The sequence below is a fragment of the Dasypus novemcinctus genome, chromosome 10 (genome assembly GCF_030445035.2).
Source record: "Dasypus novemcinctus isolate mDasNov1 chromosome 10, mDasNov1.1.hap2, whole genome shotgun sequence".
In the NCBI taxonomy this organism is placed as follows: domain Eukaryota; kingdom Metazoa; phylum Chordata; class Mammalia; order Cingulata; family Dasypodidae; genus Dasypus; species Dasypus novemcinctus.
Genome location: NC_080682.1, coordinates 26,185,357 through 26,329,535, shown reverse-complemented (window position 1 = coordinate 26,329,535; position 144,179 = coordinate 26,185,357). Strand labels below are relative to the sequence as shown.

At 36.2% G+C, this 144,179-nt stretch overlaps 2 pseudogenes; both read right to left on the bottom strand.

Annotated features, from left to right (window-relative positions):
• Positions 1-31,012: 31,012 nt before the first annotated feature.
• LOC139439913 (protection of telomeres protein 1 pseudogene) lies at positions 31,013-31,960 on the bottom strand (annotated as a pseudogene).
• Positions 31,961-31,962: 2 nt separating this feature from the next.
• On the bottom strand, positions 31,963-137,393 carry LOC101414059 (protection of telomeres protein 1 pseudogene; annotated as a pseudogene).
• Between the last annotated feature and the right edge of the window lie 6,786 nt (positions 137,394-144,179).

Here is a 144,179-nt window from a genome sequence, read left to right as displayed (position 1 = left end):
GACCTTTAAATAACTGGTTCAACTGGAAAACTATCAGACAATAAAGTCAGAACTAAGGCTGCCTCTAATAAATCTGGAAGAAAGGAGAAAGAAGCACAATTCAGCTTGGCAGCTACAAGTTGAAATCAGCCTGTCTGCCAAGTTCAGGCAGCCCAGGGAATGCCCAGCAGCAGGGGTTTTCTGATTTCCTGGGGTGCTGGGAATGAGAGAGCAGTCAAATGTTTCCTGAGATTTAACTCAGGAACTTCTGTTTGGGTCAGTTGGTCTCAGACCCTGGAAACCAGGGAGATTAGGTGAAGTATATATGGTAGATAGTTAATTGTAATTGAACAAAATAAAATGTACAAAAGATGTGAACTACATTGTTGTTTGCATTAAATGAAGAATAAAAAGAAACAAAAAGTGCATTTAGTTTATACAAACTTGATCTCTAGCAATCGCAGTCATATGTTGCCACTGGGCAGGCTCTGGCTGGCATACATGGTGGTCTGGTGTTGCAGGATGGCTCTGAGAGGGCCAGAAAGGCTGCCTCCCACCTTGGAAGTGCACCACCTCTCTTTCCCAGACACAGACTGGCTTCAGTCTAGGTCATGGGCTACACCCTTGGCATGTAGATGTACCTCAGTGGTTGAGTGCCTGCTTCCCACACACCTGGTCCCAGTTTTGAACTGTTGTGGTCCTTCCTTAAAAAAAAGAAAAGATGCACCTTTATACAATAATGCACGTCACCCTCAGCCAGCAGCAGACTTAAAGAAGTTTTGATTCCAAGTAAAAAGAACAGGGAAGTACCAGGCAGCCATCCAAACCTCAGAACACTGGATAATGCAGACTCCTTCACTGGAGGGCCCTGCTCTGCCATCAGTGCTGATACTCACCAGAAGAACCATAGCAATCTATGGGAGTTGTTCCTGAGAATGGGCCACGTAAAAGATGAAGTCTGGCAATGCAAATAGAAGTCTACGAACAAGAAGACATTCATAACCTGCACACAGCCAAAGTGGACAAGTTAGATGTTAGCATCAAAAGCACAGAAAAGAAAGCTCTACAACTTTAAAGTCACCTTTAAAGAGAAGCTTTTCTACTTCCTTATGATGAAAAGATTAGAAAGAACTTTTTTCTTAACTCCAAAGAAATTTCACTCATTATATTAATATGCAATTTAATATGAGTTTTTCAAGTGAATCCTTAAGTGTCCAGGCTGATCATAGTAACCTTGGTGGTTGACCCTGAATATTTTGGGTTCTTAATTACCACCCTGGAATGAGATGAGGGAGTTACATTTCTCACTCTGAAGTGTATATGGAAAGAGGCAGGCAGGATTCCAGTATTAAAACCACCAACGTGGTTTCCCTGTGTATTATAATTCTCTTATTATTAGATCTTACAGTGAATCTGAAAGCTAAGAGACTGTGGGCCAGCAACATGAGGTGAGAAGGGGTCTTCCCACAGTATTGTTTAGCACTCAGCATCCCACCCCCACCCCCAGCCAACTGGAACATTGTAATTATCTTCACCACTGGCAGAAGATCATTAGATTTGGTAATGTCTCACCAGGCAGTCTTTGCTGTTTAATGGATAAATATCACCTCCTCCTATCATACCCCTCCATTCCTAGCACATATTTTAGAGTTCAGACTTGCCCTGCACACAGGAGGAGGAGAAATGTGTAGGGTATCGTGTGGACCATTCTTGCTGTGTGCTCTCATCTCTAACTCCCTGTCTCTGATCAGAAATAGATTCCACAAATAGTCGGTCCTGTATAATTTGCAAAATGGAATATGATACAGATATGGCCATTCGATGGGCTTCCTCCACCTAGTGCTCCACCCCCCTGGGCTGCACCCTGCTGAAAGGCCTTGGGTAGGACAGTGGGAATTCAGTATCTGATTTCTCCTGACAAATCCCATACCTCACCCACTTCCCAAGGGGGTGATGCAATTCTTCCTATTGTTCTCTGCCATCAGTTTGAGGACCGTATCACCACAAATGTTTCTGACTTTGAATAGAAGTTATGGCAAAATAGAGAAAGAAACAGAGAGAAACAAAGGGAAAGAAAAGAAAGAGAAGGAAGGAAGGAAGAAATAAAGATAAAATAAAGAAAAGGAAAGAAAGAAAAAGAGGAGGCAGGGAAGTAAGGGTGGAAGGAAGGGTGGAATACAGGAAGGGAAGATGAAAAGAAGGAAAGGAAGATGGAAAGATGGAAGGAAGAAGGAAAAAATAAAGGAAGGAGGGAAGGAGGGAGGGAGGGAGCCTGGGCATGATTAATAGGCCCAGCTTGAGCTCTCCTTTTATTTTACAAAAAGAACCTTTAAAAGCATTAATTAAAGTAATTTTTGTAATACAATTAATTCTTTGCATTGGTATCTCCAGGAAAATAATGAAAGCCACAAGACCATTGAATTTTTAAGGAACAAATTAATTAACATTCTTTAAAGGTAGAAAAAGGGACCATTTGATTAAGAAGGGTTAGAAAATGGAGTAAAATAACAAAGCCTTTCACCTGAAAGTGTGGAACAAACTTTGTGACTGCTTATTTGCTATCACACTGTGCAGCCTATAAATAATAGTCCTATTTGGCAAAAAAAACCTTGACAGCACTGCAGCAAAGCATTCATATTTTTGTAGCAATTTCAAAAGTCATCTTCTGATGACTAAAAATACTATCACCCTTCATCAGCAAACAAGTTTGTGTGAATACATGTCATAGTCCTGCTCTCAGGGAGTAGCGTCCATGTTCTTGTGCAATCCCAGGATGTGAGTATGTGGTCAAAGGCAATGATAAAGGTTCACTTATCAGAGGAGTTTGACTTTGTTATTCCCTTGATAACTGATTAAAAGAAAACTTTAAACCTATACCCAGGCCAAAGCAAATTAGTCCTGAAGATTTCAGGAAAAAGGATTCTCAAAGCATGAAACCAGAATGAAGGGTACCTTTGGGTACATTTCCAATCATTCTAATGTTTTCCATTTTCTTTCCTCTGTGACACATTTCATATATATCATAAGAAAAATTTCTTTTTATTATCATTAGGCATAGACTCATGGAGATTAGTAATTATATGTGATACTCAAACTTTTTCATTTTGTGGATAACACCCACCACCAAACCTTCTTCAAAAGCCTTTTAGAAAATTGTTATATTGTATGTTAGGATTAGTTATTTTACTTCCTTGAAGTAAAGTGACATTATTCTATCTTCCTTGTGCTTCATTGGATAAATAAATTTAATCACTCACTTCCTTTTCCCAATCATATGTTAGGAGAGAACCTCCAACATTTCTAGAAATGTCTGCCTCTGACATGGTAGAGGATTCCTCTGTTCTAAGGAGAAATTTGAAGCTTGTCTTTTTATTTTATTTATTTATTTTAACATTTTTATTATCTTCTTTTTCAAAGATACATAGATCACACAAAATGTTACATTAAAAAATAAAAGAGGTTCCCACATACCCTTACTTCCCAACCCCCACTGCTCCCACATCAACAGCCTCTTTCATCAGTGTGGTACATTTACTGAATTTGATAAGTACATTTTGAAGCAGTATTACACCACATGGATTATAGTTTACATTATAGTTTACACTCTCTCCCAATCCATTTGGTGTATTATGGCAGAATATGGAGGCATTTTTGGGACTTGGAGGTGATCTGACTGATATTACAAGGACAGACGGGGGCATTATATATCCTGCAGCTTGCCTTTAAGTCATATCATAGCCAGATACAGCAGCCAGCCCTCTTCTTTCTTCTAGGCCTTCAGTCCCTTTTCCCTGGATCCAAAGGCCTAGATGCTTACCCCACTGTATAAAGCACAGTTCCTTTTGCATTTTCACAGAAAATGAAAAAAGACCAGAGAAGACTCCAGAATCATTTCACATGATTGTGTTCAAAAGGGAAAACTCCTGTCTCCTAGACTAGGCACTTCTAGTGGAGATGCTCAGTAAAGTGCTAGGCCTGGGGTTGGCTGTTGTATGTCCTCCATAGCACAGCCTAGACCAGTGAACACTTCCTCTCCTGGCAAGATCCATAAGACAATTTTTTGATTTCCAATGTTGATATGGAAACAAACTATGGCTTCCAGAAAGTTGTTTTCCTAACTCAGTCACATGAAGTGTGATACTAACTTCAATATACCTGCATTCTCCTGGAAAAAGCTGTTTTTTTTTTTTTTTAATATACATTTTTGGTTTTCTTTTTCAAAGAAACTTAGACTACATAAATGTTACACAAAAAATATAGGGGATTTCCATATGCTTTGGTCCCTAGCCTTCCACATTTTCCCACATCAACATCCTTCGTTAGTGTGGTATATTTGCTCAATTAAATAACATACCTTGGAGCATTGCCACTATGTGATGATTATAGTTTATATTGTACTTTATAGTTATATTGTTCTTTACACTCTCCAGCACATTTTTTTTGCAAGTTTTTAAATTATATACAATGGCCTGTATCTGTCATTGTGATGTCGTTCAAGAAAATCCCAAGTCCCAAACATGCACACAAATTACACCTATTTTTTCCTCTCCCTCTCCCTCTCCTCAGAACCTCCAGGGGCTACTGCTTCCACATCCATGATAAAAAGTTCTTCTACTGATAGGATCATAAGTCTATATTAGAAAACTGTAAGTCTACTCTTGTCCATAGTCCATTCCCCAAACCTGAGATTTCTGTGATGGTGATGCCCACTTTACCTCTAACTGAGAGTATGCTTAGATCCCATGGGGCAGATGGATGGGACTTTCTTGCTTTCTTGCTTGCAGCTGCAGACACTCTGTTCCCTGAAATGAAGATTGGCAGTCATCATCTCCTTGTTAGTTGTGCTGGATGAGTCCAATACACTGGAGAGTAGGTATTGCAAATCTGTTGAGATTCAGGACCTAAATGACATGTGGACAGCCCAAAGATTTAAGTCTCTCAAGCATACAACTATCAACTATAGTACTAACTATAGGTTCAAATAGAGAGGCAGCAGAGGCACGGATAGTGAAAACACACTTAATCTAACTCTATCATACTGGGGAGCATAAATTCCAAAGTAGGGTCCGCTGGCAAGGCAGCAAGTTCCTGAGTTGTCTGCCCTGCCTATAGTTTCTGGATGTCTCCAGAGCCCTCAGAAGCCCCACCATTTGAGTTAACATTTATGTTGATAATCTGAGTTTATGCTGAGATGTTCATAAATGTAAGATCTGAAATGACCTCCTGACTTTGAAGTCTCTTAGCCATATAAACTCATTTAACTTTACAATCCCCCCCTTTTGGTCAAGATCTTTTACAGTTGCATTGCTAGTTGGTACTTGGTAGTAATCCTCAGTGCCAGGAAGGATCATCCCTGGGAATCATATCCCATGCTGGATGAAGGTAATGCATTTATGTGCTGAGTTTGGGCCTAGAAAGAGACCACATCTGAGCAGCAAGGATGCTCTCAGGAGGTAATGTTTAGGCACACTATAATATTATGCTATATTGTAATTTAAAAAGTAAAGCTTCTTTCCTTTTATTCACCCAGTGCCTTATATTGTTCATTTTGTCTTCAAAGAAGTTTTAGGTTACAAAAAAGTCATGTACAGAATATAGGGGATTCACATATACCCAACATCCTCACTCTTTCCCCCTTTCCCTATTAGTAGCACTTTAATTATGGATCATACATTTGTTAACATTGATGTACAAATATTGAAACATTCCTACTAACCATGGCCAATGATTTACAATATGGTTTACATTTTAACATACACAATTATGGATTTTGATGAATTTTGACATGGTCTGTATCTGTCCTTCAGTTTCATGTACAACCATTCTATTGCTCCAAAAATGTCCCATGTTTCATCTATTCTATTCCTACTTCCCTCTCCAATTGGGACACACAGTAACCACCAAGATTAAATAATCGAAGGACCAGACTGAAAATTACTTGCAATCACATTAAGGGCTTGACATACCAGCTTGTCCTCCCCTATTAGCCACTGCCTTCATCCTTAAGAGATTCCCACCTCTCTATTTGAGATCATAGCAGGATTCCCCGGGATGGCAATCCAACATCTTCCCACTCATCATGTTAGTCTCCACCCCCTGATACAATACACTATGACAAGATGAATGCCATGCACTACTAGAAGCCTGTTCCAGGTATGATTTGTCCTGCATGACCACCACATCCAACACTTTAAACCAGTAACCTTCCACTGCCATAATTGCCAAAAGAACATTCTCAATTTTGTGGTTTCAACCACATACCTGCAAATCCCCAGAGTTCACCTGCTTCCTCCACCATACTTCCCCCCACTTCCATGGAGAGTCTAACCCAAACTCCCCAAATTACCACCCTCACACACCAGCACTACCTAGCCCAAAGCATAACTGTACCACTGTTATGCCCATCCACTGGACAACTACAGTATTCCACCTTATCATATATTTTGCACATATGGGCTTTGATTCACCACCTTCTTCTCCCTTTCTGTCTCCTGTAAACTTATATTCCACTCTAGCTCAGTGAACCTGCTCATTTAGCTTCATTCACATTAGTGAGGTCATGTAATATTTGTCCTTCAGTGCCTGGCTTGCTTCACTAAACATAAGGCGTTCAGGATTCATCCGTGTTATGATATATGTTAGCATTTCATTCCTTCTTATGATGTGGTAACATTCCATTTTATGTATGTACCACAAATTATTTATTCATTCATCTATTGATGGACATTTGGGTTGTTTCCAATTTTTTGCAATAGTGAACAAGACCACTATGAACATTGGTGTGCATATAACTGTTCATGTCCTGCTTTCAATTCGTTTGGGTGTATACCTAGAAGTGGGATTGCTGGATCATATGACAATTCTATAATTAGATTCCTGAGAAATTGCCAATCTGTTATCCACAGTAGCTGCACAATTCTACAGTCCCAACAGCAGTCGATAGAGGTACACATTTCTTCACATCCTTTCCAACACTTGTAGTCTTCTGTTTTTTTTAAATAGCTGCCAGTCTAATGGGTATAAGGTGATATCTCATTACAGTTTTGATTTGCATTTCCCTAATATCTAGTGACGTTGAGCATCTTTTTATGTCCTATTTTGCCATTCATATTTCTACTTTGCAGAAGTGTCTAGTCAAATCACTTACCCATTTTTTAAATAGGTTGTTTGTCTTTTTTACTTCTTCCTTTCCAGCTTAGAAGTCATTTATATCTTTTTCTAGGCTAAATGCTTAAGCGAATACTGCTAACACACTGTTAAATAAAAGCTGTTATAGCAGGCATCCTTGTCTTGGTCTGGATCTTAGAGGGAAATATTTTAGGATTTCACCATTTAATACGATTTTGGCTGTGGATTTTTCATATATTCCCTTTATCATGTTGAGGAAGTTTCATTCTGTTACTTTCTTTTGAAGTGTTTTTATCAGGAAAAGGTGCTGTATTTTGTTGAATCTTTTTTCTGCAGCCATAGAGATGATCATGTGATTTCTTTCAATCTGTTAATGTGGTTTATTACATTGATTGAATTACTTATGTTGAATCATCCTTGTATAGCAGTGATGAAAACCACCTGGTCAGTATGTATAATTCATTTAATATGTTCTTGAATATGATTAACAAGTACTTTCGGGAAGCAGACTTAGCCTAATGGATAGGGTATCTGCTTACCACACGAGAGGTCTGTGGTTCAAACCCTGGGCCTCCTTGACCTGTGTGGAGCTGGCCCATGTGCAGTGCTAATACGCGCGAGGAGTGCCCTGCCATGCAGGGGTGTCCCCCGTGTGCCCTGTAAGAATGTGCCCTGTAAGAAGAGCCGCCCAGCGTGCAATAAAGTGCAGAATGGCACTGCACACATGGAGCGCTGACACAACAACAAGATGACACAACAAAAAGAAACACCAGGTGCCACTGATAAGGATAGAAGCACTCACAGAATAACAGACAGTGAATGGACACAGAAAGCAGACAACTGGGAGGAGGGAAAGGGGACAGAAATAAATAAAAAATAAATCTTCAAAAAACAAACAAGCACTTTCTTGAGAATTTTAGCATTGAGTTTTGTTAGAGATTGGTCTATAGTTTTTCTTTCATGTGATGTCTTCGGCTTTGGTATTAGGAAGACGTTGGCATGATGGAATGAGTTGCGCAAAGTTCCCTCCACTTCCTTTTTTTTTTTTTTTTTGAAGAGTTTAAGCAAGATAATTGTTAGTTATTTGTGGAATGTTTGGTAGAATTCAACTGTGAAGACATGTGGTCCTGGGCTCTTCCTAATTGGGAGGTTTTTGATGACTAAGTCTATCTCATTACTTGTGATTGGTCTACTGAGTTCATTAATTTTTTCTGTTATCAATGTAAGCTGTTTGTGTTTTTCTTGTAATTTGTCCACTTTGTCTAAATTATCTATCATGTTGGCATAGAAGTTTTCAAATATCGTCTTATGATACTCTTTATTTCTGTGTGGTCAGTGGTGATATCCCCTTCCATGTTTCTTCTTTTATATATTTGGATAGTCTCATTTTTTCCTTTGTTAGTCTTGCTAAAGGTTTTTCAACTTTATTAATCTTTTCAAAGATCCAGATTTTGATTTTATTTTTTCTAGTGCTTTCTTATTATCAATTTCATTTAACTCTGCACTAATCTTTCATATTTATTTTCCTCTATATCCTTTGGGGTTAGTTTTTTGTTCTTTTTCTAAGTCCTCCAGGTTTCAGTTAGTACTTTGATTTTAGTTCTTTTTTACTATAGTGTTTGTGTGGTTATGAATTTCTCATTCAGTACAGTTTTTGTTACATCCCTTAGGTTTGGATATGTTGTGTTTTCATTTTCATTTGTTTAAAAGTGTTAAGGATTTCTTTTGCACTTTCCTCTTAACCCACTGTTTGTCTCAGATTGTGTTGTTTAACTTCCATATCTTTGTGTTTAATCTGGTTCTATGGCCCTTACTGATTTCCAGCTTCTTTACACTTTTGTCAGATAAATTATTTTCTAAAATTTCAATCTTTCTGAATTTACTGAGTGTTGTTCTGTGACCTAGTATGTGAGCTATCCTGTATAATGATCCTTGTGCTCTTGAGAAAAACATATATCCTGTTGTATTTGGGTGTAATGTTCCTTTTAAATCTGTTATGTCCAGTTCCTTCAATGTATTATTCAAAGTCTGTTTCTTTATTGATTCTCTGTAAAGATATGCTGTCTAATGTATATAATGGTGTAATAAAGTCCTTGCTATAAATATAGGGGTATCCATTTCTCCTATTAGTTTTCCAGTGTTCATCTCATGCATTTTGAAGCACCCTGGTTAGATGCAAAAAAGTTTATGATTGTTCCTTCTTCCTGATAGATAACCACTTTTACTAATATATAGTGTCCTTCTTTGTCTCTTACAATAGTTTTGCATTTAAAATCTATCTTGTCCAATATTAACATAACTACTCCCATTCTTTTTTGGTTATTGCTTGCTTATAAAATTGTTTTCCAAACATTCACTTTTAGCTTCCTTGCCTCCCTGAGTAGACAACATATAGATGGGTCATATTTCCTTAACCATTCAGCCAATCTGCCTCTGTTGACTGCTGAGTAAATCCATTAATATTCAAGGTTATTACTGTCAAGGAATTCTTACATTAGCCATATTTTCTTAAGATTTATATATGCCATAGGTTATTTTCCACTTTTTACCTTTTTAGTTATTCTGAAACTCTCCTCCAACTTTCTTGCTCTCTCTCTTGTTTTTGTTTTTGTTTTTGTTTTTGTTTTCAACCTGCAGAACTCCATTTAGTTTTTATTGAAGGGCAGGTTTATTATCAACATACTCTCCTAAAATCTGTTTATCTGTGAATATTTTGTAATCTCATTTTTTAAATGCAAATTTTTCAGAATAGAGAATTCTTGGCTGGATTTTTTTTTTCTTTTAACATGTTATGTCATACCACTATCTTCTTGCCTCCATGGTTTCAGATGAGAAATCAGTACTTAATCATATCGAACTTGCCTTGTATGTAATAGATATCTTTTCTCTTGCTGCATTCAGTATTTTTCCTTTGTTTTGAGCACTGAACAATTTGACGGGTATATTTCTTGGAGTAGGTCTGTTAGGATTTATAATATTTGGTGTGCACTTGCTTCCTAGACATGTGCATCCATCTCCTTCAATATGGTTGTGAAATTTTCAGCCATTATTTCCTCCAATACACCTTCTGTCCCCTTTCCCTTCTCTTCTCCCTCTGGGATGCCTATAATGTATATGTACATTTCATTTTGCCATTCAATTCCTTAAGTCCCTTCTGGATTTTTTCTATCATTTTTATCTATCTGTTCTACTTTCTGTTTGATTGCAGATGTACTGTCTTACACATTGATGATTCTTTCCTCTGTCCATTCAAATCTGCTGTTAAGTGCTTCCAGTGTTTTTTTATTTCTTGGATTGTGCCATTCATCACCATCTTGTCCATTATCTTTTTTTGTATGCTTATAATTTCTTCAGTGTATTCTCCCAGTGTCTTCTAAATATCCCTAATCTCTTCCTTCACTTCATTAAATTGATTCATGATATGTGTTTGGACCTCTCTGATTATTTTTTCCATGTTCTCTATCTCCTGCTTTTTGGGTTGTTTCTTGGACTGGGCCAAGTCTTCCTGTTTCTTATTAAGTCTTGTAATTTTTTGTTGGTGTCTGGATATCTGTTCATCTTGATTGTTTATTCAGTTGATTAGTTTATCTCTCCATGGCTTTATTTCCTTATTTTAGTATGTGTGGTAAAGTTTCACTTTGAAACTTCATTCCTTTTATTCTATTTCCTTGCTATTTTCTAGATTCCCTGGGCGGGAAAAATTAGGACTAGGGGAAAGGAAAGATAAAGGAAGAATAATAGTAATAATAATTGTAAAAAGTAGGAGAGGAATCATACAAGACTTAGGAAAATGAGTAAGATGAGTTAAAAGTATGAGGAATGATTTAAAAAGTGGAATAGGAGCAGTGAAATAAGAAACTTAATAAACATGTATAGAATAAATTTAAAGGCCAGAATGATGAGAATAGAAAAAGAAATATGAAAGGTGACAAAGAAAAAATCTGTAAAAAAAGAAAGAAAACAAGAAAAAAAGGAGAGAGAGAAATAAAAACAAGAATTAAAGACCAAACAAAAAGAGGTAGAATGAAAGAACAACAACAGAAAACAAAAGACAGAAAGATGAAGGATACAAAAGAAATAGTGTGGGTAAAAAAATGGTGAATGAAGAAAAACAAAACAGGGAAACAAAGGAAGGCAAAACGCAACAAACAAAAATAATTCGGCAGCAACTCATTTTAAAAAAGGAGAAACAAAACCAAAAATAAACACAGAAAAACAGTCTTCCCTCTTAGACCACTAAGGATCTTCTCAGGTTGCTGATGTTCAACAGTCACCTTGCAGCCTGCCCTCTGCAGGTTTTGAACAAGTTTTAGTGAGTAAAATAAGGAAAATTTAAAAAGGAACTTTCTAAAAAAAAAAAAAAAAAAGAGATCCAAGAAAAGCTAACATAAAGAGAATGCCTACATCATTCCTGTCATAGGGTTTCAGCTAGAAGCATGATAACCTTATTGACCACTTCTTTAAGAAGAGCTGGTAATTGAAACAGGAACCTCATATATGTAAGACCTGTCTCCTTTGGTTAGTTAGCTTTTAGAAGTCTATCTGCCCCATTTTCCTCGGGTAAGTTAGATTCATTGTGGTTTGCCAGAGTCCTGATAATCAGGCTCCTGTCTGTCCCTGCTTCCTCTTTAATCAAATTCTTCTTTTTACCTGGGTTGCTAGGCATGACAACCTGACTTGACATCCCTCCCTCTCTTGCTTTCAAGTCAGGGTCCCTTCTGATATTCAATGGGGGCTCAGCTGGCCAAACTCACTGCAAAGAAACCACTCTTCACCCACACAGACTCCTCTATTCCCAGGGAATCTGCCTTCTCACTCCGTTCAGGCAGGTAGTCAGCAGCTCCATGTAGGTTATTTGCCCTGAGTGTGGAGCATATGCACCATTTCCTGCCAGAGGGGTGAGCAACTCACTGTTTTCCTTTGGCTTCTTTATCTTTCCAGTACCCTCCTAGATGACTCAGAGTACCTTCCCATTTTATATATATCCAAGCTTCTGGTAGGGAGGAAGACATCTGCTCTCCTCTCAGTTAGATACAATTTGCCAGGAGTTTTACCCTTGCTTAATATCTCATGGGTGGGGAGGGGGGTCTTTCTCTGTGGCCAGGAGGTTTAATCACTCACTATTTGTTGTTTTGAGTTTTCATCTCTCTGTTCCTCATTCTCCTGGAAGTTATGAAGCAATGTCCTGGTCTTCTGTACCCCAAAGCAGGTCCCAGAGGCAGCCTTTGGCAATTTCTCCATTGTTTTAGTGACAGGTGAGCCTTGTCTGTCAAAATCATTGGCCATGCCCCAACAATCCCTGTGATTATTTCTAATGTCTTGTTATTAATAGCAGTGTGGTTGCCTCATGGGTATCTTCTTTGCATTCTATAGAAAAGCATATCTGGGTTGAGCTCAGATTTGAAAACAAAATCCCCAAAAATTACTTAAACAAAATATAAGGTGGATTTTAAATTCTCTTTAACATCTTTTTTTTGAAAATTAATTGAATGTAAACTACACAAGCTTTAATAATAACATATAATTTGCCAATAATGTCCTCTCTTGCAGAATTTTTTAAAGTTAAAAATGATTTTAAGCAGTTTCTACTGTGGGAAATGAAATGTCTTATGTCAGGAATAATGAAGTAGCTATTATTACTGATCATGGGAGAGTGCGGAAACAGTGGTCTTTATTCTGAATTTGTACCAGAACCATGTTCGCATTCTCAATGCTTTAAATTCAGCAAATGACCATAGTCAATGAAATAAAAAGTGAATTTATTTTGAAATGTAAAAAAAAAAAGAGAAAGAGAGAGAGAAGTATACTCAAAGAAATGATTGCTGAGTGGGGAAAAAAACTCACAAAATGTCACAAATTTTATTAAACAATACAAATTATAAAACTACTAAATTTGGAAAAATCTATCATTTATCTATCTAGTTTATAAGCCTATATAATGTATGCATTCAATTAAACAGCAGTAAATGCAATAAAGAAAATTTGGAAAACACAAAAATTTCATGAAATTGATAGCGTTTGCCTATAGAAGGAAAAGATCTGAGTCAATAGAAAAATAACATTTTTTCTACTATATTTATTTTAATTAATAAATTATATAGGACCAAACCTGGTTAAAGATGGGTGATAGAGATATTGTGTTTACTTATTATACCAATATGTGTGTATGCAAAGAGAGTCTTCCAAATATTTTAACAAGTGAAATTTAGTGATTCAGAGATTATATTAGATCCAATAATAAAAAGTAAAAGTCGAGAGTATTTTCTACTTCCGCAAGATAACATTCTTAAATAGCATGCTCACATGTTAGAGTGCAAAATACTTATTGGAAATTTAATCATAAACTTCAAATGAGAGTTTGAGCTATAGTAGAACTCATCAAAATATTTAGTGTAAAAATAATAGTTTTAAAAACAGAATCTTTACAATGTTTAAGGAATGTTAAACAGAGAAAGAAATTATTAATGCTGAGGAGGTGATGAGGTTATTGTTTTAGAGATTGTAAAGTACATTGTACAGACCACATCTTTTTGCCATGTGAAAGATATGACGTAGGGGAAATAATAGAAGAATCAGCAACAGGATTTCATGTGAATATTTGTACCATAGAAAAATAACCTCAAAGATTAAACCCCCTCATTGTATTGAGTAGCTTTAAGTAGGTACAGTTTTGAAAATACCTTATTTTCATTATTTTACTTTATATTTTTCACAAGCCTAAAATATCCCAAGCCAAGAGTTGATATATGAAATATCAAGATGAAAATGTAAAACTTGTGTTCTACTTAAATGGAGTGAATATTTTGGAGAATAATATGCCTGTTGCCACTATCACTTTATGGAAGTTAAAATAACATTAAATTATGATTAAAGCACAACCTGAATTTTTGGTGTGTAGAATTAATTAGTTCATGCTTCCATTCTATCTTTCATTCTCAGTTAGTTAGTCAACAGATATATTCAGTATGTTTATCTTTCCTGGGTTTAAAGAAAGGTGAGTGTCCAAAGTATACTGTTCTGTCATTTCTATTTTAAAGCAAAAGGATTAGAATATGCTACTCAGAACATGAAAGGTGTTTGTATTTAATGTGTATAGTTTTTTTAAACTTTTAATTTTAGAAACACACATAAAAGTCAATATTTTCTATATAACCTTTCAACCGTACAGTTCAGTGGTATTAAATAATTCAAAATATTCTACAACAATCACCCCCACCCATAATGTAAAAGTTTTCATTACCTCAGAAGTGAATCATGCACCCAGTAAGCTATAAGTCCCTATTCCATTCCTTCCCATGGCCCTGGTAGCCTGTATTCTCTTCTATGTCTCTATGAACTTACCTATTCTGGGTATTTCATTTAAGTGAGATCACACAATTTTCATCTATTTGTGTCTGGTGTAATTTACTCAACATGATGTCTTCAAGGTTAATCTATGAAGTGACATGTATCAAAACTGCATTCCCTTTCATAGCTGAATAACATCCCAGTGTATGTGTATGCCACATTTTTTTACCATTCATTTCTTGATGGAAATTTGAGTTGCTTCCACATTTTGGCTATTATGAATAATGCTACTCTAATGATTTTTGTATAAGTATCTATTTGAATCCAGCTTTCTTTTCTTTTCTTTTTCTGGATAAATACAAAGAAATGAGATAGCTGGGTCACATGGAAAGTCTATGCTTAACTACCTAAGGAACTGCCAGATTGCTTTCTATAGTGTCTGCACCATTTTATAATCACACCAGCAATGTAAAAGTGTTCCCAATTTTCCATATCTTTACCTAGCCTTTATAGATTTTGTTTCTTTAATACTAGCTAATACCATGGGTATGCACTGGTATATAATTGCAGTTTTTATTTGCATTTGCTTTTTGAACAGTGGTGTTGAACACTTTTTCTTCTGCTTATTGGCCATTTGCATATATTTGAAAGAATATCTATTCATGTCATTTGTCCATATTTAAATTGGGTGATTTGTATTTTTGTTGTTGAATTGTATCAGTTCTTCATATATATTCTAGATATTAAATCTTTATCATATATATAGTGTGACCATAGCCAAGAAAAAACATGGTCTTAATGTTAATCTAATCCTGTGGATGGGAACACATTTTAATTAGTACATTTCCATAAAGCTAAGTCAGTTAAGGTGTGACACACCTCAATCATAATGGGTCTTAAACTATTACTGGGTCATATAAGAAAACGTTATTCAGGCAAAGAAAAAAAGGCACAGACAGAACAGCCTGAAACTGAATCAATGGCAACCATGTGTTTTGCCTTGTGTCAAATTAAGGGCCAAGGGATAGTGCCCTCTTGGCTTCACAATGTAACTACAGATACTTTTGGCCTGTACAATAAATGAATAAAAAAATACACTGGAAGCAAATAACAGCAGATTTGACGATTTTGAAGCAAGGATTAGTGAGCTTGAAGATATGTACTTCAAATGTAAATATACAAAATAATAGATGAAGAAAACAATGGGAAAAACTGAACAGGATTTCAAGGAACTAAATGACAGCATGATATGTAGAAACATTCATGTCATGAGAGTCCCAGAGAAAAAAAGAGAAAAGGACAGGACTACTTGAAGAAATATTGGCAGAATATTCCTAACACTATTGAAAGAAATAGATATCAATGTCCCAGAAACACAATGTGTTCCCATCTGAATATCAGAATAAACCAACTTTGAGACACTTACTAATCAGAATGTCAAATGCCAAAATCAAAGAGAGAATTCTGAGAACAACAAGAGAAAAGCAATGCATAAAATACAAGGGATACCCCATGAGATTAAATGTTGATTCATGATCAGAATCCATAGAAGCAAGAAGGCACTGGTATCAGATATTTTAAGATACTGAAAGAGAGAAACTGCTAATAAAGAATCTTATATTTGCCAAGATGGCCTTTCAAAAATGAGTGTGGGAGAACAGAGTAAGGAGCTCCTAGAATCAGCTCCTGCTACAGAGCAGTTAGCAAACACCCAGAGCTCTCTGGAGCTGGCTGAAGTACCTAGTTGGGGACTCCAGAGACCAGAAGGGCATCCTGCAACATCCTTGAAGTAGTGAAAGGAGGAGACTGCCCATCTGCAAAGACTCATGAGTGCTCCATGCCATGGAGGCTGGTGCCCATCCTCCACTGTAGGCACAAGCTGCTTCAGGAGCTGTTCTGAGGCTGGAATCGAAAGCTCCACTTCCCCAAAATGGGGGAGGAAGAGATGGCTGGGCACTAATTTCAGCTACTGATGAATAAATTGAGTGGGCTACAGTAAAATCCTGAGAACAGGTTACGTTTGAGCGTGTCCAAGTACAAAGAGGCTGGGAGCTGCCATCTTAACTCTGCTCGAGGCATGAGGGGAAGTGGAGAGGACTGAAAATTACAGTGTTGATGGGAACTGGCTTCTTTCCATCCAGATCAGATTGCAGCTCTAGCGTAGGTCCCTGTGCAACCTCCAGCAGGGAGGAAGCTGAACTGATCTGTGACAGACTCTCTGGGAGGTTACCAGCCAAGCTGCAGAGGCTGGCAATTATCCTACTCTGGCAGCCCAAGCTGCTGCAGGAACTATTCTGTGGCTGGAATTAGAGGCTCCATTTCCCAGAAACAGGGGAGGAGGAGACAGTTGGCTGCCAATTTTGTCTTCAGATTGGTAGACTTGGCTGGCTAAGATATAACTCTGGGAACAGCTGGGGTGTAAACCAGCCCAAGTCAGAAAGAGGCCAGTTACAGTCATTTTGACTCCATTTCCAGTCTGAGGGGAAGCTGAGCTGATTAAAATTCTCAGTATCCCTGGAACCAGTTTCTTTCATGCAGATCAGCCTGCAGGCATAGCCTAGGATTTAGCCCTGCCTGTCAAGGAGGAGGCTGAGGAGACCTGTGCCAGCCTATACAAGTAACTGAAGGTAACTTTGGCTGGCATAGACTGAAAATCAGAAATCTACTGGAGCAAATCTGGTCATCTTGGTCTGGCACTGCACAGATTGCTGTCCACACCTGCAGCTCCATCCCTGCCCAAGGCAGGGGAGAAAGGAATGTGAAACTTCATCAGTCTCTATGGGCAACTACAGTCTAGGCCTGAACTTGGATTATTCCACACAGCTGTGGCTCTGTCCCTACTGCTGGCAACGGAGAAAATTGGAAGAAGCTTCATTGTTCCCAGGTGTAATGAGGACAGCTTGAGCCTCCACAGCTTACAGGACAAACCACATACTTGGCTCCTACTGAACAACCAGCAAGGGAGAAAGGGAAGGAAACCCTAAACTAAAGAGAAAAGCTGCACCCAGAAAAATATACTCTAGCAAGCCAGATGCAAAGACACCAACAAAAAATTACAATCCACACCAAGAAACAGGAAGCTGTGGCCCAGTTAAAGGAATAAGACAAACCTCCAGATGACATAAAGGAGTTGAGAAAACTAATTATAGATGTTCAAACAAATATCCTTAATAAATTCAATGAGATGGCTAAAGAGATTAAGGATATTAAGAAGACACTGGATGAGCACAAAGAAGAATTTGAAAGCATGCATAGAAAAATAGCAGATCTTATGGGAATGAAAGGCACAATAAATGGAATTAAAAAAAAAAACTTTGGAATCATATAATAGCAGATTTGAGGAGGCAGAAGAAAGGGTTGGTGAGTGTGAAGAAATGGCCTCTGAAAGTGAACACACAAAAGAACAGATGAAGAAAAGAATGGAAAATTGAACAAGGTCTCAGGGAGCTAAGTGACAGAAAAAAGCATGCAAACATACATGACATGGGTGTCCCAGAAGAAGAGAAGGAAAAGAAACAGAAAGAATATTTGAAGAAATAATAGTAGAAAATTTCCCAATCCTATTGAAGGACATAGATATCCAAGTCCAAAGAAGCACAATGTACTCCCATCCAAAAAAACCTGAATAGATCAACTCCAAGACACATATGCATCAGACTGTCAAATGCCAAAGACAAAGAGAGAATTCTATAGCAGCAAGTGAAAAGCAATGCATAACATATAAGGGATACCCAGTAAGATTAAGTGCTGATTTTTCACCAGAAACCATGGAGGCAAGATGACAGTGGTATGATATTATTGTTACTACAAGAGAAAAACTTCCAGCCAAGAATCTTATATCCAGCAAGACTGTCTTTCACAAATGAGGGTGAGACTAGAATATTCACAGATAAACAGAAACTGAGAGAATTTCTAAGCAAGAGACCAGATTTTCAGGAAATAGTAAAGGGTGTGCTAGAGCCTGAAAAGGAAACGCAGGAGAGAGAGGCCTGGAAGAGAGTCTAGAAGTGAAGATTATATCAATAAAAGTAACAAAAAGTGTCAAAAGAGTGGTTAAAATAAAATGACAGATAAAACTCCAGTAGTCAGGGATAAACTTAGCAATGATATAAAGCACTTGTATTAAAAACACTGCAACTCAATGTTAAGACAAATTTAAAAAGCCCTAAATAACTGGAAGAATATTCGATGCTCATGGATTGGAAGACTAAATAACATAAAGATGTCGATTCTACTCAAATTGATATACAGATTTAATGCAATCCTGATAAAAATTCTACCAACATTAAAGAAAAAGTTGAAAACATGATTATTAAATTCATTTGGAAGTAAGGAGTCCTGAATAGCTAGAAACATCATAAAAAGGAAGAGTGAACCCTCATCTCCAGACTTTAAATCATAATACCTACCTATAGTGGTAAAAATTGCATGGTACTGGCCTAAAGACACAGTAGACCAATGGAACCAAATTTATGATTTTGAAAGAGACCCTCACAGGTGTGGCCAAGTGATTTTTGACTAGCCTGTCAAACTCACACAACTCAGGCATAACAATCCATTCAACAAATGGTTCTGAAAGAATTGGACATCCATAGCTGAAAGAAGGAAAGAGGACCCATATCTCACACCTTATCCAAAAACTAACTCAAAATGGATCAAAAAACTAAAAATAAAAGCAAGAACCATAAAACTTCTAGAATAAATTATTGGAAAATATCTTTGAGACCTGGTGGTAGATGGTGGACTCTTAAAGGAGATGAGAGGAGTACTGAGTAGACTACTGATGTTTAATGTATGTAGAAGTTTTAATTAGCTTTACTGTTAAAGTATGGAAATGTATAGAGTGGATGATAACACACAGTGATAAACAACTAGTTTATAAATGGGGATATGACTGAAAATGATAGTCTAGTTATCTACATGTCAATTGACTGAACCTAGAGAATAATCTAGGAACTGAATAGTGCAGTAAACCAAGAGGTGGGTGAGATATGTTGTTGATAGTAGAGATGCAAGAGTGTCCTTTGTGACAAATGTATATCACTACTGCAGGGTGTTCGGGTGTGGAGAAGCATGGGAAAAATACAGCTGGAGTGACCTATGGACAGTGGTTAGCAATAATAATATAATATTCTTGCATCTATGCAAAAGATGTACTATGTTGAAACTGAGACAGTATTGAAAATATGAGACAAATGTACACTATGGACATGGTAACAATCAAATGATATTAATTTATCTGTAGCAAATGACATACCACTTTGTGGTGTGTTGGTGGAGGGATCTGCTAATTGTTGATGGAGGGAAATTCTGCACATGTGCATGATTGTTTTAAAAGTTTACAACTTCTGTTATAAAAATATATTAAAAAAATAATAATAGTGTGGTTTGGGTGAAAAACACACCAAATGTAAGATAAGGACTATGATTAGTAGTAAGATTTTTACAATATTCTTTCATAATTTGCAAAAACTTCTCATGACAATGCAAGGTGTTGGTGGAGGGTTGTTGTAGGGGACCCCTGTATGATGTTATGCATGTTTGTTTTGTAAGTTCATGAATTTTACTATACACTTAATTGTTTATGTATGATATAAAGATAATAATAGTAGGATTGTTTGGGGGAAAATACTTTGGTTAGTAGTAATATTTTCACAATGCTCTTTAATTGTTAGTTAAAAAGGTTTAATAACAATGCAAGTTATTGGTGATAGGGTGAGTTATGAGAGTCCTGTTGATGTTATATATGTTTTTTTGTAGGTTCACAACTATTATACACTTATTGTTCATGTGTGTTTATTAAGAATAATATACTTCAATAAATTTAAAAAAAATACAATTAAAAAATGAGTGTGAGTCTAAACTATTAACAGATACACAGAAACTGAGAGAACTTGTGTAGCAGTTTGACATAGTTACGAATTCAAAAAATAGATATTGGATTATTTTTGTAACATGGTCTGTACCTGGGCATGGTTATGATTAAGGCTTTGATTGGACCACAACATTAGGGCATTGAGCCCCTGCCTCTTGGTGGCTGAGGACTCACAGATAAAAGACATGACAAATGACAGACTTGGGACATTCTTAATGTTGCAGTTTTGATGTTGGAGTTTGATTCTCCTCTTCAGCTGGAGCCCACGGGAGAGAGACAGAGCCGTTCACCTGATAGACTACAGCTGGCCTTGTCGAGAGAGGTAAAGCCTAGATAGCCTCATAGTCTACAGCTGACCTTGTGGAGAAAACAGAGGAGCTGAGCCCAGAGGAATCCAGGAAGCCTGAACCCTCACAGACATCAGTAGCCATCTTGCTCCAACACTTGAAAATAGACTTTGGTGAGGGAAGTAACTTATGCTTTATGGCCTGGTGTCTGTAAGTTCCTACCACAAATAAATACCCTTTATAAAAACCAGCCTACTTGTGATATTTTGCATCAGCACCCCTTTGGCAGACTAATACAGCTTGTAACCAAGAGACTGTCTTTGCAAGAAATACTAAAGGGAGGGCTACATCCAGAAATTACAGGAAAGAGAGGTTTGGAAGAGAATTTGGAAATGAAGATTACATCAGTAAAAGTATCTAAAAGTAAAAAAAAAAGTGGTTAAAATAAAATATGATAGGTAAAACCCCAAATTAAAAATGGGTCAATGAGAACTGACTTCACAATAATATAATTGAATGTTAATAGGTTAAACTAATCAATCGAAAGACACAGACTGGTAGAATGGATAAGAAAATATGAATCATGTATCTGCTGTCTATAGGAAATGATTCTTAGACCCAAGGTTATCAAGAGTTTTATAGTGAATGTCTGGAAAATGTTACTGCATGCATGCAGTAACCAAAAGAAAAAAAAATAGTATCTATACTCATATTGAATGAAATAGATTTTATAAGCAAAACTGTTATTAGAGCTAAGAAAGAATATTATATATTAATACAGAGGGAAGGTCACCAGGAGAAAATAATATCATAAATATATATGCACCTTACCAAGGTGCCCCAAATTAAATGGGGCAAGCACTGGCAAAACTGAAGGAAAATATATATGTCTCTACAATAATAGTTGGAGATGTTGGATTTTTATAAAAAGTTACAAAATATTTTGGGTTTTTATAAAATGTTATACTTAGGTCATGTGTGGGGCTACTGAATCAGAGTTGGCTTCAATACATAGTACAAGACCTTGTAGAAGAAATCTGTGTGCATTTGGAGAAAGTAACAGGGAGAAAATGGATGGTAGAGGCCAACGATAACCAGCAAACCAGACACAAGGAGAGAGAAATTACTATGTGACAGAAGACAGAGATGTAAACCAAGGGACCCCAAGAATTGCAGATAAGCCAATACAAATTTACTTTAGACTTGGAGAAGCAGCATTGCCTTCCCATTGCCTTGATTTTGGACTTCCAGTTCCTGAAACTTTAAGGCAGCATATTCCTGCTGTTTAAGTTTAGCCATTGATTAGTATTTATCATAGATGCCTTAAGCATGTGTGAAACTTTGTTCTTCCTTCTTAATATGTTTCTGCTGTTAAGAACCCTTGAAATTTCACTTATATTCAAGGAATGCTTTCCATTTCTTCAAAAACTCAATTGGCCACAGGCATTTTTAACTAGAGTCCAGGTCACATAAACAGATACATGATTTGGGCTGTGTTTCATTTAAGGAAAAAAAGCCCTGGTCTTGGTTTCCCACAATCCACCGCCTTGAAACAGTCAGCACTAACCGTAGGACACACATTGTATCCACATTCCACAGCAACAGCATAACAGAAAACAGAATAATAAGTGTCCTCTAAGAAAAGTAATAGATTTATGAAGACATGTCACGTAGAACAAGAAAGGGAATTAAACCATTCAAATAGGGGGCCAATAGATATTTTACCAATGTGCTATATGTGCTCATGCATATAATTTAAAGCTTGTGAAATATTAGGGAGCGATCAAGAATACATACACAAGATCCATAATAATAATTGGGAGTGTTATATATCAAAGTATCTTCTATCCCTGGTGTAAAAGTTTAGGCATCAAGTCCCACAATGTCGGCAACATAAATATCATGTTTCATTGCCAACCCCTATAAAACACTGTAATTCTTCCATAGATACCAATGAGGGATGGTGTGGGTATATATCTCCTTCCTTATACCTGGAAGCTTTGCATCTGGCAACTAACCAAGCTAACGTCAATGCATTTTTTGCTTCATTTGAGGTGGCATGAAGACACCAGTGCAGAAAAAGGTGAGTGGGTAATAGAGGCTAATTTGCTCATCTCCATCCCATATAGTACAACTCCTTCTGCTAAGTGGCCCATAAACTTAGAATTCAGTTAAGCAGGTACTCTTTATATTTTTGCCCTGTATCTCTTCCTTAAATCATCTAAACCAGCAGAGATATAGTTTCTCATAGTTGCATGCACATTTTTGCTCAGAGTGTTGGAACTGTTGGACCCCAAGTGGCTGGTCCTTTAATGCCTGCCACTTCTGCTTTATTTTCATCTTCTTTGACCTCCCATTCCTCCTTCTCCTCATCTGAGGAAGAATTCATAAGTTCCATGCCTTAGGACCTGGACCCCAGGCAACCTGTGGCCTCTAGTATGAGCATATCTACACAATAAGGTTTCAAATTGCTCATCAACTTGGCCTGATGATCAGATAAAGAGTCTTTCATCTATGTCTGTACTAGGTGCAGATCACTTTTTAGTTTTAATTCCTCTTCTAAATGGTGCACAGAGGCTTTCACATACTGTTCAGCCTCAATAGCCACTTGCAGGTCTCCTATAAGGGCCATACTATAACCACCACTGTCTGGTGTTCTCTCCTTTTCTTTTTAAATGAAGTTGCTCTGGTACATGCTGTAGCACAACCAATATACTCCCCAATGTCTTCAGGGAGCTCTCATATTCTCTCGGTGGTCCCCACTCCTCCAGGAGGGGAGTAAATACACACATATTGACTATTACATATATTGACTCAGTTGCTGAATTAGTTATTAGATTTTAGTGTTGTTGGGATTTTTCAGAATTTTCTGTATAGTGTCATGTCATCTGCAATCAGAAAACTTGACTACTTCTTTTCCAATTTGGATCCTTTTTTTTTCTTGCCAGATTAGTCTGGCTAGAAAAATTATTTCAATGTTGAATAATACTTGTGAAAGTTGTCTTCCTCCTCTTGCACTTGGATATGATGTTAACTTTGGGATTTTCATGAATAAACTTTATCATTTTGAATTAATTCACTAACTATCCAAGACTTTTCAGTGTTTTCACAGGAAGAGTGCTAGCTTTATCAAAATACTTTTTTCCTAATCAATTTAGATTTTTATATTTTAATTTTATTTTTATGATTTTTAAGTTCATTTTATTAATGAGGAACATTCAATAATTGATTTTCTTATATTACGCCACTTTTGAATACTTGGACTAAATTTCTACTGACCCTGGTATATAATTCTGTTAACATGCTCTTGAATTTTGTTTGTTAGAGTTTTTAAAGTATTCATTTATAAGTACTTTTATTGAAGTATCTTTATCTTGCTTTTGTATTAGTGTAATGATAATCAGTAGAATAGGTTAAGAAATTGGTTTAGTATGACAATGGGCTGCCAATGCAAAGTACCAGAAAAGGGTTGGCTTTTAAAAGGAGGAATTATTTGGGGCAAAAGCTTACAGTTCCAAGGCTGTGAAAAGTCCAGTCAGAGTCACCATCAGAGATATTTTCTTACCACAGTCAGCTGCTCCATTTTGAAGCAAGATGGCCACCAGTCTCTACCAAGATTTGAGCTCAGCTAAGGGCAAACGGGTATTGGGCTTTTCTATTCACAGGTCTCATATAGAGGACAGGTAACTTCACTCTGTTGCTGAATTCATCTATATGCAGTCAGGCATATAGCAGGCCTCCTCTCCTCTTGAGATACTCCTTGGGCCAAGTATCTTGGAGACTTCATGCTTAGGTGGTCTCTAGTCCTCCCTCATATGATAGGATTAAATTTGGCAGCTTTCTTTTCCTTTGTCTACCTGTGTCTCTCTGCATGTCTATATCAGACTTAGCAATGGGGAGGAGACTCAACCTGAGTCACAGCTCATTGACATAGTCCAGTCAGAAGCCTTTAAGTGATCTTATCAAGTAATCTAATCAATAGACCCTCAACCAAATTTAATTCAATCAAGTGGAATCCCACCCATAGGAATAGTTTAAAAGCAAACTCTTCCTTTTTTTGATTCATAAAATAATCACAAACTGCCACAAAAGTTTTCCATCTGATTCAATTTTGTGGAGAATTGTTATTTTTGAAATGTTGGTGCATATCACCAGAGGGACTATCTGGGCTTGTGATTTTCTTTGTTGGGATATTTTAATTACTGATTTGACCTCTATTAGTAGAGATGTTCTATTTCTTCTTGAGTCAGTGTAGGTAGTTGTATTAGTCTGCCAAAGGGGTGCTGATACAAATCTGTTACCTTTTGTAAATTGTTTTTACTGTGGTAAGAGCTTACAGTCCCAAGGCTGTGGAAAGTCCAATTCAAGGTACTATAAGAGGTACTTTCTCATGAAAGCCTACCACATGTTGAATCATGATGCGGGGGGGAGTAATCCCTGTCTGGTCTCTCCTTCCTGGGATTCCTCTTCCTCTTAAACTTCCATAAGGGTAGGCTGTAAGCTATTAGGTGAAGGAGAAATTGCTCTCCAGGGTCCCTGGATGAAAAATGACTGAGCTCTCCCTCTTCCTCATGTCTTCTTTAATGAGCATCTGTTTATAACAGCCTACCAAGAGAGGTGGAACTCAACTTGACTTATACCTTATATAAACAACATTTCATATATACATATGATGAAATAGTATGCTGTAGTAAGAAGAAGTGAAATTGGAACACACATGATAACATGGATGCATCTTAAAGACATCATGCTAAGTGAAATAAGCCAGGCTCAAAAGACAAAAATGACATGGTCTCACTAATATGAAATAAATGCAATGAATAAATGCATACAGTTAAAACCTAGAGTATAGGTTATTACAACGTAAGAGGAGAGCTGAGAAAGACTACTGATACTTAGTGTATGTTGAAGTTTTAAACAACTTAACTCTAAAAATATGGAAATGAATAGAGTCAATGGTAAGACATTATAGTGAACAGAACTAATGCAGCTGGTTTATAAATGGGATTATGGTTAAAAGGGACAGTTTAGGATATAAATATCAACTGAAAGAAAGCTAGAGTGTAATCTAGGGAATGAATAGCTCAGAGGTGGAAGAAAATTATGATCAATGGTTTAAATGTAAGAATGCTCATCTGTGAATTAGAATGGATGTCCATTACTAATGCAGACTGGTTTGAATGTGGGGAAGCATTGGAAGAGTACAATTAGTGTAAATTATGGACTAGAGTTTATTGCAATAATCTATGATTCTATCAATACCAAAGATGTTCTGTGTTAATTATTGGGGGGTAAGGAAAAAATATGCCAAATGTACACTATGGGCCATAGTTAGTAGTAATATTCTAATGATATCTCAAAATCTATAATAAAAGTTCCACAATGGTGTGGCATGTTGGTGAAGGGGTGTCATATGGGAATTCCACACAGGTCCATGATTGTTTCATAGTTCACAATTTCTGTGAAAAAAATGTATATATTTAAATATAAAGTTAAAAAATCATTTGGCTAAATGGTGGATTTATTTTTGAATGCTTTATTTTATCCCATGTTCTATGTTTATGCCTTTACTTAAATGTTTTGGTTACTATAGCTGTGCACTGGCTCTTGAAATCAGGAAGTATGGTAGGCTCGATTATGCATCCCTATGACAGACATATCTTTAAACTTAATCTGCATATCTGTGGATAGTAAGTAATGGAAATGGAATTTTTATAAAATGTTATACTTAGGTTAGATGTGGCCCTGATGAATCAGCATTGACCTCAATAGAAAGTAAAAGAGATTGCGGAAGAAATTTGGATGCAATTGGAGAAAGTAATGGAGAAAATGGAAGTAAAAACTAATTAAAACCTGAAAATCAGACACAATGAGAGAGAGATTATTATGTGACAGAAGGCAAAGATGTAAACCAAGGGACCCCAACAATTGTAGATAACCACAACCAGATTGCTTTAGACTTTGGGGAGACATTATTGCCTTCCCAATGAGTTGATTTGGGACTTCCAAATTCTGAAAGTATGAGGCAGTATATTCTTGATGTTGATTGCCCACTCATTGTGTGGTATTCTTCTTAGCCACCTGGCAGCTTGTGCGAATGTTTCCCCCTTCTCTAAGTGGTAAACAGAGATTTTTACAACTTATTCTGCCTGGAGAGCCACACACAGTGTTCCTAGCAAGGGCCATGCTATGACCACCATTATCTAGTGATCTTCCCTTTTCTTATTAAAATGCAGCTGCTTTGTTACCTGCTATAGAATAGCCAATATACCTAACAATGTATTCCAGGAGTCTCCATATTCTCTTGGTGTCCCGCATTCATCCAGGAGGCCAGACATATATATATATGTATAGCTTCATGCGGAATTCGTTACTAGATTTTAGTTTTCTTGGAGATTCTTTAGAATTTTCTATATAGAATCATGTCTTCTATACTAGGGAAAATTTTACTGCTTCCTTTCTAATTTGGATGCCTTTTATATTCTTCTCTTGTGGAATTATTCTGGCTAAAACATACAATTCAATGTTGAATAATACATGTGACAGTGTTCATTCTTGTCTTGCCCTTGAATATGATGTTAGCTATGGGATTTCATATATGACCGTTATCATTTTGAGTTAATTTCCTAATGTTCCAAGACTTTTCAGTGTTTTTACAAGAAGTGTGCTGGATTTATTCAAAATTTTTTTCTGAATCAATTTAGTTGGGTATGTTTTAATTTAAATTTTTATGATTATTTACTTCATTTTATTGATGAGGTGCATTGCATTAATTGGTTTTCTTAATATTGAGTCACCTGGGAAAAATGTCACTTATTCCTGGTATATAAATCTTTTAACATACACTTGAATTTTCTTTGTTAATTCTGTTAGAATTCATTTATAAATATTCATATTTTTGTGGAATCTTTATCTTGATTTTGTTTCAGTGTGATGCTACTCACTATAGTAAGTTAGGAAATCGTTTTAGTAAGGCAAACAGCCGCCAATGCAAAGTACCAGAAATGATTTGGTTTTTATAAGGAAGAGTATATGGGACAAAAGCTTACAGTTCCAAGGCTGTGAAAAGTCCAATCTGAGTCACCCTCAGAGATGTTTTCACACCAAAGTCAGCAGCTGCATTTTGAAGGATGATGACCCCCTATCTCTTCCAAGATTTGAGCTCAGTTGAGGGCAATCAGACATAGGACTTGTCTCTTTCCAGTCCTCATTTACAGATCTTGGCTGCTTCACTCTCTTTCTGAGTTCAACTGCATGCTATCAGGTATACTGCAGGTCTGGTATCATCTTGAGCTACTCATGGACCCAGCATCTTGGTTCTTCATGCTTATGTGATCATAAGGTTCTTTTTCACATGGCAGGGTTAAATATGGCAGCTTCCTTCTTCTGTGTCTGCCTGTTTCTCTCTGCATTTCTGTTTAGAACAGAAGAAGTAATATGAGGACAGTCAACTTGAGTCATAGCTCACTGACATAATTCAATCAGTAGCCCTAAATTTATCTTATCAAGTAATCTTATCAATTGACCCTCAACCAAATTTAATGCAATCAAATGATATCCCACCTACAGGAATAGATCAGTTTAAAAACAAATTCTTTCCTTTTTTGGGATTCATAAAATAATCTCAGACTGCCACAGAAAGGTTCTGATTCAGTTTAGTGGAGGATTGCTCTTTTTGGAATGTTGGTGCAATTCACCGGTGACTCTAGGTATACTTGCAATTTTCTTTGTTGGGATTTTTAAAAATATGGTTTTGTTTTTTTTAAGATTCTTAGATAACATAAATTTTTGACCCGACCCGCGGATCAGTCGAACCAAGACCTGAGGGAGGGAGTGGAAATGAAAAGGGACAAGAGACACAAAGAATGGAGACAAGACAGGATTCTGATCAAGTCTCGTTTATTGAGGGTCAATCAGGGGTATTTATAGCCAGGTATGAATGAGGTTTCGCGCCACAGATCTGATTGATCCACGTCAGGAAGTCTTTTCGGGTATGTTTCAAAACAACTGTCTGACTGGCTTGAGGATAGAAACTTAATTACTACAGCGAGGGTGGGGAAAGGGAAACTTACCTGGGGTTAGTATCTAAAAATAAAGCTTAGCAACAAGATTGCCAATATAACACCAGTGCCGGAGGCAGCTTCCCACAAATTTTACATAAAAATTATAGGGAATTCCTATATGGTGCACTCCCTACACCTCCCACATTTTCCCACATTAACAGCATTCATTAAATAAATAAAAAAATTGGAGCATTGCCACTAAGCACGAATTATAGGTTACATTGTAGTATACAATCACTCTTGCACAATTTTGTAGGCTATGACAAGATATATAATGAACTATATCTGTTGTTGCAATGTCATTCAGGTAGAATTGGCTTCACCATCTCAGAATCCTCAGGACTGGGGAATGATCTATCGAATAAAGTAGACTTACTGATATTCTATTATAGACATATTGTGACTCTAGCAATGGAAGACATTACATCATTGTCATGGAGGTAATGGCCAATGAAAGTTCTGAAGGCAGGGAGAGGAAAAAATGGTGCAATATTGGGGAATTTTCAGACTTGGGAATTGTCCTTTTGGGATATTTCGATTACTGATTTGATTTGTGTCAGGAGAGATCTTCTATTTCTTCTCAAGTCAGTGTAAGTAGTTGTATTAGTCTACCAAAGGGGTGCCAATACAAAGTACAAGACATCTCTTGGTTTGTATAATTGGTATTTATTTAGGGTAAAAGCTTAGTTTCATGTCTGTGGAAAGTCCAACTCAAGGTACCGTATGAGATACTTTCTCAGCAATGTCTACTGCCATAGGTTGGCAATCTCTCTGCTACATCTCTTATTGTCTGTCCTCAGAATCTCTAGTTTGTCATCTTGCTATGCCAACTCTCCACACTGGCTGGCACTCCTGCATGGGGCAGCACTCCTGCATCAGGTGGGACTCTGCATGGGCCACTTCATCTTGTGGGCCAGCTTGTCTTCACCAGTAGGCCCTGGACATCGAACCCCGGGCCTCCTACATGGTAAATGGGAGCCTGACTGCTTGAGCCACAACCATTTCCCTGTTATTTCTTCTTTGACTCATAGGTTGTGTGAGAGTGTAACTTTTAATATTCATGAATTGGTGAATTTTTCCAGTTAAACCTCTGGTATTGACATCTTGCGTCATTCCAGTGTTGTCAGAGATCTCTTACATGATTTCAAATTTGCTAAGTTTATTAAGTTTTCTTTTGTGACCTAGCTTATGGTCTATTTTGTAGAATAGTCTTGATGCACTAGAGAATGTGTATTCTGATCTTGTTGGTTGAAGTGTTCTTCATTTATCTGTTAGTTTTAGATTATTTATAGTATCACTATCATCTTCCAAATTTTTATTTATATTCTATCTAAATAGAATATAATCATTTATATTTTCATTTCTAAAATAAATTAAACAGTTGATATAAGTGCTTTTATTTATTCTTCATTAGTATTTAATTAGCAGATCTATATCTCAGTCCTTAACATAGCAAATAACATACATAAATATAAATACACACACAAATATATAGAAATATTTGTACAAAACTGAATATTCATGATTTAAAATTTGAAAAACATTATCAGGTAAAAAGCAGAGTATCATATTGAGTTAAGAGTTCATTCATCACTAACATGGTACATCTCTACATTCCTAAGATTGATATGAATGGAATAACTTCTAATATTGTGGAGAGGAACAAGAAATCAAGGTACATAATTCAAGCCTGACAAAAATGATTTATCCTAAAATGGTCAATATCAGCTCCAAACAAAGCAATTCTGCCACTTTCCCTTAAAACATTCACTCTCTTAAGTACACTGTAGCTCATTTAAGCAGCCATTTCTTTAAGGAGTACTTGTTTAAACAGATCCCTCTGGGAAAACAAAACAAAACAAAGCAAAAGAATGAGCTGTTATTTACCTTGTACTCAGAAAAGCCAAAAATTTAAGATAAAGACAGTTTCTAATCCCATATCCAAGCCAAAATCATCCACATTGCCAATATAAAATGTAGCACAAATTGGGATATGGGACAGCAGAGGTATGGTGGTTGGTGGGTGGAGAAACATAGGAAAAGCAGCTTTAGTATAGGATACCACACTAGGTCCTCTATAAAGACTGGAAAGAGCAAATGAAAACACAGTTCTTATTTATTTGTACTCTCTTTCTCTGTTATAGCTCTGGAAGCTATCATGCTGGATATTTTGAGCAAAAGGAACATTTTTAGTACACTCATAGGAAGTGATTAAGATAACACAGTGTCTATCTGCCAAAAAATATTTTAATATAGGTTAAAATGGAAATGTGGACAATATTTCAAAAGAAAACTAGAGAACTAAATTGCTAATGTTTTATAGTGATCTCATACAAAATAGTAATATTTTATAAAATTACAATATTTTACATATGCTAAGATGAATGGCAATATTAGATAAGATCTTCTGCAACTGTGCTATCAAAAGTCTGATAGCAAATTGGCTGTTCCATTCCATTTGTGACATTATGTGACTTGATGAAGCATTCCAACCATGGGTAACATCAGTTTTTATTTCTGAAGGACAAAACATATCCATGATCATATCCATACTTTTCTGAAGGTCATCACTGGTTAGGATTTCTGATGCTGGAATCTGAAAGAATTTGTCAGAATCCATGAGAAAAGCTTCAAGAATTCCTGTTTCATCGTCAAGAGTAAATGTCATAACAAACACAGATTGGGGAAGTACAATACACAGTACTTCTGCCACAGAAGAAGGAATCCAAAATGTTTTACCATTGAGGGAGTTTAGATTTTGATTGGCTTCAAGCTAGAACACTGCTTACACCCATAGTGGTGTACTTTTCTTTGTATAAGGAATAGTGCTGAAATGCTGAGGAGTTCAGGTCTTTGGCACCAGATCTCACAGGAATTATACTATGAAACTTGTTTGAGGGATTGCAGATTTCACTGAGTGTACCTCCTTTTATCGAAATTAGACAGTTATTTGACAGTGGGAGAATACCATTATTTCTCACAAAATGAACAGCTACTTTTTGTTCTCCTTGATCTTTAGTGGTCCACATGTCTGAATCATATAATGATGTATTTTGTAGTTTGGTATCTGGGGTTCTAGTTGCACCATTTTGCTAAATGCTATCTAAATCGCTGTCATGAGGAACATCTTGCAGTGAAAGACATTTAGGACAATGAAGTTTAACGGATTCAGAGTCTTTTGGGTTTATATGACCTCAGTTTTGCTTGAATACAATCTGTTGAGGGGCTTTTTGTTTCAAAATATCACCCAATGGGGTTTTCTCCAAATACTGATGATCTGCAAGTATTGTTGCAGATAGTTGTTGACATATTTCTACCTCATATAGTGATAGTAATCCGGAGCCTTCAGAGTTCTTGCCACATGTACATGATTAGCATAGACCAAAATGTCTACTGTCAGATTCTGCAGTCAGTTGATGTGACTTAAATCACCTTCAAAAACATGGTCTTGTATTAAGACCCTCCAAGATAGGAATTATGTCCTGGTGCCATCCCACACCTTTAGAAGAAATGATGCTCCATCCACTTCTGCTTTGCCCAACAGCTGGCAGGTCAAGTCAAAATACTGAATTGGCCTAATATCCCACAATTTTAGTAATGTTGAAGAAGGTGAAATATGATTAGATGCCCAAACACGTAAGGCTTCTACTATTTTGTGGTCCTCACTGGTGAAGTTAAAATACTTGCTTGAAGTACAAGGTATGATAGGAGCTCCCAAATTTCCCTCAAATGTCAAAGAAGCAAAGCCAGGGCTGGTGATACCTTGAGTCTCTTTTTACATATCTGCATCAGTTCCTTTGCTAAGATATGGGGGTTTGAAGAACTTCACACCACCATAGACATTGACAATTGTACCACCTTTAAGTTGATGCAGGGGTATGTAAATATAATGAGTTTGCTGGAACCAAAGACAGATTCTGTCAAAAAGTCTCTTACAGATTTAACGTAAACATAAACAGTTGGCTTGAAATCTTCAAATGCTTTCAAAAATAAAGAATGTTTAGCATCTCTGTTCGTAGTTGAAGATGATGACCAAAAAAATCCAATCAATGCAATAGTGTCCCCTTGATAGAAAACTTTCACACAGTCCTTTGCTAGCCTTCCAAAAAATAATACGTTGATACTGTGGACCTCTGGATTTGAATTTTCTTTTTCTTGTAGCCCAGTCTTCAAAATCGCTGTTCCATTAGCACGATGAGTCAAAGGAGATGTAAGTGAAAGTATTCCCGGCGTCCTACCAAGAAAATCAGGAAGCGTTTAGACCGTCACTCCCATGACGTCATCTCCGGTCTTCTCTTTTTTAAATGTTGGTTTTAATATTTATTGATAGATCAAGGAACAATCTATTTCTGCTTTCAAAGTGTCAATATGTTTCATTATTGTGAGTTTCTAATGTTTCCATGCATATATATTTATAATTCTTATGTCTTTTGGTTGATGACACTTGAACCATATGTAGCTGTGCTTATCTGTCGTTCTAACAGTTTTGAACATCAAAACTTTGACCTATTAGCATAGGTACCCTAGCTTTCTTTTTGCTACATTTTCATAGAATTTTTCCCACCCTTTTAATTTGAACCAAGCTAAGTATTTGAATTTAAGTTGAATTTCTTGTAAAAATCTATTATTATTAACCATTCTTAAATCTGAATTTAGATGTAGAATTTAGTCTATATCCATTTAAAGTAGTTGCTAATAATGCAGAATTTTCTTTTGCCATTTTTGCTATTTGCAGTTTGTTTTTGTACATTTTATTCCTTTCATTAATGTCTATTATGATATCTCTTTGATTTTTGTATCTTACTATTTTGAATCTCTTCTCATTTCCTTCTGTTTATTTTTCAGATATTTTCTTTTTGGTTATCATTGGGCCTATATTAAAGATCTAAAATCTATAAAAATGTCGTTTGTTTTCATTTCAACTTTGTTCCTATACCCCACCATCCCATCACAATTTTTGTTGCGCTTGTTATGTATTATATCTTTACACATTAAATAGTCTTAACCATAGAATTGCCATTACTTTTCAAGCATCTGATTTTTAGAACCTGTTCAAATAAAAGTGGCTTATATACAAAAATGCAATGCCATCTTATATGATAGTTTAGAATTACCTATAAAGTTACCTTTACCAGAATTCTTCATTCCTTTATGCTGCTTTGATCTAGACTCTAGTGTCCTTTGCTTTCCATCTGAAAAACTCCCTGTAGCATGGCTTATAGGACAGGTCGACCAGGGTTAAACAGCTCAACTTTTTAAAAATTCTGGTAATGTCTTAATCTTTCCTTTATTTTTAAGACTTATACCGGATATAAAATTCTCTGTTGAAATTTGTTTCTTTCAGCAATTAATTTTTTCAAACCTCCGTATTCATACCACTTATGGATTTCATGATAAATCAGCCCTTAGTCTTATAGCACTGCCTTCTGTGTAACATGTTGCTTTTCTCTTCCAGCTTTCAGAAGACTCTACTTGCCATTTCATTTTACAGTTTTACTGTCCAGGTTTGAGTCTTCTCAACTTTATCCCATTTGTTGTCACTGGCCTTCTTGAATGTATGGTTATATCTCATTAACTTAAGGAAGTTTTCAGCTATTAGTTCTTAGAATATTCTTACTAATTTTTTTCTCTCTTCTTTGGTGATTTCTTATGTTTTATCTTGTTCTTTTGGATAAGCCATGATTCTTGTCTTTGTCTTGTAAACTTTTGTTTTACAATGCAAATTTTAATATTTTATATTTTAACTATGGGGTTTAGACTCTGAGTTTTCTCTTTTTTAAGGTGATACTCAGCTGCTTATAAGCCAAATGTGTCACTTGAGTGTCAGGAACTAAAAACAACAAAAATCAATGCCAAAAACACCTTTAACTGTCTTTTGATATTCGCTATGTGTTGGTTGATGTTCTCCTTGAGAGTTTAGTTCTCCCATAAAGAAGCTCAGCTAAGGCAAAAGTTTGAAGTCTAACAGTTTTAGGTTACATCTCTTAATTCAGGTTTCACCTTGTTACTACAATTAACTAAATGCTTGCTGGAGTTTTGTGAAAGATACTATGGCCTTTGATTGTAGGGTTCAGAGATTCTGTGGGTGAAGAGACCCTTGAGTGTCTTATACTGCCTTCTTCATTGTCTAGAAACAATCATAATAATATTAAGAGCAATAAAATAATTTATGGATGTAAATTGCATCCTCACAGCTAACATTAACAATACAATGCAAGGAAATATGTTTTAAAAATCTATCAGAGAAGTATAATTATGAACTTCCTTCCTCTTATCTTTACTCATTTCAATCCTTATCTGTATCTTCAGATCTGTCCTTATCTTCACATTGATATCCTTGCACCCTCTCATCCATATTGCCTATGGCAAGATTGCCCCACCCAGGGTACTGAGTGTATTTTAAGATTAACTGTTGAAGCAAAAAATGAATTTTCCAATCCCTTCTTAGAAATGTCATCCTGATTATTAACTTTCTTAGTTTCACCCAATATAAAAGCTGTGAGAAAAAGCTTTACGGGGGAGTCTGATTTGAGACTGTATATGTCTCTCATCAGCAAATAGAACCACTTTACTTTCCTTACCTAAATCAGTGTCTGTCAATTCAGTCATGCCAAGAGAATGAACCTAGTCAAGCACCATCCCTGCCTCTCTTCAATATGATATGAAAGGCAAATATCACATAACACATTATTTTAAGTTGTATTAACACTACCATATAAGGTCCTGTAATTATTTCTATTAGAAAAAAGACACAACTGTATGATGTCTTTAAGAAATAGATGACTAGGAAAAGGATATAAAAATGTACTCCTATAAGTATAAACATATATATATACAAGTGTTCAAAGTAGTACTGTTAAAAAATTAGAACTTTGTGTTCTAGAAATATGAATGACATTAAAAAGTTACAATACAGCCAAAATTCCTTCACAGAGCTTCAAGTAACATTAGGAATTGAGAGAATTAAAAGCACAAATATAATTTTAAAGATAATAACACTGAATAGTTGACTGAGATAAAATTTTAATTTTGTTGAAATTTTGATCAACTAAGTCATATTGCCTTTTTGTTTCTTCTATTCTTCTGCCAACAAAATCTTACTATTAGAGATCATATATTGGAAATCCTCCGGTAAAGATTCAACAAAAAAGATTAGTCATAAAAACTTTTGTAAATTATTCATTCTTTGTCTCTTGTATATTTGAAAGTATACTTAATGACTATAAAATATTGATTTCAATACGGAAGAAAATTGCCTTCTGTGATTTTTAAGTACTGAGGAGATCTTATTGAAGTGAATATATTAAAATCCAATGCCATTTATTGTGAAAAAAAAATTGAAGCTAGCTTTTAATCTGCAAAGAAACTTTTCTCATTATCACTGGATTTTTCTTGAATTGAATAATTGTACACTCAAAAATTCATCAAACATGTAATATATTATTTTGAAGTTCCTTTGATCAATACTATTATCTTGTCTTCTAAAAATCTGCCATGTAAACAATTTCCTTGGAATAGTTGCTTCTTATTCTACATGCAAATTGATTTTATTATCATTAATAAATGAAGGATTTACAAGAATATATTTCATCTAGTTGTATATAGAGGATGGAAGATTTGGGTCATTAATAAAATTATAGAAACTGTATCTCAGCAATAATTTATAATTTATTCTGACATATTTATTTTAATATGATAAAGCCAATATATTAAAATAATAATATAAGTTGCACAATCATTGCTGTGGCTGAATAAAGCAATACAGCTGCTATCTTGATGAATTAGTTGATATTTCCTAGCCTGACAGGAGAAACAGGTTTACCTTGTGATGCCTCAAAAATACCCATTCATCAATTAGTGCACACTCCTATAAAAATGTTAGTTTTGATGCACCTGTCGATGCAAAATTTTTGAAATTGTGGATTTTTCAAGTGTGTTTTTTAACATTGGTCAAGGAGCATAATAGTTAATAAATAATGTTAAATAATAATGACTGATAATTCAACAGTTGTAAAAATTATATAAATATATAAACATAAATATAAAGAAGCTTTATATGCACAAAAGAAAATATTTGGAAGAAAATACATCTAGAGAATAATACATGAATTATTTCTATTTTTAAAAAATTTCTTGTTTAATAAATTTATATAGTGAATGGTGTTCAATCTATGATAGTGTCACACTTTTGAGTATTAAATTATTCCACTGAAAAAAATATGCTATTAAATCCCAGATTGCTAATGATCTCGAGTTTCATCATTTCTCCAGAAATACTTACTCTTTTTCCCAGTCATAAATCAGAACATCACAAAGGAGTACCAAAAATACTGCTCAACGTTATGTGGCTTCTAAGGGGAAGGCAAATTTCTATTACAAACCTGATACAGATGTATTAACCCTTGAAATTTATCTCTGGAATCTTGTCAAGCAATCACTCTTGGAAATTAGTCCCACTGATGGCCAAGTATTGCATTATCCACAATCCTCAATATAAGAGTGCCTTGAAATTATTAGGGTGAAAAATAAGGAATACTCTGCTCTGCTTGTGTTCATAGTAACTACCTTGTATACATGTGAGACAAAATTTCCTCATGAAATTTCTATTTGATCAGAATCTAAACAAAATTTTTCTTTGATTTATTTGACCTAAAAAAATATTCCTGCACTAAAAACTAAACTTAAGATAATCCAAGGGAAACAAATATTATATCACAGAAATACCAGGCTTCATAAATATTTTTCATATTTTTGTTGTGAGATAAACTAAAGGTTGACAAATTTTTAGACAGATAATCCTGGAAGAAGTTTTTCAACAACTTTGACTCATGATAAGTATTAACTTCAATGTTAGATCATTTTAGTTTATATAAAAAGATAAGGATATATATAACATGTAAACCTTCCTAGGTAATGATAGGATTTATAGAAACAGAAAAATGAAATGATGTAATCAGAGTCACCAAGCAATGTACATATTTTGAAAATATAACTTTTGAAAGAAATTTGATTAAATAATTTGTTAAAATATAACTGAAAATTCTAGTATTAATACACATAAGAATATAGTATCTAATTTGTCACTTTTACTAAATCATATTGGAAAGAAAAGAACAGTAAATAATTTTTTGAAACTGTCCATCATTGTGTTTTTGACACCTAGCATTGTTTTTTTGATTTGCTGAAATTAAATATAAGTTATGAACTTGATCATTGTACTCAATCAGTTTTGGATGAATTATTGGGCCTACAATAAAGCTTGTGACTCTAGGGAAATAACATTTTGTGCTTTTATTCTCATCTAAAAGTGTGCTAAGACTAATAACTGTGGTATACTATTCCAGAAAAATGTGCTAATTAGGCAAAATATGTATGTCATGTTCATTCTAATTATGCAATATATATGTGCATATATACATAAATTTTGCTATTATATTATTTTACTTTTTATATTATTTTATATATTACACTATATGTATTATATATTGTATGCTATACTATTTAAATTTGCCTAATTTAAAATTGGCAGAACTAATATGATTATTTCAGATGTATTATACAAACAACTATTTATTATGAATTAGAGAATAATTAGGCTGAATTTTTTTTGAAAAAATAAACACCTTTCCTATTGAAAAGAAATGGTTTAGAAGTCATTCATCCTAGATATTACCTTTGATTTCTCATCAGTTCACAGTACTTAATTGCTACTGTGGAAGAAAGGAAGAACACAAATGTGCCTTACTTCATTCTTTTGGCTTCACAGACTCTGAAGTGATCCAGCAATTTTTTAAAAAATTTCTTCTGTTATACCTTATTACTCTTCTGGAAAATGCAGGAATGATACTGATAATTTGCCTTGTATCCAGCTTCACACCCCCATGTACTTTTTCCTCAGTCATCTGTCTTTCCTTGACCACAGTTATTCAATGACTATCTCATGTAAAACCTTAGAGAACTTACTGGCTTCCAAGAAGAATATTTCATTCATGGGCTGTGTATTAGTCAGTCAAAGGGGTGCTGATGCAAAATACCAGAAACTGGTTGGTTTTTATAAATGGTATTTATTTGGGGTAGGAACTTACAGATACCAGTCCATAAAGCATAAGTTACTTCCCTCACCAAAGTCTATTTGGAGCAAGATGGCTGCTAATGTCTATGAAGATTCAGTCTTCCTGGGTTCCAACATTCCTAGGGCTTGCTTTTCTCTAGGTACAAGGTGACTTTTTTCCTGGGTTGGCTTGTCTTTCCTATGCATGCTGACTTCCTGGGGCTCCAGCTTAAGTCTGCAGCATCAAACTCCAACATCAAAACTCCAACATCAGAAATCCTCAACTCTGTTCTTCACCATGCCTTTTATCTGTGAGTCCCCACCCCACCAAGGGGTGGGGACTCATCACCCTAATCATAACTCAAATTTGTGCAGATACAGATCAGACTGCAAGCATAATCCAATATTTCTTTTTGGATTCTTCAATAATATTAAACGGCTACAGGCTGCTTCACACAGATGTGTTTTCTTTTCTTCTTGTCTGTTATTGAATTTTTCCTCTATGTTCAATGGCTATGACCACTATGATAGATATATTTGCAACCCTCTTCACTATCCAGTTGTTATGCTTGGAAGACTATATTGTACTCTCACCACTGGGTCATATATGGTGAATTTCATTGAATCACTTGTCCACCTTCTTTTCATGAACAGTTTGCATTTCTGTGACTCCAATATAATCTACCACTTTTACGGTCACTTAACACCAATTTTTACCCTGTCCTGCACTGACATTCAGTGATGCTGAAATCCTGAATGTGATTTGTGGTGGTTTATAGGTATTGGTGACTCTTAGCACAATCTTTGTTTCCTATGTATCTATTTTGTCTACTATCTTGAAAATTAATTCTTCAGGAAAGCATAAAGACTTCTCTACTTGTGTGTCCCACCTTATGTGAGTCAAAATCTATTATGGCAAATGAGTTTTACTTATTTAAAACCAAAGAAGTCCTTCTACTTGGGAAAGGATCTAGTGACCTGTGTCTTTTATACTATGGTAATCCCCATTTATATCCACTCATTTGTAGTCTTAGGAACAAAGAGGTGAAAAATGCTCTCATTAGAGTCATGCAGAAGAGAGAAGTTTGCAAGAAATGGAAGTGACAGTAATTCTGAATATTTAAATGCATCTTTTCTTTCTTTTCTATTTGGGTCAGCCAAATGGATGCTGATGCAAAATACCAGAAATCTGCTGGATTTATAAAGGGTATTTATTTTGGGTAGAAGCTTACAATTAACAAGCCATAAAGCATAAGTTCCTTCCCTCAACAAAAGTATTGCCACGTGCTGGGGCAAGATGGCTGCCAACATCTGCAAGAGTTCAGCTTCCTGGGTTCCTCTCTTGCCAAGGTTCTCTTTCTCTCCCGGCTCAGCTACTGGGCTCTCAGTTTAAACAATTGCTATTAGGCATGTTTTTGCCATCAAATGATTTGTATTCTTTTAATTTATATTTATGTTTTAATTGTAGAATTATATTTGAATATTTTCTTAAATGATTTTTGAAATATTGAACTTCAAACTCTTTCATACTATTAAATTTTTAATTCTCACAAATTCACCAGTTGATTAATTTATTCAAATAATTAAAATCTGTTTTATTACTCCCTACATTCTGAATTAATATAAAATTTTTAACTTATCATAAATTATTTCAATATGATTTACTGTATTAATATTTATTTTCCTCTGTATTCTAGGTTGTCTAGAATATATTTGTTACAATTTCTCTTTGCTTTGTTTACATTGTTGCCTTTGATATATATATATATAGTTAATAATAAACCTTTCAATTTATTCTCTCTCCTTATATATGCATTTTGTTTTTTCTTACATGTATAGGCCTTTGGTATTTTTGGGTCTTTTCCATGAACTGTTTTGGTGTTTCTCTCACTTATATACATTTTGCAATTTAGATAAGGTATCCTTTTGTTTTTTGTTGGCACTGACTGTCAACAGTTTCTCTAACATTACAGACAAAAATAAGTTCAGGAATTACATATGCCTTAATTAAATTTAGAATTCTCTGTTGTCTTCTAGCATATTCTAGAAAACATTTATGATGCCGTTTAATAATATTATATAAAGTTTGGACAACGTGAAAACACTATTAACATTGTCCCTCTACTTTCCTTATTTATATCAGCACATATCATATATTATGTAAGAGGTGAAGTGAAGTATTTTTAAGACAAAATCCTTTTTTTGGTGTGGTGGTTGGTCAAATTTCAATGTATTGTATCTCTTGAGTTATTTAAAAATGATAAAGAAAATAAGCCTGGAATGACCATGACAAAATATGAACAATATATTTACATGTATTTGATCCTCTATAATAATGGTAAAAATAGACCTTATTTACTGAGCACCTACTTAGTTCCAGACAATATTCAAAGTTCTTTAGGCAAATAATTAGCATATATTATCTTCACAAGATAACTCTTAGGTAGATAATTGCAATATCTAAAATTTGATCTCAGGTAATGAGAAGTCTTCTCCTACTTATTCAGGCCAAGATTTAAGTGTTATCCTCGAATTTTCTCTATATTGCACACCCAAAATCTGCTCTGCCAGCATATTGCATTGATTCTCTGTGTAGAATATATTTGGACTGTGACTAATACTCAGTCCCTGCTCTGCAACTACCCAAGCCAAAGAACTTTCCTCTCAGTACTTATGTTTATGTGAAAGCTTTCTAGGTTGTCTTCCTCTTCTGCCTTATTTCCTATGAGTGTCATACATTGTAAAGGACAGTGATGCTGCTAAAATATAGGATGTATCATAGCATTTCTCTTCAAAAAACATACAAGATGATGTAAAATTAAGAGTAAATACCAAAACTTTCCCGAGAGTCTACATTTCTAATTGATCTTGCCCTAACTTCTTACTTTTATGAAATCATCACATCTAGCATTGTTCTATCACATTCATTTGGGAGCAGTCACACTGACCTATTCACCCCATTTTATCATCAATAGAACAACTCACATTAGTTCTGATCCTGCTCAGAATATTTCCAATTTTTATTCTTCCCCAAATGCAAAAAATTGAGCTATAGAGTCAGTCTGAATGAATTCAAATTTGATCTTGATCTTTTTCTTTCTCTCTTTATTTTTTAAAATGTTATATTAAAAAATATGAGGTCCCCATTTACCCCCCACCCCCCTCACCCACTCCTCCCACATCAACAACCTCTTTCATCATCATGGGACATTCATTGTATTTGGTGAATACATTTTGGAGCACTGCTGCACCACATGGATAATGGTTTACATTGTAGTCTACACTCTCCTCCAGGCCACCCAGTGGGCCATGGCAGGACATACAGGGTCCAGTATCTATCCCTGCAGTACCACCTAGGACATCTCCAAGTCCTGAAAATGCCCCCACATCATATCTCTTCTTCCCTCTCCTGGTCTTTAACATTTGTCTGACCATAAACATACAATAAAATTTGTGCCCCAATTTAAACATCTGTAAAGTTCAGCCATTCAAATAAACTTACTGAGGTGTTTTTCAAGGTGCTGGGAATAAATTATATACCAAAATCTTGTGTCAACAATTTATAAATTTCATCATCTCAATTAATATATTATTGCCCCAACTTTTGTCTTTATCCTTTCTGGGGTTTCACTTAGGTTTGGGCCCAATGAATTGATGTCTTTTCTTATTTTTGGAAAACTCTTGGCCATTATCTCCTGAAATATTTCTCCTGCCCCATCCTTTCTCTACTCTTGTTGTAGAACTCTAGCTAAATGTATATTAGATTGTTTAATATTATCCCACAGGACTTGAATAATTTTTTCCCTAATCTAGTTAATTTCTTTTTTAAAGATTCTTTCATTTTGATTATTGCTTATGAGCTTATCTTCAAGTTTATTCATTCTTTCATCAGATGTACTGACTCTACTGAAGAACCTCTTCAAGGCATACTTTGTTTCTGATATTGTGTTGTAGTCTTTTAAAATGTTTATTTCTAACATTTCAATGAACCCTATCTTATAGTGTCCTCTCTCTGATGGAATTTCTCATGTATCTATGCTTGCGTTCTATAACCTCCACTAGATATTTTAAGCAAGTAACTGTCAATGACCTTTGGCCAACATCACTAGGAACATCTGAGGTTCAAAATTTGGCTTTAAATTTTAATGCAGTGATGATGAACATACATTATGAGAAGGTTATTTCAGTATATCTAAAATCAACAATACTTTTAAGTGTAAAACCTTGAATAGAAATTCATTTTTTTCTTCAGATTTCTCCCTACCATTACCATCAGAGATTTTTGAAAGAATAAGATATATAGTTTGCCAACAGTTTAAATTTCAAAAAGCAATGAAATGAGCATTTTTTTAGCTATTAAAGGACAATATATCGCTAAGTATTTAAGAAAGAAATATGCAAGAAATATAAAGTGCCATACACATTTTCAATTCAAACACCATCATTTCTTCCATTAAAGATCTTAGTGAGTTTTGTTCAGCAAAACCAAAGCAAACCCAATGGAAGTGAAAAATTTTAGAGTTAGCTCATAAACTGCTAAATATTGTGGTAAACATACTTAATTCTATACTAGAATAACATTTTTGCATGAAAGACAATTGAAAAAGGAAAAACGTTTTATAAAGCTCAGGAAAAAAATACTAGCATTTTTCAGAGCACAATATATTTGTAAAATATCCCTTGTCTGTAGAGAAATAAAAAGGATTATTCAACATATAGTGCTAGATGAAGTATGTATACTAGATAGTTAATCATAACTGAGCAAAATAAAATGTACAAAAGATGTTAACTACATTGTTATTTGCATTAAGAGAAGAATAAAAACAAACAGTGCATTTACTTTAAATATATGAACTCAGTCTCTAGAAATCAAGAGAATTACATCTCATCTACCTCTTGTCACGGGGCAGGCTCTGGGTGGGAGATGTGGTGGTCTGGTGCTGCAAGATGGTTCTGGGAGTGACGAACGGCCAACTCCCACCTTGCAGAGTACCACCTTCTCCTGCCCAGACTCAGACTAGTGCTTCATCAATTCAGCCTAACTCAAGAACTATACGCTTAGGATGCAGCTGAATCTCAGTGGTTGAGTTCCTGCTTCCCACAACCATGGTCATGGATCTGAGGTGTCTCCTTAAGAAAAGAAAGAAAAAAAGCAACAGGCTTTTATAGAACAATGAACCTGACACCCAAATCAGCAGCAGATTGAAAGAAGCAATGATTACAAGTAAAGAAGAGCAGTGAATACTAGGCCAGCCATCCAAAACTCAGGAAACTGAGTAACTCAGTCTCCATCACTGGAGGGCCAGTTGTGCCATGAGTGATAAGGCTTAACAAAATATTCACACTGCCAAGCTTGAGGCTAGCAGATCCACAGCAATCTGATGAACTATTTTTGGGTGAGTGTCACCTGAAGGACAACACCTTGGGAATACAGAAGGAAGTTGAGGGCAAGAAGACATTCTTAACCTGTTCAAAAAAAGTGGAGAAGTTAGATGTTCATATATAAAGCACAGAAAGAAAAGATTTATAATTTTATAGACACCTTTAAAAAGAAGGTTGTCTACTACTTTATGATGAAAAGATTAGAAAGAACATTTTTAACTCCAAAAAGTTTCACTCATTAGATTAATATGCAAATTAATATACTAATTAAATATAATTTAATTCAGAGATTTTTTTTTTATTATGAGGAAGAATGTGTCCCACTCTTTTTCAGGTCCAACACCATGCTGAGATCTTTCAAGTGAATACTTAAGTGTTCAGGATGATCATAGTAACATGGGAGCTTGGTCTACAACATATTGGGTTCTTGATTACCACCCTGGAATGAGATGAAGGATTTGCATTTCTCACTTTGATGTGTATTTGGACAGAGGCAGGCATAATCCCAGTCACTGAACCACTCACTTGGTTTCCCTGTGTATTTCTCTCATTAATAGCTCTTACAGTGAGTCAGAACACTAGGGAATGTGTTAGGCAGTAGCATGGGGTGAGAAGAGGTCTTCCCACACTATTTTTTAGCATTAGACATTCTACCCCTACCCCCAGTCAACTGACACAATATTTGTGATTTTCTTAGCCTGTGGAAAAAATTTCATTAGATTTGGTAACAGATCAAGTAGGCATCCTTTCCTGTTTAATGGGCAGCTATTACCTCCTCCTATCTCACCCCTCTATCCCTGGCACATATTTTACAGGAGTTCAGGCCTGAAATTCACACAGGAGGAGGAGAAATGTATAGGGAATGGTGTGGGCCAATCTTTTTTATGTGGTTAATCCCTAACTCCCTGTCTCTGGGCAGAAATTGATTCCACAAGTGTGTGTGTGGGGGACCCTTTATAATTGCAGAATGGAGTATGATATAGATATGGCCATGCAGTGGGCTTCCTCCACCTAGTGCTCCACTGTTCTGGGCTTCACCCTGCTGAAAAGACCTTGGGTAGGGCATTGGGAATTCAGTATCTGAGGTCTCCTGACAAATCCCATACCTCACCCACTACTTCAAAGGAGTGATGCAAATCACCTTTTGTTCTCTGCCACCAGTTTGAGGACAAGATCTACACAAATGTTGGTGACATTGAATAGAGGGATATGGCAAAAGAAAGAAAGAGAGAAAGAGAAAGGGAGAAAAAAAGAAAGGAAGTATGGAGGAGGGATAATGGAAGGAAGGAGGAAAGGAAAGTAGGGAGGAAGGGAGAAATAGAAAAAGGGAGGAGGGAATAAAGGAAGGAAAGGAAGGAGGGAAAGAGGGAGGGAGAGATGTAGGAAGGAAGGGAGAAGGAAGAAGCCCAGGCATGATCATTTTAATTGGCCCATGCTGTGCTAGCTCAGCAATAGGTTGTCTAGAGGGGAAGGCAATGCAGAACTTAAAGAAATAAAGGACAGAGGGAAAGACATAAGAAATGAAATAAAGATGGGACCTGGGGACTCACAGCTTCTGGAAATGAGAGTTTCGACCCTAGTTTCCACATTGTATTTATTTACTTAGGAACTAAGAAGAAGTTGTTTGTTATTTACAATAATAAGTAACGAGTGCAACATTTACAATAATATGGAACACGTCATACAAAGTTCAAATGCTTCCTCACACAAACATTTTGTTTTTTGTGCTGACCAGACTGTGTTCTGTCTAGTCAGAGCCCAGTGTTCCTAAGCCCACAGTTATTGTCTGTGTTATGGAAATGTTTCAACTTCAAACCATGTTCCTACTATTTTCCTACAACAGGCCCAGATCGAACTCTAAATTTATTTTACAAAAAGATCATTTAAAAGCTTTAATTAATATAATTTCACTAATAAAATTAATTCCTTTGCTTTGATATCTCCAGGAATACTATTGAAGCCACAAGACCCTTAACTTTTTAAAAACAATTTAAGTAACATATTTTGAAGCTAGGAAAAGGGATTAATTTGATTAAGATGAGTCAGGAAATGGTGTAAAATAACCTGAAAGTGCGGCACTGAACTTTGTGATCTTTGCCTATTTGCGTTCACATTTTGCAGGCTATAAAAAAATAGTCTTCAGGCAAAAAAATAAAACTCTTGTTAGCACTAAACAGTATATTCATATTTATATAACAATCAGTAAAATCCTCTTTTGATGCATTACCTGAAAATTAATACTGACATCCATCATCAGCAAACAAGTTTCATGAATATTTGTCATGGTCCAGCCCATCTGGGAATAACATCCTTGTCCTTATGAAAATCTTAGGATATGAGAATGTGATCAAAGGCAATCATAAGAGGTTGGCTTATCAGAGGAGTTAAACTTCATTATTCTCTTGGTAAATGATAATAGGAAAACTTTAAACCTACATCCAGTCCAACGGAAACTAGTTTTGAAGGTTTCAGGAAATAGGCTACTCAAACTAGTGACAATGCTTCAATATGTGTCCAACAATCCTAATAAATGTACCAAACTAATGAATGAGGCTGTTAATGTGAGAAATTGTAGGAGGGGGAGGAATTGTAGTACATGGGAATCCCCTAAATTGTTTATATAACATTTATATAATCTAAAGTTTCCTTAAAATAAATTTTAAAAATAAAATAATAAGGTCTAGAATAAGTTGGATAAAAATTCAAACTTATAAACACAGAATGAAGAGCAATCCAGGGAACATATCCAATCATTCTGATGTTTTCCATTTATTTCCTCTCTGACACCTTTCATATGAATTATAATTAAAGTGTCTCTTTATTCTCATTATACATAGAATCATGGAGATTAGTCATTATACCTTATATGTAAACTTTTTCAAATTATGGAGAGAAGCCACAATCACACCCTCTTCAACAACAGCCTTCCTTAAGAAAACTACTATATTGTAAATTAGGATTAGTTACTTTACTGCCTTGAAGTAAGGTGACATCTTATTTTATCTTCCAGTTCTTTTGTTGGATTGATAAAACCAATCACTCCCTTCTATTAATTTTTCCCCAACGTAAGAAGAGCTCTAAACATTTCTAGAAACTTCTGTCTCTGACATTGTGGAGGATTCCTCTGCTCTAAGGTCAGATCCAGCAGCCTGTCTTTAAGCACCTTGATGCTCAGCCACAGCAGCCAGTCCTCGCATTACTGCTGGGGCTTCAGCATCTTCTCCCTGCCTTCAAATGACTAGATGCTTACCCTACTTATAAAGCAAAGTTGTTTTTGCATTTTCAAAGAATGAAGGAAGACCTGAGAAGTCTCTAGAATCATTTCACATGATGGTTGTGATCAAAAGGGAAACCTTCCACCCTCTAGACTAGGTGCTACTAATGGAGCTGCTCAAAACAGGGCCAGGCCTCTGGCTGTTGGATGGCCTCCATAGCATAGACTAGATCAATAAAATCTTCCTTTCCAGGTGAGACTTTTAAGATAAAGTTGTGATGGAATAAACTGTGGCTTCCAGAAAGTTGCTTTTCTCTTTCAGTTACATGCTAAGTGTGATACTAATTTCAAAATGTGTGCATTTTCCTGGCAGAAGCCATTTCTAACTTCTAGTTATTAATAACAATGGGGTTGTCTGATCAGTGTCTTCTTTGTATTTTATAGTAAAGGACACTTGGGTTGAGCTTAGATTGCAACATAAAAGAAAACAAAACAAATTAAAACAAAAACAATAAGGTAAGGTATATTTTAATTTCTTTCTCTAACATCTTTCTGTGAATATTAATCAAGAATAATTATACCAGTTTTAGTAAAAACTTAAAATTTGCCAATAAAGGCCTTTCCTGCAGAATTTTTAAAGTGAACAATGTTGGTAAACCATCTTCTTCTGTGATATATGAAATGTCTTATGTCTGAAATGATAATCTGGTTGTGTAAGTGGTCATGGGGGAATGGAGAAAAGGTGTCTTTCATACAGATTTTGTATCAGAACCATGTTCTCATTCTCAATGCTTTCAATTCAACAATGACCATGAATTTAAGGAGAAGATGTATTCAAATTGAAAAAAAAAAAAAAAAAAACAAGAGAGGGAAGTGTGTCTCAAAAATTTACAGCCAAGTGGAAAAATGAAAAAACACACAAAATGACACAAATTTTATTAAATAATAAAACAAATTATAAAACTACAGATGTAGGAAAAATCTATCACTTATCTAACTAACTATCTCAGTTATGTATCCAGGTATATAGTAGTAAATGCAGTAAAGAATGTTTTGGAAAACAGAGAGCATTCAGGAAATTGATAATTTTTGCCTATAAATGAAAAAGGAGAGACTTGAGTCAAAGAAACAAATTATTTGTTGAAGTATGTTTATTTTAATAAATTATATATGATAAAACTTCATTAAAGGGGGTGATAGAGATATGATGATCATTTATATATTACACCAATGTATGTATGTGAAGTTTTATATATATTGACAGATGAAAATTTATGATTTAGAGGTTATATTAGATACAATAATAAAGAGTATAAGTGAGAATATTGTCTACTTTCCTAGATAACTTTCTTATAGAGCATATCAAATCTAAGAAATTATACTATTTCTTGGAAAATTAATAATAAACCTCAAATGAGGTTAGAGTTATAATAGTATCATAAACAATGTTAAGTGTAAAAACAGTAGTCTTAAAAATGAAATCTTTACAACGTTTAAGGAATGTTAAACAGAGCAAGAAATTATCAGAGCTAAGTTGTTAATGAATGAATTTGCAAAGAAAGAAGAAAGGATCAGTTACCTTGAATGCATGGCCTCCAAACACAAATATACCACAGAACAGATAAAGAAAAGAATGGAAAAATATTGAACAGTGTTTCAGGGAACTAAATGACAGCAAGATATGTGGAAACATACATGACATGAGTGTCACAGAAGAAGAAAATAATGGAAAAATGGTAGAAGGATTATTTGAAGAAATAATTATAGAAAATTATCAACCTCATTAAAGGACATCAATATCAATGTCCAAAAAACACAATGTACTCCCATCTAAATATCTGGTTAGACAAACCTGAGACACTTATGAATCAGAATGTCAAATGCCAAAAAAAAAAAAAAAGAATTCTAAGATCATCAACAGGAAAATAATGCATAACAAACAAAGGATACCTTATAGGATTAAGTGTTGATTTCTCATTAGAATCCATGGAAGCAAGAAAGCATTGGCATGATGTAGTTAAGATACTGCAAAACAAGAATTACCAACAAAGAATCTTATATCTGGCAAGATCGACTTTCAGAAATTAAAGTGAGTTTAGAATATTCACAAATACACAGAAACAGAGAGAGTTTGTCACCAAGAGACTGGATTTACAGGAAATATTAAAGATAAAGCTACAGCCAGAAAGAAAAGACAGAAGAGAGAAGCTTGGAAGAAAATCGAGAAATTAATATTATATCAGTAAATGTATCTAAAGGTGTAAAAGAAATGGTGAAAACAAAATATGGTAAATAAAACCAAAGGTCAAAATGGGTGAAATAAGAAATATTTTTACAGTAATTACACTGAGTATTAATGGATTAGACACAACTGTCAGAAGACACAGCTTGGTGAAATGGTTAAGAAAATATGAATCATTTGTATGATATCTACAGGAGACTCACCTTAGACCCAAGACTATCAATAGATTTACAGTGAAAGATTGAAAAAGTTTTTCCACACATGTGTAATCAAACAAACAAAGAAAAGAAGTGGAATAGCTAAACTTTTATCAGATGAAATAGGCTTTAAAAGCAAAAAGCAAATCTGTTATTAGACACAAGAAAGGATGTTATATGTGAATAAAAGGGGCAACTCACCAGGAAGAAATAGCAACCATAAATATATATCTATCTAACCAGATGTCTCGGAGTACATTAGTAAAATACTGGCAGATGAAGGGAAAAGTAGATGTCCCTACAATAATAATTGGAGACATCAATATACCACTCTCAGCATTGGGTAGAACATATGAGCAGAATATCAATAAAGAAACAGAAAGAAAGCTTAAAAAAATGATAAATGGACTAAACCTAATAGACATACAGAATATTGCCCATCCCAAAATAGCAAGATATATATTATTTTGAGAGTTCATGGGCAATATGTTGGGTCACAAAGCTGATCTCAATAAATTCAACAAGACTGAAATTATGCAGGCAGTTTCTCTAACTATAATGGAATGAAATTGGAAATCAACAAGAGGTTGGAAAAGGAAAAAATTAAAAAAAATATGGAAATTAAACACAATTTTAAATAATCAGTGTATCAAAGAAAAATTTTTGAGATAATTTAATAAATATATCAAGATGATGAAAATGAGAACACAACATATCAGACCCTACAGGATGCAACAAAGGGAGTGCTGAGTTGGAAACTTTTATACCCCAATGATTAAATTAAAAAGAAGAAAGGTAAAATCAATGACCTAAATATTTAGCTAAAGGAATAGTAAAAGAATAGCATGTATTCCCAAATCAAAGATAAGGAATGAAATAACAAAGATCAGAGCACAATAAATGAAATTGAGAACAAAAAAATAAAGAGAATTAACAAAACCACAAGTTGGTTGTTTGGGAAGATTAACAAAATCTAGACTGGCAAAGAAAAAATAATGAGGATGCAAATAAATAAAAAAGGAAAATGGGGACATCACTACTGACACCAGAGAAATAAAAAAAGTTCATAAATGTATACTGTGAACAAGTGCAGGCCAACAAACTAGACAACAGAGATGAAATAGAAAAATTCCTAGGAATATAAGAGCAACCTACACTGATCCTAGAAGAATTATAAGACATCAAGGAACCATTCACAAGTCAAGAGACTAAAATAGTGAAAATCCCAGGACCAGATGTTTTCACAGGTGAGTTCTATCAAGCATTCAAAGAAGATTCAGTACCAATCTTATTCAAGCTCTTTCAAAAAGTGGAACAAGAAGTAATGATAATGAGCCCATTCTATGAAGCCAACTATTACCCTATACCAAAGTCAGATAAAAATATTATTAAAAAGAAAATTATACACCCATTTCCCTAATGAATATGGATGCAAAAATCCTCAAGAAAATACTTGCTAATCAAATCCAACAAAACATTAAAAGAGTTACTCATTATAATCAAGTAGGATTTACAGCAGACATTCAAAGGCTATTCAATACAAAAAAATCAATCAGAGCAATACACAATATTAATAAATCAAAGAAGAAAATTCACATGATGCGGTCACCCCTCGGGCTGAAGTGTGGTTTGCTGGCCTGGCAGGGGAGCAGCCACAGTAGGCCTAATTCCGCTGCCCCCATAATAGGGTGTTTGGTCGGGCCCACCGCCACCCCTGAAGGAAGCTCGGTATGGGCGCAGAGTGCCCTCGGGTCTCCCCTTCTCGGCAGCCATGCTTCCACGGCCGCCCCTCCTCCCGGATGGCGCCACACGATGCCTGTGGGGCGGCACCCTTCTTCTTCCTTCTCCCTGCGCAGGCGCAGGGCGGAAAAATCCAGTCTGCCCTTTTCCCTCCCCCCGACAGCAGCAACAGCCAGGCGTGGGCGGGAAACTCAAGTCTGCCCTCCACCCCAGCAACAGCAGCCACCAATCCCTAAACCCTGCCCCTTCCCCCAGCAATAGCGACAGCCAATCCCTAACCACCACCCCTCCCCCGTCCAGTACCGCCCACTGACATTTCGCCGGCAACCAATCAGAACAGGGCGTGGCTTCGACCAATCAGCCTTCCCCAGCCCCTATAAAACTGTTGCCTCTCCCTCAATAAAGTGGACTTGCGTGTTTACCTTGTCTCCGCGGTAGTTCTTCTGCCATGCGCCCTCCAGTCCTGAGAGCCCCCGACAAGGGCCAGGCCTCCCTTGTCCCCAGTTCGTCGCCTGCTTCGCCGGGCGACCCCGTCAGCCGAACCGCGCAACCCCTTGTGAGACCGATCCCTTGTCTGCTGCTGGACCGACCCCTCGTCCCAAGTGGGACCGACCCTTCGTCCCAAGTGGGACCGACCCCTCGTCCAGAGCTGGACCGACCCCTCGTCCGCAGCCAGACCCCACCTCTACCGACTGAGCAAACCGTCGCAACATGATCTTATTGATTGAAGCAGAAAAGGTATTTCCAAAGCAGAGCATCCTTTCTTAGTAAAAATACTACCAAAAATAGGAATTGAATTAAACGTTCTTACCATGGTAAAGGTCATATATGAAAAATTCACAGCTACCTACTCAATAGTGAAAACTGAAAACATTCCCATTGAAATCAGGAAAAAGACATGGATGCCTCTTGTAAACACTCTTGATCAATGTAATGCTGGAGGCTGTAACTAGAGCAATCAGGGAAGAAAAAGAAATAAAACCATGCACATTGGAAAGGAAGAAGTAAAATTTATATGATCCTCAATTATATGATCCTATACATAGTAATTCCCAAAAAATCTGCAAAAATAAAAAATAAAAAGAGAGATATATTCTGGAGCTAACAAACAATTTCAGTAGAGTGGTGGGATAAAAGATCAATATGCAGAAACCAGTGATTTTTATATACACTGGTAATGTGCAATCTGAGGAGAATGTCAGGAAAAAATTTCATTTACAATAGAGACTAACATAATCAGATATATTGGAATAAACTTAATGAAGAATGTAAAGCACTTATATTCAGAAGACTATAATGCATTGCTATAAGAAATTTGAAAACACCAAAAGAATTGGAAGACCATTCCATATTCATGGTTTGCAAGTCTAAATATCATTAAGATATCAATTCGACCCAGAATGATAGATTCATATTATCAATAAAAATTCCACCAAAGTTTTTAAACAAATGGTAAACGCAATTATTAATTTATTAGGAAGGGTAAGGTGCCCCGACTAGCCAGAAACATCTTAAAAAGTAAAAGTGAAGTTGGAGGACTCTCATTTCCAGATTCTAAATCATATTACCTAGCCCAAGTGTTAAAAACTGCAAGTTACTGGCATAAAAATGGACACATATACAAATGGAACTAAATTGATGGTTCAGAAACACTTTCACATCTACGGTCAGGAGATTTTTGACAAGGATCAAATCCACACAGATAGGGCAGAATAGTATATTCCATAAATGATGCTTAGAGAACTTGATATCCATAACCAAAGAAAGAAAGAGGACCACTACCTTATAAATAATTAACTCAAAACAGATCAATACCAAAATATAAAAGAAACTTAAAATTCCTACAGGAAAATGTAGGAAAACATCTTTAGACCTGGTGATATGTGGTGTATTCTTTAAGCTTACACTGCAAGAGCAATGAAAGAAAACATGAATAAATAGGACCTCCTCAAACTTAAAAAAATTGTGATTCAAAGGAAATCGTCATGAAGGTGAAAAGGCAGCCCACTCAATGGGAGAAAATATTTGGAAGCCACATATTCAATAATGATATGATTTCCATTCTGTATAAAGAAATCATACAACTCAACAATGAAAGAATAAGCAATATATTTTAAAAATGGGCAAAAGATTAAAATAGACATTTCTCCAAAGAGGAATTACAAATGGCCACAAAGTATATGAAAAAAATTTCAATATCACAAGCTATTAGGGAACTGCAAATCAAAATGACAGTGAAATATCATCTCACATCTCACAGAATTCCCATTACTAAAAAATAATAAATGCTGTAGAGGACATGGAGAAATAAGACATTCCTTTACTGTTGGTAGGACTGTAAAATAGAGTAACTTCTGTGGAATACAGTTTGGTGGTTCCTCAGGAACCTAAATATACAGCTGCCAAATGATCCAGCAATATCTCTTCTAGGAATTTATCCAGAAGAATACAAAACTGTGATGCAAACAGACATTTGTATACTAATGTTCACAGCATCATTATTCACACTTGCCAAAGAATGAAAGCAATCCAAGGGTCTATCAGCCAATGATAAACAATATGTAGTATACACATATGGAATACCATAGAAATAAGCAATAAGAAAAATTAAATTGAAACATATATTCCAACATGGAAGAATCTCCAAGACATTTGTTTCAGTGAAATAATCCAGACAGAAAAGGACAAATATTTCATGGTTTCCCTAAAATTAACTAAATACAATGCATAAATGCATAGAGTTAAACCCTAAAGTATAGATTATTAGGAGATAGGTGGGGAAGAGGAGGGCTGAGAAGGATGAATAATGTTTAGTATATGTGTGTTTTAGTTAGCTTGACTGTACAAGTGTGGAAATGGATAGAGTTGATGGTAACACGTTATACTGAACAGAACTCATGCAACTGGTTTATAAGTGGGTTTGTGGCTGAAAAGCATAATTTGGGAGAAATGTCAATTATAAGAAAGCTGGAGAATAATCTAGGGACTGAAAGACACAGTAAACCAAAAGGTGGAAGAGAATCATGGTTAATATTTCAATTTCAAGAATGCACTTCTGAGAACTAGAATGGATGTTCATTATGATTGGAGGGTGGTGGGAATATGGAGAAGCATGGGACAAATACAATTAGAGTAATGAATGGATTAGAAATTACAGTAATACTGTAATATTCTTACATCAATGTCAAAGACGTAGTTAATTCTGTGTTAATAATCAGGAGGTATGGAAATATATGCCAAATGTACATCATGAGTCATAGTTACAGGAAATAGTCTGATGACATTTTCTTAAAATCTGTAACAAATATTCCACAATGGTATGGTATGTAGGTGAAGGGGTTGTATTATTTAGCCAAAGAGGTGCTTATACACAATACCAGGAATTGATTGTTTTTTTATAAAGGATAATTATTTGGGGTAGGAACTTACAGATACCAGGCCATAAAGCATAAGTTACTTCCCTCACCAAAGTTTATTTTCACATCATGGAGCAAGATGATTGATGACACATGAAAGGGTCCAGGCTTCCTGGGTTCCTCCCTTCCAGGGTCTTGCTTCTCTCTGGGTTCAAGATTCCTTTCTTCCTAGGGCTTTCTTCTTCCTGGGCTCAAGTTTCCTCTCTTCCAGGGACTGGCTTTTCTTTCCTCTGTGAGCTAACTTCCTGGGGCTCAAGCTTAAGGCTTCAGCATCAAACTCCAATATCAAAAAAACCACAGCTCTGTCCTTCACCATGCCTTTTATCAGTGAGTCTCCACCCACCAAGGGGTGGGGACTCAACACCCTAATAACATGGCCCAATCAAAGCCCTAGTCATAATTTAATCATGCCCAGGTACCGACCAGATTACCAACATAATCCAATATCTGTTTTTGGAATTCATAACCATATCAAGCTGATGCAGGAATGTATTTAGGAATTCTACACATGTGCATTTTTTTGGTAATTTCACAATTTCTGCAATAAAAATATGTTTTTAAAAATAATAATATAAGCATTAAAAATCAGTTGCCTAGATGATGGATTTATTTCTGAAAGCTTTATTTGATTCCATTGTTTTACATTTATGCCATTACTTAACTGTTTTGGATACTATAGATATGTAGTGGTTTTTCTTTCACATACTTTTTAATAGTTTAAAGAAACTTAGATTGCATAAGTATTAAATAAAAATATAGGGGATTCCCATATGCCCCATCCCCTAGCCCTCTCACTTTTTGTCACATCAGCAGCAGCATCTTTCAATACTGTGTTACATTTTTCACAATTGATGAACACATCTAGAAGCATTGTCAACAAGCCATGTTTATAGTTTACTTTGTATTTTACACTCTCTCCTGCACCTTTTTTCAAGGTTTTGCATAATATACAATGGCCTGTATTTGTCACTGAAATGTCATTCAGAATAATTCCCAAGTCCCAAAATGACACATATTTTACTCTCCTTCCCCTTTAAACTTCCTGTGGCCACTGCCCCCACATCCATGATAAAAATTCTCCCATTCCTAGGATCACAACAAGTCTACCATAGAATGATTGTAAGTCTACTCTAGTCCATCATCCATTCCGCAGTCCTAAAGATTCTGTGATGGTCATGGCCTCTCTACCTTAATTAAGATGGGGCTTATTTAAAATGGTGCAGATGGATGAAAATAAGAAATCACTAGAAAAATTTTTGTAAAAAACCAGAACCTGGTTAAGATTAATAAAACTGACAAACCCATAACTAGACAAACAAAGGAAAAATAGAGAAGATGCAAATACACAAAATAAGAAATACAAAAGGGGATATCATCACTGACCCCATGCATAAAGAGTATCATAAGAGGATACTTTGAAAAACTGTGTGCCAACAAGATGGATAACTTAGAGGAAATAGAAAAGTTCCTAGAAACACACAGACAACCTACATTGATGAAAGAAGAAATGGATTAAATCAATGAACCAATCACAAGTATTGAGATAGAATTTGTCTTCAAAAATCTTCTACCTAAGAGAAACCCAGGATCAGATGGCTTTACAGGTGAAGTCAACCAAATATAGACAAAAGAACAAATGCCTGTCCTCCTTAAACTCTTAAAAAAAAAAAAAAATAGAAGTGGTGGGAACATTGCCTAACTCATTCTATGATGACAATCTCACCCAAATACGAAAGGCAAAAAGAAGACACAAGAAAGGAAAATTATAGATGAATCTCTCTAATAAATCTAGATGCTAAAATCCTCAACAAAATATTTGCTAATCACAGTCAAAAACACATTGAATGAATTATACACCATGACCCAGGGTTTTCATCCCTGGTATTCAAGGATGGTTCAAAATAAGAAAATCAATCAATGTAATACACCACATAAACAGATCAAAAGAAAAAAATCACATGATCAAAACTATAGATGCAGAGAAAACATTTGACAAAACACAGCCAATTTTGTGATAAAAACTCAGCAAAAAATAAGAAATTTCTTCAACATGGTAAAGGGTATTTTTGAAAAACCCACAACTCACATCATATGTAGTCATGAAATCCAAAAACATTTCCCTCTAACACAGGGAAAAAGACAAGGATACCCACTTTCACTGCTCTCATTTGACATTTTGTTAGAATTACTTGCTAGAGGGCTTAGGCAAGGAAAAGATATAAAAGGTATCCAAATTGGAAAAGAAGAAGTGAAAATTTCACTATTTGCAGAAGACATGATCCTATATATAGCAAGCCCAACAAAACTTTCAACAAACTTTCTAGAGCTTGTAAGTTAGTTCAGTAATGTGGCATGTTATAAGATTAATGTGCAAAAATAGTAGTATTTCTGTACACCAATAATGAACAATCTGAGGAGGAAATCAAGGGGAAAATCCCATTTATAATATCACTAAATGAATCAAATACCTAGGAATAAAATTAACTAAAAATGTAAATGACTTATACATAGAAAACTATCCAACACTATTAAAGGTAATCAAAGAAGACTTCAATAATGGAAAAATATTCCCTGTTCATGGACAGGAAGACTCAACATCATTAAAAGGTTTTTCCTACCCAAACTACTTTAGCGATTTAATGCAATACTGATTAAAAAATTGCCAAAGCATTTTTTTTTCTGAATTGGAAAAGCTAAATGTGAAATTTATTTTGAAGAGCAAGAGGCCTTAAGTAGCCAACGATCTACTGTAAAAGTAAAATGAAATTAGAGGAATCACACGACCTAACTTTAAAACATACCATAAACCTACAGTTCAAAACTGCATGATATTTTTACAAGGATAGGTTTAATGACCAATGAAATGGAACTGAGTTTGCTGATATAGATCCCAACATAACAGTCATCTGATATTTGACAAGGACAACAAACCCATTCATATCAGAGAATGGACTCTTCAACAAATGGTGCTTAAAGAACCTGATATTCATATCCAAAAAATGAGAGAGGAATACCATCTCACACCTTATACAAAAATTATTTCCAGTGGATCAAAGATATAAATATAAAAGCCAAGATCTTAATGGTCTTAGAAGATAAAGTAGTGAAGCATCTACAAGATCTTGTATTAGGAAATGGTTTTGTAAACTTTATACCCAAAGCATGGGCAATGAAAGAAAACATAGATAAATGAGGCCTCCTCAAATTTAAAAACTTTATGCCTCAAAGGAGTTTGCCAAGAAAGTGAATAGGCAGCTTACTGAATAGGAGAAAATATTTCTTAATCATATATCTGATAGGGGCCTAATATCCAGCAAATATAAAGAAATCCTACACCTTAAATTAAAAAGTCAAACAAACCATTTAAAAAATGAGCTAGAGATTGGAGAAGACACTCTCCAAAGGAGTACAAAGAAAAGGTGTTCAACATCACTAGCTATTAGGGAATTGCACATCAAAAGTACAATGAAATATCATCTAAACCCCATTAGACTGGCAGCTATTAAAAAACCAGAGGACTACAAGTGTTGGAGAGAATTTGGATGAATAGGAACATTTATCCACTGCTGCTGGGAATATTGAATGGTGCACCCATTGTGGAGGGCAGTTTGGTGGTTCTTCAGGAAATTAACTATAGAACTGCCTTCTTACCCAGCAATGCCACTGTTGGGTATAAACCCAGAAAATTTGAAAGCTGTGACATGAACAGATATATGTACAACAAAGTTCACAACATTATCCGTTATGGCCAGAAGTTGGAAACAACTCAAATATCCATCAACAGATGAATGGATAAACAAATCGTGGTACATACATACAATGGAATATTACTCAGCTGTAAGAAGGAATGCAGTGTTAACACACAGGATATCATGGATGAATCTTGAAGAATTTATGTTGAGTGAAGCAAGCCAGGTGTTGAAGATCAAATATTACATAACCTCACTGGTATGAATTAAGCAAACTGAGCAGAATCAGAGAGCTAGAATCTAGAAGATAGGTTTACAGAAGACAAGAAGGGAGAAAGTTGTGAGTCAGTGCCCACATGGGCAAAATCTATGATAAAGTGGAAGAGTGTAATTGTGCAGTGGATGAGTATGAGAGTGGTGCAGTGATGCTTTGGGTTGGCTATTGCTGGTCTGTAAGGAGAGTAGCATGGGAAGGGTGGGTTAAACTGTCCATGGAATTAGGGGGAGAGTTGTGGGAGGGAGCAGGCTTACTCTGAGATTTGCAGTTTAGGTTGAGTGTGCAACATGGGGACTGTGGGTCCTGAGGGGAGAGGTAAGAAGGAATAAAATAGATGGAACACAGGACATTTTCGAGGTGATGGAATTTTCTACATGATTTTGCAAGGATTGAAGAAAAACATGTCAAACTCCAGCAAAATCTCTAAAAGGTACGGTCCAAACTGTAAACATCAGTGTAAATCTTTGACCATAGTTAATAGCAATATTTCAATATTTTGCATCAATTATAACAAATATCATCCATATGTAAAATGTTATTAATAATGGAAGGAGGAAAAGGAAGAAGATCCTTGTGTATATGGGAATCACCTATATTCTGTAACCTAAAGCTTCTTTGAGTGAAGAAAATGAAAAAAATTTACCCTGGGTGAATTAATGGAAACAAATGTCATTGTACATACAAGAAATCAGATCTTACAGTGATGAAATACATAATTTTTAAAATTTTATATTTTAAATTTTTTTTTCATTATTTCAAAATTTTTTAAAAATTGTATTTCATTTGTTATTTTTTAAACCATCATTATTATAACATTTTCCTATTAATTGTATTCAGTTTTTTGTTGGCTAATATTTTGAAGAAGTTTCGGTTCACAGAAGAATTACAACTGTGACAGGGGAGGGTCATTTGTGCTGGGAGTCAGAAAGGGGGGTACATGGTAGGAGGTTCACCTGGGGTATACCTTTAAGGCACATTAATGTTTTCAAGTGTTCATGGGGCATTATCACAGTGGGAGGAGATCCACACAATTACATATATATACTGAATTCCCATTCTGGGGAGCTCTGCCACTTTCTCTAATGGAATAGTAAGACTCCCTGGGTACAGGAGCAGAGACTGGTGAAGGAGTATTGACCATTGACAGGCCCTTGATTGTGATGACTGTACTCATGTTCCTTTACTTTTGAAATAGAAATTTAGCATAGTATTAAGGGTGCCTAAGCATTACCTCCAGAGAGCCTCCTTGTTGCTCAAATGTGGCCTCTAAGCAAAACTCAGCATATAAATGTATTATCTTCTCCTGAGTATCCTCCATGTGTCCCAGGGATGAGCTTCCCTGATACCAAGGGATTATTTCCTAGTGCCACCAGCAATTCACTTCAAAAAAGACATTAGCCTAAGGGGGGAAAGTATAAATACAAATGGGTTATTATGGATAAGAGATTCAAAGTGAGTTGGAAGGGCAATCCAGAAGTTGCACTTCTACACATCTCAGCAGAATCTCATTATTGCCACAGTAAATATCACCACAAATAGCAGGACTCCCGAGGGCTCTGGAGACATCCAGACACTATAGTCAGAGCAGGTAGCTCATGAGTTTGGTGCCTTGACAGTGGACACTACTTTGGAATTTATTCTGACCAGTGTGACAGAGTTAGACTCCTTTGTGGTTTCCCTATGCATGGCTCTTCTGACTCTTCTATTTGAACTTACATTTAGTACTAGGGTTAATAGGTGTATGTCAGAGACTTAAGTCTTTAGGCTGTCCATATGATAGCTGGGCCCTGAACCTAGTCTCCAGTTCATTGGACTCACCACGGACAACTAACAAGAAGATACTGACATACTGACAATGACCATCTCAAGGAACAGAGAGTCTGCAATTGCCGGCAAGAAAGCCCCATTCATCTTTACTGGCTCTTGAAATCAGGAAGTGAGGTTGGCTTACTTGTGTACCCCCAAGACAGACATATGTTTAAACTTATAAGGCATTTCTATGGGTATTAACTCATGAAAATCTGATTTTTATAAAATATTTTAGTTATTACAGGTGCAGCCCTAGTGATTGGTCTTAGCCTCAATCCCTAGTACAAGAGCTTGCAGAAGAAATTTGCATGCAGTTAGAGAAGCTGGAAGGTAGAGAACAATGAATACCAGGAAACCAGACACAAGGAGAAAGGAGATTGCTATTGCTCTTACTATACATTTATTTTTCTTTTGAAATTACTCTGGCTAGAACAAAGATTTCAGTGTTGAAAAATACTTGTGACAATGGTCATCTTTTTCTTGCAATTGAATATAATGTTAGCCTTGGCTTTCATATATGACCTTTATCATTTTGAGTTAATTTCCTAATATTCCAAGACTTTTCAAAGTTTTTACAGAAAGAGTGCTGGATTTAATCATTTTTTTTCCTGAATCAATTTAGGTTGTTATGTTTTAATTTTATATTTTTATGATTTTTATTTCATTTTATTAATGACATACATTACATTAATTGATTTTCTTATATTGAGACACTATTGGAAAATTGGAATAAATCTCACCTGATCACACTGTACAATTCTTTTAACATGTTGTTGAATTTTGTTTCTTAGAGCTTTGTGAGTATTCATTTATAAGTCTTCATATTATTGTGATATCTTTATCTGTTTTTGTATTAGTGTGATGCTACTCAGTAGAATGTTAGGAAATTGCTTCAATATGGCAAAGGGCTGCCAAAGTAAAGTAGCAAAAACTGGTTGGCTTTTATAAGGAGGATTTATTCAAGGTAAAAGCTTACAGTTCCAAGGCTGTGAAAAGTTCAAACAGTGATGCACTCTCACCAAAGTCAGCTGCCACATGTTGAAGCAAGAGAGTGGGCAATCTCTTCATGTTATCCCCTTCCTTCTCTTCTTCCAAAGGCTCCATGGGGGTCAATGTAAGCAATAAGGGAAGGGGTCATCTCTCTCCAGTGACCCAGGATCAAAATTGACAGGACTCTCTCTCTTCCTGCATGTCAACTTCAAAAGCATCTGCTTATATCTTCTACCAAGGGGATGTGGACTCGACCTGAGTTAAGATTTTATTAAGTAAACTTAATCAGAGACTTCTCCACTGAATCTGATATAATTAAAAGAGTGTCACACCCAGAAGAATAGATTAGTTTACAAATGTATTATTTTTTTCTGGAGGTTTCATAAAATAATGTTGATATTATTGATCTTTACAAAGTAACTTCATTTGGCTTCACTGATTTTCTCAATGATGTTTTGTCTATTTCATTCATCTCCACTCCATTATAAACTTTTATGTATTTCAACTACTTTCTTTGCATTTATTATGCTCTTCTGTTTCTTGTAGCTCAAGATGTGAGGTTGGACCTAATCTTTCAGATATTTCCCCTTTTATGTTATAAGAATTCAATTCTATAAAAAAAATTTTCTCACCACTTCTTAAGCAGTATCTCTAAGATTAGTTATGTTTTGTTTTTGTTCATTCACCTCAACATATTTCCTAACTGCAGTTAGGAAATATGAGTCCTCTTTGACTCACAGATTGTTTGAAAAGTGTACCTTTTAATTTTCCTGTATTGGTGTATTTTCCATTTATACATCTGGTAATGATATCTTGAATCATTTCATTGTTATCAGAAAAGATTTCTTATATGATCATACCTGTTGAGCTTATTGTCATCTTTTGTGATCCAATTTATGGTCTATTTTGTAGAATGACATGTGTACACTAGAGAAGAAAGTGCATTCTGATCTAGTTGGCTGAAGTGTTCTTTCTACATCTCTTAGCTATAGATTCCTTATATTATCACTATGGTCTTCCAATTTTTTATCTATCTTCTATCTAAATATTCTTACCCTTATTAAATGTTAGTATTGATGTCTATTAATAGATCATGGAACCATCTATTTCTGCTTTTAAAAGTGTGAATATATGTTTCATTATTGTGGGTTTCTGCTATTTCAGTGTATATATATTTATAATTCTTATGTCTTTTAGTTGACAATTAACACATATATAATTGTATGCATCTGTCACTTTTAACAGTTTTTTTAAGATTTATTTATTTATTTAATTCCTCCCCTCCCTCGGTTGTCTGTTCTCTGTGTCTGTTTGCTGCATCTTGTTTCTTTGTCCGCTTCTGTTGTCATCAACAGCAAGGGGAGTGTGGGCGGCGCCATTCCTGGTCAGCCTGCACTTTCTTTCGCGCTGGGCAGCTCTCCTTACGGGAGCACTCCTTGTGCGTGGGACTCCCCTACGCAGGGGACACCCCTGCATGGCAGGGCACTCCTTGCGTGCATCAGCACTGCGCGTGGGCCAGCTGCACATGGGTCAAGGAGGCCCGGGGTTTGAACTGTGGACCTCCCATGTGGTAGACGGACTCCCTAACCACTGGGCCAAGTCCGTTTCCCACTTTTAACAGTTTTTGAGTGTAAAAACTATTTGATCTAGTAGTATAGCTGTATTTTGTTACTATTTACATAGAATATGGAATATATTTTCCACTCTTTAAATTTCAACCAAGCTGTGTTTTTTAATTTAAGTGTAGTATCTTGTAAAAAGTATATAATATTAACCATTGTCCTATTTCTGCAATTTGATGTGAAATTTATTCCATTTGTATGTAAATAATTACCAATAATGCAGAACTTTTTTCTGCCATTTTTGCTATTTGCACACTGCTTTATCCCTTTTATCTTCCAGTAATGTCTATTTTGACATCTAAGAGCAATGAACAGTTCAGTTTTGTTTTTTAACAGAAAGTTCTTAATCTTTCCTTCACTTTTAAGACTCACCAGATGTAAAATCTCTGTTAGAATTGTTCTCTTTCAGCATTTATATTGTTATCCTATTTCCTTTGTGCCTCCTAAGGTTTTTCTGATAAATCAGCCCTTATTCATATAAGGACTCCCTTCCATGTAACATGTTGCTTTTCTCTTCCAGCTTTCAGAACTCTCCTGTCATTTCTTTCAACAGTTTTATTGTCCAGTTTTGAGTCTCCTCATGTCTATCCCATTTATTGTTACTGGTCTTCTCGAATGAATGTGTGGTTATGTTTCTCATTAAATTAGAGAAGATTTCTGCCATTAGTTCTTTGACTATTCCTCCTAATCCTTTCTGTCTTCTTTGGTGAATTCTGATGTTTTATCTTGTTCTTTACAATGGGCCATGATTGTTTTATCTTTGTCTTGTAAACTTTTGTTTCACAATGCAAATTTTAATATTTTAATATTTGAACTATGGGTTTAGACCATGACTTTTCTATTTCTTAAGATGTTACCCAGCTGTATATATGCAAAATACATCACTCAGTGTCAGAAACTAACAAAAACAAAAGCAAAATCAGTGCAAAAAACATCTTTTACTATCTTTTGAAATTCTCTCTGTGTTGGGTGATGTTGTCCTTGAGAGTTTAGATCTCCCAAAAAGCTCAACCTGAGGCAAATGTTTGGTATCTAACATTTTAGCTTCATTCAGGACTCTCGCTAGTACTGTAATCAACTAGCTGTTTTCTGGAGCTTTGAGGAAGTCTGGCCCTTGATTGTATTGTTTCAATGATCCTGTCAGTAAACAGATTCTCAAGTGTCTTATGCATCCATCTTAATTGCCTAGATAACAAGCATAATAATATTAAGAGCAATAAAATAATTTACAGATATAAACTTTATCCTCAGATCAAACATTAACAATATGATGCAAAGAAGTATATTTTAAAAATCCATCAGAGGAAAAAAACTTATTAGTAAGTAATATATTAAACAAAAAGAAACTCAGGAATAATCATCAGAATTTTTACAATATTTTGTAGTATTGGAAAAACCCAGTATTGCCTAAATATTAAGGCATTGTACTGTACCGTAAAATGTTAATGAAATTGAACATAACTCTTGCTCACATGTCAGGAGGAGGGCAGAGATAGAGATTTAACATCAACCAGATTTAGCTCTCCCCAAAATTTATAACTCTCCATTTCCTTGTTCTTCTCTTCTCAGCTCAGTCTTTATCTGTATCTTCACATCTATCCATACTTGAGGCTTGACATCCATACCACCTTTCCATCCTTATCACCCACCTAACGATTGCTCTACCCAGGGTACAATGCATATTTTAAGATTACTGATAAAGCAAAAAATAATAATAATTTTCCATACCATCCTTAGAAATGCCATTCTGATTAACTTTCTTTGTTTCAACCAGAATAAAAACAGTGAGAAAAATCCTTTTAATGATGAGTCTGATTTGACTCTGTACTTCTCTGGTATCCCACAAGCAAATAAAGCCACATTTCCTTCCTAGTTGTAGGTTAGTGCCTGTCATGCTGAGAGAATGAATTTATTCTAGTATCACCCCAGCTTCTCCTCATTATGACATAAAATGAAAATAGCACATAAATCATTATTTTAATTTTAAGTTGCATAAGCACAGCAATATAAGGCCCTCTAATTATTTCTATTATAAAGACAGAAAACTATATGATGTCTACAAGAAAAAGATGAATAGAAGGGGATGTAAAACTATATACCTGTAAATATAAGCATATAAACAAACATGAGCAAAAAAGTATTATTAGAAAAATAAACCTTCGCATTCTAGACATTTGAGTGAATGTAAAAATAACAATAGAGGCAAATCTCCTTAACTGAGCTTCAAATAACATAAAGAAGTGAGAGAATCAAAAGCATCAACAGAATTAAAAAAATAATAACTCTGAATATTTGTCTGAAATAAAGTTTTAATTTTGTCAAAATTTAGGTCAAATAAGTCAGGTCACATTTTTTAGTCTTAATCCTGATATTTTGCCAACATAATCTTACTATTAGCGATCATATATTGGAAACCCACCAAGAAAGATTCAGTAAAAAATATTAGTCAAAAAAAAGTATTTTGCAAATTGTTGTTTCTTTAGCTATTATATTATTTGAAAGTATATTTAATGAGTATAAAATAATGATTTAAGTGTAAGAAAATCTCCATGCCTGAAGAAGCTGCCGCCTTCCTGCTGTCTTCTCACAGCCCACCTGTTCTGTGATATTTTGTGTCTTTCATTTCTTGACCCTCTCACCTCCCCCTCCTCTGGACCACACAGACCATTTGGCTGCAACTGAACCTTTCAGGTTGCACCAAGTGAGGCCTGAACAGGGACCTGAGGCATGGAGTAACTTGAAGGAGTCTGGATGCAACCGGTAAGGAGGTCCTATCCCAGAAAGTGTTGGCTGCAGCAAAACTGGTAAAAGGAATAGGTGCATCAGCCATGGCCCAGATTCCAGAGGATGGGCTGTGTGATGATGGACTCCTGCCAGAGCAGGCTGTTTTGGGAACCTGTAGGGCAGGAGATGCCTGGACATTGATCTGGTGAGACTGCAGCAGAATTGGTGCTTGCTCAAGGTAGAACTGTGGGTTTCTAATACTGAACTTGGAAGCTGTGGGAAGGTAAATCCCTTCCCCCTAGGGCTAAGACCACAGCATTCACTGAGAACTGCCAGTTGTGAGGCGGAGTCTCCAAGTCCTGTGTTCCCCAATCCTGTGAACCCCAAGCCTGTGTCCCCTGAGCCCCCATGGCCCATGTTTCACAGACCTATATACCCCAATTCCACATTCTCCCAGGTCTCTGTTTCCAGAGTTCAGCAATCCCAGAAATCCGGCATTTCCCTAACCCTCCAGTCTCAGACTAACTCCGGGAGTGAGAGAGTTTAGGTGGGAAATGCACAGGGGCCCAAGGAGAGTAGTTTCAATTTTCTGCCCCCCGCCCCCCTTTTAATGAGTTTGGAGGAGCATATCTGCTGACTTGGGGAGAGACTAGGAAGAGAAGAGAAGGGAATCTGGTGAGAGAGCCCAATTTACCTAAATGTCCTGGGATAGGAAAATTGGTCTGAGAGAAGGTGGAGTCAGAAAATTAACTAGCTCCCCTAGGTGGCACACCGAAGGGAGAGGAACAGTAGGATGTGCTTTACAAGCTTCCAATAGCATATTTAGGGTTCCTGGCAAGGGGTGGCTGCTCTCTCAAAAAATTAAGAGGCATTATTTTCTTAGGTCTTGGTTCACCAGAGACCTGTTTGAATTTCCTACAGGAGTCCCCATTCAGCCTTCTTGCTGCCTTGGAAGAGAGGGAAGTGAGGAGGGGAGAAAGGGGAAAGATCAGACTCCTAAACAGTTTATTCAATTTCAAAGAGAATTGTTTACCTGAGCCCTTGTCTGGTCTTTTTTGTTGGTTTGTTTTCCTGTATTTCCTTCCTCCTTATCCCCCCCCACACCCCTTTTTTCCTTTTTCTTTTTTTCCCTTCTCTTTTTATTGCTCTGCTTTTTTCCTTCTCTCTTTTTCCTTTTTCTTCTTTTTTTATATTAGTGTAGCAGGCAACATTTCTTATTTGCTGTGCTTCCTCATCTTCAACTTTTTCTTTTCTGTGTGCACTGATTTTGACTACCAATACTATCCCCTTTCATTTACATCATGCTCTCCTTCATCATTTATTGATTCTCTTACATTCCACCTCTCTTTGTTTAGCTCCCAATATTTCTGACTTTATATTTCTAATACAGCTAAAGTTTTCTATCATTTATTCACTATTTATATTATTGTCCTTTCTTTTCTTTTTCCCTCTCTCCTGACCACACTGACTTTTTAATTCATATTATATTCCTCCCCATATGCAGTTTACTATCTCATTATACATACGTCACTTTTTTAGAGTTATAACTATACACATTACATGAGTTCAATTCCATTCTCCTAGATCTCACATTGTTCTTCTGTTAACATTCACTATAAATACCACTATTATATTTTTCTTTTCTTATCCCTTTTGCTTTCTCTGGATCTAATATTTTCCTTCAAGGGAAATTAGCCAACAACAAGGAAATAGAATAAGAAGAACGAAGTGACAAAGAGAAGACTTAACAAGCACACAAAAACTAATAATTAAACCACAAGACTAGATGAAGAAGATAGTAAACAGAATAAATCCAACAAGATAAAATGATGCCCAGATAGCAACAAAAAACTACAGACCATAACAATAATCAGGAAAATATGGCCAAAGAACAAACTAAAAACCAGGAAGAGAAATGGAACATTGAACAAATAATTAGTGCTCTCAAAATATGTATCATGGCCCAATTCAATGAAGTGAAGGAAGAGATTAAGCATATTAAGAAAACAACACTAAAAGAGCATACAGAAGAAATTGTGACCATGCACAAAAAGATCACGGATATGATGGGGATCAACAGCACAATCAAAGCAATCAAAAATACTCTCAGCAAATAACAGCAGATTTGAAGAGGCAGAGGAAAGAATTAGTGATGTGGAAGACAGTACATCTGAAATCAGATAGTAGAATTGATCAAAAAAAGATAGAAAAAATCCAGCAGGGAATTAGGGATCTGAATGAAAATGCAAAACACAAACATACACATTATAGGCATCCCAGAAGGAGAAGAGAAGAGAAAGGGAACAGAAGGTGTGTTGGAGGAAATAGTGGCTGAAAACTTTCCAAAACTATTGAGGGAGATGCATGTACATATCCAGGAAGGACAACACATCCCAAACATAAATCCCAACAGGCCTACCCCAAGACACTATACTTGTCAAATTATCCAATGCACAAGACAAAGAGAAAATACTAAAAGCAGCAAGAGAAAAGAGAGTCATCACATACAAGGGAGGCTCCATAAGAATAAGTTCTGATCCCTCATCTGAAACCATGGAGGCAAAAAGGCAGTGGTATGACCTAGTCAAGGTACCAAAAGTAAAGAATTTCCAACCAAGAATACTCTATCCAGCAAAACTAGATTTCAAAAATAATGAAGAGTTCAAAATATTCACAGATAAATAGAAACTAAGAGAGTATGCCAACAAGAAATCTGCTCTTCAAGAAATATTAAAGGGAATTCTTCATGAGGAAAGAAAAAAAAAACAGGAGAGACAGATTTGGGGGAGGAAAGTGTAAGAACAACTAAAACTACAAAAAGAGAAAAAAATCAAACAACACATGACAAATCCAAATCCAAAGAAAATGTGACTAATATAAATAATTTCTTGAAAGTAATAACACTAAATGTCAATGGATTAAATTCAACTTTTAAGAGACACAGATTGGAAGATTGGATAAGGATATATGACCCATCTATATGTCCTCAACAAGGAACTCACCTTAGATCCAGGGATTCAAGGAGATTGAAAGTGAATGGTTGGAAAACAATCTTACAGGCAAACAATAGTCAAAAAAGGGCAGGAGTAGCTATGTTAATATCAGACAAAATAGACTTTAAATGCAAAACTGTTGTGAGAGAAAAAGATGAACAGTACATATTAGTGAAAGGGATAATCTTTCAAGAAAAAGAACAATCATAAACATTTATGCCCCTAACAAGGGTGCCTCCAAACATGTGATGCAAACACTGGAGAAGCTAAATGAAGGAATAGATGACTCTACAATTATAGTGGGTGACATTAACACACCACTATCACCATTGGATAGAACATCTCAAAAGAGAATCAATAAAGAAACAAAGACTTTGAACAATATATTAGAAGATCTGGACCTAATAGACATAAACAAAACATTACACCCAAATATAGCAGGATATACATTCTTCTCAAGTGCACATGGATCATTCCCCAAGATAGACCACATGCTAGGCCACAAAGAAAGTCTCAATAAATTCAGAAAGTTTGAAATCATACAAAATAATTTCTCTGACTACAGTGGAGGGAAGTTGGAAGTTCCAAGTGCCACAAGCTCATATTTGGCACCAAGATATAAAAGTTAAACAACATACTCTTAGAAAAACTGTGGGTAAAGGAGGAAATCACAACAGAATTCAATAAATACCTTGAAACTAATGAAAATGATAACACAACATATAAAAAATTATGGGATACAGCAAAAGCTGTACTGACAGGGAAATTTATAGCCATAAATTCATACATCAAAAAAGAAGAAAGAGCTAAAATTGAAGAACTAATTGAACAATTGGAGGAATTAGTAAAACAAAAAAACAAAAAACAAAACAAAACAAAAAAACTAACTAGCCCCAAAGAAAGAAGAAAGAAAGAAATAACAAAGATCAGAGAAGAACTAAATGAAATAGAAACTAGGAAAGCACTTGAATAAATAAACAAAACAAAGAGCTGGTTCTTTAAAAAGATCAATAAAATTGACAAACCCTTTGCTAGACTAACAAAGAAAAGGGAGAGAATATGCAAATTCATAAAATAAAAAATGAGAAAGGGTTATCACCACTGACTCCACTGAAATAAAAGTTATCATAATAGGATACTTTGAAAAACTATATTCCAACAAGAAAGACAATTTAGAGGAAATGGGCAAATTCCTAGAAACACATAAGCAACCTTCATTGACAAAAGAAGAAATTGATGACCTCAACAAACCAATCACAAGAAAGGAGATAGAATCAGTGATTAAAAACCTCCCAAATAAGAAGAGCTCTGGGCCAGACGACTTCACAGGTGAATTCCACCAAACATTCCGGAAAGAACTAACACCAATCTTGCATAAAGTCTTCCAAAAAATTGAAATAGATGGAACCTTGCCAAACTCATTTCATGATGCCAACATTACCCTAGCATGAAGGCCAAACAAAGACACCACAAGCAAGGAAAATTATATATCAATTTCTCTAATGAATGTAGATGTGAACATCCTCAACAAAATACTTGCCAATAGAATTCAGCAACACTTTAAATGAATTATACACTATGACCAAGTGGGTTTCATTGCTGGTATGCAAGGATGGTTAAACATAAGAAAATCAATTACTGTAATACACCACATAAACAGATTGAAGGAAAAAAAAAACATGATCATATATATAGATACAGAAAAAGCATTTGACAAAATACAGAACCCTTTCTTGATGAAAACACTGCAAAAGAGAGGAATAGAAGGAAACTTTCTAAACATGATGAAGTGTATATATGAAAAAAACCAAAGATAACATCATTTACAATGGTGAAATCCTAAAACCTATCCCTCTTATATCAGGAACAAGAAGGATGCCAACTATCATGACTTCTGTTATCATTGTGTTAGAAGTACTTGCTCAAGCACTGAGGCAAGACCCAATTATAAAAGGGATCTAAATAGAAAAGGAGGAAGTCAAAATTTCACTATTTGCAGATGACCTGAGCCTATATATAGAAAGACCTGAGATGTCTACAACAAAGCTTCTAAAACTTATAAATGAGTTCAGTAAAGTTGCAGGGTATAAGATCAGTGTACAAAAATCTGTGGCATTTCTGTACTCCAATGATGAGCAATCTGAGGAGGAAATCAAGAAACAACTACCATTTAGAGTGGTAAATTAAAAAATCAAATACTTAGGAATAAATGCAACCAAAATGTAAAAGACGTATATACAGAAAGCTACAGAACATTGTTCAAGAAAATCAAAGAAGACCTAAATAAATGGAAGAATATTCCTTGTTCATGAATAGGAAGACTAAATATTATTAAGGTGTCTATCCTACCAAAACTGAACTACAGATTCAATGCAATCCCAATAAAAGTCAATGCAGCATTTTAATGAGCTAGAAAAACTTACTATGAAATTTATTTGCAAAGGATAGAGGCCCCAAATAGACAAAGACATATTAAAAAAGAAAAATGAAAATGGAGGAATCACACTACCGGAATTCAAAACATACTACAAAGCTACAGTAGTGAAAATGGCATGGTATTGGCACAAGGATAGACACACTGAACAATGGAACCAAACTGAGAGTTCTGATATAGATCCTCATATATACAGTCATCTGATATTGAGCAAGGCCAAAAAACCCACTCAACTGGGAGAGAATGGCCTCTTTAACAATTGGTGTCTAGAGAATTGGATATCCATATGCAAAAGAAGGAGAGAGGATCACCATTTCACACCTTATATAAAAATCAGGTCAAGATGGATCAAAGACCTAAATGTAAGAGCCAAGACCCTAAAGGCATTGGAAAGCAATGTAGGGAAGAATCTACAGGACGTTGTAATATTAAATGGCTTCATGAACCTCACACCCAAAGCATGAGCAGCAAAAGAACAAATAGATAAATGAGACTTCCTCAAAATCAAAGCCTTTTGCACCTCAAAGGAGTTTATCATGAAAATGAAAAGAGAGCCTCCCCAATGGGAGAAAATATTTGGTAACCATGTAACAGATAAGAGACTTATATCCTGCATGTATAAAGAACACCTATATCTTGAAAATAAAAAGACACACAACCCATTTAAAAAATGGAAAAAGAATTTGCTCAGACACTTCTCCAAAGAAGAAATACAAATGGCTAAAAAGCACATTAAGGTGGCAGACTTTTCCCAGTGGTTAGAGTGTCTGTCTACCACATGGGAGGTCTGCGGTTCAAACCCTGGGCCTCCTTAACCCATGTGGAGCTGGCCCATATACAGTGCTGATGCAGGCAAGGAGTGTCCTGCTATGCAGAGGTGTCCCCCACATAGGGGAGCCCCATGCACAAGGAGTGAATCCTGTAAGGAGAGCTGCCCAGTGCGAAAGAAAGTGCAGCCTGCCCAAGAATGGCATCGCACACATGGAGAGCTGACACAACAAGATGATGCAACAAAAAGAAACACAGATTCCCTTGCTGCTGGCAATATCAGAAGCGGACAAAGAAGACGTAGCAAATAGACAGAGAAAAGACAACAGAGGTGGGGGGGAGAGGGGAGAGAAATAAATAAATCTTTAAAAAAATACAAAAAAGCACATCAAAAAATGCTCAAAATCGGCAAGATGGCATTTGAGTGAGTGCACCTTATAATCTCTCTTGCAAAGAAGTGGCTGAGTAGGGTTGAAATCCTACTGGACTGGGCTGTTTCAGGTGTTTGCAGGGCAGGAAGTGTCTGGATATCAATTTAGTGGGACAGTGACAGAGAAGATTCTTGGGTCTCTTTCACGGAGATCAGGGATGTGCACAGGATGTGTCCCCCTGCGGCTGGCAGCCTGGCAGTGGCAATTCCTGGAGACTTTGCTGCACTGGGGAGTTCCCAAGCCCTGAGTGGGTTGCTTTGGGGGCTTGCAGGGTCAGAGGTGTCTGGAAGTCGATTTGGTGAGACAGTGATGGAGGAGATTCTTGCAAGGGGTGGAATTTGGGGTTTCTGACACAGAGGTCAGAGCTTCTGGTTAGGGCCCCTCCCCCTAGGGCTAGGGGCCCTTCTGCAGGAGTCCCTGAACTGTTTCTAGTATGGTGGCACCCCCAGCAGACTGTTTCAGGGGCTTGCAGGGCAGGAGGTGTCTGGAAGTCGATTTGGTGAGACAGTAACGGAGGAGATTCTTGTGAGACGTGGAATTTTGGGTTCCTGACATGGAGATCAGAGCTTCCAGCTAGAGCCCCTCCCCCTAGGGCTGGTGGCCCATCTGCAGTGGTCCCTGAACTGTCTGTAGTACAACAGTGCCCCCAGCAGTCTGTTTCAGCAGCTTGCAGGGCAGGAGGTATCTGGAACTCGATTTGGTGAGACAGTGATGGAGGAGATTCTTGCGAGAGGTGAAGTTTTGGGTTGCTGATATGGAGGTCAGAGTTTGTGGGCATGACCCCTCCCTCTAGGACTGGTGCCCAGCTGCAGGGCTCCCTGAAGGCAGTGTTGTGTTTCAGTGCTCCCAGGTTCCCTGTTAACCGGTTGCATGGTTCCCAGTTCTGTGTCCCCTAAACCCTGGTGGTCCATACTCCAGAGATTCACACCTCTTGAGTCTGCAATATCACAGAATTCCCATCCCTGAATACACCACTCCCTGAGGTCCATCTTAGGTCCTTGATTGTCCTAGCCTTCCGAATTTGTGTTTTGTTTTCCTTTTTCTCTTTTTCCTTTTTTTATTGTCATAGTTGCTAATATTGCATTATCTCCTGGTCTTTGTTCCCATTTTATCTCCCAAGGTCCTTTTTCATTTATTTAGGTTTTTTTTCCTTCTTTTCTTTTTCTTTCTTGCTTGTTTCCCTCCCTTTTCTTTGCCCATCCCGTTTTTTCTTCTCTTTTTTTCTTTTCCTCTTTTTCTTCTTATTTTATTTTTGCGACGGCTTGCTCGGTCGGTAGAGGTGGGGACTGGCTGTGGACGAGGGGTCGACCCAGCTCTGGACGAGGGGTTGGTCCCACTTGGGACGAGGGGTCGGTCCCACTTGGGACGAGGGGTCAGTCCGGCAGCAGACGAGGAATCGGTCTCACAGGGGTTGCGCGGTTCGGCTGACGGGGTCGCCCGGCGAAGCCGGCGACGAAGGGGTCGCCCGGAGAAGCCGATGACGAAGGGGTCGCCCGGAGAAGCCGGCGACGAAGGGGTCGCCCGGAGAAGCAGGCGACGAACTGGGGACAAGGGAGGCCAGGCCCTTGTCGGGGGCTCTCAGGCCTGGAGGGCGCATGGCAGAAGAACTACCGCGGAGACAAGGTAAACACGCAAGTCCACTTTATTGAGGGAGAGGCAACAGTTTTATAGGGGCTGGGGAAGGCTGACTGGTCGAAGCCATGCCCTGTTCTGATTGGTTGCCAGCGAAAGGTCAGTGGGAGGTGCTGGATGGGGGAGGGGTGGTGGTTAGGGATTGGCTGTCGCTGTTGCTGGGACAGGGTTTAGGGATTGGTGGCTGCTGTTGCTGGGGTGGAGGGCAGACTTGAGTTTCCCGCCCACGCCTGGCTGTTGCTGCTGTCGGGGGGAGGGAAAAGGGCAGACTGGATTTTTCCGCCCACTCCTGGCTGTTGCTGCTGTCGGGGGAGGGGAAAAGGGCAGACTGGAATTTTCCGCCCTGCGCCTGCGCAGGGAGAAAGAAGAAGAAGGGTGCCACCCCACAGGCATCATGTGGCGCCATCCAGGAGGAGGGGCGGCCGCGGAAGCATGGCTGCCGAGAAGGGGAGACCCGAGGGCACTCTGCACCCATGCCAAGCTTCCTTCAGGGGTGGCGGTGGGCCCGACCAACCACCCTATTATGGGGGCAGTGGTTTGGAATAGGCCTACCGTGGCCGCCGCCCCTTGCCAGGCCAGCAAACCACACTTCAGCCTGAGGGGTGACCGCATATTTTATTTTATTTATACAATAGGTGCTGCAGGGAATGCCTCACATTTGCTGTGTTTCCTCGTCCTCCATTTCCTTGTTTCTGTGTGAATTGATTTTTGGCTACCGACACTATCCCCTTTCCCCCAAATCTTGCTATCTTCCATCATCTACTGTCTCTCTTACATTCCACCTCCCTTTATTTGGTCCCCAAATTGTCTAACATTTAATTTCTAATACCTTTGTTCTGTTTTCTGCCTTTATTCACTCTTGATATTATTTTCTTTCTTTTCTCTTTCCCTCTCTCATGAAAACACTGGCTTTTCAATTCATACTATATTCCTCCCCATATTCAGTTGACTATCTCATTATAGATACTCTACTTACTGCTATAACCCTACACAACTTACATGAGTCTAATATCCATTATCCCAGATCGCACATTGTTGCTCTGTTAACATTTATTACCAATACTACTTTACACATTTTCTTTTCTTACACAATTTCCTTTCCCTGGCCCTAATATTTTCCTTCAAAGTGAACTTAGCCAGCAACAAGAAAATAGAATAAGAATAACAAAGTGACAAAAAGAAGAGATAACACTTATGCAAGAACAACAACTAATTAATCCCCAAGACTAGACAAAGAAGCTAAGGAACTGATTAAACTCGTGAAGATAAAATGATGACCAGACAGCAACAAAAAACTACCAACCAAACCAGTAATCAGGAAAACAAGGCTGAATCCAACAAACAAACTAAAAACCAGGAAGGGGAGCAGAACATCAGACAAGTAATTACAGATCTCAAAACATAGAGACCAACTTAATGAGGTAAAAGAAGAGTTTAACAATATGAAGAAAACAATTGGAAAGGAAATTGCAGACATATGCAAAAAGATAACAGATATGATGGGAATGAACACCACAGTTCAAGAAATAAAAAATACACTCTCAGCAAATAGCAGAAAATTAGAAGAGGAAGAGGAGAGAATTAGCGATGTGGAAGACAGTATATCTGAAATCAAACAGATAGTATAATTGATCGATAAAAAAGATAGAAAAAATCCAGCTAGGACTTAGGGACCTGATTGACAATGCAAAATGCACAAACATATGTATTATAGGCATCCCAGGAGAAGAAGAGAAGGGAAAGGGGACAGAGAGGTGTTGCAGGAAATAATGGCTGAAAACTTCCCAAATCTACTGAGATGGATGTACATGTCCAGGAAGCACAACACACCCCAAACATCATAAACCCCAACAGGCCCACCCCAAGACATATACTTGTCAAATTATCCAGTGCCCAAGACAAAGAGAAAATTCTAAAAGCAGCGAGAGAAAAGAAAACCATCACATACAAGGGAAGCTCCATAAGATTAAGTGCTGATTTCTCATCTGAAACCATAGAAGCAAGAATATAGTAAAAGTACTAAAAGAAAAAATTTCCAACCAAGAATACTCTACCCAACTAAAGTAGCATTCAATAATGATCGAGAGTTCAAAATATTCACAGATAACCAGAAATTGAAAGAGTATGCCAACAAGAAACCTCCCATTCAAGAAATACTAAAGGGAGTTCTGCAGGAAGAAAGGAAAAAACAGGGGAGGCAGAGTTAGAGGAGAGTGTAAGAGCAACAAAAAAGACAAAAAGGGAAGGAAACAAATAAACAAAATATGACAAACAGAAGTCCAATCAAAATATGGCTAACATAATTCCTTGAAAGTATTAACAATGAATGTCAATGGATTAAACTCACCTATCAAAAGATTCAGACTGGGACATTGGATAAGGAAATATGACCCATCTGTATGCTGTCTACAAGAAACACATCTTAGACCCAGGGATTCTTGGAGGCTGAAAGTGAATGGTTGGAAAATAATCTTACAAGCAAACAATAACCAAAAAAAGGCAGGAGTAGCTGTATTGATATCAGACAAAATAGACCTTAAATGCAAAAAGATTGTGAGAGACAGAGAAGGATACTACATATTAGTGAAAGGGACAATCTCTCAAGAAGAATGAGCAATCATAAATATTTATGCTCCTAACAAGGGTACATCCAAATATGTGAGGCAAACTTTGGAAAACTAAGTGAAAGAATAGATGGCTCTAAAATTATAGTGGGAGATTTTAATACACCACTATCAACTTTGGACATAACATCTCAAAAGAGAATCACTAAAGAAACACAATACTTGAACAGTATATTAAAGGAGCTGGATCTAATAGACATATACAGATCATTACACCAAAATACAGCAGGATATACATTTTTCTCAAGTGCACATGGATCATTCCCCAAGATAGACCATATGCTAGACCACAAAGAAAGGCTTAATGAATTCAGAAAGATCAAAATCATACAAAATAATATCACTGAAAACAGTGGGGTCAAGCTGGAAATCTGCAAGGGCCAGAGGCCCAGGTTTCACAGCAAGATATGGAAATAAAATAGCACACTCTTAGAAAACAGTGGGTCAAAAGGAAATCTCAAAAGAAATTAATAACTACCTTGAAACTAATGATAATGATAACACAGCATACCAAAACTTATGGGATGCAACAAAAGCAGTAATGAGAGGGAAATTTATAGCCATAAATTCACAAATCAAAAAAAAAAAAAGAAAGAGCAAAAATTGAAGAACTAACTGCATATTTGGAGGAATTAGTAAAAAAAAACCCAAGTAACCCCACAGGAAGAAGAAAGAAAGAAAGAACAAAGATAAGAGCAGAACTATATGAAATAGAAAATAAGAAAACTCTTGAAAAGATAAATAAGACCAAGAGCTGGTTCTTTGAGAAGATCAATAAAATTGAAAAACCCTTAGTGAGACTAACAAAAAAAGAGAGAAGATGCAAATACACAAAATAAGAAATGAAAAAGGAGATATCACCATGGACCCCAAAGAAATAAAGACTATCATAAGAGGATACTTTGAAAAACTATATTCCAACAAAAATGACAATTCAGAGGAAATGGATAAATTCCTAGAAACACATAAACAGCCTATATTGATGAAAGAAGAAATTGATGATCTCACCAAACCAATCATGAGTAAAGAGATAGAATCAGTCATTAAAAACCTCCCAACTAAGAAGAGCCCAGGGCCAGACTGTGTCACAGGTGTATCCTACAACACATTCTGGAAAGAACTAACACCAGTCCTGCTGGAACTCTTCCAAAAAATCGAAAAACAAGGAACATTACCAAAATCATTCTATGATGCCAAAATTACCCTAGTAACAAAACTAAACAAAGACACCACAAGAAAGGAAAATTACAGATCAATCTTTTTAATGAACCTAGACACAAAATACCTCAACAAAATACTTGTTAACTGTATTCAACATCACATTAAACGAAGTATACACCATGACCAAGTAGGATTCAGTCTGGGTATGCAAGGATGGTTGAACATAAGAAAATCATAGTAATACACCATAAAAACAGATTGAAGGGAAAAAATCACATGATTCTATCTGTAGATGCAGAAAAAGCATTTGACAAAATACAGCACCCTTTCTTGATAAAAACACTGCATAAGATTGGAATACAAGGAAATTTTTTGAATATGATAGAGTATATATGAAAAACCCACAGTCAACGTCCTTCACAATGGTGAAATCCTAAAATCCTTCCCTTTAAGATCAGGAGCAAGACAAGGATGCCCACTCTCTCCCCTTCTATTTAACATTGTCTTAGAAGTACTTGCTCGAGCCCTGAGGCAAGAAACAGATATAACAGGCATTCAAATGGGAAAGGAAGAAGTCAAAATTTCATTATTTGCAGATGACATGATCCTATACATAGAAAACCCTGAGAGGTCTACAACAAAGCTTCTAGAACTCATAAATGAGTTTAGTAAAGTCACAGGTTATAAGATCAATGCGCAAAAATCAGTAGCATTTCTATACACCAATAATGAGCAAGCTCAGGAGGAAATAAAGAAAGAAATACCATGACCAATAGTATATTAAAAAATCAAATCCCTAGGAATAAATTTAACTGAAGATGTAAAAAATTTATACCCAGTGAACTACACAAGACTGTTAAAGGAAACCAAAGAAGACCTAAATAAATGGAAGAATATTCCCTGTTCATGGATAGGAAGACTAAATATTATTAAGATGTCTATCCTACCAAAACTGATCTACACATTCAATGCAATCCCAATATAAATCAACACAGTATTCTTTAAGGAACTAGAAAAACTAACTATGAAATTTATTTGGAAAGGAAAGAGGCCCCGAAAAGCCAAGGACATATTGAAAAAGAAAAATGAAATTGGAGGAATCACACTCCCTGACTTCAAAACATACTACAAAGCTACAGTAGTGAAAATAGCATGGTATTGGCATAAGGAGAGACACACAGACCAATGGAACTGAATTCAAAATTCTGATACAGATCCTTATATATATAGACATATAATATTCAATAAAGCCACCAAACCCTCTCCACTGGGAAAGAATGACCTATTTAACAAATGGTGCCTGGAGAACTGGATGTCCATATGTAGAAGAATGAAAGAGGATTACCATCTCACACCCTACACAAAAATCAACTCAAGATGGATTAAAGATCTAAATATAAGAGCCAAGACCATAAGGACTTTGGAAAGCAGTGTAGGGAAGCACATACAAGACATTGTAATAGGAAATTGCTTCATGAACTTCACACCAAAAGCACGAGCAGCAAAAGTACAAATAGGTAAATGGGACCTCCTCAAAATTAAAGCCTTCTGCACCTCAAAGGAGTTTGTCAAGAAAGTGAAAAGAGAGCCTACACAATGGGAGAAAATATTTAGTAACAATATATCGGATAGGAGACTTATAACTTGCATATATAAAGAACTCCTATATCTTGAAAATAAAAAGATAAACAACCCATTTAAAAAATGGGAAAAAGATTTAAACAGACACTTCTCCAAAGAAAAATACAAATGGCTAAAAAGCACATGAAAAAATGCTCCAAATCTCTAGCTATCAGGGAAATGCAAATCAAAACTGCTATGAGATACCATCTTACTCCCATAAGATTGACAGCTATGAAAAAACAGAAGAATACAAATGCTGGAGAGGATGTGGAGGAATGTGAACACTCATCCACTGCTGGTGGGAATACAGAAGGATCCAATCATTCTGGAGGACATTTTGGCAGTTTCTAAAAAACCAACCGTAGATTTGCCATATGACCCAACAATTCCACTGCTGGGTATACACCCAGCAACACTGAAAACATGAACACAAACTGATATATGCACATCATTGTTCATAGCAGCATCATTCACTATCGCCAAAAGTTGGAATCAACCCATATGCCCATCAACAGATGAATGGATAAATAAAATGTGGTATATACATACAATGGAATACTACTCGGCTTTAAGAACAAATACACTACATACACACGTGATAACATGGATGAATCTTGAGAACCTTATGTTGAGTGAAGCAACCCAGGCATTGAAGAACAAATACTACATGACCTCAATGATATGAAATAAGTAAACCAAGCTGCCTCAGGGAGCTAGAGATTGGATGATAAACTTACAGGCTTACAGGGGTTAGAGGAAGGATGTAAACTGACATCTTCATGGGTGAAATCTATGATAAGCTGGAGGTAAGTATGTGTACAATGAAGAGATAAAATGGGGGCATAGGGTTACCTTGGGTGGAGTTTTGTGGGTTTGATGGAGGCTAGGGATGGGAGGTTGGGTAATATTGCCCAAGAAATTGGGAGGAGGGTTGGCAACATATGAGCATAGGAGATTTTTAGGTATTTCGTTGAGAGTATAATGCTGAGAAAACCTTTTCAAAAATATAATAAATAAAGTTACCTATTTAAGATACTTAAAGGGGATAATCTGATGCAGGACAGACTCCTAGGGAATCTGTGAATGCTCATTTTGCTAGAGTGGGTTTTATCACTGGGTAGAGACCCATATAATGAGAGTGACGGTATACCCACATCCTGGGGAAGACTGATGCCATCAAATAGAGGGAACGGTATCTCTCAAGAGAAATGGCGGCTCCCAGGGCATTAGGGTAGTTGAGCATGTCAAGCCCTCAACACTGTTGCAAGTATCTCTGAACATGGCTCTTCAAGAAATGAAGATTGACTGTCACTGTGGGCCCTAAGGGGAGGGGGAAATAGGTATTAATAGATGGAACCAATGTAACTGCTTGGGTAATAGAAGTGTTTCAAAAGAGTATGCAAGGATGGATATAAGACATGTAAAATTACACAAAAAATTTATAATGGCTGATAGGCTAAAATGTAAATCATAATGTAAAACATAAGATAACTAAAAATTTAGAAAGTTGTATAGTCTAACATATAAACCACAGTGTAAAAACAAATGTTACCTTGTTTGAAAGCTATTGTCTCAAAACAAATGTTACCTTGTTTGAAAGCTATTGTCTCAATACATCAGTTTCAGTAAATATGGTATGAATATGTTAAAAGATTATTGCTGTGGAAAGGAAAAGGTTTTATGTTGATATGTGGGAGTACTATATATTTTATATATGAATTACTGTGATGTCAAACTGTTGTGAAGATAAGCTTAATAATTAGAAAAAAGAAAAGAAAAAGATAGGATGTAGAATTTTTCCAAATTAATATGTGTTCTATATCTAACCTTTAAAATCATCACTGTATTCCATTTTACTGTTAAGGGAACCTGGGAATATATTGGGCTTCAATTTTCAGGAAGTTTTGGATCACAGAGAGGTTCAACAATGGCAGTGGAGGAATACTGGTGTGGGATGTTATTGACAGGGGACACATGGTTGGCAGGGAGTTCTACAGGCATATATCCAGGGTACATAAAAATGTTAGGATATTTCCATAGTGGATACAATTAAAAGTAACAACTGAGGGAGTGTTGAGTTCCTAGCCAGGGGAGCTCTATCACAGTCCCTAAAGGAACAGCAACAATCCCCCAAGTGCAACGGCAAAGACCAAAAAAGAAGGAAGGTCCAACAATGAGCCCTTGATAGTAATGACTATGCTTGTGAGCCTGTGCACCTGAAATAAGAACACTACCTAGAGCTGCAGAGTGCCTAAGAGTTTTCTCCTGAGAGCCTCCGTGTTGCTCAAATGTGGTCAGTCTTGAAGGCAAACTGAGCCTCCCTGGTTCTCAGGGATTACTACCAAGTACCAGCTGATGATGTAACTAGAAAATGACCTTGAATAAAAGGGTCAACTCGGGCCAGCAGAATATATCAATCTACATGTAATACCAGGAGTTAAAAATGATTTTGACCTGAATAAAAGGGGGAAATAGAAAGGACAAATGAGTTTATATGGCTATGAGTCTCTAAAAAAGAGCCGGGAGGTTATCAGAGGGGTTGCCCTTATGCACACTTGAGCAGAGTCCCAGAGACAAATAAAGTAGATACAACCCCAGGTATTGGGTCCTCTGAGGGCTACAGAGTCCCACAGGTTTTATGGTCATGGCAGATCGAGTTCAGTACCTTGGCAGTTGGTCCTTCTTTGGAGTTGGTGTTTCTGGGTGATGGAGCTGGACACAGATGTGATCTCTTTTCAGAAGCCTTTCCTGTTACTTTACCAGAATTGTAGTTTGTGCTGGTTTAATATATACACAGGGGATCTCAATCTCTGGACTGACCATATGATAGCCAGGCCCTGTGCCTCAACAGACTTCAGCTCCTACACTCTGGTTTATTGGACTTGCCCCACTCAGCTAACATGGAGTTGAAGAAGGTCAACCATCACACCCTGGAGCCAAGAGTGCCTACAACTGAAAGCAGGAGGATTGCATCCAGCATCCATGTGGAATCTAAGCCCCCTTTTGATATAAATGTGGAGTGGACACAACCAATCCAAGGTCCACAGGATGGAGGAATAGAATATGGATTAGACTGGACTTACAGATATTCTATTCATGAACTATTGTGATTAGTAATCAAAGAAAATATGGCATTGATGTGGAGAATGGGGCAATGATGGCTGCTGGGTGTGGGGGATGGGAGGAAAAGATGAGATGTGGAGGCATTTTCGGGTCTTGGAGGTGCCCTGGGTGGTGCTGCTGTGACAATTACCAGACATTGTAGTTCCTCCCATGGCCCACTGGATGGAACGTGGGAGAGTGTGGGCTATGATGTGGACCATTGACCATGAGGTACAGTGGTGCTCAGAGATGTATTCACCAAATGCAATGAATGTCTCATGATGATGGAGGAGAATGTTGCTATGGGGGGAGTAGTGAGGTGAGGGGGGTGGGGGGTATATGGGGACCTCATATTTTTTTAATGTAATATTAAAAAAAGAATAAAGACAAAAATGCTCAAAATCACTAGCTATTAGGGAAATGCAAATCAAAACTACAATGAGATACCATTTTATTTCCATAAGACTGGAAGTTATCAAAAAAAAGTAGACTACAAGTGCCAGAGAGGATGTGAAGGAATGGGAATGCTCATCCACTGCTGGTGGGAATGTAGAAGGATCCAGCCATTCTGAAGGACAGTTTGGTGGTTTCTCAAAAAGTTAGCTATGGATTTGCCATACAAGCCAGCAATTCCACTGCTGGGTATATACCCAGATGATATGAAAATAAGGATACAAACCAATGTATGCACACCAATGTTCATAGCAGCATTATACACTATTGCCCAAAGTTGGAATCAACCCAAGTGCTCATTAATGGATGAATGGATAAATAAAATGTGTTATATACATACAGTGGAATACTACTCAGCTTTAAGAACAAATACACTACAAACACACGTGATAACATGGGTGAATCTTGAGAACCTTATGTTGAGTGAAGCAACCCAGGCATTGAAGAACAAATATTACATGACCTCAATGATATGAAATAAGTAAACCAAGCTGCCTCAGGGAGCTAAAAACTGGAAGATAGGCTTAAAGGAATTCGGGGGAGAGAGGAAGGTTGCGACATGACACCTACATGAGTGAAGTTTATGATAAGCTGGAGGTAAGTATTTGTACAGAGAAGGGATAAGATGGGGACATAGGGATAACTTGGGTGAGGCTATACAGGCTTGAGTGGGACTAGGGCTGGGAGGCTGGGTCAGATGACCCAAGGAATTAGAAGGAGGGCTGGGGGGAACCGTTGAATATGGAAGAATGTCAGACATATGGTTGCAACTACACTGTTGAGAAAACTCTTTAGAAAAATAAGAAAGGATCACGTTTTTAAGTTGCTTCAGTGGGGAGCTTCTTGGGAGTATGAGTGCTCATGTTGTCATAGTGTGTTATATCATTGGGTGGAGACCCATACAATGAATGTGAAGACCTACCCAGATCCTGGGGAGGCCTGGTGTTCCCAAATAGAGGGAATGGTGTCTCTTGAGAAAATAACTGGCTCCCAATTAGTTAGGACAGTCTAGTATGTCCAGTCCTCAGCATTGCTACAGTATCTGTAAATCTGGTCCCTCAAGTAGTGAAGATTGATTTTCACAGTGTGCCCTAAGGGGAGGGGGAGAGAGGTATAGCATGGATGGAAGCAGGGCAACTGGAGGTCATTGGAAGTGCACCACAAGATCAAGCAATGATGGATATAGGACATGTTAACTTACACCTAAAATGTATAAAAGTCTATAAACTAAAATGTAAAGCATAATGTAAAAACAAGGAAACTAAATATTTAGAAATTTGTAAAGTCTAAAATAAAAACAATAATGTAAACCAAAATGGAGCCATGTTTGATAGCTATGTTTCAAAATCTGTACATTAGCTGCAGCAAATATAACATGAACATGTAAAAAGATCATTGCTCATTTGTCCTTTCCATTTCCCCTTTTTATTCAGGTCAAAAAGCATTTTTAACTCCTGGTATTACATGTAGATTGATATATTCTGCTGGCCCGAGTTGACCCTTTTATTCAAGGTCTTTTTCTAGTTACATCATCAGCTGGTACTTGGTAGTAATCTCTCAGAACCAGGGAGGCTCATCCCTGGGAGTCATGTCCCATGCTGGGGGAAGGCAATGCATTTTCCTGCTGAGCTTGCCTTCAAGACTGGCCACATTTGAGCAACACTGAGGCTCTCAGGAGAAAACTCTTAGGCACCCTGCAGCTCTAGTTAGTGTTCTTATTTCAGGTGCACAGGCTCACAAACATAGTCATTACTATCAAGGGCTCATTGTTGGACCTTCCTTCTTTTTTGGTCTTTGCCGTTGCACTTGGGGGATTGTTGCTGTTCCTTTAGGGACTGTGATAGAGCTCCCCTGGCTAGGAACTCAACACTCGCTCAGTTATTTTTAATTGTATCCACTATGAAAATATCCTAACATTTTTATGTACCCTGGATATATGCCTGTAGAACTCCCTGCCAACCATGTGTCCCCTGTCAATAACATTCCACATCAGTATTCCTCCACTGCCATTGTTGAACCTCTCTGTGATCCAAAACTTCTTCAAAAGTGAAGCCCAATATATTGCCAGGTTCCATTAATAGTAAAATGGAATACAGTGATGATTTTAAAGGTTAGATATAGAATACATATTAATTTAGAAAAATTAAGGTAAAAATAAATTGGGGTATCAAAAAATTAATGGCTATGAGTCTCCAAACAGAGTCAGGAGGTTATCAGAGGGGTTGCCCTTATGCACACCTCAGCAGAGTCCCAGAGGCAGATAAAGTAGATACAACCCCGAGTATTGGTTCTTCTGAGGGCTACAGAGACACACACATTCTATGGTCATGTCAGAGGGAGTTCAGGGCCATGTCCATTGGCCTTAATTTGTAGTTTGTGTTTCTGTGAGATGGAGCTGGACTCAGATGTGATCTTTGTTCACAAGCCTCTCCTGTTACTTTTATCAGAACGTAGTTGGTGCTGGGGTTTAATATATACCCAGGGGACCTTAATCTCTGGAATGACCATGTGATAGCTGGGCCCTGAGCCTCAACAGACTTCAGCTCCGGCATTCTGGTTTATTGGACTTACCCCATTCAGCTAACATGGAGTTGAAGAAGGTCAACCAACACACCAGGTCCCAAGTGTGCCAACAGCTGAAAGCAGGATTGCATCCACCATCCTTATGGAATCTAAGGTCCCTCTTGATATAGATATGGAGTGGACACAACCATTCCAAGGTCCACAGGATGGAGGAATAGACTATAGATTAGAGTACCCTTACTAATATCCTATTCATGAACTATTGTGATTAGTAATTGAAGAAAATGTGGCATTGGTGTGGAGAAATTGGCCATGTTGGCTGCTTGGGTTAGGGAATGGCAGGAAGAGATGTGATGTGGGGGCATTTTCGGGGGTTGGAGTTGTCCTGGGTGGGGCTGCAGGGACAGTTTCTGGACATTGTATTTCCTCCCATGGTCCACTGGGTCGACTGTAGGAGAGTGTGGGCTATGGTGTGGACCATTGACCATGAGGTGCAGCGGTGCTCAGAAATGTATTCACCAAATGCAATGTATGTCTCATGATGATGGAGTAGATTGGTGTTATGGGGGGTAGGAGTGGGGTGAGGGGAGTGGGGGGTATACAGGGACCTCATATATTTTTATTATAATATTAAACAAAGAAAATAAAATAACAAAAAAATTTTAAAAATGAAAAACTAAATAAGACAAAAAAATAAATCACTGCTGTGGAAACAGGAAAAGGGTTTGATGTTTGATATCTGGGAGTCCCCTATATTGTGTATGTGAATTACTGTGATCCAAAACATTTTTGAAGACAAAATTAAAAATTAGAAAAAAAAGAAAGGATGTAGATACTGAGGAAGAAATGGAAGTGACTTGCCACTGTACATACAGGGCAACACCTATTACAGTGATGAAAGGCAAAATGTTAGAAACAAAAGTATATAATATTTTTCATTTTATTAATACACCAATTTATTTTTACTTTCAGTATTTCTAAATTATTATGTATTCTATTTCTAAACTTTAAACCCATCAGTATATTTCAATTTCCTATTAATTGAATTTGGCAATATATTATGATTCATTGTTGAAGAAGTTTTGGATCACAGAGAGGTTTAACTATGGCAGGGGAGGAATTCTGTTGTGGGGTGTTATTGATGGGGGCACATGGTTGGGGGGAAGTTCTCCAGGGCATGTATATAGGGGACATCAATATGTTATGATATGTTAGGTATTTTTATAGTAGTTATAGTTTCTAATGTCAACTGAAGGAGTGCTGAGTTCCCACCCAGGGGATCTCTGTCATATTCCCCAATAGAACAACAATAACCCCTGAAGTGCAATGGCAAAGATCAAGAAGGAAGGATGGTCCAGTAATGAGCCCTTGATATTCATGACTATGCTTAGGAGCCTGTGTGTCTGAAATATGAACTAGGCCTAGAGCTGTAGGGTGCCTAAGAGTTACCTCTTCAGAGCCTCCATGTTGCTCAAATGTGGTCACTCTCTAAGTCAAACTCAGTATGTAAATGCATTACTTTCCCCCCAACATGGGACATGACTCCTGAGGATGAGCCTCCATGGCACTGAAGGATTACTACCAATCACTAACTGGAGAAGCAACTAGAAAGAGATCTCAAATAAAAGGGTTAACTTAGACCAGTAGAATATCTCAGCCTTTATGATAGATCAAGTGTTAAAAACTGATTTTTGACCTTGAATAAAAGAGGGAAATGGCAAAGACAAATGAGTTTATACCGCTAAGAGTCTTCCAAAAAGAGTCAGGAGGTCATCAGAGAGGTCACACTTACACAAACCTCAGCAGGACCCCAGAAAAAGCCAAAGTAGATACAACTCTAGGTACTGGTTCTTCTGACAGCTATGGAGATCCACAGAGTCTACAGTCATGGCAGATGGATTTGGAGTTCTGTGACATGTCCAAGGGCCCTACTTTGGAATTTATGCTCCCAAGTGTAATGGAGCTGGACTCCGATGTGACATTTATGCACATGCCCCTTCTGTCATTTTTCCTGAACCTGTGATTGGTGCTAGGGATGGTCCATACTCAGGAGACTTGAATCTCTGGACTGCCCATGTACCAGCTGAGCCCTGAGCCTCAGCAGAGTGGCAACTCCTACTGTCTGGTTTGTTGGTCTTACTCAGGTCAGCTAACAGGGAGGTGAAGGTGGTCAACCACCACACCAGGGAATCAAGAGTACCTACAACTGTAAGCAAAGGAATTGCATCCATCATCCATGTGGAATCTAAGCCCCCTCTTGATCTAGAGGTGGAGAGAACATCACCATCCCAGGGTCCACAGAATGGGGGAATAAAATATGGACTAGAGTGGACTTACTGATATTCTACTATAAAACTATTGTGATGAGTAATAGAAGAAAGTTTAGCATCGAGGTGGAGTAGGTGCTGAGGGCAGGGATAGGGAAGAAAAGATGTGATGTGGTGGAATTTTGGGGATTTTGAGTTGTCCTAAATGATATTGAAGGTTTAGCTGGACTTTATATATCCTGCCATAACTCACTGAATGCACTAGGGAAGAGAGCGAACTACAGGGTAACTAAAACCTTAGAGAACTTGCTGACTTCCAACAAGAATATTTCATTCAAAGGTTGCTTCACACAGATGTTTTTTTAATTCATATTTTCTGCTACTGCATTTTTCCTTCTTTCTTCAATGGCTTATGGCTGCTATGTAGCTATCTACAATCCTCTTCATTACCCAATTATTATGTCCAGGAGACTCTGCTGTGCCCTCATCACTTTATCCTACATGATTAGTTTCACTGAATCATTAATTAACCTTCTTTTTATGAACAGTCTCCATTTCTGCAACTCCAACATAATCTATCACTTTTTCTGTGACTTAACTCGAATTTTAACCCTGTCCTGCACTGATACTGATGACACTGAAATCATGATAATGATTTGTGGCAGTTTAGACATAATGGTGAATCTTGGCACTATTTCTGTTTCCTACATACCTATTTTGTCTACTATCCTGAAAATTAATTCCTATTCAGGAAAGCACAAAGCTTTTTCTACTTGTGCATCCCACCTCCTAGGAGTCACTATCTATTATGGCACTACGAGTTTTACTTTTTAAAACCAAAGACATCCTACTCCTTGGGAAAGGATCAAGTGGCCTCTGTCTTTTATACCATGGTGGTCCCCATGCTGAATCCACTCATTTATACTCTCAGGAACAAAGAAGTGAAAAACGCTATCATTAGAGTCATGCAGAAGAGAGAGGTTTCCAAGAAATAACAGTGACAGTAATTCTGAATATTTAAGTGCATCTTTTCTTTCTTTTCTATTTGGATATTTACTTGATTTTTTTCTAAATATATTAGCATCCTTTAATTAGTTTTCATTTACATTAAACCTTCCTCTGTCAGACCATGCATTTTCTAGAACATGACCAAGAATATATTTTCAGAAATCTACATAGTAATTGGAAGCCATGAAATACACGTTAATCCTTTGGCTTAAATATATATGGTTTTATGGGCTACAAAGTTGAAATAGAAAAATAGTATTGTTAATCTTCAAATTATGTTTTAAAAATACTCATGCATATTCCAATTTCGGAGAATTTTGTTATGAGGAGCTCTTTCAGAAATTTATTTTTCTTTTATTTTTTGTTTATTTTTTGTCTTTATTTTTTTAAATATTACATTAAAAAATATGAGGTTCCCATATACCCCCACCCCCCTCGCCCCACTCCTCCCCCCATAGCAATAACCTCCTCCATCATCATGAGACAGTCATTGCATTTGGTGAATACATCTCTGAGCACCGCTGCACCTCACGGTCAATGGTCCACATCATAGCTCACACTCTCCCATGTTCCACCCAGTGGGCCATAGGAGGACATATAATGTCTGGTAACTCAGAAATTTTATTTAATTTATTCTGTAAGAGAGAAATTTAGCACAGTCTTAAATAATTTCTGGGCGGGGGGGGAGGGGAAGGATAGAAAATCCTGGATTTAGATTCCAGAACCGTCAGTTCCTTTACTGTATATTCCTTAGTATGCCATGGAGAGTTGAAATTTAGTTTCCTCAACTAAAGCAGACTAGTAATTCTACATCCATAGAGTTATTTTGAAGGTGAAATCATATGGAAAGTGGAAAATATTTAATGTAATAGTAGTAAACTTGACCATGACCATCAGAATATTTACCTTCCTCAAATGTTTTGAATATGCTGTAACTTTTGTTACAATAAATTTTGCTGATGCATTAAAAAATACTTTTGGTTAATTTTATTTATAAAGAAACAAAACACTAAAAGAGGAGAAAGGACACTTCAATTTTTTATTTTAGATCTAAGTAAACTATAGTGATAGAATTATGTTATCAAAAAAGTGTATGAGAACATTGAAGAAAATCTGGAAAATATTCTAGATCATTAAATAAAATAGGGTTATCCTAGTCATTTTTGAGAGCTTTGTTCATGGTGTTCTAGACTAATTTGTCTATTAAAAGTATCAAAACATTTCCATTAATCTAAATAAACATCCCATACATTTGAAGTATTAACTAATATTTCCTTTTTAATGTATTTCTACATAACAAGGAATTGCACTTTTAATTTTACTACTATTCAATATATATTTAAGAAAGTATGTTTTCTTCGTGTTCCTGTGTTTATTTTTATTTAAACTTAAGAAATTGTTGTTAGATATTTTCTTACTTCAAATGATTTCTATTCTTTTAATTTATATTGTTTTAATTGTAGTTACATTTATTCATGGTCATAAATGATTTTTGAAATATTAAAGTTCAAACTCTTTTAAACAATTGAATTTTTATTAAACTCTCATAAATTCATCACAATTCATTCATTAATCTATTCAAAAAATTAAAATCTCTTTTATTATCCTCTACATCCTGAATTGCTATAAAATGTTTAACTTATCATGTGCAATACCACTATAAATTACTGTATTAATATTATTTTTTCTATACTCTGTGATGTCTTGAATCTATATTTATTATATTTTCTCTTTGTTTTGCTTACAATAATCTGTCTTTGTTAAACATGTATTTAAAAATACTATACTTTTAAAATTATTCTCTCTTCTTATATACGTATTATGTCTTCCTACATTGAAAGGCCTTTGGTATTTTAGGGTCTTTATCATGAGCTGTGCTGGCCTTTCTTTCATTTATTTATTCATTTTTCTTTCTTTCTTTATATTTATTTATTTATTTTCCAAATTCTACCCAATTTATTCATTTTTAAAAAGATATTACATTCAAAAAATATGCGGTCCCCATTCAACCCCGCCACCCCACCCCACCACTCCCCCCACAGTAACACTCGCCCCCTTCATCATGACACATCCATTGCGTCTGGTGAGTACATCTCCGAGAATCACTGCAACCCATGTCCTGTGTTCCACACCATAGCCCACATTCTCCCATGTTCCATTCAGTGGGCCATGGGAGGACATACAATATCCAGCAATTGTCCCTGGAGCACCACCCAGGACAACTCCAATTCCCAAGAATGCCTCCACATCTCATCTCTTCCTCCCATTCCCCACACCCAGCAACCACCATGGCCACTTTTTCAACAGCAATGCCACATTTTCTCGATTATTAACCACAATAGTTCATGAATAGGATATTACTAAGTCCTCTCTGATCCTTATTGTGTTCCTCCTTCCTGTGGACCTTGGCTTGGTTGTGTCCATTCCACATTTGTGTCAAGAAGGGGTTTAGATTCCACATGGATATTGGATACAATCCTCCTGCTTTCAGTTGTAGGCACTTTAGGCTCCATGGTGTGGTGGTTGACATTCTTCAACTCCATGTTATCTGAGTGGGGTAAGCCCAATAAATCAGAGTGTAGGAGGTGAAGATTGATGAGGGTCAGGGCCTGGCTATCATGTAGTCAGTCCAGAGATTCAAATCCCCTAGATACATCTTAAACACCAGCACCAACTACAATTCCAGTAAAGTAGCATGAAAGGCTTGTGAAAAGAGATCACATCTGAGTCCAGCTCCATCATGCAGAAACACTGGCTCCAAAGAAGGGACAACTGACATGGCAGTGAACCCCATCTGCCATGACCATAGAACCTGTGGGTCTCTTTAGCCCTCAAAAGGACCAATACATGGGGTTGTATCTACTTTATCTGTCTCTGAGACTCTGCTCAGGTGTGCATAAGGGCAATCCTTCTGACAACCTCCAGACTCTTTTTTTAGAAACTCATAGCCATATAAACTCATTTGTCCTTTCCATATCCCCCTTACTTTAGGTCAAACAGCATTTTTAACTCCTGTTATTATTTGTAGACAGGGATATTCTGCTGGTCCACGTTGAACCTTTAATTCAAGGTCATTTTCTAGTTACGTCATCAGCTGGTACTTGGTAGTGACCCCTCAGTGCCAGGGAGGCTCATCCCTGGGTGTCATGTCCCATGCTGGGGGGAAGGCATTGCATTTACATGCTGTGTTTGGCTTCGAGACTGGCCACATTTGAGTAACACAGAGGCTGTCAGGAGGGAACTCTTAGGCACAGTGCTGCTCTAGGCCTCGTTCTTATTTCAGGTATATATAGGATCACAAGCATAGTCATTAGTATCAGGGGCTCATTGTTGGACCCTCATTCCTTCCTGGTCCTTACTGTTGCACCTGGGGGACTGCCACTGCTCCCCTAGGGACCATGATAGAGACCCCCCCCGCCATGAACCCAGTACCCCCCAGCTGTTGTTTTTAATTGTTTCCACTATGAGTATATCCAATCATTTCCATGCCCCCTGGACACATGCCCTGTATAACTCCCTGTCAACTATATATCGCCTGTCAATAACCATGCCATACCAGTATTCCTCCACTGCCATTGTTGAACCACTCTGTGATCCAAAACTTCCTGAAAAGTGAAGCCCAATATAATGTCAGGTTACCTTACTAGTAAAATGGAATATAGCAATGAGTTTAAAGGTTAGATATAGAATACATATTGATTTGGAAAAATTCTACATCCTTTCTTTTTCTTTTCTTTTTTCCTAATTATTGAGCTTCTCTTCACAAGAGCCTTAGATCACAGTAATTCATATATACAATATACAGTACTCACACATATCCATTATAAAAACTTTTCCCTTCCACAGTGATAATCTTTTAACTTATTCATATCATATTTACTGAAACTGATGTACAGTTATTGAGACAATAGCTTTCAAACAAGGTGACATTTGTGTTTACATTGTCGTTTAAACTTTAGGCTATACAGTTTTCTAAATTTTTTAGTTATCCTATGTTTTACATTATGGTTAACATTATTAGTCTGTCATCCCCTATATGTTTTTGGTGTAATATTACATGTTTTATATCCATCCTTGTGTACTGTTGTGAAACACTTCTTTTGCCCTCACATTTACTTGGTTCCATCTATTCAATATCTATTTCCCCCTCCCCTTGGGGCCCACAGTGACAGTCAATCTTCATTTCTTGAGGAGCCATGTTCAGAGATACTTGCAACAGTGTTGAAGGCTTGACTTGCTCAACTTTCCTAATGCCCTGGGTGCCACTATTTCTCTTGAGAGATACAGTTCCCTCTATTTGATGGCATTAGTCCTCCCCAGGATGTGGGTCTACCTTCACTCTCATTATATGGGTCTCTACCCAATAGCATAACCCACTCTGGCAAAATGAGCATTCACAGATTCCCTAGGAGTCTGTCCTGCATCAGATTATCCCCTTTGAGTATCTTAAACAGGTCCCTTTCCTAATTATATTTTGAAAAGTTTTTCTCAGCATTTTACTTTCAACCAACACCTGAGAATCTCCTATGTTCATTTGTTGGCCCCCAATTTCTTGGGCAATATTACCCATCCACCCATCCCTAGTCCCCCTCAAACCCACAAAGCCCCACCTAAAGGTAACCCTATTCCCCCATTTTATCTCTTCCTTGTGCACATACTTACAGCCAGCTTATCATAGATTTCACCCATGTAGATGTCAGCTTACATCCTTCCTCTACCTCCTGATTTCCTGTAAGCCTATCTTCCAGTCTCTAGCTCTCTGAGGCAGCTTGCTTATTTCATATCATTGAGGTCATGTAGTATTTGTCCTTCAATATCTGGGTTGCTTCACTCAGCATAAGGTTCTCAAGATTCATCCATGTTATCACGTGTGTTCATAGTGTATTTGTTCTTAAGCCGAGTAGTATTCCATTGTATGTATATACCACATTTTATTGATCAACTCATCTGTTGATGGGCATTAGGGTTGATTCCAACTTTTGGCGATAGTAAACAATGCTGCTATGAACACTAGTGTGCATATATTGGTTTGTGTCCTTGTTTTCAGTTCTTCTGGGTATATACCCAGCAGTGGTATTGCTGGGTCATATGGCAAATCTATGGTTAGTTTTTTGAGAAACCATCAAACTGTCCTCCAGAATGGTTGGATCCTTCTGCATTCCCACCAGCAGCGGATGAGTGTTCCCATTTCTTCACATCCTCTCCAGCATTTGTATTCTTCTGTTTTTTTCATAGCTGCCAATCTTATGGGAGTAAGATGGTATCTCATTGTAGTTTTCATTTGCATTTCCCTGATAGCTAAAGATTTGGAGCATTTTTTCATGTGCTTTTTAGCCATTTGTATTTCTTCTTTGGAGAATTGTCTGTTTAAATCTTTTTCCCATTTTTTAAATGGGTTGTTTATCTTTATTTTCAAGATATAGGAGTTCTTTCTATATGCATGTTATAAGTCTCTTATTGGATATATGGTTGCAAATATTTTCTCCCATTGTGTAGGCTCCCTTTTTACTTTCTTGACATACTCCTTTGAGGTACAGAAGGCTTTAATTTTGAGGAGGTCCCATTTATCTATTTGTTCTTTTGCTGCTCGTGCTTTTGGTGTGATGTTCATGAAGACATTTCCTATTACAAGATCTTGTAGATGTTTCCCTACACTGCTATCCAAAATCTTTCTGGTCTTGTTTCTTATATTTAGGTCTTTGATCCATCTTGAGTTGATCTTTGTATAAGTTGTGAGATGGTAATCCTCTTTCATTCTTCTACATATGAATATCCAGCTCTCCAGGCACCATTTGTTGAATAGGTCATTCTCTCCAAGTTGAGAGGGTTTGGTGGCTTTATCGAATATTATATGACTATATATAGGAGGTTCTATATCAGAACTTACAATTCGATTCCATTGGTCTGTGTGTATCTCCTCATGCCAATATCATGCAGTTTCCACTACTGTAGCTTTGTAGTATGTTTTGAAGTCAGGTAGCGTGATTCCTCCAATTTCATTTTTCTTTTTCAATATGTCTTTGGCTATTTGGGACCTCTTTCCTTTCCAAATAAATTTCATAGTTAATTTTTCTAGTTCCTTAAGGAAGACTGTTTGATTTTTATTGGGATTGCATTGAATGTGTAGATCAGTTTTCGTAGGATAGAAATGTTAATTATATTTAGACTTCCTATGCATGATCAGGGAATATTCTTACACTTATTTAGGTCTTCTTTGATTTCCTTGAACAGTCTTGTATAGTTCTCAGTGTATAAGTTTTTTACATCTTTAGTTAAATTTATTCCTAAATATTTGATTTTTTTATTTACTATTGTGAATGGTATTTGTTTCTTGATTTCCTCCTGATCTTGCTCATTATTGGTGTACAGAAATGCTACTGATTTTTGCACATTGATCTTATAACTTGTGACTTTACTAAACTCATTTATGAGTTCTAGAAGCTTTGTTGTAGACCTGTCAGGGTTTTCTATGTATAGGATCATGTCATCTACAAATAATGAAATTTTGAATTCTTCCTTTCCAATTTGAATGCTTTTTATTTCTGCTTCTTGCCTCAGTGCTTGAGCAAGTACTTCTAAGTCTGTGTTAAATAGAAGGGGAGAGAGTGGGAACCCTTGTCTTGTTCCTGACTTTAGAGGGAAGGATTTTAGATTTCTCTATTGTAAACAATGTTGGCTGTAGGTTTTTCATATATACTTTTTATCATGTTCAGAAAATTTCCTTGTATTCCGATCTTTTGGAGTGTTTTTATCAAGAAAGGGTGCTGTATTTTGTCAAATGCTTTTTCTGCCTCTATAGGTATAATCATGTGATTTTTTCCCCTTCAATCAGTTTATATGGTGTATTGCATTGATTGATTTTCTTATGTTGAACCATCCTTGCATACCTGAAATGAATCCCACTTGGTCGTGGTGTATAATTCTTTTAATGTGTTGGTGAATACAATTTGCAAGTATTTTGTTAAGTATTTTTGCGTCTTGGTTCATTGGAGAAATTGGTCTGTGATTTTCCTTTCTTGTGGTGTCTTTGTTTGGTTTGGTACTAGGGTAATGTTGGCATCATAGAGTGATTTAGGCAATGTTCCTTCTGTTTCAATTTTTTGGAATAGTTTCAGCAGGATTGGTGTTAGTTCTTTCCAGAATGTTTTGTAGAATTTACCTGTGAAGCCATCTGGCCCTGGGCTCTTCTTAGTTGGGAGGTTTTTAATGACTGATTCTATCTCTTTACTCATGATTCTTTTGTTGAGATCTTCAATTTCTTCTTTCGTCAATATAGGCTGTTTATGTGTTTCTAGGAATTTGTCCATTTCCTCTGAATTGTCATTTTTGTTGGAATATAGTTTTTCAAAGTATCCTCTTATGATAGTCTTTATTTCTTTGGGGTCAGTGGTGATATCTCCTTTTTCATTTCTTATTTTGTGTATTTGCATCTTCTCTCTTTTTTTCTTTGTTTGTCTCACTAAAGGTTTGTCAATTTTATTGATCTTCTAAAAAAACAGCTCTTGGCCTTGTTATTCTTTTGAAATGCTTTCTTATTTTCTATTTCATTTAATTCTGCTCTTATGTTTGTTATTTCCTTTGTTCTTCTTCCTGTTGGATTACTCTGTTGTTTTCTTTTCTAATTCCTCCAAATGTGCAGTTAATTCTTCAATTTTTGCTCTTTCTTCTTTTTTGATGTATGAATTTATGGCTATAAATTTCCCTCTCAATACTGCTTTTGCTGCATCCCATAAATTTTGGTATGTTGTGTTATCTTATCATTTGCTTCAAGGTAGTTATTGATTTCTTTTGATATTTCCTCTTTGACCCACTGTTTTTCTAAGAGTGTGCTGTTTCATTTCCAAATCATGATGTGAAATCTGGGCCTCTGGCCCTTGCAGATTTCCAGCTTCACTCCACTGTAGTCAGAGATATTATTTTGTATGATTTCGATCTTTCTGAATTCATTAAGCCTTTCTTTGTGGCCTAGCATATGGTCTATCTTGGAGAATGATCCATGTGCACTTGAGAAAAATGTATATCCTGCTGTGTTTGGTTGTAGTGATCTGTATATGTCTATTAGATCCAGCTCCTCTAATGTACTGTTCAAATATTTCATTTCTTTAGTGATTCTCTTTTGAGATGTTCTGTCCAGAGTTGATAGTGGTGTATTAAAATCTCCCACTATAACTGTAGATGCATCTATTCTTTCACTTAGTTTTTCCAGTGTTTGTCTCATGTATTTAGAGGCACCCTTGTTAGGAGCATAAATATTTATGATTGTTCGATCTTCTTGACAGATTGTCCCTTTCACTAATATGTAGTATCCTTCTTTGTCTCTCACAATTGTTTTGCATTTAAAGTCTATTTTGTCTGATATTAATATAGCTACTCCTGCCTTTCTTTGGTTATTGTTTGCTTGTAAGATTGTTTTCCAACCATTCACTTTCACCCTTCATGAGTCTCTGGGTCTAAGATGTACCTTTTGTAGACAGCATATAGGTGGGTCATATTTCCTTATCCAATGTTCCAGTCTGAATCTTTTGATAGGTGAGTTTAATCCGTTGACATTCAGTGTTATTACTTTCAAAGAATTATTTGTATTAGCCATATTTTGATTGGACTTGTGTTTGTCATATTTTGCTTGTTTTACTTCTCTTTTTGTCTTTTTTTGTTGCTCTTACACTCTCCTCCAACTCTGCCTGTCCTGTTTTTTCCTTTCTTCCTGCAGAATTCCCTTTAGAATTTCTTGAAGGGGAGGTTTCTTGTTGGCATACTCTTTCAGTTTCTGTTTATCTGTGAATATGTTGAACTGTCCATCATTTTTGAATGCTAGTTTAGCTAGATAGAGTATTCTTGGTTGGAAATTTTTTTCTTTTGTGTACCTTGACTATATCAAACCACTGCCTTCTTGCCTCCATGGTTTCAGATGAGAAATCAGCACTTAATCTTATGGAGCTTCCCTTGTATGTGATGGTTTTCTTTTCTCTTGCTGCTTTTAGAATTTTCTCTTTGTCTTGAGCATTGGATAATTTGACAGGTATATGTCTTGGGGTGGGCCTGTTGGGGTTTATGACAATTGGGGTGTGCTGTGCTTCTTGGATATGTACATCTTTCTCTTTCAGTAGATTTGGGAAGTTTTCAGCCATTATTTCCTGCAACACTCCTTCTGACCTCTTTTCCTTCTCTTCTCTTTCTGCGATTCCTATAATACGTATGTTTGAGAGTTTTGCATTGTCATTCATGTCTCTAAGTCTTAGCTGGATTTTTTTCTATCTTTTTATCGATCAATTCTACTATCTGTTTGATTTCAGATGTACTGTATCCCACATCACTAATTCTCTGCTCTGCCTCTTCTAGTCTGCTGGTATTTGCTGCAAGTGTATTTTTGATTTCTTGAACTGTGTTGTTCATTCCCATCATATCTGTTATCTTTTTGTGTATGTCTGCAATTTCCCCTCCAAGTGTTGTCTTCATATTGTTAACCTCTTCCTTTACTGCATTAAATTTGTTGGTGATATATGTTCTGAGATATTTAATTACTTGTGCAAAGTTCTGCTCCCCTTCCTGGTTTTTAGTTTGTTCATTGAATTCAGCCATGTTTTCCTGATTACTGGTTTGGCTTGTAGATTTTTGCTGCTGTCTGGTTATCATTTTATCTTCATGGGTTTAATCAGTTCCTTAGCTTCTTTGTCTAGTCTTGGGGATTAATTAGCTGTTGTTTTTGTGTAAGTGTTATATCTGCTCTTTGTCTCTTCGTTTTTCTTATTCTAATTTCTTATTGCTGGCTGAGTTCACTTTGAAGGAAAGTATTAGGGCCAGGGAAAGGTAATTGTGTAAGCATGGAAAAAGTGTAAAGTGGTATTGGTGACAAATGTTAACAGAGCAACAATATGAGTTCTGGGAGAATGGATATTAGATTCATGTAAGTTGCGTAGAGTTATAGCAGTAGGTAGAGTACCTATAATGAGGTAGTCGACTGAATATGGGAGGAATATAGTATGAATTAAAAAGCTAGTGTTTTCGTGAGAGAGGGAAAGAGAAAAGAAAGGCAATAATTTCCAGAGTGGATAAAATACAGAAAACAAAACAAAGGCATTAGAAAGTAAGAGTTAGACACTTTGGGGACCAAAGAAAGGGAGGTGGAATATAGGAGAGACAATAGGTGATGGAGGATATCAAGATGTAGGGGAAAGGGGATAGTGTAGGTAGCCAAAATCAATTCACACAGAAATGAGGCAACGGAGGATGAGGAAACCCAGCAAATCTGAGGTGTTCCCTGTAGCACCTATTGTATAATTAAGATAAAATAAAATAGGAAGAAAATGAGGGACAAGAGAGAAAATAAAAAAAAGAGAAGAAAGAAAGAAAGAAAAAGGGAGTGAGTAAAGTGAGGGGAACAAGTAAGGAAAAGAGAAAAAGATATAGAACAACCACAATCACAACAGCAACCAAAAAAAAAAAACCCTAAATAACTGAAAAAAAAAGACTTGGGGTTATATGATGGGAGAAAAGACTAGGAGATAATGCAATGTTAGCAATCAGGACAATAAAAAATAAAATAAATAAAATAAAAATAAAACAAAACAAAAAAGTAAAAACACAAACGTTGAGAGCTAGGGCATTCAAGGATCTCAGATGAACCTCAGTGTGTGATGGATTCAGGGATGCAAAGTCTGTGATATTGAAGACTCAAGAGGTGTGAGTTTCTGGGGTGTGAGCCACCAGGGTTTAGGGGACACAGACCTGGCAACCTCAAATCTGGTTAACAGGGAGCCTGGGAGCACCGCAGTGCAACACAGCCTTCAGGGATCCTCGCAGCTGGGTGCCAGCCCTATGGGAGAGGTCACATCTGCAAACTCTGATCTATGTGTCTGAACCCCGCAATTCACCCACTCACTTGGGTCTCTTCTGTGGCTGTATCACCAATTCGACTTAAGAACACCTCCCACCCTGTAAGCCCCCGAAACAGTCACCTGGGAGTGCCTCTACACTGCAGCCAATTTAATGACATGGATCAGTAGCCAGGCCCGGGGGTGGGGCTCCAGCCAGAAACGCCGACAACAGAGTCCAAAACTGAAATTCCCACGCTTTACAAAATATTCCCCTAATCGTTTCCCAGACGTCTCCCACCCTGCCAGTCCTTGAAACAACCTCCTGGTGACGTCTCTTTATTGTGAGCAATTTAAGGCTGCTGCAGATCAGCAGCCAGCCTTGGGGGGCAGGGTTCTAGCTGGAAGTGCTATTATTTGTGTCTGCAATAAAAAATTCCCTGCTTTGCAATAAAACTCCCGTTTGTCTACCCAAATCAGTCTGCAAAGGCCCCCTGCCCCATTAGCCCCCCAATAGCCCACTCAGGGCTTATGAAATTCCCCAGTATCACAGAGCCTCTAGGAATCGCCACCGCAGTGCTAATGCCACGGCTCCACCCACCCCAGGAGGGAGTGTCCCTTGTGCAGCCCCACCTCTGTGTAATAGAGTCTCAATTTTATCTTATACACGAATTTTCTCTGTTACCTTCCCACCAAATCGATGTCTCGGACACCTCCTGCCCTGCAAAATCCTGAAACAGCTTGGTCCTGAAGAATTTCCAATGCTGCCCAGCCGCTTCTTTGCAGGAGAGATTATCAGGTGTGCTCATTCAGCCACCATCTTGCCCCACCCCCCCTTTCTTTCATTTATACACATTTCTATAATCTAGGCAAAGTATGCTTTTGTTTTCTGTTGGTAATGATGGTCAACATTTTCTCTAACATTAGAAATATTAATAGTTCAGGAAATGCTTATGTCTTATCAAATTCAGACTTTCCTGTTCTCTTATAATACATTCTGGAAATCTTTTTGATGTTATTTAATAATTGTAATATAAACTTTGGGCACTGTAAAAACACTATTTACACTGTTCCTGTAATTTCTCTGTTCATTACAGTACATAAAATATTTTATTTAAGACATGGCCTGAAGTATATTTAAGCAAAATCCTTTTGTTCATTATGGTAGGCCAAAATTCAATGTATTGTAAATCTTGACCTATTTGAAAAATGATAAATAAGATAAGACCTATATGAGCATGACAAAATATGAACAACAGATTCTTTGTATTTGATTGATGCTCTATAATAATTGTAATAAATAGATTTTATTAACATAGTACCTACTTCATGCCAGACAATATTCAAAGGTCTTTAGGCAAACATATAGCATAAATTATCTTCAAAGGATAACTCTCAGGTAGACTCTTACAATATGTAAAATTTAATCCCAGATAATGAGAAGCCATCTCCTACTTTTTCAGGCAAAGACTTAAATGTCATCCTGGAATTTTCTCTATATTACACAACTAAAATCTACCCCATCATCACATTTTATTGATTCTCTGTGTAGAATGTATTTGGACTGTGACTAATGCTCCACTTCTTCTTTGCTACCACCCAACCCAAAAGAACTATCATCTCAGTCCTTATATTATTTCTACACCTTCCGCATCTGCCTTATCTCCTTTAAGCCTCATATCAACATAGGGGACAGTGATACTGCTAAAACATAGGTTGTATCATGTCACTTCTCTTCAAAAACCCTACAAGACTTGATGCAAAATTAAGAATAAATATAAAAATTTTTCCAAGATCCTAATTTCCAACATGATCTTGCCCCAATTCCTTACTTTTATGAAATCATCACATTTAGCATTCTGCCCATCACATTCATTTTGGAGCAGCCACACTGACATACTCACCCTATTTTATCATCATCAGAATTATTCAAATTAATTCTGATACTGCCTAGAATATTTCCAATTTTTCTTAGTCCTGAAATTCCCTTTACTCAGATAACTGACTGGGGCTTTTCTCATTCTCTTCCTCATGAGACAATCTCTTACCAGCCTGGTTAAAATCACACATACCTACCTGCCTCATCCCTCATCAATGCTGCATTTATTTCTATAGCAGTTATTCTTATCAAACACTGTATTATTATCAAACACTGTATATATTTTGAATATACTTTTTGTTTAATCTCTGTTTTCCCATATTTGAAACCTCAAAGAGTGCAAAATTTTTTGCCATTCATTTATCCACAGCACCCTGAACAGTGCCCCAATAAATTTATTTGAATGTCTGAGCTTTACAGATGTTGAAATTAGGACACAGAATGTTTTATTGCATGTTTATCATCATAAAACATGTTAAGGTGAAGTTCAAATTTGAATTCAGTCTGACTGACTTTAGAACTCACATTCTTCATCACTGATTTCTATATGACATCATCTCATTCTTCTATTATTGCCACTATCTTCTGGATTGTTTTCTGCTTCTGAGTTATCCCCATTGAGTCTCATCTCAACCTACTGGGAGAAATATTGCTAAATATTTTATCATGTCAACTCTCTTCACAAACATACAATTTAATATAATCACTGATGTATACATGGCATTTTTTCTACATAATCATAATACTCATCTGAATTGAAAACATGTAATATATAACTTTATTTTATTAAAAGGTATTAAAAAATACATGGATTTTTGACAGGGGTATATTGCTGGCAGTCTTCATTAGAGATGCTAAAAAGACATTGTAATTTTGGAGATAGCTACTAAATGTTCTCCAATTTACATTCATAGACCTAACTTTGAAAGAAAGAACTCTAAAGGAGAGATTTATTGGGTGATGTGATTGAACTGGGGAGAAAACTCGTATTAATCAGGCACATGCTGTTTTGTGTAAGAAAGTATTTCAGAAACAGAGTTGTGTGGGAAAGGAAAAAGCAGATTCCTTGTGTGTGACCATGCAGACTTTGGCTATTTTGGCTTGGTGGATGGCTTTTTCCCTTGTGGTTCTCTTAAGTGGTTGCTCTGCTATCTTGCAAAATGTTGTCCACTTCAACATGGTTATAAAGGTTTCACATAGCCATCTATCCACATTTCTGAAGGAAAGGTGAAATTTTTACGTTTTAAAAGCAATTTTGGATTTTTTAAAAACCAATTTCAGATTTTTTGTCATTTGTAAGGTTTTTAAGGAAAAATTCAATTTCTTTAAGATAAATAAGACTAAGGAGATCATCCATTTCTGCAGATGTTAAAATCATGTGAATTTAACATATCCTCTAAATTAACATATTTAAAGGATAAAAGGTTTTTAGAACATTTTGTTATAGCCTTTTAATATTTGTGGATGACTATGTTGATTTCCTTGCCTTAATCCCTTGTTTTTTAATTTTTTTCTCTATTTTTAGTTTTTATCCTAGGCATTATTTTAGGTTTATTTAATTTATCACAATCTACCTAAAATAATATACCACATAATTTATAACATTAAAACTGTAAAATAGTAGAGACTTTATATTTCCTGTTTTGTTATTTTTGCTATAAATTATACATTTCTGTATGTTTTGAACCCAGAAATTAATCAATCTAGTTTTGCTTTAGGCAGTTATTTTATATACTTTAGAATTTTAAAAACCAAATATTTGATATTTCCTTCATTTTTTTTCCCATTTTCAGTGTCAATTTTGTCTATGTTTAGTGTCCATCTATTTCCATGGTGTTGCCTGGATAATATTTAAAATGCAAATTGGATGGCAAAAAAAAATTTGTGTTTGTGTGTGTTTTAGTATTCTGAAAAAGTCTTAATGTAGTTCTATTAATAATTTTGGAAAGTTATTTTCAGTGAGTATTGAATGAATTAGCTTTCATTACTTTAAGTATATCTTTATGTTTTTTGGATAATTATTTTCCCATTCAGATTCTTTTCTTTTTTAAACATTCTTTCAGTTTGGTTATTGCCTATTAGCTCATTTTCATGTTTACTCCTTTCTCAGATGTACTAACTCTACTGGTGAGCCTGTTGAAGGAATACTTTGCTTCTGATATTTTGTTTGTGTGCTTTAAAAATGTTTATTTCTAGCATTTCACTGGACACTACTACAGGGCCCTCTCTCCAATGAAATTTCTCATGTATCTATGTATGCTGTTTATTCCCTCCACTAGATCTTTCAAGCAAGTAATTATCAATGATCTTTAGCCAAAATCCTAGAAACATCTGTGATTCAAAAGTTGGCATTAATTTTCAATGTACTGATGATCAACACACCCTATGGGGGAATATATGTCAATAAATCTACAGTCAACAATACTTTAAGTATAATACCTTGAATGGAAATTCATTTCTTTTTTTTTCTTCAGAGTACTCCTTAGCATTCCCAGCAGAGATTTTGGAAGGAATTAAAGGACACATGGATTGCTAAGAATTTAGTTTTCCAAAAGAAATGAAATAAGAAGCATTTTAAAGAAACGTGACAGAAATAAAAATTTTCATAAAAACTTTCTATTCAACCATCATGTACCATCCCAATAAATAATTTTTTTTTTTTGGTCAGCAAAACTCAAGAAAATCCAAAGCAACTGGAAAATTTTGAAGGTTAGCTCCTGAAATGTTACAGTTGAGGTGGAAAACATTCTTAACTTTATAGATGAAGACAGAATAACACTGTTGCATGATAGATAACTGAAAAATGAAAAAGAATTTATAAAGTCCTGGAAAAAAACACATGCATTTTTAGAACACAATATATTTGGCAAAGATCACATTATGTTTGTTGAGAAAAAAAGTAGATTCAACATACACTGCAAGGTGAAGTATGTATACTAGATAGATTATTGTAATTAAGCAAAATAAAACATTCAAAAGCAGTGAACTACATTATTGCTTGCATTAAGGGAAGAATAAAGTGCATTTCATTTAAATACATGAACTCAATATATAGCAATCAGGAGATTTATATCTTGGCCACGTGTTGTCACTCAGAAGCTCTGGCTGGCATACATAGTGGCCTGGTGCTGCAGGATGGCTCTGGGAGGATCAGAAATGCCATCTACCTCCTTGGCAATGCACCACTTTCTCTTGGCCAGACACAGAATGGCACTTCATCAAGTCAGTCTACCTCAAGAGCTACTGCCTTGCGATGAAGATGAAGCTCAGTGGTTGAGTGCCTCCTTCTTACATGGGTAGTCTTGGTTTCCATCTATTGTACCAGTTTTTAAAAAAAGCTACACCCTTTATACAATAATGCACTTCACCCCCATCCTAGCAGTGAATTGAAAGAAGCATGATTAAATGTAAAGAAGAGCAGGGAAATCCAGGTCAGTTAACCAAACCTTTGAAAACTGGGTAACTCAGACTCCATCACTGGATGGGCCAACTCTGCTTTGAGTTCTGAGGCTTACCTAATAACACACACCCCTCAGCTTGTTGCTAGAAGATACACAACAATCTAGATGAACTGTTCCTGAGAATGGGCCAGCTGAAGGGCAAAACCTTGGGTATGCAGATGGAAGTCAAAGGGCAAAATGACATTCATCATCTGTTCACAACCAAAGTCAACAAGTTAAATATTAGTATAAAAGCACAGAAAGGAAAGTTTTATAACTTTAAAGACACATTTAAAAAGATTTTCTACTTCCTTATGATAAGAAGATTAGAAAGAACATTTTTGCAACTCAAGAAGTTTAACTCATCATATTAATATGCAATGTAATATATTTGCAAATGTTATAATTGAGTGGGTCTTCAGATTTTGTTATTATGAGCAATCCTGTGACTCTTTCTTTCTTTCTTTCTTTCTTAGGCCTTACATTGAGTCTGAATGATAAGGGTCTGTGTAAGCCAGTAGCATGAGGTGGGGAGGGGTCTTCCCACACTACTGTTTAGCAGTCAGCATCTTATCCACACCCTCAGCAAACTGGCACATTGTTCGTGATTCTCTCTACCTGTGGCAAAAAATCACTATATTTTGTAATTGATAAAGGAGGCACTTGGTGCTATTTAATGGACAAATATCACCTCCTCCCATCTCACCCCTCCATCTCTGGCACATGTTTTAGAGGAGGAGTGCAGGCTGACTCTGCACAGGAGGGAAGAAATGTATAGAGTAATGTGTGAGCTATTTTTTCCTGTGTGCCCTTATCCCTAATTCCCTGTCTCTGATCCTAATTTGATCCCACACATGGGTGGCCCTGTGTAATTTACAGAATGTAATATGATATAGATATAGCCATGCATTGGTCTTCCTCCACCCAGCATTTCACCCCTTTGTGCTTCACCCTGTGGAAAAGAACTTGGATATGGCAGTGGGAATTTAGTATCTGAAGTCTTATGACAAATCCTACACCTTACCCCTCACTACCTCAAGGGGGTGATTAAAATCTTCCTTTTGTTCTCTGTCACTAGTTTGAGGACATGATTTCCACAAATGTTCCTGACTTTGTATAGAGGGATTTGGTGACAAAAAGGAAGAAAGAAAGAGAGAAAGAAGGGAAGGGGGAAGAAAGGAGGGAACGAAGGAAGGAAGGGACGAAGGAACGAAGGAAAGAAGGGAGAAAGGGAGGGAAATATGAAGGGAGAGAAGCAAGGGAACCCAGACATTATTATAACAACCCAACCTGAGCTCTCCTAATATTTTACAAAAAAGAATCAGTAAAAGCATTAATTAAAATAATTTCTATACTAAAATTAATCTCTTTACATTGGTATCTCCAGGGAGATAATTGAAGCCACAAGACCCTTGATTTTTTAAATAAATAGTTGATCACGTTTTAAAGCTAGAAATACAAACCAATTTGATTAAAAGTGGTCAGGAAATGGTGTAAAATAAAGTCTTTCATCTGAAAATTTGGCCTTTGATTTTGTGACTATTGCCTGCTTATGTAGCAGTATTTATGTAGCAATCTCAAATGTCCTCTTCTGATGCACGACCTTCTGAAAAATATTGACATCCTTCATCAGCAAACAACTTTGTGAATACTGGTCATGGTCAAGCTCTCAGGGAGTAACATCCCTGTCCTTGTGACAATCCCAGAATTGAGAATGTGATCATAAGAAGTTGGCTTATCAGAGGAGTTCAATTTTATTATTCCCCTGATAATTGATAATAGGAAAATTGTAAACCTAGGTCCAGTCCATATGAAACTATTCCTGAAGATTTCACCTAAAAGGCTGCTCAAAAACATGAAACCATAATACAAAGCAACCTTGGGTATATATCTAATCATACTGATGTTTTCTGCATTTTTTCCTCTGTGTTACCTTTCAAATATATCATGATAAAGTGTCTCTTTATTTTCATTAGGCATAGATTCATAGAGATTAGTCATTGTACCTTATACCTAAACTTCTCCAAATTGTGGATAAAGGCCACCACCAAACCCTCTTCATCAGTGTTCCTGAAGAAAATTATTTTGTATGTTTCGATTAGTTGTTTTACTGCCTTGAAGTAAAGTGATACCTTATTCTATCTTCCCTTTCTTTTGTTGTATTGATAAAGAGAATCACTGCTCTCCTTTATTTTTCTTTTGCTCCAAGTATATGGAAGGAGAGACCCCCTAACATTTCTAGAAACATCTGTCTCTGACATTGTGGAAGATTCCTCTTCTCTAAGGATAGATCCAGCAGCTTGTCTTTAAACCACATGATGGTCAGCCACAGCAGCCAGTCCTCTCATTTCTGCTGGATCTCCAGCCCCTTCTCCCTGGCTTGGAAGGCCTGAATTACACTACTGTATAAAGTAAAGTTGCTACTGCATTTTCACGGAGAATGAAAGAAGACCTGAGAAGACTCCAGAATCATTTCACATGATGATTGTCGTCAAAAGGGAAACCTTCTGCCCTCTAGACTAGGCACTACTAATGGAGATGCTCAACAAAGGGCCAGGCCTGGGGTTGGCTGTTGTAAGGCCTCCATAGCCCAGCCTAGACCAACAAACTCTTCCTCTCCAGGTGAGACCTGTAAGACAGTTTTGGTTTTTTTTTTTCCCCCAAAGTTGATTTGGAAACAAACAGGTGGCCTCCAGAAAGTTTCTTTCCTAACTTTCAGTTACATGTTACATATGATACTAACTTCAAAATATGTGCAATCTCCTGGAAGAAGCTGATTCTAACATCTAGTTATTAAGAGAAATGGGATTGGTTAATGGGTGTCTTTTTTGCATTCTGTAGTTAAGGAGACTTGGGTTGAGCTTAGATTGCAAAACAAAACAAGATTAAATAAAACAAAAATAAAAAATTCATTTTAATTTCTTTCTCTAATATCTTTTTGTAACTACTAATCAAGGCAAAATATACCAGTTTTAGTAAAAACTTATAATTTGCCAATAAAAGCCTTTAATGCAGAATTTTAAAAGTTAACAATGTTGTTAAACATCTTCTGTTGTGATATATGAAATATCTTGTGTCAGGAAGGATGAGGTAGTTATTTTTAGTGGTCATGGAAGAGTGGGGAAAGTGTGGCCTTTTACTCAGAATTTGTACCAGAACCACATTCTCATTCTCAATGCTTTCTGTTTAGCAAATGACCATATTCCATGAAATAAAATGTGAAGCTGCATATAATTTAAAAAAAAATAGAAAGAGTGAAAAATATCTCAAAGATTTACTTCTGAGTAGAAAAAAAATTGAACCAGAAAATGTCACAAATTTTATTAATTAAATAAAACAAATGATAACACTACAAACTTAGTAGAAAAATTGATGATTTATCTATCTATCCATCTAATTTATATATCCAACTACATAGAGGTAAATGCAGTAAAGAAAGTTTTGGAAAACACAAAAAGTTCATGAAATTGATGATGTTTGCCTATAGAAAGGAAAAGGAGAGGTTTGAGTCAGAGAAACATAACTTATTGTTATATTTATTTTAAAAAATAAAGAATATATGTTAAAACTTGACTAAAGTTGGGTGATAGAGATATGGTGTTTATTTATTTATTATACCAAGGTGTGTCCATGTGAATAAGGTCTTTCATGTATTTTAACAGGTGAAATTTTGTGATTCAGAGAATACGTTAGATTCAATGATGAAGAATATAAATCAGGTTATTGTCTATGTTCCCAGGCTAACTTTCTTAAATAGTAGATTCACAAGTTAGAAGTATAAAGTATTTATTGGAAAATTAATCATAAACTTCATCAGCAATATTTAGTGTAAAAACTGCAAGATAAAAATCATAGTCTTTAACGATGTTTGAAGAATGCTGAACAGAAAGAGTAATTATCAGAGCTGAGGAGATAATGAATATAGTGTTGAGAATTTGTAAAGTATGTGGTACAGACCTTGTCTTTGAAGATATGTAAGATATGATTTAGGGGAAATTGCAGAAGCAGCAGCAACATGATCTTCATGCGAATATTTGTACCACAAAAAAGAGCCTCAAAAACTTAAAATCATGTATTGAGTAGCTTTAAGTAGGTAACAGTCTTGATAATATTTTCTTGGCTTTCCACAAATTGTCATTTACTTCATTATTTTACTTTATACTATTTAGGAGCCTGAAATGTCCCAAGCTCATATTAAATATTAGCAATATCAAGATGAATAAGTAAAAGTTGTGTTCTGCCTTAAATCAGTTTATATTTTTGAAAATAATATTCATGTTGTCTCCATTTCTTTGTGATAATTAAAATAATTTTAAAATATGATTAAAGCCCTGCCCACATTTTTGTTAAGAATGTTTATTTAGTTCATCCTTCCATTCTATATTTCATTCTCAGTTAGTCAACAAATGTTCAGTATTTTTACCTTTCCTGGGACTTATTAAAAAGCTGACTATACAAAGGTGAATTGTTCTGGCATACCTGTTTCTATTGTTAAGCAAATAGATTAGAATATGCAACACAGAAAAAAACATTTTTGTATTTGGTATATACAATTTTTAAAACTTTTAATTTTAGTAACATTTTTACACTTTATTTTTTATTTTTGTAATTTTTTGTAATTTTTAAAAATGTTACATTAAAAAAAATACGAGGTCCCCCTATAGCCCCCACCCCCTCACCCCACTCCTCCCATAACAAGCACCTCCATCATCATGGTACATTTATTGCACTTGGTGAATACGTCTCTGAATACTGCTGCACCACATGGTCACTGGTCCACGTTATAGTTTACACTCTCCCACAGTCTACCCAGTGGGCCATGGGAGGACATACAGTGTCCAGTAACTGTCCCTTCAGCACCACCCAGGACAATTCCAAGTCCTGAAAATGCCCCACATCACATCTCTTCTTCCCACTCCCCACCCTCAGCAGCTACCATGGCCACTTTCTCCATCTCAATGCTACATTTACTTCCATTACTAATCACATTAGTTCCAGAATAGAGTATCAGTAAGTACACTCTAATCCATACTCTATTCTCCATTCTGTGGGCTCTGGAATGGTTATGTCTGCTCCACCTCTGTATCGAGAGGGTGCTTAGTAATAAGCTCAATATTTTCTATTTTATTATCATTCATTTGTACAATTCATTGATGTTAAATAATTTGCAGAATTTCTCCACAGTCATGCATACCCATACACCATAATTTTTTATTACCTCAACATGAATCATAAACTGAGGAACTATAACTCCCTATTCCACTCCTGACTATGGTTCCTGGTAACATGTAATCTGCTCTCTGTCTCTATAAATTTACCTATTTGAGGTATTTCATATAAGTGAGATCTCACAATTTTCATCTATTTGTGACATGATGTCTGCAAGGTTAATCCATGAAGTGACATGCATCAAAAATTCATTCCCTTTCATGGCTGAATAACATCTCAGTGCATGTATATTCCACATTTTGTTTACCATTCATTTCTTGAGGGACACTAGAGTTGCTTCCATATTTTGGCGCTTGTGAAAAATGCTACTATGATGATTGTTTTACATATACTTATTTGGATTCCACCTATCTATTATTTTGGATAAATACCAAGTAGTACAACATCTGGGTCATTTGGAAATTCTATGTTCAACTTTCTAAGTACTGTTAAACTATTTCCAACAGTGTGTGCATCATTCTACAATCACACAGGAATGTACTGGAGTTCTAAATTCTCCACATCTTTACCAACATTTGATATTTTTAGTTTTTAATAGTAGGAAACATCACAGATATGAAGTGGTAACTCATTGTTGTTTTTATTTGCATTTCCTTGATGAGAAGTGACTTTGAGCATTTTTTTCCTTGTCCTTATTGGCCATTTGTATATCTTTGAAATAACATGTATTCATGTCACTTGTCCATGTCTAAAGAGGGGTTATTTGTGTTTTTATTTTTGCATTGTAACAGTTCTTTATATATTCTGGATATTATATCTTCATCAGATATTTGGTGTGATGCTACCCCAGAAAAGCATTATCTTAATGGTAGTCTAGTTACATTGATGTGAACTGATTTTAATTAGTATTTTTGATAAGGTAAAGTTAGTTAATGTATGATCTAACTCAATCAGGCTGGTGCTTAATCTATTATTGGGTCCTATATAAGAAAATTATATTCAGGCAGAGAAAAAAAAAAGCACAAAAAGCACATCCTTAAATTGAAATCAGTGAAACTTGGATGAAAAGGGAGAAACCAGGAGACATGGCCACATGTCTTTTTATGTGTCATGTTAAGGCCCAAATGACAGTAATTTCTCAGACCCTCAGGGCAACTGCAGGTGCTTTTAGCCTGCACAATAAATAAATAAATAATATACTGGATATAATAGCAAATTTGAGATAACTGAAGAAAGGATTGGTTAACCTGAAGACTTGGCTTTCAAAAGCTAATTTACCGAAAAACAGATGAAGAAAAGAATGGAAAAAATTGAACAAAGTTTCAAGAATGAAATGACAGTGAGAAATGTGTAAGCCTATGTGTCATGGGTGTCCCAGAAGGAGAAGAGAAGGGAAAAAAGAGCAGAAGGAAAATATTTGAAGAAATAATGGGAGAAAATTTCCAACCCTATTGAAGGACATAGATACCTGTGTTCAAGAAACACAACGTACTCCAAATATCTGAATAGACCAACTCTGAGACTGTCACTAATCAGAATGTCAAAAGCAAGTGGCAAAGAGAGAATTTTGAGAACAGAAAGAGAAAAGCTATACATAACAAATAAGGAGTTCTCCACAAGACTAAGTGCTGATTTCTTATCAGAAACCATGGAGACAAGAAGGCAATGGCATGAGATATTTAAGATACTGCAAGAGAAAACTGCCAGCCAAGAATCTTATATCTGGTCTTCCAAAAATGAGGATGAGTTTAAAATAGTAACAGATACACAGAAAATGAAAGTTTGTAACCAAGAGAAAAGCTTTGCAGGAAACACTTATGGGAGTGCTGCTATGAGAAAAGAAATACAGGAAGGAGAGGCTTAAAAGAAAGCCTAGCAATGAAGAGTATATCAGTAAAATTACCTAAATATATAAAAAGAGTGGTGAAAACAAAATATTCTCAATAAAACCCAAAAGTCAAAATGGGTGAAATAAGATCTGTTTTTACAGTAATGACACACAGCCTGGTGGAATGGATAAGATAATAGATCTGTCTACATGCTGTCTATAGGGACTCATTTTAAACCCAAGGATATCAAAAGCTTCAAAGGTAAATGTTGGAAAAAAGACATTCCACATATGCAGCAACCAACCAACCAACCAACACAAAAACAAAAACAAAACTGGGGGGTTTATACTTGTATCGAATGATATATACTTTAAAAGCAAAATTTTATTAGAGAACAAGGAAGGGCATTCCATATTAATACACAGGCTAACCGACCAGAAAAAAAAAATAATAACTGTAAATGTTTATGTACCTTAAAGGAGGCCCCAAATTAAATGAGGCAAACTGAAGTGAGAATAGACGGCTGTAAAATAATAATTGGAAACTCCAGTACACTGCTCTCATAATTGGATAGAACATCTGGGGAGAGGATAAATAAAGAAACAGAATTTGAATAATATGAGAAGTAGACTATACATAATGGACATATGCAAGACATTGCACCCCGAAAGAGCAGGATATATATTTTTTGAGTGGTCATGGATTTTTCTCCAAGATAGACCAAATATAGGGTCACAAAGCTGATCTTAATAAATTCATCAAGATCCAAATTATACATAGTACTTTCTCTGACCATAATGCAATAAGGCTGGAAAGTAACAAATGGTGGAAAAAACACAGTGTTAATCAGAGCATCAAAGAAAAAATTTTGAGATAAATCAAGAAATATACTAAGATTAATGAAAATGAGAAAACAACATATCGAACTTATGGGATGCAGCTAAGACACAGCTGAGCTGGGAAATTTATAGCTCCCTATGATTAAACAACAAAGAAGAAAGAGATAAAATCAATGACCTAACTACACAGCTGAAGGAACTAGTGAAAGAACAGCAAAATATTCACAAAGCAAGTATAAGGAATGAAATAACAATGACCAGAGAACAAATAAATGAAATTGAGAACAATAAAACAATAGTTTTATAAAAACTACAAGTTGGTTCTTTGAGAAGATTAATAAAATTGAATAACCCTTTGCTAGATTGATGAAGACAAAAAGAGAGAAGATGCAAATAAATAAAATAAAAAATGAAAATTGGAATTTTCCTACTGAGACCACAGAAATTAAAGAGATCATAATAGGATACTCTGAAAAACTGTAGGCTAACAAATTAGTAGATGAAATAGAAAAATTTCAAGGAATGTAAGAACAACCTACACTGATCCTAGAAGAAATAGAAGACCACAAGAAACCATTCACAAGTCAAGAAATTGAAACAAAATGAAAATCACAGGGCCAGATGGTTTCAGAGGTGAGTTCTACCAAGTATTCAAAGAAGATTTATACCAATCTCATTAAAGTTCTTTCAAAAAATTGAGCAAGAAGTGCTATCAAGCTCATTCTATGAACCTAATTTTACCCTAATAACAAAGCCAAATAAAGATATTGCAAAAAAAAAAAAAAAAAGAAAATTACAGACTTACTTTCCTAATGAATACAGATGCAAAAATCCTCAAGAAAATACTTGCTAATTGAATCCAACAACACATTAAAAGAATTTTCCATCAATCACGTAAGTTTTATACCAGGCAGCAAGGGCTATTCAACACAAGAAAATCAACCAGTGTAATACATCACACTAAGAAATCAAAGAGGAAAAATCACATATTCTTATTGATTGAATCAGAAAAGATATTTGACAAAATACTGAATCTTTTCTTGATAAAAATAGTACAAAAGATAAGAAATGTAAGAAACTTTCTCACAATGATAAACTTCATATAGTAAAACCCATAGCTAACAGTGTACTCAATGGTAAACGACTGAAAGCTTTCCCATTGAGATCAGGGACATGATAAAGATGCCCACTGCCAATGCTGTTGGTCAATATAGTGCTAGATGTTTTACAAGAGCAATCAGGCAAGAAAAATAAAATAAAACCATTCAAATTCGAAAGGAAGAAGTAAAATTCGAACTATTCTTGAATGATATGATCCTATACATAGAAAATATTTAAAAATCTACAACAAAGTTGCTAGAGTTAACAAGCAATTTCATTAGAGTGGCAGGATATAGAATCAATGAACAAAAATAAGTGGTATTTTATACACTAGTAATGCATAATCGGAGGAGGAATTCAGGGAAAAATCCATTTACTATAAAGATTAAAAGAGTTAAATATTTAGTAAAAAACTTAACCAAGAATATAAAGACTATATTCAGAAGATTACAATGCATTGCTAAAAGGAATTAAAAAGACATAAATAACTGGAAGAACATTCTGTGACATGGATTGGATATCTAAATATCATTAAGATGGCATTTCTACTCAAATTGATATATTGATTCAGTGCAAGCACAATAAAAATTCCACCAACATTTTTTAAACAAATGGAAAACACAATTATTTACTTTATTTGGAGGACTAAGGGAAACCAAGTAGGCTAAAACATCTTAAAAAGGAACAGTGAAGTTGGAGAACTTTTGCCTCTGGTCTTAAATTAAATCATGTTAAAGTGGTAAAAAGAGCATGGAACTGACATACAGGTGGATGCATAAACAAAGGGAACCAAACTGATGATTCAGAAACAGACTCTCACATATATGGTCAAATGATTTTTGAAAAGTCTCTCAAAACCACCCAGATGAGGTAGAATAGTCTATTCAATAAATAGTGCTTGGAGAACTGGATATCCATACCAAAAGAAAAAAAAGAGGACCACTATCTCATACCTTATAAAAAATTAACTAAAAACAGACCAAAGTCTAAATATAAAAGCTAGAACCATTAAGTCCTAAAAGAAAATGTAGGAAAACGTCTTTAAGACATGATGATAGGAAATTTTTTAACCTTATACTGAATCATGAGCAATGAAAGAAAATATGGATAAATGGGACCTCTTCAAACTTAATCACTTTTATGATTCAAAGGACTTCATCAAGAAGGTGAAAAGACAGCCCAATCAATGGGAGAAAATATTTGGAAAACACATTCAATAAGATTCTGATTTCCATTCTGTGTAAACAGATAGTATAATGCAAAAATAAAAGAGAAAGCAATCCACTTAAAAATTGGCAAAATAGTTATATAGAAATTTTTCAAAAGAGGAAATACAAATGGTCAAAGAGCACATGAAAACATTTTCTATATCACTAGATATTAGGGAAATGCAAATCAAAACAACAATGAAATAACACCTCACACTACATAGAATGGCCATTATTAAAAAAAGAAAAGAAAAAATAAGCGCTGGAGAGGATGTGACAAAATAGAAATGCTCCTTCATTATTTCTGGGGTTATAAATCAGTGTAGCCTCTGTGGAATACAGTTTGGCAATTTCTCAGGAAGCTAAATATAGAATTGTATGATTCAGCAATTCCTCTACTAGGAATATATCCTGAAGAACAGAAAACTTGGACACAGATATTTGCACACTGAAGTTTATAGATTCATTATTCACAATTGTCAAAAGATTGAAACAGCACAAGTGTCCATCAACTAATGAATGGATACATAAAATGTTATATATGCATATGAGGGCATACTATGCTGCAGTAAGAAGAAATGAAATTGGGACACATTTGATATCATGGATGAATCTCAGAGACATTATACTAAATGAAATAAGCCAGGCACAAAAGGATATGTATGGCATGGTCTCACTAATATGAACTAAATACAATGACTAAATGAATGGAGTTAAATCCTAGAGTATAGGTTATTAGGAGATAAGAGGGAGGCTGTGAAGGACTACTGATGCTTAGTGCATGCAGAAGTTTTAAGTAACTTTACTGTAAATGTGTGGGATGGATAGAGTTGATGGTAACAAATTATATTGAGCAGAACTAATGCAGCTGGTTTATAAATGGGATTGTGGATGAAAAGGGTAATTTAGGGATATAAAAGTTAATTTAGAGAAATTAGAGAATAATCTAGGAACTGAATAGAACAGTGAACCCAGAGGTGGATGAGAAGTGCTGTAAATAATACAAATGCAAGAATGACCTTTTCTGTGAGCTACAATGCATGTACATTACTATTGCAGGGTCGTGGGAATGTGGAGAAACATGGGAAGAATACAATTAGTGTAATCTATGGATGAGAGTTTACAGCAATACTGTAATATTCTTGCATCAGTGCCAAAGGTGTACTGTGTTAACAATTGGGGAGAATGGGAAAAATATTCCACAACAGTGTGGTATGTTGGTGAAGGGGTGTTATATGTGAATTCCACACTTCAGCATGATCTTTTTGTGAGTTCACTATTTCTGTAATAAAAATATAATTTAAAAAATAATAAAATGGAGGAGTGGTAATAAATTCAGTTGGCTAGGTGATGGGAATATTTCTGAATGCTTTATTTTATTCCATTGTTCATGTTTATGCCACTACTTAACTGTTTGGTTACAATAGCTGTGCAGTGGCTCTTGAAATCCAGAAGTGTGATAGGCTTACTTGTGTACTCCCATGACAGACATATTTTTAAACTCTATTTGCATCTCTGTGGGTCTTAACTCATGGAAATGGGATTTTTATAAAATATTATACTTAGGTCAGGCATGGCCCAACTGAATCAGATTAGGCCTCAAACCATACTAAAAGAGCTTGCAGAAGAATGTTGTAGAAAATAACAGGGAGGCGGCAGACTTGGCCCAGTGGTTAGAGCATCCATCTATCACAAGGGAGGTCCATGATTCAGACTCCGGGCCTCCTTGACCCTTGTGGAACTGGCCCATGCGCAGTGCTGATGTGTGCAAGGAGTGCTGTGCCCACGCAGGGGTGTCCCCCGCATAGGGAAGCCCCACGTGCAAGGAGTGCACCAGGTAAGGAGAGCCACCCAGTGCGAAAGAAAGTGCTGCCTGCCCAAGAATGGCACCACACACATGGAGAGCTGACACAACAAGATGATGCAACAAAAAGAAACACAGATTCCTGTGCCGCTGACAACAACAGAAGCGGACAAAGAAGAAGACGCAGCAAACAGACAACTGGGGTGGGGGGGGGGGGAGGGGAGAGAAATAAATAAATCTTAAAAAAAAAAAAGAAAATAACAGGGAGAAGCTGGAAGGTAGTGGCCAATGAAAAAGAATGAGCAGACACAAGGAGAGAGAGATTACTATGTGACAGAAGGCAGAGATATAAAGCAAGGGACCCCAACAATTGTATATAGACCATGACCAAAATGCTTTAGACTTTTTGTGGAGGCAGCATTGCCTTCCCAATACCTTGATTTGGAATGTCCAGTCTCTGCATCTATGATCCAATATATTTTTGTTGTTTAAGCACACCTATTGTAGTATTCATCATAGCTACCTGACTGCATGTGTGAAATTTTGTTCTTCTCTTTCAGTATGATTTTCCTATTTAAGAAACCTTGAAATTCCATATATATTTAAGGATGACTTTCCATTTCTTTAAACAATCTATTGGCCATAGGCATTGTTTTAACTAGCTTCAGGGTCATGCAGGTGACTACATGCTTTGGGTTGTATTTCATTTAAGGATGGGAAGTCCAGGCCTTGAGTTCCCACAACCCATTCACACTCAGTAGCTGACTTTGGCCTTAGGACACACATTGCATCCACGTTTCAAAGCAACAGTATAACACACAACAGAATAACAGGAGTCCTCCAACACAAGCTAATTGACCTACGAAGGCATCACCAGGGCCAGGAAAGGGAATTAAACCAGATAGGGGGTCAATAACTAATTTATCAATGTACTCTATGTGTTCTTTCATATGACTTAAAGCATGTGAAATATTATGGGAATGATCACCAAAGAATATACAAGGCTCATAATAGTGGTTGGGCTTAGACATCAGGCCCCACAAAGTTGTCAGCATAAGCAGCATGCTTCATGCCCAACCTCTGCAAGACTCCCTGTAACTCTTCCATAGAGGGATGGTGTGGGACATATCTCCTTTGTTAGGTCAAGCAGCTTTGCATCCAGCAACTAACCCAAAAAAATTCAGAGATGAATTTTTTACCTCATTTGAGGTAGTCTATAGACACAGTTCAGAGAAAGATGAGTGGTAATAGAGGCTAATTTGCTCACATCTACCCCCATAGTACAACTCCTTCTGCTTCAGTGTCCCATAATCTTAGAATCCAGTTAATCAGGGGTTCTCTAGATATTTGCCTGTATCTCTGCCCTAAATCACCTAAGTCAGTAGTGGTACAGTCTTTCATAGTCACATGCAGGTTTTGTGCTAAGGGTTGGAACTGCTGGGCCCCAAGGCACTGGTCCTAAAATGAATTCCTCTTCTGTTTTATTATGGGATGTACCTTTGGGGGCTTCTCCTCTTCTTCCACCTCTCACTCCTCCTCCTTTTCCTCATCTGTGGAGGAGACCAGATGCAAGGCAACCTCTGGTCTCTAGCATGAGTGTATCTTCATACTAAAGTTTCTAACTGATCACCAACTTAGTTCAGGTGATCAGATAAAGAATCTTTCATCTTTGCCTGTCCTAGGCACATACATCTTTCTAGCTTTAATTCCTCCTTTAAGCAATGCACAGAGACTCTCACAACTTGCTCTGCCTCAGAAGCCTCCCACAAGTGTCCTAGCAAGGGCCATGCTATGACCACTGGTATCTGGTGGCCTCCTGTTTATTTAAATGGATCTGCTCTGCTACTTTTTGTACCAGAGGCAGTATACACATCAACATTTTCAGGAAGTCCCCATTTCATCTTTGTGGTTCCCACTCACCCAGGAGGTCAGCCACCCCTCCCCACATTCACGTTATAGGCCAACTTGAATTTTCCCCATGGATTCTCCCTTTCTGGAGCTCCTACTCACTAATGCCATTGGCCTTTCAGTCTCCTGTCTGGTCGCTTGATAATTGTTCCAACCCACCTCTTAAGGGAACAGGTCAGGGAGGCTGCAAGATGAAAAAGTCAACTGGCAGTGAGTCAAACAAGCTTATTGTGATATATGGACACAGGAGAGTCTCCCTGGTGGTGGCAGTCCAGAGTATGAAGGGGCTATGCATAGGGGTGAGAAAAGAAGGAGTGATAAATGGGGTCACAAAACAAAGACATTCATAAGTTATGAGAACAAAGTTTCTGTTTTAGTTGCATGAAGTGTAATATCAGGTTGTCTGGTGATGTTATCACAGGAAGGGAGTATATAGACTTAAGCAGGTTAGAGTTTACTGTATTATCTGTTATTATCTGTATATTTGTTTTCTACAGGGAGGCATTTTTACATTTCAACAAATGTATGCGTTATGCAGGCAGCTACATGCTTTGGGCTGTGTTTCATTTAACAAGGGGAAGCCTGGGCCTTGGGACCCCAAGAGCTTGAAGTTCTGTTTCTGAATGCACAATTAAATTCCATTATCACTATGTTTACCCTTGTAACAGTGTAATGATATTTTGATTACTGTAGACTTGTAATAAATTTTAAATTAAGTAGTATTAGTTCTCTAACATCCTTCCTCTTTTTCAAGATGTGTTGTTTTTTGGGCCTCTAAATATTTGTTGATTGCCTTTCCACCATTGGTGCTAAGCCATCTGTTGGGATTTTTATTTCAATTACATTGAATCGATAAATTACTTTGTGTAAAACTGACACCTTAGTTTCTTCAAATACATGAATGGGGATCATCTTGAATTTTCTTCAGTCTTTTGTAAGTACTTTGAGCATGTTTTGAAGTTTTCTGTAAATAAATCCTGTATAGCATTTGTTACATTTCATTCTAATTGATTTTTTATAGTTGTACACATATATGGAATTTTATTCCTGAATTCCTCTGAATATTGTATGCTACTTGTGATGGTGTCATCCCTTCAGGTAGTGGTACAAACTGTACATTTAAGCAAGCACTATGATGATTTTAATACAAGGACATTTCATGAAATTTAATAATCAGTGAGTTGAGTGCATATATCACTGATTACATCTACAACCAACTTGGGAGATTGCCATCACCAATGAGTTACATCTCATCCAATCAGATGATGGCCTTAAAAGGAGAAGCAATTTCAGAATTAGAGAGAGAGCATTTTATCTCTACTTCAAGCAGCCAGCATCTCCTGAGTCTTTCATCTGAGTACTTGATTTGCATCCTGCTCTATGGTACTTGGAATTATGCATCCCCATGGTTGTGTGAGACAATTTTATAAAATCTCATACTATTTAAAAACATCTCCTGTCAGTGTGTTTCCCTAGTGATCCCTGAATAACACAGCTTGGTATGAGAAAGGGGTTTCCCAAGTAGTGGAATGAGGGTGATCATGGAAGGAAAAGCAAGTGAGTCACTAGAACTGCCCCTACCTAGCAAAAGAATAAATCAAAAGCAAGTATTGAAGAGATCAGTGCCACCATCAAGGATTTGAAAGATGCAGGGGTGGTGATTCCCACTACATCCCCATTCAACATTCCTATTTGGCCTGTGCATAAATAGATGGATCTTGCAGGATGACAGTGGATTATTGTGAATTTATCTAGGTCATGACTCCAATTGCAGCTGCTATTCTAGGTGTGGGATTATTACTTGAACAAATCATACATCCACTGGTAACTGGTATGCAGTTATTGATATGGTAAATATTTTCTTTCCACCATTGCAATTGTGAAGGACAACCAAAAACAGTTTTCTTTAAGCTAGCAAGGCCAGCAAAAAGTCTTCAATGTCATACATGAGGATACTGCAACTCTCCAGTGCTATGTCATACACTTTTCCACAGGGACCTTGATTATCTCTCCCTTGTACAATACATCACACTGGTGTCCATTATATTGGTGATATTATCTTGATTGGACTTAGGGAGAAAGCAACTACTCTACACTCACTTGTAAGGCTTTTGCATGTCAGAGGACGAGCAATAAATGCAACAGAAATAAACGCAGGGACCTACAACTTCAGTGAAATTTCTAGGTGTCAAGTTGTGTGAGGCGTGTTGAGATATCTCTTCTAAAGTGAAGGATAAGCTGTTGGATATGGCTTCTCCTATAACCTAAAATGAGAGACAATGCTTATTTGATATCTTTGGACTTTGGAGACAACAGTTCCTCATTTGGGTGTGCTAATTCTGCCAGAGCAAGTGACCATAAAAGGTATTGGTCATGAGTGGAGTGATGGTTAGGCTAATAGGTTAGTTATGGTCAGGTCATTGTGCCCATTTGTTTGGTCAAGCAAGCACAGGGCATACTGTAATACAAGGGCATTTATGAACTTTAGTCAACAGTGAATTTCCTACATAAACAGTTTATTACATCTACATCAATCAGGGAGATTGCCATCAGCAATGAGTGATGCTTTATCCAATCAGTTGAATGCCTTAAAAGGAGAATTGATTTCAGCATTCAGAGACAATTTTCCAGCTCATCTTTGAACAGCTAACATCTCCTGGGAAACTCATCAAGGTCCTTCATTGGACTTTCATTGGAGCCTCTGGTTTGTAACCAGCCTGTGGAAACTGGACTTAAGCATCCCAATGGTCACATAAGAAACTCTTGTAGAAGCTCATACTATTGAAAGATAACTCCTGTTGATTCTGTTTTCCTAGAAAATTCTATCACAACTTGGTGTGAGGAGTGGGGTGATGGCCACATTTTACCCCACTTCTTGGTTTGAGTTTTAGTGCCCCCCCCCCCCAGTACAGTGAAGTGAAGACAACATACTCCCTAACCTTTGACATACAGGCTCAACCCACCCCAGCAACAAGTTGACCATCTGGCCTTCCTTAATCTGTGGGGGACAGGGCCACCCCTCTAAGACCTATGGGGCATTGATATCAACTTCCCTAATTCTTGAGGAATGTGCCCCATCCTCTTTGTACCTTGGGTTGGCAAAAATCTCCCCGAACATAGGGTGGGAACATCAACCCTCTTGAATAGCTGGGGCAAACTAAACCTCTTTGTTCAAAGGCTTACCCAATGGTAATTGTCTTGGTTCCACCGTCATCAGGCATCTGGACTGTGATCATGTTCTAGACTTCACCCGCAATACCATTGGGGCTATGGGGGACATTGTAACACCAGTGAATTTTATGGGCATGTGTCCATTCCCACACATAATTCGCAGGAATAAACACATATGAAATGTGTTCCTTGATCAGAAGCAATGCTGTGTGTAATGCCATGGCAGCAGACAAAACATTTGGTAAGTCCATGGGTGGTAGTTTTGGAAGAAGCATTACTTATGAGAAATGCAAACCCATATCCAGAATATGTTTTCTATTCCAGTTAAAAGAAATTGCTGCTCCTTCCATGGTGAAAGTGGTTTGCTGCTGGCAGACTGGGCACTCAGCAGTGGCTGTAGCCAAGTCAGCATTAGTGAGGGGAAGTCCATGTTGCTGAGCCCATGCATAACCTCCATCCCTACCTCCATGACCAACTTGTTCATGAGTCCTTTGGGCAATGACAAGAGTGGCTAGGGAAAGAGGCTGAGTGCTAGCCACAGAGTGTGTCATCTTATCCACTTGATTATTAAAACCTTCCTCTGCTGAAGTCACCCTCTACCAACTATTCATTTGTGGCACATATACTTTCATGATTTGCCCACTCAGGAATGTCTATCTACATACCTCTTCCACAGACCTGATTAATTCTGTCTACCTTAAAAAAAAATCACTAACATAAGTGGGTACCAAAACAAGAGCAGGATCTGCAACAGATCTATGCTGTTATGCAAGGTGCACAGTCACATGAGCCAAATGATCCAACAGATACAATGGTAATTGAAATATCAGTGGCAAATAGAGATGCCATTTAGAACTTTTGGCAAGCCCCTAAATGAGAATCACAACACATACACTTAGGATTTTGGAACAAATTCCTGCCCTCTTCTGAAGATAACTATTCTCCTTTGAGAAAAAAGATTTGACCTGCTACTGAGTCTTAGTAAAAACTGAAAGCTTAACCAGGGGACACAATTTGCCATAAGACCTACATTGCCTGTCATGAACTGGGTTTGTCTGACCTACCAAACCATAACAGTGAGTGTGCACATCAGTACTGCATCATGAAGTGGAAGTGGTACACATGAGATAGGGCCCAGGTGTGTCCTGAAGGCACAAGTAAGTTATATGAGGAAGTGGCAATGAACACTACTCCTACCACATTACTTAATCTTTCCCAGATCACAGCTATGGCCTCTGGGGAGTTCCTTACAATTTACTTATTGAGAAAGTGAAAACTCTGGCTTTGTGTACAGATGGTTGCAGGTACCACTTTAAAGCAGACAACAGCATCATTGCATCCCCTTTCTGGGATGACCCTGAAGCACATTAGTGAAGGGAAATCCTCCCAGTGGGCAGAACTTAGATCAGCACACCTGGTTGTTAATTTTGCTTGGAAGGAGAAATGACTGGAGTGCATTTTTATACTGATTCATGAGCTGTTGCCAATGTTTGGCTGGATGATCAGGGGCTTGAACTTGAAGGGAAATTGTTGAAAGGAGGTCTGGCAAATAAATATATGGATAGACCTTTCTGAGTGGGCATAAAATAAGAAAATCATTGTGTCCCACATGAATACTCACCAGAAGGTGACTTCAGGAGAGGAATATTTTAATAATCAAGTGGAAAAAATGACCTGTTCTGTGGAGAGCAGTCAGTTTCTTTCCCAAGTCATTTAGTCATTGCCAAATGTGCTCATGAACAAAATCACCATTGTGGTATGGATGGAGTTTATGCATGGACTCAGAAACATGGACTTCCCCTCACCAATATGGCAACATTTTTACAACCACTCCTGACGGTCCATTCTACCAACAGCAGAAATCTGCACAGAACACTCAGTATAGCACATGATCAGCCTGCTACCTCATGGCAAATTGATTATATCAGACTTCTTCCACCATAGAAGGGGCAGCATTTTTTTATGGGTTTGCCTTCACTGTATGGAATGATTCTTTCAAAGCTACCTCCCATGTACTTACCAAAAACCTTATCCCACAGCATGGTATTTCACCCAGAATTACTTCTAAGCAAGGAATCCACTTCATAGAAAATTATGTATGGGAATGGGCACATATTCATAGAATTCACATGTCTTACTATGTTCCTCATCATCCTGAAGCAGATGGATTGATAAAACAATAGAATGGCCTTTTAACGACTCCATTAGGCCCCAAATAGTTGGCAATACCTTGCAGAGCTGGGGCAATGTTTTCCAGGAGGCTGAGTATGCACTAAATCAGCATCCATTCTATGGTGCTGTGTCTCCCATAGCCAGGATTCATATTCCCAGGAGTCAAGGGGGATGGAATGGGAATGGCACCACTCACTATTACCCCTAGTGATCCACTAGGAAAACTTTTGCTTGCTGTCCTTGCAAGCTTAAGCTCTCCTGATTTACAGTTCTTAATTCCAAAAGGAGGAGTGCTTCCACCAGGGAGCACAGCAATGGTTACATTGAACTGGAAGTGAAGACTGCCACCTGACCATTATGCACTCTTCATGACTCTGAATTAACAGGACAGAAAGGAAATACTGTACTGGCTGAGTTCATTGATTATGACTGTCAAGGGACAATAGGACTTTACCTACATAATGGAGGAAAAGAAGAGTTTGTCAGGAATACAGGAGATGCCCTAGGGCTTATCTTAATACTACCATCTACCATTCCCTATGATTAAAGTCAATAGCAAGTCTAGTCAGGCAGAACTAAAGATGGCCCAGAATCTTCAGGCATGAAGGTTTGGATTACCCCACCAGGCAAAGGACCAAGTGCTTGTCGAGGGAAAAGGAAACATGGAATGGGTAGTGGAAGAAGGTAGTGATAAATATGCTCTTTGACCCTGTAGCCAGAGAAACAAGGGCTGCAATTTTCGTGGATATTTCTTCTTGTTTTGTTGTATGGTTGCACATATACATAAAATGAATATCTTTTTTTCCATTTCCTTTCTTCTTATTATATGACATAAATTTTATTAGTTTCATGTTCATTTTAGGAGGCCAAGTTTAAGAGTGAATATCACTGAGGGACTTGCACCCTAATCTGGTGGGACTTCATGCGTTTCTGGTTGTACACAGGGTAGATGGTCATTGTTAGGAGGAAAAATATATTTGTTATTGTTTTTAATTAGAGATAAAGTATTATGAAAAGTGATGTGTATGTTAACAATGTGTGGATATCGTTAGGCTGATGTGTCCACTTGGCCATGTAATGGAGCCCAGGTCCTTGGTCAGGGAACCACTGGGGTAATTTTAATACAAGTGTATTTCATGGACTTTAATCATTAGGTTTTTGTGTCCATATGGCTGATTATATCTGCAATCAACTGAGGGGTTTGCCATCACCAATGATTGACATCTCATCCAATTAGTTGAAGGCCTTAAAAGGAGAAGTGATTTCAGCATTCAAGGTGATAGAATTGCCATCTCTAATAAACAAAGCCAGCACCTCCTGGGGAACTCATCAGGAAACTTCATCAGAATTCCTGGATTGTACCCTATCCTATATATTTGGACTTGTGCATCAACATGGTCATGTGAGGCAATGTTATAAAATCTCATACTATTTACACATACCTCTTTTCAGTTCTCTTTCTCTTGAGAACTCTGAGCAAAACATTATTAATGTTCGAAACATCACTGATTTTGTGTATGTTATTTTGCCCTCATTTTCAGAACTAGTTATTATATCTTAATTTTGTAGGGGATTTTCAGAATTTTCTATATAGGATCATGTAATCTGCAATCAGGGAAAACTGTACTACATCCTTTCTAATTTAGATGCCTTTTAATTTTTTTCTTGCCAAATTACTCTGGCTAGAACACACATTTCAATTTTTTTTTTTTAAAGATTTATTTATTTAATTTCCCCCCCTCCCCTGGTTGTCTGTTCTTGGTGTCTATTTGCTGCGTCTTGTTTCTTTGTCCGCTTCTGTTGTCGTCAGCGGCACGGGAAGTGTGGGCGGCGCCATTCCTGGGCAGGCTGCTCTTTCTTTTCACGCTGGGCCGCTTTCCTCACGGGCGCACTCCTTGCGTGTGGGGCTCCCCCACGCGGGGGACACCCTTGCGTGGCACGGCACTCCTTGCGCGCATCAGCCCTGCGCATGGCCAGCTCCACACGGGTCAAGGAGGCCTGGGGTTTGAACCGCGGACCTCCCATATGGTAGATGGACGCCCTAACCACTGGGCCAAAGTCCGTTTCCTCACACATTTCAATTTTGAATAATATTTGAGACAGTGGTCATCCTTGTCTTGCCCTTGAATATGATGTCAGCTGTGGGATTTTCATAAATGAACTTTATGAAATAATTTCCTAATATTCCAAAATGTTTCAGTGTTTTTACAGGAACGGTGCTGAATTTATCCAAATAATGTTTATTTCCTGAATCAATATGTATGATTATCTTTTAATTTTAGTTTTTTTTAAGTTCATTTTATTAATGTATATTACATTAATTTTCTTATATTGAATCACTATTAAAAACTTGGAATAAAGTTTTTATTCTCAATTGATCCTGATGTATAATTCTTTTAACAAGATCTTGAATTCTGTTTGTTAGAGTTTTGTGAGTATTCATTTAAAATAAGTCAGAAATTATTTTATTATGGCAACGGGCTCTAAATGCAAAGTACCAGAAAGAAGTTACCTATTATAAGAAGGATTTATTTGGGGCAAAGGCTTACAGTTCCAAGGCTGTGAAAAGTCCAAACAGGCACCATCAAAGATCCTCACAAATCAAAGTCAGCAGCTGCATTTTGACGGTGGATGACCACCAATCTCTGCAAAGATTTCAGCTCAGTTGAGGACAGTCAGTCATAGGGCTTGACAGTTTCCAGGCCTCTGATACAGGTCTTGGCTGCTTCACCCTCTTTCTGAGTTCAGCTGTTTGCTATCAGGCATATAGTAGGCCTCATGTCCTTTTGAGCTACTCCTTGGGCTCGGCATCTTGGGGCCTTCATGCTTAAGTGATCCTCTACTCCTCTCTCACAAGGCAGGATTAAATATGGCAGATTCCTTCTCCTGTGTCTGTCTCTCTCTGCCTTTCTGTTTATATCAGACCTAGGAATGGGCAGGAGACACAACCTGAATCACACTCACTAACATAGTTCAATCAGTAGCCCTAAAGAGATCTCATCAAGGTGTTTAATCAAAGGAACCTCAATCGAATTTAAGCAAACAAATAGTATCCCAACCACAGGTATAGATTAGTTTAAAATCAAACTCTACTTTTTTTGGATTCCTAAAATAGTCTCAAACTGCCACAGAAGTATTCCATCTGATTCAATTTTGTGGAGGATTATTATTTTTAGAATGTTGGTGCAATTCCCAAGTGACTCTATCTGGGTTTGTGATTTTCTTTGTTGTGATATTTTGATTGCTGACTTGATCTCTATCTGTAGAGATCTTCTATTTCTTCTTGAGTCAGCGTAGGTAGTTTATATGTTCCTGGGAATTTATTCATTCCATCTAGTTTATCTATTTTTTTGAACAGAAGTGATCATAGTATCTACTTATACTACTGTAGCAGGTTGATATTATTGATGAATTCCAAAAAGAAATTCTGGATTATGTTTGTAAACTTATCTTTTCCTCTGGGCATATTAGATTATATTAGATTCATAGGTTTACTTGATTAAGTAAATATGTAAACCTCTTGTGCCAGTAGGGCATTGAGTACTCATCCTTTTGGTGGGTATGGACTCACAGATAAAAGGCATGGCAAAGGACAGAGTTAAGGGCTTTTGATATTGGACTTTTTTTATTTATTAAAAATATATTTCATAACATCTTGTTTTAATGTTCATTTTTCAAAAATTCAGAATACTCATGCCATCCATGTAAAAGTTTGATAAAATATATTGTAAGTTATAGCATTCAGGTAGTGAATCCCATCTAGCATCTGATATAATGGTGACTTCATCATTCTCCCAGGTAAATGAACCATGCTTAGTCTCTTAAAAAACCCAATAATAGATATATATTTCCACCTAACAATATTCAAGTATTCTGTGTACAACTGAAAGCTCACTATATCCTTTCAGAGTATGGTGCAAGTCATTGGATAATATTCACTCTTAAATTTGACATCCTTAAATACTACAATATGAAACTAATACAACTTATATGATAAGGGACAGGGTACAGAAGAAAACAAAGATATTTGTATTATGTACATATACAAACAAACTCATAAAACAAGGAAGAAATATTCATGACTGTTATGGTCCTCTGTTTATAATTGGTCACATGGCCAAAGTTTATATTTATCACTACCTTCTTCCACTACCCATTCCATGCACCCTTTACTCCAAGCAAATATCTCAGCTGGCTGTGGTTCTTTGCCTCATGGGAGGACCCAAACTTTCACTCTGGGCCATTGTTAGTTCTGCCTGGATTGTGCTGGTACAGTTTTCCATTGACTTTAATCACAGGGCCTGGTAGTACTAAGAGATGCCTTAGGGGCAAACTCTTCTTTATCTTCACAGTTTATTTGCAATCCTATTTTCTCTTGATAGGATCAACCACCTCTGTCAGTAAAGTAATTCCCTTTTTTCCTTTTGATTCAGAGGCGTGAGGAATCCAAAGCGACCAGGTGGCAGTCTGTTGTTGTTTTTTTTTTAGGAATAGCTCTTTATTTATTTTTTATTTTTCTTCTTTATTTTCTTTTAAATGTTACATTTAAAAATATGTAACTTTTTAATATACTCATCACCCCCATTACCCCATTCCTCCCACATCAACAATCTCTTCCATCATCGTGACACATTCACTGCACCTGGTGAATATATTTTGTAGCACTGTTGCACCACATGGACAGTGATCTACATTGTAGTCTACACTCTACCCCAGTCCACCCAGTGGGCCATGGGGGGGCACACAATGTCCATCATCTGTCCCTGCAGCACCACCCAGGACAACTACAAAACCTGAAAACGCCCTTACATCATATTTCTTCTTCCATCTCCCTACCATCAGCAGCTACTGGACCACTTTCTTGACATTGATACTACAATTTCTTCCATTACTAATCACAATCGTTCCCCAGCAGAACACCAGTAAGTCCACTCTAATCCATATTCTATTCCTCCATCCTGTGGACCCTTGGATGGTTATGTCCAGTCCCCCTGTACATCAAGAGGGGGCTTAGATTCCAGATGGATGATGGATGCAATTCTCCTGCTTGCAGTTGTAGGCACTTTTGGCTCCCTGGTGTGGTGGTTGACCTTCTTTATCTCCCTGATAGTTGGTAAGACCAATAAAACAGAGGGTAGGAGTTGCAAGTCTGCTGAGGTTCAGGGCCTGGCTGTCACATGCACAGTCCAGAGAATCTGGTGTGAGTATACACCAACCCCAGCAGCAACCATAGGTCTGGTAAAAGTAACAGAAGAGACATGTGTAGAGAGGTCATATCTGAGTCCAACTCCATCACACTCAGGAACAAAAACTCCAAAGTAGGGCCAAATGACATGGCACTGAACTCCAGAGTCATCTGCCATGACCATAGAACCTGTACTATGTCTCTGTAGCCCTCAGGAGAACCAGTACTTTGGTTTCTGTCTACTTTGGCTGTCTCTGGTACCCTGCTGAGGTGTGCATAAGCGTTACCCCTCTGATGACCTCCCAAATCTTTTTCGGAGACTCATATCCATATAAACTCATTTGTCCTTTCTATTTCCCCCTTTTATCCAAAGTCAAAAATCAGTTTTTAACACGTGATATTACATGTGGGCTGAGATATTCTGCTGGTCTGAGTTAACCCTTTTATTCAAGGTCTTTTTCTAGTTATATCATCAGCTGGTGCTTGATAGTAATCCCTCAGTGCCAGGGAGGCTCATCCTCAGAAGTCATGTTACATGCTGATGTTGGAGTTTGAAGCTGAAGCTGGAACCCCAGGAAGAGAGACAGAACTTTTTGTCTGATAGTCTACAGCTGAACTTGTAGAGAGAAGCAAAACCTAGAGAGCCTCACAGTCTACAGTTGACCTTGTGGAGAAAAGAGAAGCACTTCACCCAGGGGAACCCAGAAACCTGAACACTCACAGATGTCAGCAGCCATCTTGCTCCAACACATGAAAATAATAGGTGAGGGAAGTAACTTATGCTTTATTGCCTGGTATCTGTAAGCTCCTACCCAAAATAAATACCCTTTATAAAAACCAATTTCTGGTATTTTGCCTCAACACGACTTTGTTTGACTGATACAACTCCATTTGTTTTTCTTATACTCCTTTCATTTCTGATTTTTGTTATTTTTGTTCTCTTTCTTTTTGTCTTTGTTAGATGAACTAAAGTCATGTTGACATTATTGATCTTTACAAAGGAAAAACCTTTGGTTTCATTGAACTTATCAATTGTATTTTATTCTTTATTTCAATATTTCCAGTATAGTCTTTGTTATCTCCTTGCAACTGCTATCTTGAGGCTTATTATGTTCTCCTACTTCTAGTACCTTAAGTTATGAGGTTGGATTTCATAGTGTAGATTTTTTTCCCTTTTATTGTTTTAAGAATTCAGTGGTATAAATTTCTCTCTTACCATTGATTTTACTGCATCTGAAAGAGTTAGTGTCTTATGCTTCTGTTCATTCACCTCAAGATATTTCCTAATTGTCTTTGTGATTTTCTTGTTTTACTCATTGAATGTTTAAAAGTGTACTTTTACTTTTCACATATTATTGAATTTTGCAGTTATTCCTCTGGTATTGATACCTTGCATCATTTCAATGTTCTCAGAGAATATTCCTTGAATAATTTAACTTTTGTTTAATTTATTAAGCCTTGTGACCTAGCATATGGTCTATTTTATAGACTAAACCATGTGCACTAGAGAAGAAGGTGAATATTGATCTTGTTGGTTGAACTGTTCTACATATAACTCTTAGTTCTAGATATTTTGTAGTATCACTCCGATCTTCCATTTTCTTATCAATCATCTACCTAAATGTTCTAGACATTATTAAATGTTCTGCTTTAACGCATTATTAGATCATAGATCTGCCTATTTCTGTTTCAAAATTGTCAATATTTGTTTCATTCCTGTAGGTTTTTGCTGTTCTTGTTGACCAACAAGAAGACATAATAGTTATAAATATCTGACTTCATATGTCTTCATATATTGTGTACTCATTTGTCCCTTTTAACAGTTTTCAACTTCACAATTATTTTACCTATTAGTATAGCTCTTCTAGTTTTCTTTTGATTACTATTTGCAAGGAATATTCTTTCCACCATTTCAATTTCAACCAAGTTGTTTCTTTGAAATAAAGTTGAGTTTCTTGTAAAAAGTATATAGTATTCACCATTGTCCAATTTTTGCTTTTGATGTAGAATTTAGTCAATTTTGTTTTCAAGCAGTTACTGGCATTTTTGATATTCATTCGTTGTTTGTTTTATATCATTTTTGTCCCTTAAATTTTCCATTAATATCTATTGTCATATCCATTGGATTTTTTTTGTATTGTACTTTCTCTAATTTCCTTCTGTTTATTTTTGCGATATTTTCTTTTTGGTTACAATTAGGCTTAAATCAAAGATCTAAAATCTATAACAATCTCATTTGATTTGAATCTAAGTTTGTTCCTATATGCCACCGTCACACCATGTTTTTTTGTTGTATTTATTTTGTTTTGTATCTGTATTCTTTAAATGTCTTAAACATTGTCTTTCAAGCATAGCTATTTAGAACCTGTTCAAAGAAAAATTGGAGTTATATACAAAACTGTAATGCAATATTAAATGTGGGTTTATAATTACCCATATGTTTACCTTTACCAGAATTCTTTATTTCTTTATGCTGCTTTCATCTACTCTCTAGTGTCCTTTCCTTTCAATCTGTAAAACTTCCTGTAACGTTGCTTGCAGGACAGATCTAACAGCGATGAACAGCACAGAATTTGTGTTTTGTTTTGTTTTAATCTGGGAATGCCTTAATTTCTTCTTCATTTTTAAGACTCTCTTACCTGAAAGAAAGTTATCTGTGGAAATTGTTTTTCATTCAGCAATTCATTTTGTCATCCCACTGCCTCATGCCTCTTACGGTTTTGCTGATAAATCAGTCCTTATTCTTGTAAGTACTGCCATTAATGTAACATGCTCCTTTTCTCTTCCAGCTTTTAGAAGGCTCTCTTTTTCATTTCCTTCTACAGTTTTGCTGTCCAGGTTTGGTTCTCCTCAAATTTATCCCATTAGTTGTTACTGGTCTTCCTGAATGTGTGTTTATATCTTTCAATAATTAGAGAAGTTTTCTGCCATTAGTTCTTTGGATATTCCTCCTAATCCTTTCTCTCTTCTTTGGTGATTTCTGATGTTTTATCTTGTTGCTTTGGATGGGTCATGGTTCTTGTAACTTTGTCTTGTAAACTTTTATTTCACAATGCAAATTTTAATATTTTAATATTTTAGCTATGTGATTTAGACCATGAGATTTCTTTCTTGAGATTGTACTCAGGTTTTTATATTCCAAATATATCACTGAGTATCATGAACTAACAAAAACAAAAAGAAAAAATCAAAGCAAAAAACACCTTTTACAGGCTTTTAAATTTTGTTTTATGTTGATTGATGTTCTCCTTGAGAGTTTAGGTCTCCAATAAAGAAGCTCAACCAGAGTAAAAAATGTGAGGTCTAACAGATTTAGGTTAAATTTCTTGATTAAGGGCTTACCCTATTACTAAAATCTATTAATTGTTTTTCTGGAATTTTGAGGAAGATAGTTTGGACCTTGATTGTTATGTTTCAATTATACTGTGGTGAAAAGACCCTCAAGTGTGTTATGCTACCATTTTTATTGCCTGGAAACAATTAAAATAACATTAAGAGTAATAAAATAATTTATGGATGTAAATTGTACCCCCAGAGAACACATTAACAGTATAATGCAATGAAGTGTGTTTAAAAAGTCCATCAGAATGCTTTCTGGATAATCAAATTCCTATTTGGGAATTCTTCATATCTTATTGGAATGAATTATAGCAAGTGACAATATGCCAACTCATTTTATGAGGCAGAAATATCCAGAAATAATTATGGCCAAAATGGAAATTAAATGCCTAAACCAAGACTTACTTTCATTCTTAGTTTTCATTATGTTCAATAGTTAGAGGGGTAATATAAAAAAATAGAATTATGTTATAACCAATTTCTATTACATTAAACTTATTATTTACATTTATAAATGTTTGCTGCTATATTTAGTATTTCTTATAATTGATTATATTCCATCTAACCTGGACTTACACTCTTAAAATTTGTAATTTTTAAAATCAATTATTTTGTTTATTTCACATTTTCACAGTATAGGTCTTTATAACAGATTTTTTCAAAAGCCATTGATTATACTCTTTGGATAGGTCATATAGTATGTGAATATATCTCAATAAAATCGCATAATAAACAAATAAATAGTTGTTCAAGAATAGCCAGAAAGAGCACCTATTGACAGCAGGGGTGACAGAGAGAGTAAGAGGGGAAGAATTTCCTTGTTTGCTGTTTTTTTTTTTGTTTATTATTATTATTGAAATAATGATAATACTTTAATAATGATTAAAATGATTAGCACACAACTATGTGATTGTACCAGATATACTTTGGATAGATTGTATGCTTTATTAATATGTATGAATAAAATTGATTTGTTTAAAAGAGTAGTGTGGGTTTGGGGAAAATTTACCAAATATAAGATATGGACTATAGTTTGTAGTAATATTTTGATGATGCTCTTGAATAGTTTATAATCAATATATCAAAAGAATGCAAGGTGTCAGTGGAGGGGTGATGTATGGGAATACTGAATGATGTTATGCATGCTTTTTTAATAAGTTAACAACTTTTACTATACACTATTGTTTATATTCATGTATGAATGATATACTTTAATAAAAATATTGATAAAAAGAAACAAATGCAGGAAAAAATCCATCAGAGAAATAAAATTTAATACTAAAAAATATATTTTAAAAAAGAAGCCCACATAGAATTATCAGAATTTTAACATTATATTGTAGTACTAGAATAACACAATATAGCTTAAATAGTAAGGCATTGTCCTGTGCTTTATAATGTTAAAGGAAGTTAACATAGCTCTTGTTCACATGTCACGAAGTGGGCAGAGCTAGAAGTTTAACCAGATTTAGGTCCACCAAAAATGTCTAATTATGAACTTCCTTGCTCTTACCTTTACTCACCTCAGTCCTTATCTGTATATTCACGTCTGTCCTTATTTGAGTCTTGACATCTATACCACCCTCCCAAGCTTATTATCCAATTCCAAGATTGCCCTACCCAGGGAACCATATATATTTTAAGATTAACTAATGAAGCAAAAAAACGAATTTTGCAGAACGTTCTTAGAAATGTCATCCTGATTATTAACTTTCTTTGTTTCAACAAATATAAAAGTTGTGAGAAAAACCCCTAATATAGTATTTGATTTGAGACTGTAAATCTCTGGTCTCTCACCAGCAAATAAAGCCATTTTTCCTTCCTATCCTAGATCAGGGTCTGTCAAACTTGTCATGCCTAGTGAATCAATCTGGTCAAGTACCATCCCTTGTCTGTCATCAATGCGACATAAAATGAAAATAGCATATAAATCATTATTTTAATATTAAGTTGCATAAATACTCCAATATAAGGCTTATAATTAATTACATTAAAAAGAGACACACAACTATATGATGACTATAAGAAATAGATAAATAATAAAAGGATGAAAAAATGTATCCTGAAATATAAGCATAAAACAAATTTGCAAAGTAGTACTTTTAGAAAATTAGACCTTTTGATTTTAGACATATCAGTGACAGTATAAAATAAAATATAGCCAAAATTTCTTAACGGAGCTTCAAATTACATTAAAAATGGAGAGAATTAAAAGCATAAATAAAAGAAATAAAATGATGACCCTGAATAATTGACTGGGATGAAGTTATAATTTTGTTGAAATTTAGGGCAAATAAGTCATATCTTCTTTTTGTTTCTTATTTCTGATCTTCTGCCAGCATAATCTTACTATTAGAAATCTTATATTGAAAACCCACAAATAAAGATTCATCAAAAAAGATTAGTCATAAAAAGTTTTGCAAATTATTCTTTCTTTTATCATTATATTATTTGAGTTACACTTACTGAGTATAAATTTTTATTTCAATTGTAAGAGAAAAACTCCATCTGTGATTTTCAAGGAGTGTGCAGACCGTATTTAGGTGGTATAGACATAGAACATCTTAAAACCTAAGGTCACATATTGTGAAATAAATTGATGCTTTGCTTTTTAATTTGCAAAGGAACATTTCTCATTATCACTGGATTTTTGTTGAAGTGATAAATTTTACATTCAAAAATTCATAATATATGTAATATATTATCTTGAAATTCCTTTGGTCTATACTATCCTCTCGACTCCTAAAATTCTGCCATGTAAACAGTTTCTTATACTAGTTGCTTCTTATTCTACATGCAAATTGATTTCATTATCATTAATTAATGAAGATTTACAAGAATGGATTTCAGCTAGTCTTATATAGAGGAAGGACGCTTTGGGCATTAATTAAAATAATAGAAACTTTACTCATCTCAGCAATAATTTTTACTTTAGTTTTTCCTAATTAATTTTAATGTAATAAAAGACAATACATTAAAATAAAAATATGAGTTGCACAAATATTATTGTGTCTGAATAAAACAATACACCTGCTGTGTTGATGAATCAGTTGATAATGCCATACCAGCCTGGAGAAATAGGTTTTGCTTGTAACTCATTAACTGGTGCAAACTACTCTAAAGAAGTTAACTATGTTGCATCAGTCAATACGAAATTCTTGAAATTGTGGATTTTTCCAAATACATTTTTTACATTGTACAAGGTATACAGTAGTCAATAAGTAAAATAAAATAAAAGTGATGGAAAATTCAGAACTGATAAAATTATATAAATACATAGCACAAATAAAAAGAATTTTTTTTTGCACGAAGGAAAATACTTAGAAGAAAATATATAATACATCTAAAGAATAACATATATGAATGATTTCCATTTTTTATTTGAATTTCTTTATTTAATAATTTTTGTATAGTAATGTTGAAACCTATAGCAGTGTCACATTTTTAAATATTATATTATTTCATTGTGAAAAATATGCTATTATATTACATCCCTGGTCGATAGTGATCTGACCTTTCAGTCACAGATTAAGCATTTTAGTTTATTAAAGAAGATGACAATATTATTAGAAGGATATGCATACACATATATCTCACATGTAGACCTTACCTAGGTAATGCTAGGAGAAATAGAAACGGAAACATAGAACTGATATGTAACCAGAGTCATCAAGCAATGTACAGTTTTTGAAAATATTATTTTTGGAAAAATGTGTATAAAATCTGTTAAAAATATATCTGAAAATTCATATAATGTGTGCTCTCTATTATTAACAGTACACAGAAGGTTTTAATATCTGATCTGTCATTTTTAATATTTTATATTGGATAGAAAAGAACAGTAAATGATGCATTAAAACGCTAACATTGTTTTTTTGATTTGTTAAAATTAAATATAAGTTATGAGCTTGACTTCTGGACATAGTTAAACTTGATAGAATCACTGGGCCAAGCAATATGGTTGTGACTCTGTATATATAATATTTGTGCCCATTTAATCATCTAAAAGTGTGTACAAGAATAAAACTTATGGTATAATGTTTTCACCTGAATAAATGTGCTGAAGAGATGAAATATTTATAACCGTGTCATATTCATTCTAATTAAGCAATATATGTATATATTTATATAAATTTCTCTATTACATAATTTCCAAATATTGACTTTTACCTAATTTATAATTGGCACACAAAATACGATTTTTCAGATATATTCTACAAACTAATTTTTTCATGAATTTCTAAAATCATTGAGCTGATTTTTAAAAATGAGAGATCATACCCATAAAGAAAAAGGGTTTTGAAATCATTCATACCAAGATTCACGTTTGATTTCTCAACAGTTTGCAAGAATTATGGAAAAAAAGAAATAACACAAACGTGCCTGACTTCATCCTTATTGGCTTGACAGACTCTGAAGTGGTCCAACAGTTCCTTTTTATCATATTTCTCCTGATTACCGTACTGGGAAATGCAGGAATGATACCGATAATTTGCCTGAATCTCCAGCTTCACACCCCCATGTACTTTTTCCTCAGTCACTGTCATTCCTTGACCTCAGTTACTCAACAGTCATGATACTTAAAACCTTAGAGAACTTATTGACTTCCAACAAGAATATCTCATTCAAGAGCTGCTTCACACAGATATATTTTTTCCTCTTGTCTGTTATTGAACTGTATATTTTCTCGTCAATGGCCTATGAGCACTATGTAGCTATCTGCAACCCTCTTCACTACCCAGTTGTAATTTCCGGGAGATTCTGCCACGCCCTTGTCACTGGGTCCTACATGATTAGTCTACTGAATCGTTAGTAAAACTTCTTTTCATGGACCGGTTGCATCTTTGTGACTCCAATGTAATATGTCACCTTTACTATGACTTAACTCCAATTTTAACACTGTCCTGCACTGACACTGGTGACACTGAAATCATGATAATGATTTGTTTAAACGTAAGGATGTCTCTTAGCACAATCTTTGTTTCCTACATATCTAATTTGTCTACTATCCTGAAAATTAATTCCACTTCGGGAAAGTGCAAATCCTATACTCGTGCATCGCACCTCCTGGGAGTCAAAATCTATTATGGCGCTAGGAGTTTTACTTATTTAAAACTTATTTAAAAGAAGTCCTACTCCTTGGGAAAGAATCAAGTGGCCTCTGTCTTTCATACAATGGTGATACCCATGCTGAATCCACTCATTTATAGTTTTAAGAACAGAGAGGTGAAAAATGCTGTCATTAGAGTCAGGCAGAAGAGAGAGATTTCCAAGAAATAGCAGTGACAGTAATGTTTAATAAGCGCATCTTTTGTTTCATTTCTTTTTGGATATTTACTTGATTTTTTGAAACTCTGTTCATGGTGTTCTAGCCTAATCTTAAATATGAAAAACATCAAAACATTTCTGTTTTTCCAAATAAGTACCCTGTACATTTTAAATATCAACTAATCCTTCCTTTTAAAACTGCCTCTACATAATGTGGAACTGCAGTTTTTATTCACTACTATTCAATATATATTTAAGAAAATATGTTTCTTCATGTTCCTACATTTGTTTTTAAATAAACTTAAGCATTTCTTGTTAGATATATATTTTTTGCCTTCAAATGATTTTCATTCTTTTAATTTATATATATATTTTACTTATAGAAATAAATTTTTCATTTTCTTAAATGATTTTTGAAAGATTAAAGTTCACACTCTTTTTTATGACTAAAATTTTAAGGAATTCTCAAATTTCATCACTTTTTAAATTTAATCAATTAATTAAAATATGTTTTATTATCCTCTATATCCTGAATTACTATAAACTTTTAACGTGTTGTATGTAACATCAATATAAATTATTATATTAAGATTTATTTTTTCTCTGTACTCTGTTGACTAGAATCTATATTTACTATAATTTCTCTTTGTTTTTTTACAATTATCTTTGCTAAATATTTATTTGTTAATATTATATTTTTAAAATTATTCTTTCTTCTTGTATATGCATTGTGACTTTTCTTACACTTACAGGCCCTTGACATTTTCTAGTCTTTTTCATGAACTGTGCTGCCCATTCTTTCATTTATACACATTTCTGTAATTTAAAATGTATCCTTTTGGTTTCTGCAGGTAATGATGGTCAACAGTTTCTCAAACATTACAAACCATAATAAGTTCAGGAATTGCTTATGACTTAATTAAATTCAGACTACCTGGTTGTCTTAATATATACTATAAATCATTTATGATATTATTATAAAAGTAATATAAAATTTGAGTAATGTGAAAATGCTATTTATATTTTCCCTCCACTTTCCCTATATATTTTAATGCATATCATATTATGTAGTAGGTGGTCTGAAGTATTTTTAAGACAAAACCCTTTTGTTCATGGTGGTATGCCAAAATTCTATGTAATGTAAATCTTGAGCTATTTAAAAATGATAAAGAATATAAAACTAGAACGAACATGACAAAATGTGAACAATAGATTTGTATGCATATGATTGATGCTATGTAATTGTTAAAAATAGATTTTATTTACTAAGCACCTACTTAGTGCCAGACAAAATTCAAAGGTCTTTAGGTGAATAATTAGTGTAGATTATCTTCCCAAGATAACTCTCAGCTATATACTTGCATTATTAAAAATTTGATCTCAAGTAATGAGAAGCCATCTCCTACTCCTTCAGGCAAAGACTGAAGTGTCATTCTGGAATTTTCTCTATATTACACACCTCAAATCTTCTCCATTAGCACATTTTATTGATTCTCTGTGCAGAATATATTTGGACTGTGACTAATATTCCACTCCTTCTGTGTTCCCACTCTACCCAAAAGAACTACCATATTATTGCCACAGGTTTCTAGATTGTCTTCCTCTTCTGCCTTACCCCTTTGAGCCTCATATCAATATAGGGGAAAAGGATACTGTTAAAATATAGATTATATCATGTCACTTCTCTTTAAGAACCTATACAACTTACCATAAAATTACAAATAAATATCAACATTTTTCCAAGAGACTACATTTCCAACCTGACCTTGCCCTTAAATATCTTACTTCATAAATACAGCACATTTATCACTGTGCCCACCACATTCATTTTTGGAGCAGCCACACTGACCTACTCACACTGTTTTATCATCATCGGAACTATTCACATTAGTTCTGATGCTGCCTGGAACATTTCCAATTTTTCTTGTTCCTGAAATTCCCTTTTCCCAGCTAACTGACTGCATCTTTTCTCATTCTCTTTCTCATAAGACCATCCCTTACCACTCTTTTTAAAATCACACCTGCCCACCTGCCCAACCCTCATCAGTGCTGCATTTGTTTTCTATAGCAGTTATCAAGCACTGTATGTATTTTGATTATGGCTTTTTTAAAATCTCTGTTTTCCCATCATTGAAACCTTAATGCACATAAGATTTTTGTAAATCATTTAACCTCAGCACCCTGAAGAGTGCCTCAATAAATTTATTTGAATGGTTGAATTTTTGCAAATGTTGAAACAGGGGTACAGCAAGTTTTTATTGCCTATTTATGCTCAGACACGAATTTATATTCAGTCAGACTACTTTAGAGCTCATGCTCTTAATCACCAATTTATATATGAAATCATCTCAAGCCTTAAATTATTGCCACTACCTTCTGGATTGTGGTCATCCCCTTTTAGTCTCATCTCAATATAGAGGGGAGTGATGTGCTAAACATCAGTTTTATCATGTCACCTTTCTTAAAAAATCTAAAATTTAATAAATTCACAAATTAATGCTTGACATTTTTTCTACAAAATTATACTATGCATGAGAATTGAAAACATGTAATATATAAATTTATTAAAGTTATATATAATTTCATCAAAAGATTAACAAATACAGGATTTTTGAAAAGGGTATGTTGCTGGCCAACTTCATTAGAGCTGCTAATAGTAATGTAATTTTGGAGACAGCTGCTAAATGTTCTCAAATATACATGTAGAGACCTAATTTTGAAAGAACTCTCTAAAAGAAAGTGGTTTAGCAGGTGTTGAGATTAGACTGGAGAGAGAAACTGTATTAGTCAGGTACAAATAGTTTGGTATAAGGAAGTATTTCAGAAACAGAGTGGTCCAACAAAGAAAAAGCAGAGTCCTTGTGTGTGAACATGCAGACTTTAGCTGACTTTGGCTTTGTGGATGGCATTTTCCCTTGAGGTAATCCTCGGGCACAGTTTTATCTCATGTGGTCGCTCTTCTATCTTTCAAGATGTTGTCCACTTTTGGAGGATTGTAGAAGTTTCACATGGCCCTCTATCCACATTCCAGTCTGAAGGAAAGGTGTGATTTTATATTTTGGAAGATTTTTAAGGAAAAATTCAGTTTCTTTAAAAGAAATAGGACCAAAGAGATTATCCATTTTTTTCAGATGTTAAAAACATATGAAATTGTAACTCTAAATTATCAAATAAAAAAATTAATATTTTAATAACTTTTTGTGCCATCCTTTTACTTTTTATGGGTGACTGTGTTGGTTTCCTTGCCTTAATCCCTTATGTTTGTAATTTTGTTTTCTCTCTTTTTAGTGGTTGCCATAGGGATTATTTTATGCATATTTAATTTATTGCAGTCTACCTAAAATAATATATCACATAACTTATAGCATTAGTCCTGTAAAGTAGTAGAGACTCTATTTACCTTTCTTATTTTGTTATTTTTGCCATAAATTTTATATCTCTATATGGTTAAACCCAGCAATTAATCAACTGAGTTTTGCTTTAGGCAGTTATTTTTAAAGTCATTAAAATTTTAAAAATCAAATATTTGATATGCTTTCCTTCATTTATTCATATTCTTTATCAGCTATGTCTATGTTTAGTGTCCCTCTATTTTCATGGTCTGGCTTGGATAATTTTTAAAACACAAGTTGGTTGGAAAAAAATTATTTCTGTGTGTGTGTTAGTGTGTGTATTAATATTCTAAAAAAAAATCTTAATTTGATCTAATTTTGGAAAGTTGTTTCCAGCAGGTACTGAATGTGTTATCGTTCATTAACATAATCTTTATATTTGCTACTGGCTTAGAACATAATAGATGGCAAATATAATAATTTTTCCTACTATATGTGATATGTATTTTCCTGTGACTGCCTTTCCAATTGTATACTTATATTTGCTTTCCAATAGTGAGTCTGATGAATCTAGATGTGTTTTATGGTTGATTGAACTGTTTTTGTCTTTATCCTTTTTGGGGATTCACATATGTTTCTGACCCAGTGAATTAATGTTTTTCTTTATTTGTGGAAAATTCTTGGCCTTTATCTCCCCAAATATCTCTTCTGCTCCATTCCTGCTCTACTCTTATTGTAAAATTCTAACTACATGTATAGTAAATTGTTTAATATTATCCCACAGGTCTTGCATAATTGTTTTCCTATTCTAATTCTCTTTTTAAGCATATTTTTAGTTTGATTATTGCCTGTTAGCTTATATTCATGTTTACTCAATCTTTTTTCAGATTTACTGCCTCCATATCTGCATACCTGTTGAAGGAATATTTTGCTTTTAAAGTGTTTATTTCTAACATTTCGTTGAACACTAACTTACAGTGTTCTCTCTCTGATAAAATTTCTCATGTATCTATGCATGCTGTTCATTCCCTCCACTATACCTTTTAATTTTTTTTTTTAAGATTTATTTTATTTATTTCTTCCCCCGGCCCCAGTTGTCTGTTCTCTGTGTCCATTTGCTGTGTGTTCTATTTGTCTGCTTCTGTTGTTGTTAGCGGCACAGGAATCTGTGTTTCTTTTTGTTGCATCATCTTGTTGTGTCAGCTCTTTGTGTGGGCGGCACCATTCCTGGGCAGGCTGCACTTTCTTTCATGCTGGGCAGCTCTCCTTAGGGGCGCACGCACTCCTTGCACATGGGGCTCCCCTACACGGGGGGCACCCCTGCGTGGCACGGCACTCCTTGCTTGCATCAGCACTGCGCATGGGCCAGCTCCACACGGGTCAAGGAGGCCCGGGGTTTGAACCGCAGACCTCCCATGTAGTAGACAGATGCCCTATCACTGGGTCAAGTCCGCTTCCCCACTATACCTTTTAAGCAAGTAATTATCAATGATCTTCAGCGAAAACTCCTAGGAACCTCTGTGGTCCAAAAGTTGTCTTTAATTTTCAATGCAATGATGGTAAACACACAAGACAGGGAAATATTTCAATAGATCTATAATCAAATGTACTTTAAGAGTAATACCTTGAATGGAAATTCAGTTCTTTTTTCCTTCAGACTACTCCTTTCCATTACCATCAAATTTTTGAAGAAATAAAACCTATGGGGGAAGTGGACTTGGACAGGGAGTGCCATGCCATGCAGAGGTGCCCCATGCATAGGGGAGCCCCACGCTCAAGGAGTGTGCCCTATAAGCAGATCCTCCCAGTGCGAAAAAAAGTGCAGCCTGCCTAAGAATGGTGCCGCCCACATGGAGAGCTGACACAACAAGATGATGCAACAAAAAGAAACACAGATTCCTCAGCCACTGACAACAACAGAAGCAGACAAAGAAGAAGATGCAGCAAATAGACACAGAGAACAGACAACCCCGGGCAGATGGGAAGGGGAGAGAAATAAATAAATAAATAAATCTCTAAAAAAAGGGACCAATGTGATTAAGAGGGGTCAGGAGGTGGTATAAAATAACAAAGCCTCTCACCTGAAAGTGTGTCACTGAATGTTGTTACTGCTGCCTATTTGTGGTCACCCAAGGCAGCATATAAAAAAATAATCCCTTCCAGCAAAGGAAACCTTCTGTTAGTGCAGCTGCAATGCATGCATTCATATTTTTGTAGCAATCCCAAAAGTTCTCTTCTGATGCATGACCTTATGAAGTATACTGACATCTTTCATCAGCAAACAACCTTGTGTGAATAATAGTCATGGCCCAGCTCTCAGGGAGTAACAACCCTGCTCTTGTAACAGTCTCAGGGTGTGAGGATGTGATCAAAGGCAATCATTAGAGGTTGGCTTTTCAGAGGACTGCAACTTTATTATTTTCTTGATAACTGATATAGGAAAACATTAAACTTATAAACAGTATAAAGGAAACCAGTCCTGAATCTTTCAGTGAAAAGGCTGCTCAAACTAGGGACAATACTTCAATATGTGTTAATCAGTTTTAACAAAAGAACAATACTAATGACACATTACATATAGATCATAATAAAAGTGTCTCTTTACTATCATTAGGCACTAACTCATGTAGATTAGTCATGACACTTTATACCTAATTTTTTTCAAATTGTGGATGAGGGCCACCGCCAAACGCTCTTCAACAGTCTTCCTGAAGAAAATTGCTCTTTTGTGTG